General features: G+C 40.5%; 3 protein-coding genes and 1 long non-coding RNA gene across 4 annotated transcripts; 1 reads left to right on the forward strand and 3 right to left on the reverse strand.

Moving 5' to 3' along the window:
- Positions 1–336: 336 nt before the first annotated feature.
- Positions 337–19,624, forward strand: tmlhe (trimethyllysine hydroxylase, epsilon). Its single transcript, XM_034226701.1, has 7 exons — positions 337–752; positions 1,394–1,570; positions 17,636–17,915; positions 18,035–18,154; positions 18,239–18,475; positions 18,710–18,848; positions 19,014–19,624. Exons 1-7 carry the CDS (start codon positions 596–598, stop codon positions 19,143–19,145), a joined length of 1,242 nt encoding a protein of 413 aa, XP_034082592.1. The 5' UTR covers positions 337–595; the 3' UTR covers positions 19,146–19,624.
- A 5,068-nt stretch (positions 19,625–24,692) lies between these two features.
- Positions 24,693–25,052, reverse strand: LOC117552932. The gene is made up of 2 exons (XR_004570051.1): positions 24,944–25,052; positions 24,693–24,841 (listed from the first exon to the last, which is right to left on the reverse strand). It is a non-coding gene; the product is annotated as an uncharacterized LOC117552932 (long non-coding RNA).
- Positions 25,053–25,410: 358 nt separating this feature from the next.
- Positions 25,411–33,764, reverse strand: LOC117552881 (V-set and immunoglobulin domain-containing protein 1-like). The gene is given in 8 exon segments (XM_034226551.1): positions 25,411–26,287; positions 26,376–26,520; positions 28,593–28,709; positions 28,785–28,851; positions 28,853–28,941; positions 32,125–32,332; positions 33,378–33,541; positions 33,641–33,764. Coding segments are annotated over 8 exon segments (930 nt in total). The 5' UTR covers positions 33,684–33,764; the 3' UTR covers positions 25,411–26,190.
- Positions 33,765–46,746: 12,982 nt separating this feature from the next.
- gabrb4 (gamma-aminobutyric acid type A receptor subunit beta4) lies at positions 46,747–113,380 on the reverse strand. Its single transcript, XM_034226662.1, has 10 exons — positions 112,318–113,380; positions 110,411–110,505; positions 79,436–79,503; positions 76,807–77,027; positions 63,621–63,703; positions 57,982–58,119; positions 55,589–55,741; positions 54,266–54,522; positions 53,583–53,672; positions 46,747–53,343 (listed from the first exon to the last, which is right to left on the reverse strand). The coding sequence occupies exons 1-10, from the start codon at positions 112,395–112,397 to the stop codon at positions 52,990–52,992; spliced, it is 1,539 nt and encodes a 512-aa protein (XP_034082553.1). The 5' UTR covers positions 112,398–113,380; the 3' UTR covers positions 46,747–52,989.
- Between the last annotated feature and the right edge of the window lie 30,799 nt (positions 113,381–144,179).

Consider the following 144,179-nt stretch of genomic DNA (forward strand, 5'->3'; position numbering starts at 1 on the left):
ATGAGTGTCTGTGTTTTCCTTATATTTACAGTCTATGGTGTTTTAATGCTAAAGCATTACGGTTGTTGTTATTGTTAAGAATTACTTTTGTAATGGTGACCTTTACTCCATGTATGAAGGTGCATTACTATGACATCCCCACGCTGTGTACGTAAATGTATGCGCTCACAGTGTTGCTCCTGTGGTCTTCAGTATGTAATTTGACACTCCCCCTCTCTCTCTCCTCCCCCCCTCTCTCTCCTCCCTCTCTCTGTCCCCCCCCCTCTCTCTCTCTCTCTCTCTCCCCCCTCTCTCTCTCTCTCTCTCTCCCCCGACCTCTTTCTGCCCCCCCAGTTTTGTACACCTAGAAACGCCACTGGGCATGACCTCTTGCTCCCCCTTTGCGACCCCATGTCAAATGTTCTAGAACCGCCACTGGGGAGGAGACGTGACGTCCGGTCACACCCTGTTTAATAATTAATCTCGTCGTTTTGAGAAATGTTGTGAGATTTAAAGGCGTGAAGAAGCGTTTAAGGAAGTCTCTGGAAAGAAGCCAGGTTATCGTTTTAAGTCTGGGGGTTTGTACTTCTTTCTTCATAACACACGTGTGTTGACGATGTCTGTCATGTTACATAGGATATTGCGACCCGCGTTGAAACCGGCTCAGCTGCTGTCAGCAGTCAAAAACAAGCAGCCACTGTGGAGGCACGAGACGCTGGTCAGCGCGAGCTCTGCGTGCGATGCAACTATTCGGTCACTCGAAGACTGTCTCGGTGAGTTACTGTAACACGATTAATACATAGGCTACTGTGGGCCAAAATCTGAGGGGGAAAATGTACTCAGATCTTGTACTTTAGTAAACGTAGAAGTACTTGAGTGTCGAAATACTCTGCTACAAGTAAAAGTCCTGCATTTAAAATATGACTCAAGTAAAAGTAGAAAAGTATTGGCATCAACATATACTTAAAGTACCAAAAGTTGAGTACTCATGCAGTTTCAGAATAAAACGTATTATATGTTTATATTGTAATTATTGATGCATTAATGTGTTTATCAAAGCTGGTAAAGGTGTAGCTAGTTTTAATGACTGCAGGGTACTGCAGGTACTGCAGGGTAGAATGTGAATTGCAGGTGTCTAAAGTGTTATTTAAGTGTTGATTATATTTCACATCATTAATTTAAATCTGCAAAGTAACTAAAGGTAGGCCTATTCAATTAATGTAGTTGAGTAAAAGTACAATCTGAATTGTAATGGAATAGAAGGACAAAGTAGCAAAACATTTAAATACTCAAGTGAACCACAAGTAGCCTACCTCAAAATGTTACTTAAGTACAATCCTTGAGTAAATGTACTTAGTTAATTTACAACACTGGGCAAAACTCAACATTAAACTCATGCTTATGAAACCCCCAGAGGTCAACTATGGAGGGGCGCCGATGCGGTTCAACTACGTGTGGCTGAGGGATCACTGCCGCTCTGACGCTTCATACAACTCCAGCACTAACCAGAGGAACCTGGACACTGCGAGTATAGACCTCTCCATCCGCCCTGACAACACAACTGTGCAAGACGGCCATCTGGTCCTCACCTGTGAGTACAGTTCTACCAAACCAAACATCTCAAAATACAAGTCTGGTCAGGAAAAGCATGCCCAAAGTGTTTTAAATCATTTTCAAGTTATGTGGCAGTGTTTACGCCTCATCCAAAGTAAATGCACTGAAGCCCTTCGCAATATATCAATATTATATTGATTTTGTGATATGAGACTAGGTATGGTCTTATATTTTGATATAGTTAGATGCCAGTATGGGTGGTTTCTAATTGGTTTTAAAGGCTGCATTCAAGTAAAGTCATTTGTAATCATTTCTGCACCCTACAATATCGTTGTAATATTGATATTGAGGTTTTTGGACAAAAATATTGTGATATTTTTATTTCTCTATATTGCCCAGCTTTAAGGCATTGTAATGACACTGTAATGAAGTTATTACACTAAGGTAGATGCCAAACAAGCACAAGACCAAGACCCCCAGGGGCCCCAGTCAAGGGCGCCGGAAGCGGGGGGAGGGGGGCCACATTTTCGCAGCAGCAGATTTATTTTTATTTTTTCAGTCTTTATTTCGAACAGATTAAAAAATAACAAATTAAAAATAACAAATGTGAAAAACAGAATACCGTATTGTTATAATACAGTATTTATCCACATTCATGGTATTGTATATTCAACAAAAAAAACAAAAAAAGTCTTCATATTAATAATAATAATAATAATAAATCATATGTGTCCGAAAGGGAGTAGGAGGAAGCAAATGCTTATTAATTCTCACCCCTTACTTGATCAATGATTGTCCTTTAAATCATTATGCAAGTTATTCCTACTTACATTTACATTTATACATATACAATCATTTCTCATCTTCAATCCCCTTTCTTCATTCTCATAGTTTTCCAAAAAAGTGTTTCTGTACATCCTTTTAAACTGAATTATGCTTGTGCTTTGTTTGAACTCCTGCTCCAAACCATTCCATAAAATCACCCCACAGATTGTTATACTCATACTTCTCAGAGTTGTTCTGACCTTGAGTTGTTTAAAATGTAGATTTCCTCTCAAATTATACCCACCCTCTCTGTCTATGAACAATGTTTATAATTTCCTAGGAAGTAGATTATGTCTGGCTCTGTACATGATTTGTGCCGTTTTAAATTTAACCAGATCAATGAACTTCAATATGTGTGACTTCAAAAATAATACATTAGTGTGTTCAAGATATCCAACATTATTGATAACTCTTATAGCCCTTTTTTGTAATGTGCATAACGGCTATAGGTTGGTTTTGTACGTGTTTCCCCAAATCTCCACACAGTAAATCAGATATGGCAATATGAGTGTGTTATATAGAGTATACAATGAGTTATAGTCCAGAATGTATCTGGCTTTTCCCAATATTGCGATAGTTTTAGCCAGTTTTGCTTTTACACGAGTGATATGAGGTTTCCAGCTGATGTTGTGCTCTAAAACCACACCAAGAAACTTAATTTCATATACTCTTTCTATGTGTATGTTATCTAGTATTAATTGTATCTGTGGATTTGTTTTATGTTTTTCAAATAGCATAATCTTTGTTTTGCTTATATTTAATGATAATTTGTTTGTGTCAAACCAATGTTTTACTTTAATCATTTCTGCTGTTATCACTTCCATTAGCTCTTTCAAATTGTCACCGGAACAAAAAATATTAGTGTCATCTGCAAATAAAATACATTTCAATATATTTGATACTCTGCAAATGTCGTTGATGTATATTATAAACAGCTCTGGACCAACACGGACCCCTGAGGTACTCCACAAGTTATGTTCATGTATTCTGATTTATGTTCACCAATTTCAACAAATTGTTGTCTGTTGCTTAAATAATCTCTCACCCAGTTTAATCCCACCCCTCTGATGCCATACCGTTCCAGTTTTATCAGTAAAATATTGTGATGGTGTCAAATGCTTTTTGTAAGTCTATAAATATTCCCACTGCTTGTTTTTTATTGTCCATGCAGTTTGCTATTTCCTCACTTAATTCCATTAGTGCCATAGATGTTGATCTATCTTTCCTGAATCCATATTGACTGTCGTCCAAAACCTGATGTGTTTCCATGAAACTGTGCCGCGGAAAACTGTACAAATCCCGTTTCAATAATTCCCCTCTACTCTAAAGTCGCATCTAAAACGCCATCTGATCTAGTTGTGTATATTTTGTTATTTTTTATTGTTATATTCAATCTCATTAGCTACAGGCATGTTTGAAGCTTGTAAAGGGAAGATGACAGCTCTCGCCACTCTGCTGTTCCTCAGCGCCGCCCCCCCTCCCTCCCGCTGAAATTATGAATGTAAGGTGTATAGTAATCATAGATAACACGGCAGGGTCCGTTACAGTTTGTTTTTATCTGATTTCAAATAAGCAAAGTCTTGGCTTTCAGAATATTAAACTTGTTTCGGCAAATTCAGATGATAAATAGGCGTACAACCATAGGCGGCGCGTGAGGCTCAGGTTTGGGAAGGCTAAATAACGTTTTTTACCTGACACTGCCCGCCTCCGGCGTCTATAGAAAAGAGATCAACTCAGTGTGCAGAGTTTAAATCTCTCAAGTCATATTACAGGATAAAGGAAATACAGTTTAAACTGCCGTATGCAGAGAAGACGCCGACGTGTTGCACTTATCATTCATATTACATCATCAATCAGATCATCGATCATATAATATCATAATATTGTGGTGCCGTGAAAAGAGAGTCGGAGGCGGTGTATTAAGAATGGAGTTCCAATCTTTATTATCCATTACTTTCAGAGAGGTTAACACATGCACTGCTCTGCCTGATGAGCTAGCAGGAATGGCAGCTAAAGCTACAGGTGTTCCCCACTAAAGGGTCCGTGTGGCAACACAATAAGCAAGGTGAATTATGTCCAATAACGTGTCACCACACAAGCCCCCCCAGAATTCACACAGTTGTCACAACAAAATCAGCATGGCGGGGAGGAACGACACGCCGACCCCCACGACTCCTGAGCACGGGAGTCGGAAAAGTGACTCCCGCCTGTGCGGCCCCCGGAAGGGGAGGGACCGGAACAACAGGTCTTAAATCCGTGACAGGGGACGAGGCCGGGGGGCGGCCCCGTCGCGGAGGTCGAGCCAGCACCACAGGCTGGTCCAAGTCCAGGTGAGCAGCCTTCACCCGGTCCACCGAGACGTGCTCGGCCTTGCCACCCAGGTTGACCACCAGGTGCTTGTCCCCGTGCTCCAAGACCCGGAAAGGCCCATCATAAGGGGGCTGCAGGGGGCCTCTGTGCGCATCGTTCCGGATGAACACGTGCTCCGCCGAGCGGAGCTCTGCGGGAACCTGGGACACCTGAGTACCGTGCTGAGTAGTAGGGATCGGAGCAAAGGCCTCAGCGGCGTCACGCAGGAAAGCCCGCTGGGCCGACGCCGACCAGGGAGCCGATGCATTTGGGAGGAAATCCCCCGGAACTCTCAGCGGCTGACCGTAGACCATCTCCGCTGTAGAACACTGCAGATCTTCCTTAGGTGCAGTCCTCAGGCCCAGCATCACCCAGGGCAGCTTGTCGACCCAGTTACCGTCCGTAAGGCCGGCCTTGAGGGCCGCCTTCATGGAGCGATGAAAGCGCTCGCAGAGGCCGTTAGCCTGAGGGTGGTAAGCGGTAGTCCTGTGCAGCTTAACCCCCAAACCGCCTGCCACAGCGTTCCAGAGCTCGGACGTGAACTGAGAGCCCCTGTCTGAGGAAATGTCTGACGGGGTGCCAAAACGACACACCCACGTTGCAATGAAGGCCCGGGCAACGTCTGCGGCTGATGTCGGAACGAGCGGAACCGCCTCCGGTCAACGGGTCATTCTGTCCACCATGGTGAGGAGGTAGGAAAACCCCTGAGAGGAAGGCAACGGACCAACCAGGTCAATGTTGACGTGATCAAACCTCCTCTCAGGCACCAGGAAACGCTCCAACGGGGCCTTCGTGTGGCGGTGCACCTTAGCGCGTTGACAAGTCACGCACTCCCTGGCCCAAGTCCTCACGTCCCTTTTCAGTCCTTGCCAAACGAACTTCGCCGCTACCAAACGCACCGAAGGTTTAACGCCGGGGTGTGACAGGCCGTGCACAGCCTCGAACACAGGACGCCTCCAGCTGGCAGGGACGACAGGCCGCGCCAGGCCCGTAGAGACGTCACACAGGAGAGTAATGCCCGCGTCGCCGAACACCACGTCCTCCAAGTGCAGCCCCGCGCTCTCCACCTTCAGGGCCTGGACGCCGGGATCTCTGACCTGGTCTGCCGCCATGCGAGTATAGTCCAGGCCCAACTGGACGGCACCGATGACGACCCTGGAGAGGCAATCAGCAACCAGGTTCGACTTGCCAGCCACGTGCTTAATGTCCGTAGTGAACTCCGATATGTAGGACAGCTGCCGCTGCTGACGTGCCGACCAAGGCTCCGCCACTTTTGACATGGCGAAGGTGAGCGGCTTGTGGTCGACAAACGGCCGTAAATTCACGGCCTTCCAGCATGAAACGGAAGTGCCGCACGGCCAAATAAAGTCCGAGGAAGCTCCCGGTCAAAGGCGCTGTATTTGCGTTCTCTAGGCGTCAGCTGGCGGCTGAAAAAGGCGAGCGGCTGCCAAGCGCCCTCCACCCACTGCTCGTGCACTGCGCCGACCGCGTAGTCTGACGCGTCCGTGGTGATGGAGATGGGAGCCGTAGATGATGGGTGTGCCAGCAAAGCCGCCTGAGCCAACGCGGTCTTGACCTCAGCAAAAGCGCCGTCCGCCTCTGCTGTCCAGTCGATCTCCTGGACGGGGGTCTTGCCTTTCAAACGCTTTATACAGCGGCCGCATGATGTGTGCGGCCCGGGCGATGAAACGGTGGTAGAAAGTCACCATCCCCAGAAACTCACGGAGCGGCCGGGCTGTGAGCGGGCGAGGAAACGCCGCAACAGCCTCCACCTTCGCTGGCAGAGGTGTCGCACCGCCCTTGGTGACGCGGTGCCCCAGGAAATCGATGTCCGACACCCCCGAACTGGCACTTTGCAGGATTGATGATTAATCCGTGTTCGTTGAGCCGTGTGAAAAGGGCTCGGAGGTGGGACAGATGCTCCTGCACTGAAGCGCTGGCGACGAGTATGTCGTCGAGGTAAACAAACACAAACGGCAGGTCCCGCAGCACCGAATCCATCAGGCGCTGGAACGTCTGAGCGGCATTCTTGAGTCCACAAGGCATCCGCAGGAACTCAAAAAGTCCAAAAGGCGTTATCACTGCTGTCTTGGGAATGTCCAGGGGGTGCATGGGCACCTGGTGGTATCCACGCACCAGGTCCACCTTGGAAAACACCCCCGTACCGGCCAGATGCGCCGAAAAGTCCTGAATGTGCGGCACCGGATAGCGGTCAGGCGTAGTGGCGTCGTTGAGTCGGCGGTAATCCCCGCACGGGCGGAACCCGCCGTTCGATTTGGGAACGACGTGCAGGGGGGAAGACTGTCGGAGCGGCGGACAATGCCCAGGCGCTCCATGGTTGCGAACTCCGCCCTCGCTACAGCCAGCTTAGAAGGGTTCAACCGCCAGGCCCTGGCGTAGACAGGAGGCCCCCCGGTAGTGACGTGGTGTTCCACGCCATGCTTAGTGGTAAGCGCAGAGAAGGTGGGTAGCGACAGGTCTGGAAACTCGGCCAACAGTCTGAGAAACGTGTCTGCACCTGACAGCGAGCCTGACAGCCCGTCGTACGCTGCGCTGCCAAGTGTGCACACGAGGGAAGAAAACGTTAAGGCATCAACCAAACGCCTATTCTTAACGTCCACTAAGAGTCCATGAGCACACAAAAAATCCGCTCCGAGGAGGGGAAAAGAAATGTCCGCTGTCACAAAATCCCAGCTGAAACGCTGTCCTCCGATGCACAAACACATAGGCCTCACGCCGTACGTGCGAATGGGACTGCCGTTAGCCGTCGTCAATCGCGGTCCGTGCCCCCCACGGGCGACGTCTTCACTCGACGCTGGAACTACGCTCCGTTGAGCGCCCGTGTCACACAGAAACAAGCTCCCCGAAACGCTGTCGCTGACGAAGAGGAGCCTGCACGTGCCGCCGACGCTCAGAGCCACTACTGAGCGCCGGCCCCTCCGTTTCCCGGGGGTTTGTAGCTGCACGGAGCGACGCATCTCTTCGCCCTTGTCCCGAAACGTGCGTGGTAAACGCACTCTCCGGCGTCTCCACGCCGGCTAGCCACAGCCGTGTCCGGCCTCCGCCACGCTTTCTTGACTGCCGGTGGGCCGCTGAGCGTCGCGGCTAACGTCTCTGCCCCGGGCTGTTGCGTAGCCAGGAAAAAACTATCCGCTTCCTCAGCCAAAGCACGGGGCTCCGTGACAGGCGTGTTGGCCAGCGCCGTCTGTACCCGGGGAGGCAAGTGACGCAGGAAAATCTCTGTGAATAAAATCCGGGGATCTTCCCCCCCTAGCAGATTTAGCATTTTCTCCATTAGCTGGGATGGCTTGCTGTCTCCTAGGCCTTGAATGTCAAGTATCTGGCAGGCCCTCTCCTTAGCAGATAAGCTAAATGTCTTAAGGAGAAGGGCCTTAATCGCCTCATATTTGCCATGATGTGGGGGGGCTGCGATGAATATATGTGACACACTCACAGTGTCACATACTGTATGCAGAAATATTATTTTAAGCAATTATGTTGACGAAACACTCGAGTCAAATGTAATTAAAGTCAGATCCACTCGTGTCTTAGGGGCAGTGATATCATAAAATTATACGCTTTCAAACACTCGGTAGTTATTTTTTAACCAGTTCTATATTCACCTTGCAGGTGCAGCTATGTGGCTTGTATCCTGGATTATATGTTCAAATCATGGATGTTTAAAGCTCATATTTGTCTAATATTAGTTTACTTTTCATTAATGAAGTATGACGCTGCGCTGTCAGTAGGCTACACTTGTCCCTGTTTGTGATTGGTCAAATGTAGCTAACCCCGCCCCTTTCACGTGAACGCGCTCTCAGCTGGTGAGAGAAACCCTGGCTTGATTTACCGAGTTGATAACCAGCGTCGTAGGACCGCTTAGCGAGATCTCGTTTGTTAATTTGTTGTTGTTAGTTTGTTTGTTACTCAAACATATCCAGGGTATGTTGAACTTGCTTCGTAGTACAGGTACAGCTAATGTCAAAGACACAGACATTATACATTATATTTGTATTTTACCAGGATGCAGTGACCCAAATATTTGGGAAGGCTTAGCCTACCCTAGCCTACAGCACCCGCCGCCCCTGCCTACAACTTTGAAGCTTCGGCATAATTACAAGCGGAGAACGGAATAATTTAACGTCACAGCAGGCATAACAACAGCCGGTGTTTCTCGTGAGTGCAGTAATCCAAACGAAAATATCTTCATGTGACATATTTTGCTTAATATTTGGAGTACAAAAACAATCCTGATATCATTAGAAAGCTAGGAATCAAAACGTGTCTTCGGTTCAATGCGACTGATTTCGATGGAGCTTTGCATTAGGTAAAATAAAGCAGGCAGACATGACAGGAAGAATATGTACATTTTAACCCAATCAAATAGGACATTGTCACACCATTCAAATGTATCCATGTAAATTACAACCAATAAAAAAGCTTAGATTTGTTTATTTGTTACGTTGTTTACTTTATTTGTTACGTTGTTCTGTGTGTGTCAGCCGTTAACCTAAAAATAATATATACACTTGCAAACATGTCAGAAGAACCAGCGCAGAAGAAAACTAAATACAGTCAATCTAAACTTACATTTAACAACTGGAAGGTCACATCCCTGACATCCACATCTCCGGTGCCTGGACCTTCTTCAATCATAGAAACAGCGAAGCCAGATGAACCCAAAAGCAGCACCTCTGCAGCCGCAGAAAATGTCAAAAAAGTATAAAGTTGTGTATATTTACAGACTATTGCAAAAACTAAGAAGCTTATAAACATCAGGTTTAAAACTAAAAGAGCTTTACAAAAAAGTAACACAATTAAAGATGTTTGGAGTTTTATTTGAGTTATTCATTTACATTTTTTGTCAAAGAGATGCTGATTTGAAACCATTGTTAGGCCTACATACAGTTACGGCATTTCCTGTTTCTGCCGGAGAGACGGGAGTTTGTCCCAAAGCTTGCTGCTGTATTTACTCCCTCCATCTGACAGGAGGGAGCCTCATGTGTCACTCCACGGAGTTCACTCCGTCACGGAGGGGGAGTGTGTAGGTGTAGGGCGTGGTTTTGGATTGGGCCATACACACGCACTTTTTTTGGCCCCCCCACTTCTAAAATGAATCCGGCGCGCCTGGCCCCAGTCAGATATACCTAGTCCACTGATGCATTGCACCTTTGTTACAGGAACAGGTCAAATACCATCTAAGGTAGTAATCTTGGGTTCTTGTGTCAAACGCTGCATATATTTGAGTTCACTTTGAGCTTATATAGTGCATGTTCTTGGTTATAAATTGTGTTTAATGAAGAGGCCCCAAACTAACCTGGCCTAACCTCGGACCTCACAAAACAATTAAAGAAAATCACCAAGAAACTAAACTATGAAACATGACATTTACAACATGTAACCTTAGGTCAGATTCAATGATTTACCTTAAGTTGACTAATAAAGTGCATCTTGAAAGTCTCAGTGTTCAGTCACACTTAATGTTATATTTTGAATATTTCCACAGTTTTACCTTGCAACTGCAGCCCTAAATGAAGAGGAACTGAAGCGGTAATCTAACCGACTCCATTGACAAAAACATGCATTTTACCCATAGACTGTATATATAAATTAGTTTTACCCTGCAGAACACAGAAATTGCAGGTCACATGCTGCCCTGACCTGGTGATTTGTTTCTGTTATGCATGACTTTTGTGTTTAAACAGCAATCCATATTCCCCAAAGTCACACAATAACACAAAACAAGCAACCGACCATACTGTACAAGTAACTTCTGTGTTCTGCAATGGAAAATCAATGTTTTTGTCAATGGAATGGCAAAGAACAGGCACTGAAAATATATCATACACATAAACGGATATTGATTTCTTAAGGTGGCTAAAATACATTTTGCTGCAACCCTGGTCCACAGCAGTACATTGCTTTAATTCTGTGCTGGTACTTCTTTCCGTTTTCCTGAATTGAGCGTTTGTCTACTGCCACCGTTAACTGTAGCTAATACACTGAAAATGAAAAGGTATTATTTTTATATTACTCGCTTCAAACAGTCCTAACTATCCATTTGGAAGAGAGAATATTGCTGTAAAGAGTGAAAAATAGAGCACACCATCATCACACATAATGTAAAGTTCTCTTCACATGGAAGAGTTTGACTTTTTCCTCTGTGATGGCATTCTTCTTATAGTGTAAAGATTCATTCTGTTGTCAGTAAGTCCTTAGGGTGTGGTCAGGTAATGAAAGGGGACAGATAAAAAGATATGAACAGTTAAATACATCTTTATGTACTCTGATTTCTTTTCACTTATAAATCTCTATCAGTTAACGGTGATTTGCAACATCTTTTACTGACTGGCACAGTGAACATTTGGCTTTGAGAGACTCATTATATCACTGGCATTAAAATGGTCTTAAAATGAAAAATATGAACAATCTTTCTGGGTCAATATATCGTCTAACAAAAGTGGTTATCCTGACAGGCCTATGGCAAGCACAAAATATGGAAAGGAGATAAGCTTTTAATAGCATAGCAGTGCAGTGAGAACCTGGCAGCTTATAGTTGCCCATGCTCTCTGGCTGTGGGCGTCTGTCTGGCTTATGCCACTTGGGGTTGTCCTTAAGATGGACTGATGCCTCCCTGTGGGCTGCTGGGCCGTTACAGGGTTTTTTATTTATGCACAAGAGTGGCACTGAATCTTACATAAACTGACAAATGGGTAGCTGTCAGCCCTGAGACAGTGGATGATGCATACACTCCTGTGGGCACACTGGCATACACACAGTGTGGTGCTGCATATTCAAGGTCAGCTGAGTCTGGGTGAGCTCATCCTATCCATCAACATCTGCCCTCACAGACTTGATTTGCTAAATGCTCAATCTCAACGGTGCAAAGGCCCTCATGGATACTCCCGTTGCATGCAGATCGTATCTTTCTGCTGTATGTGTACATAAACCGTAGATGGCAAGCTTTTTATGAGCTTTTCTGTAATCCTTTACAACCTGATGTACCATAGTACATAGGTTAATGTGAGACTACTTGACAAAAGGAGAGGACAGAGATTTGAGCCAAGAGATTATATTCAAGATGATACAAATACTTGAGTTACTTTAACGTCTTTATCATTTTCATCTTATTGTGCATTTTACACAACAAAACGTTTACTCACACACAAAGTGGCAAGTGGTACTTTTTCTTAAACTTATCATTATGGAGTTAAAGTTGATTGAACAATGTAATGGCTAAGAATGACTCAATCAACCTATAAAAGTATCATAAATAAATAAACCAGGAATGTAACTCAAATAAAACAGCCACTGAGGCCCCAGTTAGCGGTTATTACGCAGTGTCAATGATCCAAGTCCAGGCAAGAGTCCTTTCTGTGTATTTTATTCCTATAATAATATGCAAAGAACAAAGGTTTAACCCTTTTTCCCTGTGCCTTTCCCCTGGCCTCCTACTACTTGCCCTGGTAAAAACCATATGCCATACTGGTGCTCTACTCCCACCACCCCTGTCTCCAATATATACAATTACACAGAGTGCCCCAATCACCCAGTGCCAAAATACACCTTCAAAATAAAAGCATAAAACTACTTTAACTAACTTAAATAATAACAATTAATAATAATACATTTACTGTAAACAAAAACAAGCAGAAAATAAACATTTAACTTTTCAATAATATAAATCAAAATATAGCGCGAACACAGCCTTTAAAGTAGTTCCCTATAAACAGGGGTGCACATAACTTTTTTGCCCTGGTTCTCAAAGGAGCACCTGGAGATGTTGCTTGGTGCTCATCCTTAAAATGAAATAAACCGTAACTTTTGAGGGGATCTTGACTTTATTTGCCAGACACACGACACTGAACACACATGCAGAGGTGAACACAGAACACACATGCAGAGGTGAACACAGAACACACATGCAGAGGTGAACACAAGACAACATTAGCACGACCAGTAATCCTACAAGCTGTCATCACTACCCTCCTGACTGTTCTCCTCACTGTCTTCCTCTCTGTCAGACATGGTAGCTGATGATGTAGGCCTACTACTTTCTCTCTGGTTGAGTCTGCAATTAGCAAATTGGGTCGAAAGTCTCTGTTGTCATCTTAGAAAAGTGGATGTAATCAAATACGTATGTGAACATAACCAATAACCTACCATAGCCAATAACAAATTAATGTAACTTATTTTATTTATGTTGTTCATTCATATCTTATTTTACCTTAACATTTATGCATTTTTTTTAATCTCTCCAGTTTTAAAGGATATTTGTGGTTGCTGTCCTATAGTATACATTGGAATGATTTCAAACCTGTTTATCCCAATATTTATAAAGGAGTGCCTTGGAAATATGTGTTTACATAAATTGTGACCAAACCGTTTTAACTTAGACTAAAGTGAACTATCTAAACACTCAGAGTCCTTTACCTCACTGAGCTGTAGTTATCAGCCTCTCAGTCTGACTGGAGAGGACTCTCCCTCCACATTATTGTAGAAACATCTTCTTCTTCCGTTAGAGCAGCTAGCACCAGATTCTAATAACAACAGCGCCGGTACCGGTGCACCCTCCCTCTCTCCCTTGCTCACTCGCATTGTGGCTGTGAGCTGCGGGCGCCAGATAAGCCAACATCCCCCATTTTCATCACTTACAGCGTCCATCGTACAGGGCAAATGAAACGTGTAACCGGGGTGAAAAGGGTGTTACATTTACTTAATTATAAATATTGTTACATCAAGGCCGAAAATTAGGATGAGCATCAATGGTCAAAAATGTTTTTTTCCCTCCCAGAACTGCCAGCGCAGCGCCTCCCCAGATCTGGCGCCCTAGGCGAACATCTATTACGCCAGTGCTATGGGCCGGCCCCCCTGAGTTCATATCATAGGTTCATATGCAAATATATTTCTCTCTCTCTTCTCTCTTCTCTCTCCTCTCTTCTCTCTTCTCTCTTTTCTCTTTTCTCTTCTCCCTTCTCTCTCTCTTCTCTCTCTCTCTCTTTCAATGTTGGTACGCAAATGCGCCTTTTTTCAAATGACACGGTGCTCTTTTTTTGGCGGAGGTGCGCATGCGCACCTGCGCACCAGTTATGTGCAGCCCTGCCTATAAACCAATTTCCCAGCGGACAAATAGCCTTATGACATTTCACTCTTGTTTTCACTGGAATGTAAAAATCCGCATTCAATTCTTGGACAAATGACTCTGCAGTAGTCACAGGTATTAACTGGCTCGTTCTTGAGAAACATATGTGTGGGCAGACTCATTTGACACATTTCTAGTGTAACGCTATGCAAGGTCCATATATAATAAATACAATCTAAAGAATTGTTGACGATAATCAAAATGTATTATTTTCTCTCTAAGGCCACAACTCTAATTGTACCTTGCTGATCTTTGTAAAACCCACTACATTTAAACTCAACAGAAACAAAATAAAACTGGTTAAACTTATATTAAAAACCGTAACATTTTCACCCGACTCCACATTTGTTTGCTGTCCCCTTTGTCTTATGCTTATCTCGTTTTATCACCACTGTAAAGCGTCTTTGAGCACCTGAAAAAGCGCTTGCAAATTAAATGTATTATTATTATTAGTAATAATGCTTTTCTCTGACTTCAAATGTGACACACCAGTAAATAAAATATCAATGTTGTCTATTACCACTTGAACCTTTCCTTAGTAATTTATTTCGATGAGTCAAACTCAGCTCATGCATAGCATTTAAAGCTATGGTAGGAATGCTTAATGAAGCCAGCAAGAGTAGCTACATTTTTTTTAAATGACCCAACCTAAGAATCCAGCGTTATTGCCTACTCTTTTCCAATGAAAGTAGTAAACAGCATTAGCTTCAAAAGTCTAGCAAAAAACGCGGCAAGTTAGCAACACTGAAAACCAGTGACAACAATTAATATACACTGAGAAAACGTAATGTATTATGTCAACAAAATTCACATAGCTGTATTAGGTTAGTTGGAAGCAACAATATTAAGTTCAACCTTATTCAACTTAATATTATTGCTTTCAACTAACCTAATACAGTTCTGTGAAATTTGTTGACATAATACATGTAATTAAAGTCAATGTTTCAGTCTTTTCAGTGTAAACAACCAACATGACTATTGTAAGTTTTAACAACTTTCAAGGTAGCCTCTTCTGGAAGACTCCAGTGAATGGGCAGGTAAACTGATTGAATCAAATCAAATCAAGTTTTATTTATATAGCACATTTATAAACGATTTTTGGTTGAGCCAAAGCGCTGTACATATAATAAAAATAGCCTACAATAGAGACACTTTACAGCAAATACAACAGCACTGATTGTTCAGAATATCAGTATGAGAAAAACGACACCCTCTATCCTTAGACCCTCACATCGTACAAGGAAAAACTTCCAGAGAAAACCCACAGTTTAAAGGGAAAAAATGGGAGAAACCTCAGGGAGAGCAACAGAGGAGGGATCCCTCTCCCAGGATGGACAGACGTGCAATAGATGCCGTGTGTAAATCGAAAAGATAATACATTTACAACATATAGACCGAATGTTAGGAATGTGTCTGTAATAAGAAGATGAATCCACGAGGATGCCAGCTACAATCCTGTGGAAGCCATCAGGGAAGCAGCATGACTAGACCCAAGGCAGGACCGCAGAGACAGATTCAGCCACGACCCGAAGTCCACGACTTAATCCAGAACTCAGGATAGAGGATCCAAGACACAGGACTACAGCAAGAGGATCAGCCTCGACTCCGGATCCCGGCGTAGATATAGATACAAAACAAGAAAAAAGATTTGGCTGGGTTAATCTGAAATCTGAAATCCTCCTCCTGCTGCCTTGATATTATTCCAACAGGATTTTTCAAAGATGTTTTGCCTTGCATGGCCTCAGATCTACTTCATATAGTAAACAAATCTCTTCACTCAGGTATTTTTCCACAGGCCCTGAAAACTGCAGTCATTAAACCGCTCTTAAAAAAGAATAATCTAGATGCTTCAGTAATGAACAATTACAGGCCCATATCAAACCTCCCATTTCTAGGTAAAATCATTGAAAAAGTTGTTTTTCAACAGTTGAGTAATTTCTTGCATTTAAATGACTGTTTTGATGTGTTCCAGTCAGGCTTTCGTCCAAACCACAGCACTGAAACTGCTCTTGTAAAGGTCTTTAATGACATCCACTTAAACACAGACAGTGGCAGAACTTCAGTGTTAGTATTATTAGATCTCAGTGCTGCGTTTGACACTGTTGACCACAGCATATTACTAGACCGACTGGAGAACTGGGTGGGACTTTCGGAAACAGTTCTGAATTGGTTTGAATCCTACTTAAAGGACAGAAACAACTTTGTTTCTATAGGTAAATACACATCTGAGTTGACAAATATGACATGTGGGGTTCCTCAAGGCTCCATCTTGGGGCCTCTTCTCTTTAACATCTACATGCTACCACTGGCTCAGATAATGAAGAACAACAAAATAAGTTACCATAGCTATGCAGATGACACACAAATTTACGTAACAATTTCACCAGGAGACTATGCTCCAATTCAAACACTGAGTAAGTGCATTGAACAAATCAATGACTGGATGTGTCAGAACTTTCTCCAATTAAACAAAGATAAAACTGAGGTAATGGTTTTTGGAGCCAAGGCAGAACGTATAAAAGTTAGCGCTGAGCTTCAGTGTGCAATGTTCAAAACAACAGATAAAGCCAGAAATCTAGGTGTAGTCATGGACTCTGACCTGAGTTTCAACAGTCACATTAAAACTGTTACTAAATCAGCCTACTATCACCTAAAGAACATATCTAGGATTAAAAGACTAATGTCACAGCAGGATTTGGAAAAACTTGTCCATGCTTTTATCTTCAGTAGACTGGACTACTGCAATGGTATCTTCACAGGTCTCACTAAAAAATCTATTAGGAAGCTGCAGCTAATTCAGAACGCTGCTGCTCGAGTCCTCACTAACACTAAGAAAGTGGATCACATCACTCCTGTTCTGAAGTCTTTACACTGGCTTCCTGTGTGTCACAGAATAGATTTCAAAATACTGCTGCTGGTTTATAAAGCACTGAATGGTTTAGGCCCAAAATACATTTCTGACCTCCTGCTAAATTATGAACCATCCAGATCTCTCAGGTCTTCAGGGACTGGTCAGCTTTCTGTCCCCAGAGTCAGAACTAAACATGGTAAAGCAGCGTTCAGTTATTATGCTCCAAATATCTGGAACAAACTCCCAGAAACCTGCAGGTCCGCTGCAACTCTGACTACTTTTAAATCCAGGCTGAAGACTTTTCTTTTTGTCGCTGCTTTTAATTGAACTATTCATATCTTAGACTGCACTGTAACTTTTATCCATGTACTTTTTTCTTTTAATGTTTAATTGACAGCACTGTAACTTTTATCCATGTATTTTTTCTTTTAATGTTTATTTTATTAGCTTTTCTTTTTAATGACTGATTTTAAATGCCATTTTCTTAATCTCTTTCATTTTTTGTAAAGCACTTTGAATTGCCTTGTGTTGAAAAGTGCTATATAAATAAACTTGCCTTGCCTTGCCTTGCCTTGCCTTAATCGGAACAAGAGAATACACAGACACAGACAGAGAGGGAAAAGGTCATTGGATAAAAGCTATTCTTGATAACCCTCTAGAAAGATCTCGTGAACTTCCCCACTCAATCTATCAAGACCCGAGCAGTTCTATTAGATATAGGATAAGAAACAGAGATAGGGAGCACAACAACCTATCTCTCTGATTGAACATGAATTAGCTGGTAGGTAATAAGGCAGGTTCTCCTGTGACGGCCAGTTACTGGATCTACGTGATGTTAAGAGTTTTTCAACACACATTTTTCTAAAACACACCACTTATCTAATGTCTAATGTTATTTTAAGTGTACCTAATGTTTTCCCATTTCTGTATCCCAGGGCCAGGAGGTCATGTCTCAAAGTACAGCCTTAGCTGGCTAGCTGAGAACAGCTACGAAAAAAATAAGCAAAGCCCCATCCAGCCACGCATCCTCTGGAATTCAGACACCTACAAAAAGGCCAACATACCCTCTGCAAAATGGGAAAGCTTTATGAGTTGTGACGATGAAGTAAAGAAATTTCTTCAAAACTATCTTCTGTATGGGATCGCTTTTGTAGATGATGTCCCTGCTACAGTCGAAGCCACAGAGGCAGTCACCCAGAGAGTCAGTCTTATCAGGTATTAGGTACTTTATTTTTGCCTTTTCTTGTGAAAGTTATCTTAGAAATGACATTCTGAAGCATCTATGCTGCGCTAACAATTTGACTTTGTGTTTTTTTGTGTAACTGATACAAAAGGGAGACTACATATGGAAGAATGTGGTGTTTTACATCAGATTTTTCCAGAGGGGATAGTGCCTATAGCCAGCTGGGCCTGGACCGTCATACTGACAACTCCTACTTTCAGGAACCTTGTGGGTACGTACAGCAGAGATTAGCTCATATATCTTAAAAACAAAGCCCAAGAAAGTCTAATTTTTTTACCGCTGATTGCTGATACAGAATCCAGGTTTTCCACTGTCTCAAACATGAAGGAACTGGGGGAAGGACACTGCTTGTGGATGGGTTCTACGCCGCTGAAAAAGTTCGCCAGCAGTCTCCTGAAAACTTTGAGCTGCTGGCCAAAGTGCCTATCAGACACGAGTACATTGAAAAGTCTGAAAACCACCGCAACCACATGACAGGCATCGGCCCTGTACTCAACGTCTATCCTTGGAACGATGAAATGTACATGATTCGGTATGTTGGTGCTAAAGTATAACCACATTTTACTCATGTTTGTGCAGAAGTGGATCAATTTCATTGTTTTAATGTAGAGGTAAAGCTTCATATGTCTCACTATTTAATTACTCATAATTTCCCGTGCCTTAATACTAGACAAACTTTAAAGAAACCTCTGTAGTCATTTGTATTGTTATTTTTCTACTGTGTTCTTTCAGGAAATATTAAATTGTTGTGTCCTTTCTCCAACAGATACAACAACTATGACCGATCGGTGATAAACATAGTGCCCCACGACCTTGTTCGACGATGGTACGTGGCACATCGAGAGCTGACAAATGAACTAAGGAGACCAGAGAATGAGCTGTGGGTGAAACTGACTCCGGGAAAAGTAAGAAAGCTGTTGGTTTGCAATTTGGTCATAAACAACCAAACTTGCTGTTTCTTGATATTTTCTTATGCCTTTCTCAAGTTGGATGATGTTGCTGTATTTCATGTAATTGCTTTTTATTAGCAATATAATCTAAGGATTCTTTGACTCTCTTTTCTTCGTTAGGTGATTTTCATTGACAACTGGCGGGTCATGCATGGGAGGGACTCTTTCACCGGCCTGAGGCAGCTGTGCGGATGCTACCTGACCAGAGATGATGTCCTGAGTTCTGCACGTGTCTTCGGTCTGCAGGCCTGATCCTGGACATCAAGACCTCTTCACCGCTGTGCCTTGTCAGTTAGCCTATGCAAATTAGAGTTAAGATGATCCAGGTCCTTTCTGAGAGAGCGAGAGATGGAGAAAAGCGATTCAAGCCGAATCATCAAGTCAGTTGCTACAAAGTTGACCTCAACCCAACTTTGTAACAACCTTCAGGATAGGCGATTAATTTAACTGGCTATCAATTGCCTGTTTTGACGGTTGGTACTCCAAGGTGAATGTATGTTTTATTGTTTAATACAACTTAACTGATTTCTGATCAGTCTATCCTATATCAATTAGGGTATTACAACTATAGGTAAATGTGGCTGATTGGCCACTGACGTTGCCATAACAACACCTGCATTTAAATGTGCAACCTCTTTTTGTGACAGATTTTGCATGAAAATATAATTCTTCTGATTGATATTTCCTATTGACAGCTAGTTTCTATGTGAACATTATGAGATGGACAGCCAGCTAACAAGCTTTTTATACAAATATTTCAGATCAAAGTTAATCCAGTGGGGCTCCTGAAAGGGAGCATGGGACACTATACTCCCAAATATTAAGCCTTGACCCGCATCTTAAAATTGATATGATCAAAAAATGATCTGCATTGTCGGAGGCCTTTTTTCCTCATTATCATGTCAAAGTGTACAGCTTTCCTTAGTGTTGAATGCAGAAAGATGACTATATTAGAGTATTAAGTGAAAATGACTATATTAAAGTTTTAAGTAAATATATTAAGTGAATTGCTCAAACTGCATTTGTATAGGAATGATTCTGTCCTATTGGCAGATAACTACTCTAACAGTGATATCTACAAGAGGTTTCTAATGTAAATTTAACTATTTTCAATTGGTTAGTATTACATTTTGTGACAGTGTGGTGACACTCATTTTAATGAAGACACATGTGTGTATCTTGAAATTCATTTATTTGACAGAGCTGGAAACTGATTGACTTACATACTTGTTTGTGTTTACCAACACAGTCATCACAGATGAGCCAAACAGAGTAGAGGATGAAGAAAGGAGAACAGGAGAAAGGGACACACAAGAAGGAGATACAACAGACAAGAACGACAATGGAGACAACAATGAACAGGAACACCAGAACAGACAAGAGTCAATGAGTAATGGCGCGTTTCCACTGCAGCGGGTAGCTCGCTTTAAGCGTGCCGAGCCGTGCGGGGCCCGTTTTTGGTTGCGTTTCCACTTGGCCTAGTTTTGGCCCGGGGCTACTTTTTCACCTTTTTTCTGGCCCGACTAAATCGTGGTTCTAGGGCCAGGAACAGCCAGGCTGAGTCGGGCTGAGTATGCTAAACTAGAGAGAGAATCGCTGGCAAGGGGGCTACAACTACAACAAGATGAACATATTTGACCGTGAATTAATTGTAATACACGTTTCAAAATTATGCCGAAGTAACAACATACTGATACCGGTTAGTAAAAACCATGAATTAATGCTTTGACAAGTCTGCAGACAGACGGCAGGCGAAAAACCCTTTTAAAATGCGTGTTTTCTAAATGTAGCTTGGCTAAGCTAACGTTATATATGCTCCGACCGTCCACACTCACAACAACGGCCTATACAGACATAAATAAACCAGCGACTGTATTCGCCATGACACAGGCAGTCTGTGGTTTGTACTTGTTTAACTTTTGTCAAGTTTCTGAACAGATATGAAGAGCTGTGAGCTCCGAGTGCTAAGAGCTAACGGCTGTGTTGTTTTTCTGGGGCTCTCATTGAAGATGACGTCACGGCTCCGCCTACACTGCGTTACTATAGTAACTGCCCCAGTTCCTAAACTGTAATGGAAACGCAGCATTAAAGTGAGCCGGGCCTAATAAGGCCTAACCAAACCGAGCGAGGCCGAGCGAGGCTGAGCGAGGCCTGCAGTGGAAACGCGCCATAACATGACTGATTTAGGGACTGCAGATACAGGGCCAAGGCAAGTGAGACATCACTGCTTTCCATCCAGTATGTTTGGCCAGCAAAAGAGATCATTTCAACCACAAACAGCAAGTGATGAGGGATTATTATTTCCTCCTTCCATCCCTTTTTTCTGTTTAATCTGATTACTAACAACTTCTAATAATTTGACATAGTTTATGATTTAATTGGAAAATGAAGTGTTTTTAAATAATAAACCCGTTTCTGATTATTTGAGTTTTTCTTGACATATGGGTGTTGAGAGATGTATCCATATCTCTTAATGTTGCTCTCAAAGTGCACAAGATTGATGCTTTTAACTTCAGTATTTAAAAAAAGTCTTCCTGGGGGACCCCAGAGGAGGTGAGTTCCCCCCAAAATAGCACTTTATCTCTGCTTATGTAACTCCGGTGTAGTGTCCCCTCGTCAACAGATTACTCAGAGCTGGTGATTACTTTCCTGCATTTCAATGGACAGCATATAAAAAGGACACGTGAGCTGCATTGCTTAAGAGATCCTCTCATGCTATCTCTTTTACAAAATTAGTGTCCAGTCAACAACAAAACATCAGTGATCGTATAGTGGTAGTATATTTTTCATAAGCAATGTGAAACATTAAACTTATACAAACTGGTGTACAAAACTCACATACCTGCATTGATCTCCTGGAGTGTCTCTACTCTTCTTCTCCACATCTCTTTCCAACATCAGAGATTGCAAACATTTCAGAAACAGCTAGAGGCAGGGGACAAACAACTTGTTCGCTGGGCATGTCAAAAACCTCCCTGCTTTGATCAAGACTTTAGGGAGCCTTTCAGCCCCTCTAGCAAAGGGACTGGAAAGCAAGCTTTGAAAATTCAGTACCATCTACATGCTGTCATGTTCCAGACACTGCTCCCAACCACTCAGGGCTTGCACACATACCTGCAGAAAGAAACACTTGACTTGGTGCAGGCAGTAGATTACAAAACAGCAGTTGAGAACACACTGAAAAGTTACCAAAGTAACGAGAAAGCACATGAGGTCTATGACAAGACCAAGGCCCTGTGCAATGATCTTGATATTCCCGAAACTGTGACACAGAGGAAGAAGCGTAGAAACATGGAAGACTTTGTAGTCGAGGCATCATGTGGAGCAACATTAAACATAAATAAACTGGTGTACAAAACTCACATACCTGCATTTCAATGGACAGCATAAAAGGACTCGTGAGCTGGGTTCTGGTGCTCAGATTAGCTATTGATGATCACGTTGATAAATCATATAAAACAAATAGCCAATCTCACAAAAAACATGTTGCTGCATTAAACAATTAAACTAAACAAACACAACAGAACGTTATTGTCCTTATAAAATAAAAACATACATTTTGTCCACCGAGATAATACAGGCACCTTACCCTCAAGAGATCCTCACGTGCTATGAGAATCTCCCACAATCCATTGCCGTAACAAAGCTAATGCAGGCACACGTTTGTGACACCAGATGGCGCAATTGTGTATGTGCGTGTGGGGAGTCTTGCAGTAGAAAATTTGACTGTAGCGCCGCCACTGTGGGCTAAGCCCCGAATGTTTCCAGGTCCAGGCGACGCCCCTGGCAATAGCTAAGGGAATATCAGTTGTTTTATGTACTTTTGACTTGATGGCACAAGAGGAGAAGTTAAGCATCACCAGAGCTATTACAAGTCATCATCTGGACCATGAGAATATCATGGCAATCCTTCCAGGAGTTGTGGAGAAATTCTAGTCTGGAGCAAAATAACAAAATGAGTAACAAGTTACAACAAAGCCAGAAAGCTGCATCCAAATTTCAATTATAGGGTTATTGTATTTTACAGAAATTAGGAGTGTGCATACAGTGTTGCGAGTTGTCTTATTTGAACATGAGCTTTAGAACTACTGTCAAAACGAATTCATTAATAAATATCTTTCAATTAGCAAACTTAAAGTCATCTCCAAATTATGAGAACATTGACGGCCAGTATTTTAGTTTTTATTTATTATTTGAGACCTATATCATATGAAGTTTTCTTCTTAATTCAATTTTTCCACCTCTGTAAAACAAATCAAAAGTCTTGGAGCCAGACTGCGACTTGTTGCAAGAGCCATAAGTGGGTAATGATGCTCGACTTCACACATCTTTCTTGGTAGGGTGATGATGTGTTGGGTTAGTGTGAAACTGTCACTGAATTCAGCTGAATAAGCGGAGCAAGATGGCTCCATAAAGAACACAAGCAGCTCAGTTAAAGGGAATATATTGAAGGTATCTGTGCTGCCTTTGTACTTGCCAAATGATTATAGATCTTTGAACACTAGCTTCAAATTGACGGAGGGGTAGCCATGTTGATATGAATTCAAGGTATTTGGTTGAAAGAGCAGTATTAGCTTATATTGATGAGGAAATACTGTAAATAATGTTGTCATTGTGAGGAAGCACCAATTCCTTCACTAACTGTTTGCTAGGAAAGACAAACTTTTTCTCACATACAGTTTTCTTCATGGATAAAATAATTGTACCTAGCATTATTATATGAATATATAAGTAGACATGTTGTCATGTAAGCAATTACCTGTCAGAGTTTGAGTCCTTTGTGGAAGCCATCTTGTGTAACAGGAAGCAGGCCTCAACAGCAGTAGTTTAGTTAAGAAAATGTTTCATATTTCTGGTTCACTTGTCAACTCTTACTAGAGTACTATCTCCTGATAGGCCAGTTTGAACTGAAAAGGTTCAATATCTGATATCTGGGTGCAGCAGTGTGAATAATGTTTTTTTTCTTTATATTTTGAAGGCTGTAAGTGAAAGCTCTGCCTATATTTCCAACATGCCACCCTGCCAGCAAGATTTGTCCATGTGTCTGTAGTACAAAATGCTTACAATTGATCTGCTGATGTAAACAGAGAGAGAGTGACTCATTGATTTCTCGCATTTACTTTTCCAGCTGGATTAAAGTAGTCCCCATTGCCCTCTTACCATTTTAAATAATGTAAAGATATTACATTCTGGAGAATAATCCTACAACTTGACAGTGAACTTCTTGATATATGTATTGACAGAATATATCCGTATATTGTTTCCCCCCCCCCCTATCAGAAAAACTATAAATCTCATGAAAATAAAGTTATCTGTTAACCTTCATCTTGAAGGACTATAGAGCATATGATGTTTTGATATAAGGTCACAAAGAGCTCTAGAGGCTTCTCCCTGTGTGAGCAGCTAAACATATTGTAGACCCCTGTGAGAATGCAGTGCTAAAGGGCAGCCTCTGTAGCTTCATGGATTAAATCATATTTCTAAGTCATCTGACCCCTCACCATGGAGGGATTACTGAACAGGCCTACATTTAACACAAAGAAACATACACAAACTACAGAGACACAAAGCAAATGTAAATACACACACAATAACTACGAAATGTGGCAAAACAACAGTAAAATACACTGATTAACTGCAAAGAGACATGACATCACCACAAGGTGACATACAACAACACATAAGAGAGGATTAACATCTATACATTCAGGTTAATGTCTGACCCTGTTGCTTATTGTGTTAAACTCCTCGTAAAGAGACACAAAACGTGAACCCGCTATGCAAAAACACTGGGACGGAGAAGTGTCAAAAAGACTGGATTTAATAAGTCCACAAAAACCAGGCAGGGGACAAAGCAAACTCTGAACAGAGTGGGGAGAACGTGGAGCAGGGCTGAGACGGAGGTTGGGCTGGACGTGGCAGGCAGGACGGAATGGAATGTGGAGTTTCTGGAACAGGCAAAAAACAGAACAGGATTAGTATATGAAAAATCCAACAGGAAGAGTATACAAAAGAACTACAAAATCTAGTCAGGCGGAACTGGAGTTTACCACTGTGAGTATACGAAGAACTGGCGAAGTCTGATGATCGAACCGGAGTTTTAAGCAGCAGCAGGTGAGTGGTGGTAATCAGTGATGATGAGAAACAGGAGCGGAGGTGAGTTTGGCGGAAAACGGAAAGTAGGTCAACCACGCCCAGCCAGGAAGACAGACAAACAAATAGAAAAAAGGAGAAGGAGATACCGCAATTCCTCACATATTGTATCATAATCCACCCTATTCTGAAGGAAATGGGTTTCGGATTTGTCTCTGAAACACGAGACAAATCATGGACGTCCAAGGACTCTTAATCTGACTGAGCGCTAACATTATGAGTCTCAGTGTAAATTTGCTGCCACCTAGATGAACCTTTTATTGATCATTATCATCATTGTCACACTTGATGAGCTAGATGACTCGTTGACTCAGAAAACACAATATTTTATTGAACCAGAATTTCTGAACGTTAATACATAAACTTGTCATACATCATCACAGCTGCATTTGTCTGTATTACATTTATGCTTAACCAAATTAAATTGTCATATCCATCCACTGTAAAGACAAACAATCCTATAATAAGACTTTTATCATTTGAAAGATTTGAATCTTGAACTATTATCCTATTTATTTTAAAAATACTCATACTGATAATTTGCATGATGCAAATTCTACCGTCAAGTTGATTTACTTTAATTTTCTATTTTACACAATAAATTCAAGTTTCAGGGCGGCTGTGGCTCAGTGGGTAGTGTGATGGACTTCGAATCAGGGGATAGCAAGTTCGAGTCCCACTCCAGTCAGCATGTCGTTGTGTCCCTGGGCAAGACACTTCACCCCAAATTGCTCCTGTGGGGATTGTCCACAGTACTCAATGTATGTTAGTCGCTTTGGATAAAATCGTCTAACAAATGACATGTAATGTAATGTAAAAAAGTTCTATTTATAAAGTAGATTGTATATCCAATGCAGGGCTCATCAACATGGTTTTAAGGACATTAGGTTAAATGGTCAACAAACATTGTGTCTATACAATCAAGCCAATTTAAAGTAAAACATATATTAAAAAAGCTGTAAAAGTGTTGGTTTGCAATTTAACTTTTTGATTAAGAAAATATGTAACAAAATTCTAATTCATACACGACAATGAGCATGGACATAATGATGATTAAATGTGAGAATGACGTGTGCTGAGGGCTGGAGATCCTGTTGTTCAGTGTAGTGACGTATCTGCAGGAGCTCTTTCTCCAGCTCTTTTTTTAGGCCTTGGGCCCATCCCCCTCAGCATGGAGGTTGCTGGGTGTAGTTGCCATGGTAACGCTATCTGAGGCTTCTGGGGCCTGAGTAGAGCTCCTCCTCGTGGGCAGAGAGAGAGTTGGTGTTACACACTTGAATCAGGAATGACATGATGTAATGCAACAACATCAAGAGGTTAGAATCTCACATCATCTCGTTGCCCTCTGAGGCTTTGATCGCTTTGTATTTGTGTTTCTTCAATGTGTGAGCGATGAACCACACAACCAGGACGATAAGGACACACCCGAGCAACGCACCAATCACTGCGCCGGCAATCACTCCATCTCCCACATCTGTACAATGAAGGGGAATAAGGCCTTTTTTAATACTGGTGTTGATGTGCATATTGTACGGAAGCCCTGAGAGGCAAATTATTTAAAACATGTGGTAATCTCCCTTAATCCAATCTATAAAGTTTCCTCTCATTTCAATTACTTAAAACATTTTGCCAATATGACTTTTCATTTTTCTTTTACGTGAAACAAACTGGTGACGGTACAAACGTTTTACTCAATAAATGTTTTCTTTTGTTTCATGAAGATTGTTTGTTTTGTAACTCTCATGTTGGCCTTGGACTAAAAGCATTCCTTTTTTTTCAGGTCAGTTAGAATTTTTCAATGCGAGAGTGCAAATAAGAGTGACCCAAAAAAAGTAACGTTGTTAAAGGGATAGTGGAAATCCGCGAATTTTGGGTTTAACTTATGTATTTGTATTAAAAATAAGCATAATAAACAATTTTTTTTAATTTCATGCGCCTAGTTTCATTTTATTTTCAATTTTACTGCGCCCTCTCAATGAAACTAAATACTTCGGGAATCGTCGGGAATCTTCGGGTGATGACGAGAGCAGAGGAAGACGGGCACAAACAATGGCGGACATTCAATAGCATTTGCATGTGAATAGCCGACCTTTATTATGGTGAATAGATGTGTTTTGTATGGCTGTAGTGCGACAGCAAATGCAGAGAATGGCGTATCGACTCATGCGTTTCCAAGAAACCCAGCCATTCGTCGTCAGTGGGTGAAATTTGTTCAGACATTTTCACTATAGGTAATACTATAAGACTGTAAGACGGCAATACTTTATACCGAGTATATTGCCATAAATATGATGATTGATTATCAGTAAAAAATTATACGTGACACAACGACATTGGATTAACCTTGAGATGCGTTTTTATTCCGTTGAACACAACTTTTGATCACAAATCAAAAAAGGTAAGACGTAATTATTGTAATATTTTTGGAACCGGATGTTGTTTACTTTCTCTTTTCTGGCTGATAGCTCCAGGAATTCGAGGTCTTACAGTGATGACATTACATCTGTGGAGTCTCAGCTTTAAATCGTATATCTTGTTTGTGCAGTTAAGATAGTAATAAGGGCATTTCCACCGTGTGTTGTGTGTAAAAAAGCGTTAGCATTAGTTAGCATTGTTTCGCTCAATGCTAATTCAAAGGCTTGGTATTACTCTTGTGTTTTTTCTAGCTAACAATTGTTCTTATTGTCAGTTAGCGGAGTTTCTTACCTTTAAAAGGGTATGAAACATTAATAGTTTCATAAATGTTAAGAAGCCCTGAGACATGTGAGAGAAAAAAAACTGTGGGAGGGGTCCACTGGGGGACCTTCGGGCTTAACTGGTTAACAATGATTAATATTTGTAAAGGCTACAGGTGATCTTAAGATGCGTGAGCTATGCTTAGGGACCTACCAGTCAAGATTATTTGTGCGTAGGGGTGCATCATCTGGCGCCTGGTCCTGGTCATCCTCGCCATTGCCCATGCCGTGAACCATCACCTCGGGCTCGGGCTCGAACAAATAAGGACGTAATGGTCCATCGTCTGGCTCAATATTCTCACCATCGTCGCTTACTGAACCGGATTCAGATTCAGTTCCTAAAACGACATTTTCGTAGGAAAGCCGAGAGGATGTTTCTGACTCGCTATCATCACTGGATACCTCGTAAAATCCTTCTTCTTTGTCTGGTATATTTGCCCTTCCACGTTCTATCTGCATAGACGCCATAGTTTGTTATCGTATCGTCTTCCTGAGTTTTCGTCACTTCCGGTTTGGCTGAGTCGAACATTTCGTTTCTAAAAAACTTCGGGGAAGCTGCAATAAAGTGCTTCTAACATGCGTAAGGCAATTATTATATTTTTTTAATCAGGTGTGATTGTTTTGGTACGTAATTATGCTTGTATATAAGTTAAAACGAAACTATTTGAGGTTCCATTTCCACTATCCCTTTAATTTTCTGGCAACGCTTTAGTTTTCTTTCAATTTGCAAAAATGTTTCACGGATAAATAAACAACAGAAAATTATCTAAATATTCTCAAAACAATTAATTAAATAAATAAATAAACATACCATGATTTAACTCTAAGGTGCAAGTTGAAAATCCCTCTCCATTTGTAGCGTTGCACTGGTATTCCCCAAACTCAAACTGGGATATGTTTCTGATTTCCAGAATTCCAGTATCGGTCGCTGAAGAGACAAGTGCACACATGTTTATAACAAAGCAACAAGTATATTACAGGCAAACACACATGCAGTACTGACTTCTTCCCATCACAGGCCTCCTTGTCCTGGCCTGGTCCAGTCTGATCCAGGTGTAGGTCGGGGGGGGGGCTGCCGCGCTCGCTGTGACAGGTCAGAGTGACCAGGTGTCCCGACTCCACGTCCCCGTGGACGGAGCAATAAGGAGTCGAGGGAGTCTCTGACAGAGCACAGAGGACACATTAAATGACATTCAAAACTACTGGTGTAATCCTGAATCATTCATTTTATTTTAAAAAGGTATCATATTTTAAGTCTTAAAAGTACCCAGTAACAATATATGTTAAATAAATGGAAGTAGATTTCCACTATATAAAAAGTAGGTTGAAATATGATATAGTTGAGTAAAGTATGTTACACTGAAAAAACTGAACCGTTGACTTTAATTAAATGTATTTTGTCAACAGATTTCACACAACTGTATTAGGTTTGTTGAAAGCAATAATATTAAGTTGAACCTAGTATTTTTTATTGAAACGTAATAGTATTGCTTTCATCTATCTAATACAGTTATGTGGAATCTGTTGACATAATACATTTCATTAAAATCAATGTTTCAGTTTTTTCAGATCAGTTTAGAAAGAATATAGAAAGAGTTCATACTTTTCACTTCTGCTTTAAGGTTTTCATATGATAATCAGGAAAGGAGGGGCATTAAAGTGAGGGGGCATCCTCCTCCATTTGAGCATCAAACACTTAATTTCTTGCAATCTGTTGGCTTTATATGCACCATTTAGGGTGTAAATGTCTTGATTTATTTAAAGGAAAGCACACATCTCTGGGTGCCAGGTGATAATTATAAATGTGATAATGTATGCCATTTAAATGTTTTGGGCTGGAATGTGCAGCAACATATTATAATTATGGCCTTTATATTGATTACAATCTGAGAAACGATGTTAAGCCATTTGATTGATCAAATATGATCAATATGCCTGTTAATTCTGACTGCTCATTTTTATTTCTGTTCATTTTTATAGTATCACAGCCATTCTTTCAGAAAGCAAAGACATGTTGTGCACTTCCTGGTTGAGAGTACTGTATGTATACATATGTGTTTTGATTTGTTAAAAATGACAAATCCTTTTTGTGGGTCTTTGAATCGACATCAGGCAGGAAGTGTTGGGTGTGGCCTTACAACTGTCACCTCCTGAGACTGAATCCTAACTGTATATTTCCCAACACCTACCTTCTCTATATGCTGCTGAACATCTTTAACAGGAAATAACTTCATTATTGAAATGTATTCTGTTTTCACAACAAGGGTAAAGCTTCCCCCCTTTTTTGTTATTCATGATCCACTCCCTCTCCTTAACATATTACCATAATTCTATGTAACAGTAAGAGATGATGAAAATCTTTCATCCCGTGATAATCAGCACGAGAACAGCCATACATATTCATACAGCATGAATCACATTCAGTATGCAGACACCGTCCTGCTAACATTTTCATAAAGGTTATGAAATACAAGACGTGTGTTTAGCATGCAGCAGAAGCTGATATATACTCTGTATGCAGTACAAGGATGCAGTCACAGTCCTCCTCTAATTTCACACTGACAATGAGGAGACTGCTGCAGTAACCATGGAAACTAGTGAGGATACTGAGGCCTGCGAGGTTGTCCCTGGTAACTCGCTGAATGAGAAGATTCAAACTGAATGTGATTCCCTAATCTCGCTTTTCAGGGTCGCTGTTTTAATAGATTTGTTATTGTAACAACACTGAACATAGACACAGTCATCTCTGCACTGACATATTTATTGTAACTGTTACATAAAACCTTCTTAACTTTATAACTGATAGTGCGTTACAATGTGACTGTAGGTGATTTCATGTGGTCATTGTTTACTTTATAATGCATTACAACTGTGATTATAACAAATATATAATTGATTAAATAATCAATGGAACAATAGAAAATAATACACTATGATCATTGCAAAAAATTTTCAGTAATAGACCATCAAAAAACATAATGATAGCTGAACCGTAAAAGTAATTTTGATAGTCAGTAATGGTTACGGTCCAAATAGATTAAAGGGGCCCTATTCTGCTAATTTCCAGGTTCATATCAGTATTTTGTGTTCCTCTACTGTGACATGTCTCCATGCTTTAATGTTCAAAAAGCTCTTTATTTCTCTCATACTGCCTGTGCTGAAGCACCTCTTTTCACCCTCTGTCTGAAACCAGAGCCTAGCCTGCTCTGAGCTGGCCTGCTCTGTTGTGATTGGTCAATGTCAATGCATGTTGAAAAATATTTTCAAATGAAAGCAAAAGACTAATATAAGTCTCTGACACATTACTAATCTACCTTCACATGAATAATGTGAGAAAGACAAATAAGGATTAAGACATTCAAACATTCAACTTAAAACTAAAACAACAAAAAAACCTTGGTCCATGTTATTTTTCAAACCTCTAAGAGGCCGATAATGTGCTTTGGCTCTCCTTTTTCAGGCAGCCACACCCTTATGAGCAGCAGAACAATGGCTGATCACCGGGACAAGGTTTTCTTGTATTTATCTACCAGTAATAACGGTTTCAGACAGCAACAGCAGATCATCCTGTCAGACCGAACACATGTCTCGGTGTGAGCGCTGGTGTAAAAGCACCTTCAGAGAAACGAAGAACGACTTTTTGCTTTGCTCACTAACGTTCAGCCGATACTGCTGAGGGGTGTGGCGCGGTAATCCCCTTCACACTGTACACTCTCACAGTGTTATTTTACCTGATAAGAACTCTTATTCTGTATTCTCTATTATTAATGATGTACTTTCTTACTCATTTAATGGGTTTGACCTTTTTTTCTTCTACCCAGTAGGGTGTGTTACTAAATGTATTTACTCAAGTATTCTACTAAAATACACATTTGAGGTACTTTTTCAATTTCCTGCTACTTTACACTTTGACTTCAAAATAATTCTGAGGCAAATAATATTCTTTTTACTCAACTGTATTTTTTGGATCGCTTCAGTTGCTTTGCAGTACCAGATTGTCAATACAAAACATTGATGTATTATTATAGGTCAAGCTGCATCAATAATCATAATACATGGTATATATGATACTTAAATCGTCCATTCTGCATTATAAGTACACGTTTTCTATACTGCAGTATACTTTAAGTTAAGTAAAAGGGTATACTACAAATAATGAATACTGATTACTTCCTCCTTTAATTCTTCTTCAGGTAAGAACCAGTGGTTGAATAAACCACTTTTCAAGTAACTTATTCATTTCCATTAAATGTCTAATGTTTAAAGCTCCACAACAGCAACCTTTTCTATTTACAAATTGGGTTGAAAACCTTTTTTCACCCTCTTCAGTTCTCAAAACTTACCGAAAACAAGCACAAAGATATCGGCCTCAGATACTCCCTCAAAATCAGGAAGGTTGTGAACCTGACAGCTGTACACGCCGGTGTCTGATGGTTGTATGTTCCTTATTATGATGGAGGCATTTTTGGTCGTGGCGGGAGAGAAGGGAGGCTGAACCCGGCCCTCATAAGATGTTGCAATGTCTACGGTTCCAGATAGATAGTAATACACCTGAAAACACACGGCAACACCTTAGACACAATAAAGACTCAACTGTTTCTGTCAATCCTCATTGTAAAACTGGCTTGCCCAAGAGGTCCAGATGTTCTGAGTATAAGATACACTGTAGATACTCAATGATACCAACATTCACACTGGATATGTGCTTTAATCAGAGAGAGAATGGTGTCTTCTGTATTGTGAAGGCAGTTTATTGGATTAGCATTGCCAACACAAATATTTTTCACAAGGATAGTTTCAAATAGTAGTATAAAAAAGTAGAAATATGTATGTTTATGACGTAGTCCCCTTAAATAATAAATAAAAAAACTTCAAATTGTCCATGGTCCTAAATAAATCCCTTTTAGTGTTATTAGGTCCAGAGGATGGTACCATTTTGCTCATAAAGTAACTTGAACACATGTAACAGATAATTAAACATGAATGGTCCTGTTAAATCAGTTTAAAACTCAGAAGAAAAATCATACTGGATTGGTGTTTTAAAAAACTGCCTTTATCTGATTTGGCAGTCAGTCTTTGTTGTCTCAGTGAGGTGTGTCTCATGACCGTTGGTGAAGAATACGCTGCATACTGGAGTAGAAAAAGGCGCTAACCTGTGTGGAAGATGTGTTTTATGTTAGGCTCTATAATGAGGTTAATAGTAAACGATGGCAAATTAAATTTGAATATTTTCAAAATGTTCAGGTTTTCATTAGATACCACCCAGCATGCATCCAGCTCAAAGGCATGTTGCATTTGAATAACCAGGTAAATCGACCACATGGCACTACTTGGTGAAGGGCAGGGATTGGAACATTGAAATACAAAATGACGGACGGCTTTAAAAATCACTCAAAGCATTGTGCAGTTATTAAACAAAACTGTAAGCCACTGGAGTGATACCAATTGTAAAGGGGTATTATCAGGCTTATTAAATATATTATGAAATATTCTGATACTCACTTTGAACCCATAAGTCACTATACCTGATTTCACAGTATCCTTCCATCCCAGTGAATAATAATAACATTTTGAGAAAAGCTCAGTGTGTATCTACCGGCTTTGGTATCGCTGAGGACGTTGCAACAAAGTCCCACTGGATGTTGAGTTTTTTTGTGTCCGGCGCAGAAGTCACAAACGTACATGGCAGCAGGACATCTGTTCCCCTTGTAACGTTGACATATTTGTGCGGAGTGCTGACCTTGATCAGTTCAACACATCCTGCAAAAACAAGTCAAATCAAAATAAATACCCAGAAATTCAAACAGAAACATGAAAAAAATCCTCAGAACACTGAATTACAGGCAGCAAGGTTGTTACCTATGATGCTTAAAAGCACCAACAACGACATCGTGGAGCACATCTCGACTGAATGTTGGATTCTTTCACAGGTCTTCTCAAGAAATGAATTTTCCACTCTCTCAACCACTGACTCCTGCACCCAACAGGAAGAGAGGGTCAGCAACGCTTACAGTATGAGAGGCAAGGTTACTGTATGCTGGGTAATGGACTGGCCTGTTGATAACAATGTTTGCAAACCAATGTTTGCCAGACTGGGTGTGTTATTCTTTTTCAAACTTGATTTAGCCAGTTATAATTGTGGGTGTGGGGAGATGAAAACTAGAAAAAAACGTACCATACATATAAGAATAACTGAGATAATACAATGTCCATTTTGAATTACAGCAAATGAAGTTATAGCCTATTGTGTGACTTTAGAAGGCAGGTTCAGGTAATCAACTTGTATCATTACTACAGGCTAAATATACTATAGGCCTACAGGTAAATGTAATTCAAAATCTTACTTAAGTAAAAGTACAAAAGTATTAGCATCAACATGTTTTACCAAAAATAAAAGTAATAGATGATTTGAATTACTGATGTACACACATGTACAATGTTCATCATTTGAATGTTGCTGCTGATAAAGGTAGAGCTGATATTAATGATTGACGATGCTGTTGGTTTATTTATATTGTGGCATAATATTCAGATTCTGCAAAGTAACAAGCTGTAAATATGTCCCTGAAATGTAATGGAGCAAAAATATAAAGTAGCATAAAATGGAAATACTCCAGTAGAAGTACCTCAAAATTAGTAAGTACCTTACTTGAGTACAAGTACTTAGTTACATTGCACCGCTGGTTGTGACACTGATGGTTAATTCACGTTGCAGCACTTTGGCAGTGGTTTCTCCTCAGCGCATTGCTCCATCCTCCTTGTCTTGTAAGTCATTCCGGGTCAGGGCTTCTGGCGGAGGAATTCATGTAATTTAATCTCCACCTGGCCTTTATCGCTCGCCTCAAGGAAGTGTAAGCCAAAGCACTGCAACACGCTGCTTATCATTGGGGAGTTCACTCCCTGGTGCTGCCTACTTAATAAAGGCAGCTTCACCTTTGTCGTTTTCCCTCTCGCAGCATGGAGCACAATGCTGACGGAGAGAGGGAGACAGTGAATCACACATGATTAATTGTCTATAATTACCAGAAGCTGACATAAGCCATTAACAATGTGAAAAATGTTGATCAGGGGTGACTGGAGGGGTGAGGGAGGAGGTGGGGAGTGGATGGAGGCGTGTGGAGCTCATTATCCAGGAGACGATAACGTGAGAGGACAGGAAGCGAGACGATCGGGGTGTCTGCAGACTTTGTGTGCAGAAAACAACATGTGTTGGCTGCTGTGTGTGTTTGGGCAGAACTGTACGCTGCAACAACAAGGGGCCGGCTTTAAATAAGTGAAACCAACAGCATGACTCATGAGCGTCTCATCAGGATCCAAGACTCACAAACATTATGGAGGATCAAGTAGCAAGCAGTGTGAGTCAATAAGTGATCAGAGAGGGGGAAGTGAACGCTGCATTTTGTTCCGTAAACTCTGAATATTGTAAACCTGTGGGTACATTTGGGGAATACTGGTTATCTCTTCTGATATATGCTGTTTGATATATGCTCCACTGTTTGGTTCCCCCTTTATTTCAGCAACAGTCACACTTCTGTATTTGGGACGATGTTTTATTATATATCTATTTGTTATTGTTATATATGTTGAGACTCTGCAGACAAACACACTTCTTTTTATGGTAGTTTTTAAGGGCTGTGATATTTTGCTTATTTCTGAATAGTGAAAAGAAAACATCCAAAATAAACATTAAGGTGTTTATTATACTAATTGTGTTTTTGCGTCTGTTTAATTCTACCAAAGCTACCATTAGATGCTTTAGAAAATGCCTCATTTAATAGTAAAATACAATTTCAGAACAATATAATATATTGTCATAAAGTAAGCACTCAACTCTAAGAGGCCTCATGGTGATATCTCATAATTAAAAATGTCACAATTCACCCATAGTGTGTCCTCTTTAATAATTACATTTCACGTTTTTTTTAACCTTGCATATCTGCATTCATTTTTGTAATCGTTGGTTTCCTATTTATATATACATTTTTCCATTGTTGATGTACCATTTATTTGCACAAACATAATTTTAACAAAAAGGAAAAGTACTATTTCATTTCAAAATAAAAGTTTTGCCAGAAATGTGTCATTGACGTATAGAAGTATTGGACAAATTGAACATTGTAACATTGACTCACTGCTGAGAAAAAGTCAGGGGATCCCTAAAGTCATTACAGTAAGGTTTGAATATGAGCCGAGGGCCGATGACGAATCCTCCCCCCCGGCAGCGTGCACCAACTCAGAAAGTGTGTCTGCTGAGCACGGTGTCCCACACAAACCTCCAGCAGGATTCAGTGCAATACCTCCACACACACATCTCCATCCACCCACTAGCCAGTGTTTCCCTGTCAGCAGACTGCCAGCAGCTGTGAATCAGAGCTCTGGCTCAGGAACAGCACGGAGGAGTGGGGCCTTCTCTGCCTTCGGATAGACCTGTCTGGAGATAGATTGGATGTTACAACAACAAAAACAACATATAATCAAATATTTATCAGTTGACTATAGTAGTAGTGTATTTATTTTAAAAGTTTATTAGGAATGGTTTTGTTTGAGATACTGTCCATGCTCTTGTTATGAAGGGAAGCAGGGATGCAGTTCAGGAGTTGGCCAGCAGATGACAGGCCAGGCTGTTAGATGTCGTGTGCGTGTGTGTGTGTGTGTGTGTGTGTGTGTGTGTGTGTGTGTGAATCACAAACTGGCCTCACTCCTCATCTTTCAACAGCCTTGGGAAAAAACAAACAAACAAACAAATAAATACAAATAAAATAATAACCAGATATTTAGCACGGCTTTAGCACGTGCCAGGCAATCATACTGACTTTTAGAATAGTGATGTTACAAATCCAAATCGAGTGTGAGAACAATGCAACCACAGCAAGTTGCATACAGTATCATCTGACTCGCTCTGACTCAAAGGTTTTCTTTGCATTGCTTTTTTCTCCAAAATAAGTAACACATTGGCATCAAATGCAAACATGAAACACTGCTTTGATAAAAACTGTACAAATAAACCTATATTTAAATAAAGTGGGACAGGAAGTCAGTGGCAACGTCTCCTGATGCTTTTGTCACCTCTGAGTTACAGAGTGTGTTATTTGAGGAGGTGACCTGTCAGGAACAGAGCGACACAGAGGGCAGAGGGGGGGCAGTGTACATCAGCAAACAGTTTAAATGACAGCCTGTCAGTGTGCTATAACTTTCATAATGTGTGACCCTTATTGGCATAAAGAAGCATTACACCTCCCAAGACACACTATCTAATGGCATTTCTGATCATTACAATCTGTCCTTTAGTGACTGACTTCAGTCCAGAGAAAATGCCAAAATAAATTGAGTATAGGGTTTTGGGATTTGGCAGAAAAATACAATTTTATGCATTTGACTTTCAATCTTATCACAATTGAACTGACACATTTAGCTTGGCAAGAGGCGGTTTGTATTTTCCACGCAGCATAGTCTACCAAGCTAGAATTTTAAAGTGGTTCTCACTGTGCTTTCTATATACCTAATGCAAAATACAGGAGAAAGATTTCAGTATTTTGAAACTCGATTGATATTCATTTGGTCATGCAAATGTTGGAGGGAATTGACGAGCACAAACAAAGACATGTATTATCAATTCATTGTGAAAAGTGACACAGCTGGCATGTGCATCTACTCAATTACATGAAACAATCAATGTGCAGTATGATTGATCTCACCTTTAACTGCTACCCCGACATCTTTTTTGGTTTACGGATGAATTTCCTAAATGATGTCCCTTTGTGGGGGTTAGATTTAGTGTTTCAGCCGAGGTCACATTGCTTTAAAAAAGATGTGTTTTAATATTTCATTAGACACATTATACTTCCACTCTTCTTCATCTCTTCCCCCAAACAAGACATCCATGGCAACACAGATGAACATCTTGTAAAAGGAAAACAGAAGGACATGCCGCGCAGCAGGAGGAGCATGCTTCACATTTTATCATTCCAAAGATAATGCTAGAAGAAATTCTTGTTTAGGGGTAGAAGAGATTTGACTGTTAACTGACGATGACTTTAGTGGATGTTATCTGTCCTGCAAAACCCTGGATCAGAAGCACCTCTGTGTTGTAGAGGCTACTGTAATAATCATGAGCTATTCTTGAAATACTGGATGTTTCTGTTGCATAGCCATGGAAATCATGACTGTTACAACAACAGCCGAGCAAAATTAAACATCTCTCTTTCAAGTTTCAACTATTCTTCCATCGTTTGAAATGAGTTCAAGCTATTTGTTTAAAAGCACACACACGCATTATAAGCCTCAAAGCAACCACTGCTTCTTGAGCGCTTTCAAGTTTACTCCCCCCACAGAGGTACAGCCATCAATTCCTGACCCATGTTAATGCACACTTTCAATATTTAATGTTTTTATATGGAGTGCTGACAATAGAACTCAGAAATGGAGTGAGCAGCCACTTCACTGACTTCCCCTCAGCTTGCTATGCACTCCGATGCAGAAAGAGCAAAACACTACTGAGACTGAACGTGTACATTTGTATGCACACTTAACATAAATGTTGAAATCAATCAGTAGTGTTTGTACAAATTATTGTTTCGAAGCCATTTTCCAAAGGTGACTTTCAATAGGTCGTATAATTCCATCTTGATTAAATGTAAGAGTTTATCTCTGTACATCCATTCATGTTGGACATATTATTTATATACCTTCGCTCCTCTCAAGGTGAACTCACTTAGGCATAATCAACTGTCAGAGGGCCCGGTGGAGGCGCTGAGAGTAAATTAAAAGAAATCAATTAGGTGAGACAAACCCGTGCATTCAATTTGCCTCGTGTCTGAAGAGGACACGCCAGGAGAGGATCATTACCAGAGGTAAGCATGATGAAGAACACCACACACAACAACAACAAAAAAGAGCAAGAGACAATAGGTTTAGCTACAGCAGTCAATCAAATATAGATGTTTTGTTTTTTTAGACCGTCCAAATAAACCATGTAGCTCAATGTAGCTTGTGATCTCGCAATGTTAACAAAAGTAAAAAATAATTTGTGGTTTCCCCCTTGATTTGGATCGGCTCCAACATGTTATTGATTCCTTCTTAGCCCACTTTACACCCTTACACCAAATGTAATAAAACTCGCTGGCAGACAAACACATCACAAATAACCTTCTTTGGGGAGGCTTCACCATAACTTTTTATGACCTTCACACATATTAGTGGCATTGATTCTTTCTAACTATTAGGGTCCCCAGGTTATCGTTTAGGCCTTTATTCATTCCTTGGAATCAACCTCTGACCTCAAATCAGTCTTCTTAATATGTGTAGGTTCTGGTATTAACAGGGCTAAAGAAGAATAGTAATTGCAGTTGCTGGTGTTGAAAATGGAGATCTTTAGATCAACCTCCTTTTATTAGATGTCACGTGCAGAACAACTCAAAATACATACATTCTGCACATCGCTGCACATCTGCTTTTCACTTTCACATATTCAATGATCTTTTTGAGGCTTTCTGTTGAGAAAGAATTCACTTTGACCCAGTGAATGGACTAAATAATTTAAACATGATGTGTAAAGTACATACTATGAAGTGTATAGACTGAAATGTAAAGGTCTCCCTCCTCTATTAAGTGTGCTGCTGCATGCATTTCCTTGCCACCATGCATTATTTATTGTAAAACAGCTCTATCTAAAAAAATAACTGATATGGGCCAGAAAAAAGCAGATGGGGAAAACGGGGGGGGGGGGGGGGGGGGGGGGGGGGGGGGTTTGTCAGCTATTACCTATAATGGTTACTGGTTGGCTATTTTGCCATGTTTGATGGTTAGGCCTACAGCTGCTATCAACTTGGTAGCTCAACAAAACTGTGTCATTTTTATCTTACTTTTTCTTCTTTCCAAGTGAAAACAAACATACATTTTGGCCATTTTAGTGTTTAAAAGAACAAGTGGATCACTGCGCATGTGAATAGGGTTGCCAACTCGTCCCGTATTAGCCGGGACGTCCCGTATTTGAGCCAAAAGGGGGCGTGTCCCGTACGGGACTTTGTTTGTCCCGGATTCTCGTGTAAAGGGAAAAATAAAAATATGTTTCTGTTTGCGCGCAATGCAGTGTGTCTGGCTGCGTGCCTGTGTGTTTGTGTGCTCTACCCGAAGGGCACTAGGACCGCTCAGTTGACAGGGCAGGCACAATGCTCGCACGTGTGTGTGTGAGATTTTCTCCGGTGGGCCGCGGGCGCGGCATCACTGTTTGTGTGGCATGTCAGCCTGTTCAGTCGTGTTGGGAAATGAGCGCTGCCGGTGGAGGAGGTGATAATGAAAGAGGAGAAGAGAGAGAGGATGTGGTTCTGGACCCTGGTCCTTCTAAAAAGAAAATACTTGTGTCTTATAACAAACAGTGGAAGAAAAACACAGTTGGGTTTAGCCTGTGAGTGGAGATCTGTCTCGGGTCTTCTGCGCGTGTGTGTGTGTGCGTGTGTGTGTGTGTGTGTGTGTGAGTCAGTCAGCTGATTGATGGGAAAATAGTTGGTTGAAGCATAACATTAAGTCTAATAATGATGTACCGTGCATGTTCACATCATGTATACTTTGCATTACTTAATACCATTTTTCAAATATTTATTTTTTAACATTTTGGACAAAATAGTACATCGAGGTGCCCAGATGTCCCTAGTGCCCACCTATCCGATTTGAACATGCTGATGTACAATGTGATGTAGTAGCCTAATGCAGGTGTAAGACCATTGTGTTTGTAATGTGTTATAGGTATGCATAGTTTTCTATGCATTTTGAGGGTTTTGGGGGGTTTGACCCCTCGAACCCTAGGGGGCTGGCTCCCCCAAAATAATTAAATAACATAACCCTAACCCTAAAACCGAAATAAAGTAACAAAAAAAAGTAACTAAATCCGCCAGAAACCCGAAAATATTGTCCCGTTTTTCCATTTCTGGAAGTTGGCAACCCTACATGCGAATGACCTTACCATTGACAGCTTGTTTTATAACCTTTTTTGAATACCTTTTAAATGGATGTTCAATCAGTGTGCATGGTAAATGTAGTCCGCTGAAGCAATGCATTCCTCAGTGCGTCCTTCATTGACTAAGAAAGTTCTTGTGCTGGCAGTGCCTAAATGAACCAGGATGCATTACATACGAGCTTCTGACGCAACTGCAAACTCAGCTCTCTCGGTCAATATAGCAAGCACTGAAGGAAGTATTGGATATTCACTGGCTACATCACATCGCCCCTAAATTACCTCTGTCCCAAGAGGCGTGTCCTTGAGAGACTACGGCCCATGAGTCCCAAGATTGCGACTAACTACCGGCAAAATGTCATCCCCATTAGCCTCAGATGTAGTTTGTGTTTGGTGCTAATAAGCCAATGTTAGCATGCTAACATGCTACACTAAGAAGGTCAACCTGTTTCTGCATGCTAGCATTGTCATTGTGAGCACGTTGACATTAGCATTTAGCTTAAAGCACTGCTGTGTCTTGGCCTTACAGAGCTGCTAGCGCTGTTGACGCTAAGTCTTGTTAATGTTTTGAATCAATTAGAATTTAAAATATGTGTAGGTTTTTGTGCATCAGGATTGTAGGAGAACAGGCCAGGTAACGTAACACACATTCACATTCATCTTTAATGCCTCAGACTGCATAGTGAGGTAATGTTTCCACCTGAAAAGTGGCTATTAGCAAACTAACTTTGTGTTGTAATTACACGAGTAAATAATGCATCAGCTTATCCCACACATCAATCCTTTTCACATAGTAGCATATGCAGTCACGTCTACTTTCCATGCTATAAATCGGATATATTGCACACCCAGCTGCGTAGCCTACATGTGTCATTTGTATGCATGTGCACATAAGATCCCTGGGTCCTGCTCCTGAAGACACAACCCAGTCTCACAGCATTTCGTGTTCACCAACACGATTTTTAATCTATTGATTCGTGTTCACCAACACGATTTGCCCCTTTTTTTCGTGTTGCACAGCACGATTTTAAAAGCAATGTATTTCTACTGCCTGCAGCACGTCTTTTTCTCCGGTCGGGTCGAGGAAGACCGGAAGCTGTGTGGTTCATAAAAACATGTTCTTACTCAATATCAAGCCACAGTTATTGCTTTATTTGAAATCGTATAATTTCGGACTTTTGTTGCCGTCTGTGAGGAAAATAAATGGGGCTCAGAGCCTCAGAATACGGAAATCTGTATTTTTAAAATATTTTTTTCCTTCTAATTCGATATTCTTTTCAAAATAACACACTGTTATTTACTCACCAATAACACACAATTATCCTTGCTTTTATTTATTGGTTTAATTCCATAATCTCGGGCTTTTTTGGCGTCCGTCAGGAACTGAATTTCAAAATAAAAATAACCGGAAACAGACGTAGGCCTATAAGGGACATTTCGAGCATCATTGCGATTGTCAACATTTCTGAGTTTAGGATGGCCGAAGACACTACACTACCCATAATCCCCAGCTATCGTTTAGGACTACAGTCCCCGTAAGGTTACGCAGAGCGTCAAACAGCTGTGTGAAATTGAACGAAACCACGCCAGACTATCCAAAACTGGAATCGAACGCCCCCCCAGAACTACACATGCTGGCTATTGTGTTTCGCAAAATGTTCTATGGGACGTCTCTACTGAACGTTTTATTTTTTCCCACAATTAGAAGTTGCCAGTATTAAACACATTGGTGTTATCAAATGTAAAACATATAATTAATAAATGGGTGAAAATCGCTTGTGTCCATAATGCGCAGCATTAATACCCACATGACAGCTCATTGTTACTTTGTAATTCTACTCCACTACAATTCAGAGGTTAACCTGGTATTTTTACTCCACTGCATTTATTTGAGTTACTTTGCAGATTCTGATTAATTATGTGAAATATAAACAACCCTTAAATCAGACTTTAGTTACACCTGAGTAAAATTCAGGTAAGGTGATTGTCAAGTGCCAACAATCAGGAGAGATATTTGATAGTTGGTGCTTGAGAAGACTAAACATGTATCTGCAATTGACATGAATGGAAACGAGTAATAAAGTATATTCATTACTCGTTATTCTCTACTAATAGTTAATTAAAGACTGTATATTATGGCTATTTTGCACATCCCTTTCAAGATTTTAAAAGGTGTATTGACATATCATATACACAACTACGGTGTAGTTATGCAATGAATGAAACACTTGGGTCACAGGTTCCTCAACAGTGCATTACAAGACATCTATCAATATGTGTGTACCTCCACCATTAAACTGTCATATTCTGCACATTTCTTATTCTATCTACATACATAAGAGTATAATTCATATGTATAATATCAGTTAAAATAAGTGCTTCAACATAGTTAACATTGCAGGAAAGCAATATATTAGACGTTAAGTACTTTGTCAGGCTTAATATTTATCTGTAGATAGATACCCCCAACGTTTTTTTCTTATTTAAAAGAAGACCTTAATCTGTTATTTAATGTTTAAATAAAGGTTAATTCGTTTTTCTGTTTTGCACTTCCTCCTATTAATATCTTTGTACATTCTGCACTAAACTGTTTTATTGTAGAGATCACTTATAGTATCTTCTTGATTTTTTATATTCTATATTTATACTTTCCCCCTATGAAAGTATGTACTCTTAATATTTTTTTAATCAAATAAAACACAATAATTCAATAACGTGCTTTAACCACTAGGCGGTGCACACAAGGTACACACAGCCATAATAACTTTGTATTATTAGTGAAGGACACTTTTGTTTTCGTACAACATCTGAAAATGTGTAGTTTTATGCATGCTTTCACATAATTTTACAGCATATTGCTATTACTATTTCAGACTCAGTATTTACATTCTTACATTCAAAGAAAATCAGTAATATCTTTAAAAAACTACAGTCCTTTTATATCAGCTGTGCACCGTTATGGTGTAAATATAACCTATCTGTGAATTAGATCAAATGTAAAAGTCAGCCGAATTAGTGTTGATACTGCAAGGAGACGTATTGTGTGAAGAGAAATTGAAGATGTTGTTTAATTGTTGAATATATTTATGATCCACATCAAGTATTCAGTTTCGGCGGCATTTTCTCAGTTTTTCCAAAGGTCTTCTCATCAGGGCTCTATAAATAAAGAACTATGGCAGATCTGTAATATACAATGCAGCCGAACCGTGTATTACAATGCCGTTATGTGATGACTTTCAAAGAGAAAAGCAAGAGCGCTCGGAATTAAGTATTATTTTATTCTTTTAAAATGTTTTCTGGATTTCATATCATATAAACACCAAATCCCAGCATGCATTGCGGCTAAAACATCCAATAAGCGAGCTTAAAACCATAGCTGAGGATTTTGGGTAATCGCTCGAAATGCCTACGTCTGTTTCCGGTTATTTTTATTTAGAAATTCAGTTCCTGACGGACGCCAAAAAAGCCAGAGATTATGGAATTAAACCAATAAATAAAAGCAAGGATAATTGTGTGTTATTGGTGAGTAAATAACAGTGTGTTATTTTGAAAAGAATAACAAATTAGAAGGAAAAAAGATTTAAAAAATACAGATTTCAGTATCCTGAGGCTCTGAGCCCCATTTATTTTCCTCACAGACGGCAACAAAAGTCCGAAATTATACGATTTCAAATAAAAGCAATAACTGTGGCTTGATATTGAGTAAGAACATGTTTTTATGAACCACACAGCTTCCGGTCTTCCTCGACCCGACCGGAGAAAAAGACGTGCTGCAGGCAGTAGAAATACATTGCTTTTAAAATCGTGCTGTGCAACACGAAAAAAAAGGGCAAATCGTGTTGGTGAACACGAATCAATAGATTAAAAATCGTGTTGGTGAACACGAAATGCCGTGAGACTGGGTTGGAAGACATTGAAGTATTAGTGTCTGGGGATGTCAATGCCTAATAATCATGAATGAAGCCTGGAACTGATGACTATTTAAAGCCATCAATACAGAATGAACTACCAACCCTGGTATTTGTTCAATTTGATTCAGCGATTTTTAACCATATATTCAAATCATATTTGACAAATACAATCATATTCACATATCATTTAAGAGTTTGACATGTTAAGTACAACCAATTCTCCATTTCCTTGACTACATATCCGGTTAAAGGGATATTTCTGATGGTATAAAGGTTTTATGAGGTACTTATCCATAATCACTGAATTATCTATTGGATGTCGGCCTGCTCTAAATGTACAGTAGGTAATATAGTGACTATGGATAAGTACCATATACAACCCCACTTCAAAAAGTCTGAACCATCCCTTTAAGGGTCACCTGGGGGTTAGAATCTATCCCAGCATGCACTGGGCGTGAGGCACGGACATGTCAGCTTATCACATAGCAAACACACATGTAGACACTAGACACACATTCACAGTCACATTCACACCTGCAGGGACTACAGAGTCTGCAGTGGAAATAACCTGCATGTCTTTGGACTGTGAGAGGAAACCACAACACCCGGAGGACCTCCACACAGACGGGGGGTGGACATGGTAACTCAATAGAGGCCCCCCGCCATCCATAATATATCTAGAGTTTATGAAAGATATTATTTTGTTGCTTGTCTGCTGGTAAAGCTAAGGACAGTAGTGTATTTCAGTATTTAAAATACTCTTTATATCCAGACAGCAACCAATAAATGAAATGAAAAAAGCAAAACAAATCTGATATCCGTGGACTGTAAAGTGATCAATAGTTTAGTTTTTTTTCCCAGATTTAAGTGATTGGACTGTGCGTGCTTTTATTGTGCACATTGCGCGTCAAAGGAGACGTCCACTATCTGCTGCTTGACAGCTATGAGTAAAATTGTAATTTTGGTTGTTTACTTGCATCATGTTTCTGTTCCTCATAATAACACTTGGAAGCTTTCCTTTTAGATAGAGCGACTTTTGGAGTAAATCCTTCCCAAAAGTACCTTAATTGAATCATTTGGACTAGGTTTTTTGTTAGAATTTTACAAATACTCTAGCTGGTTTCTACAATGTTAACTACCAATGCTTTTAAGGCCTTGATTTGATAAAAAAAAACGATTTTAAATCATCAGATGGTGTTAATAATGTTGCAATAGACCCCTGTCAGTTCAATTGGAAGTGAAAACGAATTAAAGTCCCTGTTCCGGGATTTTCTGTGGTGAGGGCAACTAAACAATTTATTTCCTTTAGACCACAAATTGTGCAAAGGTTGTACCCAAATTACCAAACAACCTTAACAATGAATCTATAAAATCAATGAGCTGGTTTGGAAATAAATAAGCTGTTTCCTAATGCTTGGAGGCATATGGACTCATAATATTTCAAATGTCTCGCTGGATCATTATTGTTTCTCTTCGCTCCAGGTGCAGTCAGCGGATGTTCTGCTCACCTTCACCAACCTAAACATTTGCTGTAGTTCAAGCTCAGTATGGAGAATACAAATAAAATCCAGATGTGTTGCCATATATAGCGCCACGTCCTCCACCAGAGGACAAAAAGTCCCAGCAAAGAGTTCCAACTGCATCCGTCCTTGGAACAAAACAAATTAATTATCTAGTGCTTTGTAGACGCAGAACTGCAAACTGCCCCAGAGAAGCCTCAACACTACTTTATCTAGTTTTCTGCTTACGATTGATTTTTGCAATGTCGTATTTGCCAACAATGTGAAAGAAAAATAACTATTAAAAAAGTTGCTGAACTTAAAAGGGGGCAAATAGTACACTTGTGAGCAGGAGTCACTTTGCATTTTTATTCAGGAAATAGGGTAAGATAGAAGGTATCTTCTCGTTAACGCGCATGTTTTGTAATTAAATGTTACTTACATTTTTTATTTCTGAACTGTACAAGTTCATATCAAAAGCAAGACACCAACTGGGAGGCGAGAACTGACAAAAACCTGGAATAGCAAAGAAGACAACCTGATTTATCCCCCGTTTTGCAACATTGTATTCTATTTACCTTTACGGGCTCATATATGAAAATAAGCTCTTTTTCTTACTGTATAAGCCTTTATTTGTAAAAAGTCTGTTGTTTGAATGATAACCCTTTTTATACCACATACTTGAACACCTTGTATTTGTAAAAAACACATTTTGTTCAAACACCTAAAAAAGCTGATTGACACTATAACATTAAATTGCACTGACAAAAAAAATACAACTTCATACTACACAAATGTTGATTCCATGAGTACTGATACTCCAAATGAAATCAAACACCTTATTAAACAACTGAATCAAATAAGCGCCCAATGTGAACAAAAACAATTACAGTACAAAAACCAAATGCATTTTTCTTCCAGTGCCAGTATATCAGATGAATTACATTTCCTTCTTATGATAAAACAACAACAACAGTAAGAATAACAATCCATAACAAATGCAACAAATACAATAAATCAGAAATTAACACAGAAATGAACCAAATCATTTACTAATTCATATTCAAAAATAAATGGGCTGTTGGTCTTGTGGGTTTCTTTCTGTCTGTTGCCATTTTTATAAAGTGTTGTTAAATCTTCCCCCCTCACTGGTAAAACATGAGTCTCCCTGGTGTGCTCCAGGGAGGAATACTGATGTGTAACTGGGAATCAGCTTCTTCATCACACAGTAATGGACAACAGACCATAACCAGAGGCAACTTATTAAAGAGAAAATACAGGGAACACCCACTCAGTGTGCAATCACATGGCTTACGTTCAGATGCTACTGCTGAGCATCCTTTACATCCGTTGTAGTTGAAGGGCGACTGATGTTAATGCTTATGCTGAACCTGATAAAACTACAGCATGCACTCGGTGCATCTATTCCAAATTGTGTGCTTTACAGTAAATACATCGTCTAGAAGTACATGTCTGCGATTTGCACGGGTCACACCATGTACGTTTTTATTTTCCCTCCAGTTTTACGAACAGTTTTGTTTCACAAGATTTAAAGAGCGGACTGTAAAACAAGTGCAATTTGAGCATGTAAACACTGGATGTTTCTTTTTCCTGGCTGTGGGGATGAATTCGGATGGTGCGGAGTAAAAAGATATGAAAATAAACCTTTCAAAACTCAGGTCATGCAAAACAAAACCTACAAGGTACGTACAAAATAATGAATGCACCAGCAAAAGTTCTTCTAACAGTGAGGAGTCTGTCAGCCTTGTTCTGGTGTTTGGTGGATGAAATTTTCTTGTGTGTTCGTGGTCTGTTCTTTTATTAGGGGCTCAGTTTTAGGCTAACATGCATTGCTGTTATCTGGGAGGGGTGTAATCATAGGTGAAATGCCCTAACAGAAGACTGGAGTCAACAAAACATGTCATGATTCATAACTTTTAGCATAAAGGTCCTGGCTTGTAATTCTACCATGACAATACTGGGCTTGAGTTACTCAAACAAACCAAGGTGCATTAGTGGAACTACGTTAGTATTCAGAGGGCAATTCCTTCACATTGCTAAACGTATTTACTCCCAGGAGCTACACCGCACAGACATACACTTCTATTGTTAGCAAGTGAGCAGCTGCACTTGGGCATTTGGCCAAGTGCCTTGCTCAAGGGCACATGTGACTGTCTTATTGAGGAGCAGGAAAGAACATCCCACTCGCCTTCTTAAGGCCATCCTGCTCCTCTAGCCTCTATAAGCCAGCTAGCCTATCATGCCCTTAATATTTTTTTCATAGACTCCCGGACAATTGGGTGACTTGTTGATGTCTGAGGTAAACACTGCAGGTATACTGTGCTGAAATCTAACCCAACTTTTAAATTCGGGCGTATTTAATGGGAAAGCCCACCCAGAGAATTTCATTCAAGATGGCACCGTCCCGTTCGCTGACAGTGAACCAAGGCCTGCTGCAATTTCCAGGAAATCGTTAGCAGCGCTAGCCTCGTTCTCGATGGAGCAGGTGAACCAATACAAGCTCAGAGCCACCAGAAACTCCGTCACTGTGAGAGGACTTTGCATTGATTTCTCCATTATTCTGTTCACACCATGTATTTCTTGTGTTTCATTTTTTAGGTTTCGTTTGCAGAAGTATGCCAATGCTAGAGAAGCGGTCCATGCCATTAGCAGTGAGGCTAGCTGGTATTACGAACTGCCATGTTTTTGTTCATGCATTAAGAACTATTAAGTGAAAGATATCATATTTACAGTACAATTCACATGTAATTACACATATACACTAGAGGCAAGAAAATTCACATTGAAATCAGTTCAACACTTTTTTTTTCTCCTCCTCTACTCCTCAAACATATGTGTCAAAAGGAATGTATCTTCTCTTGTATAAGCAAATATCCTAAAGTAAAAGCATAGAAAAGAAGATCCTCACAGCTTTTGGGATGGATGTGCTGATTTCATGTCCAGAAAGCAGGTTAAACATGTTCTGAGTGAGATGAGTGCTGAGTAGATTTTGCGAGCATGCAAGGGCTGCTAAGGTTTCTCCTCTGTAAGCGTTCAGAGTTTAATAAAGATATGCATCAAATATCTCTCAAAAGAAGATAACACCTGAATAGGCATGTTTGTATTCATTTCTGGGAATTATCTGACCTGAATAAGAATCTAACAGTTAGTTTGTGTTACAAAATGTAAGGTCAAGTTGAGGCCAAAGAGTAGGAAAAGGCTTCTCTCTGGTTCTATTGATTTACTTAGAATAACACTTATATTGTTTACTTAGGTCCCATATATATATTTTTTTCCAACAATATTTGCTTGCACTGGAAAAAAGAGTATCCTCACACTTTCAATAAAGATCCATCATATTGCCTTTGAACAGTTTGACAAGCTGTTAGTGTGATCCCCCGGATGAAATGATGCAAAGAAAACACTTAGTAAAGGGCATTATTGGAATGAACTTGCATTCAACTAACTATTACCACCTTTCATATTTTTATTTCTTAAGGTCAAGGTAACCTGAAATATGAGTGTACCCTTGAACCAACCATGGGAGTTATTTACTCTGCGGGGAACACAATAAGGATCTGCTCTTTATCTTATTGCAAAAACCAATTGGCAAATCTATGTAGTAATTGCATCATTTCAAATGAGAAGTTAGAATTGCAGCATGCAGATCTTAGGAATGTGTCTTGTAAGTTAAAGGGGACATTTACCAATTCGCCACACCAATTTCCAGTCTGCTTTACAGGTTTGGGAAGAACTACTGTATATGTGGGGGGAAAGTACCCTTTTGTGGCTCCAGAGAGTTTTGTGTTGTCGAATAAATTGGCTCAAGTGAAGTCACTTGAGTAAGCTTGGTCTGAAGACTAGAAATTAGAGGATTAAACAAATCTGAGGGGGCGTGGAGTAAGAAAGACGTGAGCTGAGCAGGGCACTCCTCACTTCTCCTTAAGGCTAGCGCCTCGAGGCTACATTAGCCGCTACTAGCATGTGGAAACAACTGATGCTACTGTTTTCAAGTTCATTGCATTATAATATTGCCTCACTTCCATTTGGCAACTTTTAAAGAATTTGTGCACATATGCTGCAATTTCGGCCTTTACTCTTACCACAGTGTAATACTCAATATGTACTCTTTATATAACACAATATAAACTGCTAATTTAGTTCATTGCGGCACAGCCTTCTCATAAATAACAATAAATTAACTCTCTTCACATTTAAGACTCATCACTATGTTTTGGTCTAATCCTTTGGACCTCACAGTTGACTGGAGAGACAAACAACAGATTGTTCAGCTGCAGACAGAAACAAAACACTCAGCTCAGTATGTTACCCTCGTCCTCATCTTCCTCCATATTTTTGTGGATTACTGGATACTTAAAGGGGATCTTTTTTTTCTTTCTCTTTTCACGTTCAGTACAATGACAACAATATTTCAAATTCAAACAAATATATAAACCAGACTGGAATCACAGCTCAGGCCACGTCACTGTACAAACGTCACTCTGACTCACGGAGACAAATTGCTTTCTGATCAGTATTCCTTTCTGCAGACCGTATGCACACTGCGCTCCAGAGGGGAGTGGATACTTCTCGGGATAAATGACTCTGCAGCCATTCCATCTTCCTCTTGTCCCTGTGTGTTTGTGTCTGTATGAACATTTCGCTTTCTTTTTCCCATTTGTATTTCTCAGGTACACTGCAGCGTATTCTAATCAGCCAGTCACTTTTTTGTTTTTTTGTGTGTTTCAATGTTAGATTTGTCTGATCTGCAATTCTGCTGAAGCTAAACAGTCTTTGGAGGATATTCAAATGTGTTTCCTCCCTACAATATCCACAGTTTACTGCCTCATAAACTACTTCTCTGACCTCATCTAAATGCAGGCTTCTGACTACTTAAGGCATGTTAGATTAAGGACTTTTTATCCAGATTTATGAAACGGTAATGTGAGAGTCATTTGGTAAATTATTAAAAAAGAAAAATGACGATACCAACCACGATTTAATAAATCAACGTCCGAAATAAAGAATTCATAACGTTTCCTATGTTTTAGCATTTTTAAGAATTTTGAAAGATTGATTTTGGACATTTTAATACCAATAAAGAATTTATTTAAAGATGATTGAGCTTAGCTAATTAAAGTAACATTAAGGATTCACAGGAACAATCTAATTTCCTTCACTTTTCGTTGGTGGCTGGTTTCCAAAACCTTAAAATATGTGGTTAAAAAATAAAGGTCCTATAGGAGTTTTTTTGTTCTGTTGCAAATGACCCTGAGCACTGGAAATGCAGTGTGTGTTTTTATGTGTTTGAGAAAGAAACCATATGATTATAGGCCTTTTGGTTGTTATTTCAGTTCATGGCTATTAATCACATTTTCTCCCGAGAATCACGGCATCATTCCCGATGAGGCTGATGCTTCTGATCCTCGGGGGTTTGGAACATATTTGTGATGGCACTGATCGAGATTGAAATGTTGGATACTTCTTCTCACACATATTCTGCCCGGGCTGCCCATCACTATCGCAAATAAATAATCTTGCCTTCACGAACTGCGACTCCAACACGAATGCAAAACAAACGAATAACAAAGAAATACTGAATGACAACTGGTCAAACTGCGGGCTGATATGTTGACTCTTTTTTTTTTTTTTTCCTTTTAAATATACATGTCCTTACATCTCTGCTGTGGAACCATTTTCCAAAGGAACAGCAAAAGCAATCCTCCCATTTCCTTTTTAGCAAACACAAAGCAGGATATGACGTCGATGGACTCTGCTTCTAAAGAGCACGAGAACCAGTCAATAGGAGGAAATAAACAGCACACCTTCATGAGAATACCGAATGATTAAAATGTATAGAATATTTCTTCTTCACACAATCAAAATGAGTAATGCATACCTTTGACTCTTTTATCTTATAATGCCCTAGCTCTAGAACATGTTCCGACACTCTCTGAAATCACAGTATTTTTCAAGACAAAATCATATCTACAATAATCAGCACTTGTTTTCAACCATAATGAAAAAGACCCGCCCCCTCCCGATACCCAAAAGACGTGATAAAAATAACATGAGAAGAGAAAGGAACACAAGTTTGCGTTGACTCTGGGGGGGTGGGGGAACGCGGCGGTCGGTCATCCCATCTCTGGAGCCCGTTAGGCCGGATGTCTGATAAAGAGAACGATACCACTTCAAAAAACCCAAGGAACAACACATAATCCAAACAAGGTTGCTGTACATAGTAGAACCGGAGATTTTCCGTGCATGTTATCCATGGGCGATGGGTGGGGTCGTGTAGGGTAGGGGTGGTGTGGAGGCGGCGGGGTCAGGGGGGGGGGTTGTCAAGGATCTCACTCAGCTGATGCCTATGCAGAACGAGCCACCACTGATCTCATGAGCTGCAGTCGAGGATTTCTGATTACAATAAGTATCAATAAAAAGTCAATGGGACTCTGAGACATCTTTCCCCTCACAAGAGTTTCACTTTCTCTTTTTTCTTGTGGTTGTTGTTGGTTGTTTTTTTTAGCAAAAATATCATGCAGTCTTTAGTTCCAAAAACCCCGGGTGGGATCTCGTGTTTGTGTGTTTGTTTCTTCCGGGAGCAAAAAGAAACTCAAAGCCTTGAAATTCTTCTCTCACAATTACTCTTAAACATTCAAGTCATCCTATTAATACTTTGTACAGCAGAAAGGTCCTTCGGATTTCACACATGTATATATAAATATAATATATATAAATATGCATATACATATGTTCAACTTGTATATGTGTATACATATTTTGGAACTGTATCAAAGCCAATTTAATGTGCTCTCAAAATATGGCCCATGATTCCTAGTGGGATGCACGTCAATTCACATAGTACAACCAGTAGATTAGGTTGAAAAATCCAAAGGTGATAGGGAAAATGACCCGGGACCACTTGTCAATGGTGCTAACATCTGACAGGTTTGGGATTTTCAACTTGAGCTTGGAGGATCGTCGTCGTAGCCGGCAGTTGGCACGGTTACGCATGGCGCTCCGGTCCAGCGAGTGGTGGCTGAAGCCGTCTCGGGGCGTCATGGGCTTCCTGAATTGGACCCCGGAGCTGTCGAAGGACATGACGGAGTTCCGAGAGTCACTGACGCTGCTCCCCACGTCCGAAGGCATCACTTCGTTGTTCATCTCCAGCGTGGTGAGGAGGATGTTTCCATAAGCATCCACCTGCCAGGACACGGGAAACAGAGTCAGCGAGGGGAAGTGTCGAGCAGTAGCCCCCAAAAACCCCCCTTAATAATTCATTTAATTTAGCTGTCAAAATACAGGGATGGTATGGACTTTTTGCATGCCACAGAAATAGTTAGCAAATAGTTTATCCATTAGTGACTTTTCACAACAAAGTGACATTCTGACTTTACTGTGAGGGCTGGACTACAGCTGATATGATTTCTAAATACATGTACCCCAACTTTTCTTTGTTCCTCGAGATACAGATTTCTTCGCTGTGTAAATGACCTGAAGGTGTTGGTTTGATACGACGCGGAAATGGAGTCCTTGCAATGTGAAAGAAAAAATGAAGAGAACATTAAAAAAGGCTATAAAATTCCGGCAAAGAAGCACATATTTCTCAAAATTACACTTTGCATATAGACATAAAGTTTACAGTAAACAACTTTGAATAAGCATTTACACAACAACAGGGAGGGGTGGGCTTCATTCAGTCTGACAACTTCAGCATCTGCCATATTAAAAATCCAATGCTCATTCTGTGTTTTTTTTTAGCCCATTTTAGTTTTAAATGTTAACATACAAAGTAGCAGAATGAATGAAGCCCACAGCTATACAGAGACAACAACCTAAGTAGGGAATGGGAATGTTTACACCACTGTCGAGCTAGATGAATAGCTATCTCAATGAAAAGGGCTATGCTGGATAAAAAGCAGTCAGTGCTTGAGAGCAATGGATGATGGTTGGTGAATACATATTGGGCTGTGGTGGCATCAGTATGCTTCTGGGAGATTACTTCAGGGAATGCTGCATATGTGTCTGAGGATTAAATGCCTGGGAAACTTATGAGCAGAACACAGCTGTTTTGTACTTGAACCCTGACTGACACGGAGAGAAAGCAGGAGATGAAGATGCAAACCTGTTCCCTCAGGCGCTTCTCTTCGTATCTTGTGCGCTCGTTGTTGGCTTTGTTCAGCCTCTCGTTGATTTTCTTCTGTTGCGCAGGGCCCCGGCCAAAGAACACGTAATTTACAAAGGCATATTCGAGCAGGGCCAGGAACACAAACACAAAACAGCCCATGAGGTAGACGTCGATGGCTTTCACATACGGAATCTTTGGGAGAGTCTCCCTAAGGTGGGTGTTAATTGTTGTCATGGTAAGCACCGTTGTCACACCTGAGCACAGCAGCACACACAAAGACAGAGAGGTGAGCGTCACACACTGGATCAGCATTTAGACACTTTGTAATGACATCATGTGACCAGCGTTACTGCAACTCGTACAGTGAGAGGTTTTCAGATTAGGGGTGGAAGATACACTGTTATAGACGATGACTGTTAGAATTATACATTTAAATATTGATATTTTGTTGATAAAACACATACAATTACAATGTGCACTTAATTCCTGATCTGTTCCTGCTTTATCTCCCCCCACTACACACATGAGTGTTATTCATTTGATATAAAAGAGACAACATGACAAATAAAGTTAGCTAGACATTTGACTTGATCTTTAAATATTGCTAAAATGTCAGTTATTGTGAATTATTTTGGTCAAAATAAACATGACCAACATTCTGTGGCTGGTAAGAAGCAGTTCATTGTAACTACTTTATATACTGTCTCATCTAAAACATCATATTTTGTGAGACGATGTTACGTATTGGATGTGAAGTCTAAATCCAGTGTAAATACAGTGCATTCAAAAGGTAAAAAATGTAGATTATAAGAAGTAAAAATGTGCAAAGAATTGGATACTCAAGTGAAACTTGCAAAAAGTACAATTTTAGGAAACGTTGTGATATTTGCCTTTGCAGACCATTTACATGAACAAAAAACCTATATAACACACTACAGAAAATGTCTGTAATGTCAAGAACATCACAAAAGCTGGGATAGTGTCATTGAGTTTCGTTAGATCATGAGACGTTCTGTGTTCTGCTTTAATTAGGACACATTTGTTTTATTATGAGTAAGCATGTCTGTCTGGCTCACTGATAGAATGCTGTAAGTGCTCTCAATATTACTCATCAGTCCATATTTAGACATCAGGACGTCATTATTCCTGCAGTCCGTGTTTAAACAGCGCTAGTTGATTTGAACAAAGTTCCACGTGCCAGTAAGTGCAGACAATGTGCACAACAATGTAGAACATGTGACAGCCCCATGCTCTTAGTTGCTGTTATATCACTGGGTTTAACAGTTGGGACTTTAATAATGCAGCGTGGCTGTGTCTTACCCAGGGCCACCCGAGCTGCAGAGGCATCATAATTGATCCAGAAGGAGACCCAGGAGAGGATGGTGATCAAGATTGAGGGCATGTACGTCTGCAGGATGAAATATCCAATGTTCCTCTTAATCCTGAAACTCAGCGAGAGCCTCGGGTATGAACCTGTAAGGAGAAAGGATGGAGGGAGAGTTTGGAAAAAAGGGCAGGGACAGAGTGACATCATTGACAAAAAGGAGAGAATAGAGAAGTGGGGGGAGAGGTCGCTGGCACAACTTAGGAGTTCCAAAGTCTGCACTTTGACAACGCGCAGGGTAGTCATTTCTCCATTTGTTCAGATGGAGCACTTAATTTCCCCAAAGCGACGGATTCCTTTCCAGGGACAAGTTCGATTCCAATTAAACATGGCAGAAAGTCGCAAACGAGGCAGATTTTTCTGCAACCCCCTATCTCAGCAGGCAGCTCAGCATCCCTCTGAGAATTGTCACAGAGCGCTGCTCGGCCTTCCTTTCGCACTTTCTCCGTCCTCCAAACATTAACAAAAGGGCATTTTAGAGGCGCATAATTGCAACACATGCCTTTACACTAAGAAAAGGAAGGAACATATACAGTAGGTGGTAACTCATTCCAGTGAACAGGAAGAATATCAGCAGCTAGCGCCAAGACGTTAATTGCTCTTTTGACTGCACTTTAATTTAAACACGCTGAACAATACAATGCTGAGGCAAACAGCAATATAAACATCAAGGCAGGCTCCATCTGCTTCAGCTCTACATATTTACGAGGCTGGAAACAATACAAATTGCTCTAAATATAGTTAAATTCCCTTCTTTGTATTCCATTTATACTTTTATTTCCAATATGTCACAGACGGAAAAAAAAGTTCTCAGATAAGCGTGATGGTTTTAATCTAAAAGGCGATTTGCTGTGGGGAACGCACAATGATGAATGACCTCATCATCTCCAGGTTCCTGTAAATCTTTTAATGAATCAATACCTTAGCATACATACTTCATCAAACCTGAGACAAGTGGCTTAGATCACCCAAGTACATCCTAGATTAATGGAGGCGACAAATGTTCACGGGTTTCATTAAAGTCAAACGTGAGGGTAACACTTGGACTTGGATGATTTGGTGGAACTGAAATGAGATTACTGACACATTCACACAGAGATTTTCTATCACTTTTTCTTGTTGTATTGGATTTTATTTTACATTTGAGCTTGTTTTAAATGTGAGTGCCTTTTTGATACATGTCAGAGAATCCTAGAAGTAAAAGCAGCATTTAAAAATGTATTCCGATTCATTTACTCAATACGTGTAAAGAAATCTATCCTAATCAAAGTCTCACAATATTAAAGTAATGTCTATGGGCTTACAGTAGATATGTCTCGTAATTATTTGTGTGAACATAAAAATAATTTGTGTGTAAATATGTGATTTGCAAATAATTTTTCCGTTCACACAAATAATTATGAGACATATCTATGCCCATAAATGTAACATGATTACGTTCTGTAACTTTTGGATTAGTTTACCAAATGAAGAGGAGAGAAGAAAAGACGTTTTTCACCATTTTCTTGCATTTAAAGCAGAAAAACATAAACAAAAATTATAAATGAAGCCTTCCAGCTGTGAGAATCCATCATCATCCAAGGACTGGATTAATAAACAGCCATGTTTTCTACATTGAGTTTGTTTATAATTAATAATGGCTATCAATAATAGAATTTATTTTTCATTTCCTTACAATTTCATTTAATTTGTATTGAAATGTTTCATTTAAATATTTCAATGACACTTGTAATGAGATGTTTTATTCTTCACAAGTATCATTCATATCATATAAAGAATGTTTCCTTTCATTAGAGACTTAATTTAATTTATAGTGTATTTCTTTTAGACAGAAAAAAGTTTAAGAAGCTAAAAAATAAAACCATTACATTATTTGACGCTATGTCTGAAGTATGCAGTGCAAGGTGCAATATTGCAGGTAGAATGTCAGTAGGACATATCTACAGTATTTACTGTGTGTTATTGCTGGGAAATGCATGCGTCACACATAAAAAGAAATAGGCAACAGAGTATTTAACTGAAGGTCTGATTCCAATTGAATCACTGAAGATGAAATATGCCAGAGTAAATGACTGTAGTTAGAAATAAGTGCACATAAGAAAGCTGAGATGACCACCTACAATCTGTTATGCATCGAAAAAGGAAATGAGTTCCTGCACGACTCACATATATAATCATACTTCCTGTGGGGACAGTGACGTGTTTACGGATGTGCTCACGCAGAACTCGCAGCAGTTCGAGAGGTGTTTATAGACAATGTAGCAATCATTTGGTGAAGGCGGTTGACACCTGCAGCCCAATTACAGTAGAAGCATGTTTGTCTCCTCACCTGTAGTAAACTGGACCTCCCTGGACACCAAGCGGAGCTCCACAATGGAGAACTGGGGTAACTCCAACTTGTCAACGCCCGTCACAGCGGTGTCCCCTCCCTGCCAGAAGAATACGATGTCATCTGTGGTGTATCCGTCTGTGTCAAGGAAAGGGCAAAATCAGGAGGGGAGAAGAGAGGGGGGAAGAGAGATAAACACGTTTCTATTTAAAGTCTGTTAAATAATAACGACTAAAAGTCGCTCTTACCAAGTACACATTTTACAAATAGAAAAATTGTATATTTCTATGTATGTTCTTACAGTGACTCAGTCAGTTGTGATATCTTAACCCCAAATTAACCCCAAACCAGAACATATAAGTATTACAAAAGTATACCCTCTATTAAAGGACTCAATAAAATATATTTTTTTCTACCCATTTTCTTTTCTTTTGGACAAGAGCAATGAAAAACACATAAGATATACATAACAATGGGCCAACAGCACATATTGTGAGCTATAGATTTTTTAAATTGTACCCTTTGGCCATGAGTTGCACAGCAGCAATGACAGTGAGATTTGTCAATGTCCACAGCTGTCATTGGGATTACATTATGCTTGGTTGACTCATTATTGCCAATAATCGTATTTTTACCGTCACCCTGATCACTAATTTCATTATTGAAGATTTCCAATAAGATCAACAATGAATACAAATAATACAACTTGTTTGTTGGAATAAAATAGATTCTATTACGCCCATGTGTATAACGCATCATAAACGTAGTTCAAATTCATTACAATGATTAATCATAACACATTATCAATCATTTTATTATGACTGATAAAGTCAAGAATCATACTACACAGAATTGTAACTCATTGACATTTTTTTGCAGTGATCTTATTTTATTATAATTCCAATAGTAGTTATACATTATAATCTTGTTATAATTCATTATGCATTACTTTCCTGAGGTATAACACAGGTATAATACAGTACATCAACAGCTGGTTATTAGTCATTTTTGTGCTCATTGTTTGTTTTAAGTCAAATGAAAAGAATAATAAATCTAAAATGTTGGGGAATAACCAGCATGTATAAAATAATATGAAACTTGAACTAATATTCATTATAAAATGCTCAATAATGTGTTACGAAACAATTAAAAGTAGTTAAAATGATAACTAGATTATATTGCATTATAAGTATGTTTTAAATAGATTATAATAGATAGATATTGGCGTCATGGAAAATGCTTCAAAATTGTTCTGCTTAAAATAACAAAGAAGAAATCACAGCTTTATCAAATTAATCCTAAAGGTTCATTTTGTATGGCAGTTAGAAGATGGGATGAGATGCGGTTTGAAGAGAAATGCTTCCTCCAGTAGGACCATGCGGCACCGAAGACGGCACTAAAAAACAAACAATCCCACCTAGGACTTAAATCTGCTATCACATGCTCAACTGTCCAGACTCCTATGGAGCTTTAAATCACTGCATGCATTACTACCTGCATGAATATTTATTAACATGTGTCACTTGGTATGGCGCTCCCACACATTCTCAACTGGCAGTGCAATTGAAAGTGACCACAGCAGAAGATTTATGTCAATAGGCCAGTATGCATTCACTGCAGAGCAATTCCTCAGTGCGGGAAGTGTTACTACATTTCACATCTTCCCCCCCGCGTCCAGACCTGGATGGCATTAAACTCACTAAGGGACCAGGATTCATTACCATTAAATCTCCCTCTGAGGTTATAGGCTAAGGAAATGTGACATTGTCCATGAAATTGAAACAGCTGCCTGCCTAATCAATCACAGTGATTGTTAATGTGCATGACTCCCACCAGTGCAGAGCAGAGCACGAGCACCAACAGCAGATATTCCTGCAACTTTTTAATTCACGGCATATCCATATTTCATTGCCTACTGATGTCCCCGAGGATAAACAATCTGGAACAATGAGAACCACAAATATCTGCTGTATTGAGCAAGAGGGTTGACTGATGGAGTGGTCGATGAAAATGATCGCGCAAATACCATTTTAAATTACAACACAAGCACATTTTTTCTCCTGGATATTGATTTATCTAAATGAATGCATTCGGAGAAAAAAAGACATGAAAAGTCAATTAAATGATATTGTGTGATATCAGGAAAGTTTGCATTTTTACTAATTTTTATGTACATACCTGATTATTTATTTTACAGATACAGATGCAGACGGCAATATCAGTGCATGTTCCACATTGTTTTTAATTCTCTAGTTTTCTTTATTTTATTTTTACATATCAAAGTCAAAGTCAGCTTTATTGTCAAAAACATGTGTTATACATACAGAAATCTAAAAATAAAGGAGTTACCTGTGGAGAATATACTACTACTCTACGTGTGAAAATAGTTTCCTGTTTTATGTTGAAATAAATCAGGAATATAATTATATCAACTCTGAATTAAAATGATTTTTAGACACTTTTAGAATCAGGCTTATGTGCTTTCTAGTTGAAAGTTAGCCAAGGCGATTAATAGCACCCTCATATCTGTACGGTAAATATGAAGCTCCAACCAGGAGATGGTTAGCTTAGCTTAGCATAAAGAGTGGAAACAAGGGGAAACAGCTAGCATGGTTCTGCCCAAAGGGAACAATACACACTAGAACCTCCTTACCTCATTATTAACAGTGTTAGGGAATAGCTAGAGTTAGGTTAATAAATGACAAAATATATTTAATGTAATCAGTTACAGTAACTGAGTTACCCTTGAAAAGCTAAATGTAACATTCTGTTGCTCTGTTCCAATATGAATTCAGGATGATAGGTTAAAACATGTATTAGAAATGTTATCAAGTTACATTACTTCTTTGAAGTTATTGAAATAGTTACTATACTATATTCATAATAATAAAGCAGCAAGCAATCCGTACATTTAAAAAATATACCTTCCCAACACTGATATAAACCCATGTCTTTGTTTAATCCAGACTATTTCTTGTTGTGTTGTTATTATATCCCTTTTTACAAGAAAGCAGATACAATTATTTCCAAAAATCTCCTCAATCTAAATGAGTGCATACTGTGTGTTATTGAACTATTTATCTGGATATCTACATACTAACCACATCCTTAATGAATCACTCCTGATTAATCTGGTGCTTAATGACACTTAGCCAATAATTAATTATGACTTCCTTGTCACATGTATACGTGTTGTGCAAATTATTCAGGGTAATGATTTTTGTGGATAGTGGGGTATTTATTCAACATTACCATGACATGTATGTCATGGTAAGGGATAACAGCCATTTGAGGGTGAAGTAAGGTCCCTAATATAAATGCTATCACTTAGCCTTCCCCAGTGTCAATGTGCATCAGCAGGCACTGTGATTTCTTCACTATCCCTCAAGACAATCCTCAATGGAGATGTCAGACAAATGGTACATATGGGCAAAGATGTGAAATAGCTCACTAATGGACCCTTGAAAAATATATCACACAAATGTATTTACAGAAAGAAAGCACTAAGTAGTATATTCGCTTTTAGAGGTACAAATGTGACAATATTAAAGGGGCTCTATTCTGCTAATTTTCAGGTTTCATAATTGTATTTTGAGAAACTTCCTCTGTAGGGAATTTGGGGATTTTAACCTTTGCAGACCATTTACATGCACAGAAACCTATACACACTACAGGAAAGGGAATCACAATAGGGCCCCTTTAAGATAAGGTGACCAGATTTTCAAAATTAAAACCGAGGACATTTTTAGTTTTGCGGTCAAAATCTCATTAACATATCAATTTTTCTTCACTGATAAAGAAAAAAGAGGGACAATTCTGCTTCAATGTAATTCGAACATTTTAACTGTTGGATACAAACAGAAGGACGATAGCTCATATATGAGACTTCAAAGGTCTTTAATTTTGAAACTGTACATCAGATTGTCCTGATTCTCTCTGAGTGATTAGATGGGCTGTCCTGCTATCACCCTGAAGTGAAATAAGTCTTTGATACTGGATAGTTTTTGTTTTATTCTTATCTAAAAATAGAGGGATGATAGCTCATATATGAGACTACAAAGGTATTTTATTTTGAAACTCTACATCAGATTGTCCTGATTCACTCTGAGTGACTAGATGGGGTGTCCTGCTATCACCCTGGAGTGAAATAAGTCTTTGATAATTTGACAGTTTTTTATTTATTCTTGTATAAAAACAGAAGGACGATAGCCCATATGAGATTTCAAAAGTATTTTATTTTGAAACTCTACATCAGATTGTCCTGATTCACTCTGAGTGACTAGATGGGGTGTCCTGCTATCACCATTAAGTGAAATAAGTATTTGATTGACTTCGAATGACTCTATGATTATGGACAGTTTCCATTAAATAATAATCAAAATGTAGATGGACAATAGATCTAATTTGAGATTTAAACAGCATACATTTTAAATTGTGCTTCAGAAAGTAATGTTAATTTAGGAGTGTTGTGAGATGGTGTCAACATCAATTGAAATTAGTCACCCAGTGGAAATGTCAGATATGTCTTCATATCCGTACATTTTACATTCACTCAGTTATAATGTGGTAGTTATACGTAGTATGTTTTAAATTATTATTGATCACACTATATAGTACATATTTCTTAATTCAAGCTCCAGTATATATGAATATGTTTGGTGTGTTTTTTAGGTATATTTGTTATTGACCGAGTAAACGCTTTTATTTTGAAGGCAGTTTTTACAGGCCTCTACCATAATGCATAGGATATTCGCGCACCGCAATACAACGTGCGGGCTGGCTTGACTGTTTTTTCCGAAGTGGGGGCTAGCTTGACCACAGTCTGTAGTGTTTACCCAGTGTTTCCTGACATGAAACGTTTTATTTCACGTTGCTATGTGTTTTTAACGTATATTAAAAAACGGGGATATTTCCGGGGACAGTTTCAACCGGGGACAGGGCAATTCTTTCACACACACATACGGGTTTTGGGCCGAGGGCGACACCGTACTTCCGGTATCCACCATTTCACACGAGGTGCAAGCAGAATATCATAGTCTATTGCCTTAATCAATATCTAGTCAACTCTAAAATACCACATATATGCATTGGCATGATAATATTATTGTGACAAGTGGGGTATTCACCTGGTGTTTCTATAAGATAGACGTAGATGCTGCCAAAATCGACCGAAGGCCACTTTCGAGAGTCGTTTTTCCATACATCTGCAGGCAGTCTGTAAGGGCAATCGGACAACCCACACAGCTCTAGTTTACGCTGGTAACGACCTAGAGCACACCCCTCAAGTCCAGAGATGTAATCCGAAGACATGCAGCGATTTCTTCGGTCGTTAATTCAGAAAAAAAAACTAGTGCGCTCTGCCTGGCTACATTACCTAGCTGTTTATATTAGCACCTTCAGGATATTAGCACCTCCAGGAAAATGGCGTATTTCTATATAGATATATGGCGCGCGTTGCATTGTGGGTAGCTCGTGACGTCACTGTGTGTGAAAGAATACAAACGGGGACTGTCCTCGGAAAACGGGGACGTCTGTTCACCCTACTTTAAGATAACCTGGTACAAACAATGTTCAGGAAATGTGTTTGAAGGTTGCTGTAAGTTTAGTATTAAAGGGATTAAAGTAAAAAAAATACTCACAGCTTTCAATCTCCAGGGTGCAGTTCTGTTCATCAAGAGGGTACCTTCTCAGATCCATCATGCATGCAGCGGTGGTGGTTATTCTATGAAAAACAGACAGAAACACAGAAAATATTTCAGTTATATTGTAAAGATGTGGATACACACGAGTTGTACGTAATGTTTTCCTACAAGTCAAAGAAATGGTTGAGAGAAAAGTCATGGTGTTTGAGAGATGTACCAGTGGCTGCCAGAACGAACTTCAAGCCCCCCCCCCCCCCCCCAAGGATGTGTGCTCAGCCCCCTGGCCTACCATGCTGTAAAGGGATCTGCTCCATCCTACATCCAAGACATGGTCAAACCATGCACTCCAGCATGTGCACTTCGTTCTGCATTGGCCAATCGGCTTGCTACTACCTCACTCCGAAGTGGAACCAGGTACTGTACACGTCAACAAAGACACACCTGTTTGCTATGCTGGCTCCCAAATGGTGGAACGAGCTTCCCACTGATATCAGGACAGCAGAGAGTCTACATATCTTCCGTCGCAAACTGAAGACCCACCTGTTTAGTTTATACCTTGGCGAGGAATCACAAAAAAAACGCACTTAAGATTTGTGCTTATGCACTACCACTTACAATGATATTGCTTGTTTGAAGTAAAGTTATCAGCACTGTCTGTTCTTGTTGTCCTTAGTTTTAATCCTATGTAATGTACTTGAACATGTTGCACACTATGATGAACTACCAGTATGTCCATCACTAAATACAGTTGCAGAGTAATTATCTTGTAGCTGCAGCACTCACAGCTAATACGATAATAATAATAATAATAATAATAATAAATTGTATTTCTATAGCGCTTTTCTTGAACCCAAAGACACTTTAAATTTGGGAGGGAGGGTAGACAAACAAAACAAAAACAAAACCAAAAAGAAACAAAGAAACAAAACAGAAAAGCAGTCAGGAGGAAGTTGGTTGAGAGGGGGGGGGGGGGGGGGGGCGCTTATGGATACAGAGTTGAAGAGGTGGGTTTTGAGAGATGGGTCAGCAAGGAAGCGGATCGTATAGGGGCGGATCCTATAGGGGCGTTTCCTAACTTTTTTTATCCAATAGAATAATGACACTCAGCAGAAATACATACTGTAGGTGGCAGTAATGCAATTTAAGGGATTCCAGCTGCTTTTATAAATCCTCGCAGAATAAGTCATTCGTTCTTTCACAATTGCCGAACTACGGAGCCCTGGAGGGTTCATAGAGAGAAAAATAAATAAAACGTGGCCACGTTTTACTTTCTCGTGCGCACGCTTTAGTAACTCGTGCGCACGAGTTACTAAAGCGTGCGCACGAGTTACTAAAGCGTGCGCACGAGTTAATAAAGTGTGGCCTCATTTTATTTAAATTGAGGGATTCCTGTCCGTGACTCACAGTATCTGCTGCCCACAGCTGTTTTATAGAAGGAAAACTTCCTTCACTTTATGAAATCTCAGCGGCACCAGTGGCCTGTACTACGAAGCAGGATTGGCTATTTACACTATTAATTCATGAAGTATGACGCTGCGCTGTCAGCACGCGTCTCCATGTTTGTGATTGGTCAAATGTTGCTAACCCTGTCCCTTTCACCTGAGCGCGCTCTCAGCCGGACAGAGAAACCCTGGTTGATTTACTGAGTTGATAACCAGCTTCGTAGGACCGCTTATCGACATCGCGTTTGTTAGGGTCAGTTAAGCCGGGTAAATCGAACATATTCAGGTCCAGGGTCTGTTGAACTGGCTTCGTCGTACAGGGCACTGGAGGCAGTAACGTGTAACTCAGCAGAATCTGAGAAGAGCAGCACCAGCTGCAAAGAGCTGTGCCTTTTACTGTTTCACTGCGGTTCCCTTCATTAGAACCGCTGAATAGAGATCGAGGCTGCTACGTTTAACCACACACACCTATACACACATCGAACTACCAGAGTATTCCCCCTCGCTTTATGAAGGAGATGTCCTGTCACCGGGGCGCATGATGTGTGTGTGTGTGTGTGTGTGTGTGTGTGTGTGTGTGTGTGTGCTCAGCTCCGCTCTGTGTGCGTGTTCGTGTGTATCCGACACCACCGGCATTTGTTTTCAAATTACCACGAACAGCACACGCACACACACACACACACACACACAAACGAGGCCACGCTTTATTAACTCGTGCGCACGCTTTAGTAACTCGTGCGCACGCTTTAGTAACTCGTGCGCACGAGTTACTAAAGCGTGCGCACGAGTTACTAAAGCGTGCGCACGAGAAAGTAAAACGTGGCCACGTTTTATTTATTTTTCTCTCTATGAACCCTCCAGGGCTCCGTACCGAACAACAAGTTGAAACAGCGGTAATAGTATTTTCCAGAGATGCATGTTTATATTTATTGTAATGTCATTTTTCTTAACACACAATTGTCTCGTTATCAAAGTACAACATCGACTGTCCAACCTCGTTAAGCGTTAATAAAGTAAATAATAGTTGTATGTGGTAAAAATGTTTGTGGTATTAAATGCTAACTTAGCATGATGCTATAAACACGTTGGCCTATAGTCCCGTTTGCAACCAGGCCTACTCTACTGTTGTAATAACGTTAAGCTTAGATAGGTCAATAGATTATCAGGCTCGGTAACAATACTGATTTGTGTTACCAAAGCTGATCATCTAATTGACCTAAGGTTAGCGTATATGCTGTGATGCTAACCAGCACTTAGCATGATGCTAGTGTACTGTTGTATTATCTTGGAAATATAAGTAGGCCTGCCCTACATACTGTAACTTAATCAAATAATATGGTATTTATTCGGATAGACAACATGGCTAGCTTGGTTGGTTGAATTGAGTAATAAGATGTGCGGTACTGATTAAGGTTGTAACTGTAACAGTTTGTAACTACTAGTTGTAATGAACCAGACGAGAGACGGACGCATCCTTTCAGTAAATGTCGGCTGCTAATCAATATGTAAAAATAACACTTCAGATGTGTCTTCTATAATTATGTAACATTAGTTATGGCATCATCAGAAAAGATGAGCTGGCAGGATTCTGCAGCATTGACTGTTTCTATGATGCTGGAGGCACCTTCCAAGAATAAAATGTTTGTTTAATAAAGACTTTCCTCTTTGTATGTACTGTATATATATATTTCTTTTTTATTAATCTTACCACCAGACACAACATGAACAAATGAATGATATACATCAGGACAGTAACTTAAATTTCAGTATTTTAGGTGTACAGAAACCTCTATTCATGTTGTTAAATGATATACAGCAATATCTTCCATAAAACGTAGTTGATTGATTTGAATAATAATTACTACCACTGCACAAACAGTGAAAAATGATATGCCTACAATTTATGAATTTGTCTTCTCTGTGGGTTGTATACTCTTCATTCTTTATGCAAATTAATTATAATTATTATTTTTCAAAGTTCGTTTATGATTCATTCAAAGCATTAAAATAGATGAGAAACAGAGAGCGTCATATACCTTTAAGAAATACGTGGGGGCGGGGTTCATAACCCTTTAGGAAACGCCCCTATACGATCCGCCCCTATACGATCCACCTCCTTGCTGCGGTCTGCAGCCAGACTCTATTGGGTTTTGAGGCGGGACTGGAACAGGGTGAGTGACTCAGACTCACGGAGGTCTTGGGGGAGGGAGTTCCAGAGCTTCGGGGCTGCCACAGAGAAGGCTCTATCCCCAAAGCTCCGGAGTTTGGCCTTGGGGATGGAAAGCAAACTTGCTGAGGTGGATCTGAGGGACCGGGGTGGTTGGTAGAGGATGAGGAGGTCAGTGAGGTAGGGGGTGCCAGATGGTGGAGGGCTTTGAAAGTGAGGACCAGGAGTTTGTAGTGGATGCGGTGTGAAACGGGGAGCCAGTGGAGATCTTTGAGGACCGGGGTGATGTGATGCCATAATTTGGTGTGGGTGAGGAGTCTGGCGTCTGCGTTCTGGACACGCTGGAGTCTATTGAGGGATGTAGTGCTGATGCCGTAGAGGAGTGAGTTGCAATAGTCAAGGCGGGAGGAGATGAAGGCGTGAATGAGTCGCTCAGCTGCAGGGCGGGTGAGAGAGGGACGGAGTTTGGCAATATTGCGGAGGTGGAAAAATGAGGTTTTTACAACTTGACGGATGTGGGGCTCGAGGGAGAATGTGGGGTCAAATATAACGCCACGGTTGCATGCCTGGGTGGAGGGGGAAACAGGGGTGCCATCAATGGTGACTGTCAGGTTGGGGGTTTTGCTGAGGGTGGATTTGGAGCCGATGAGGAGGAGTTCAGTTTTATTGCTGTTGAGTTTGAGGAAGTTGTGTTGCATCCAGGATTTTATTGCAGTCAGACAGGATTCGATGTGGTTGAGGTTGTGGGGGGATTTGGTGCTGAGGTAAATCTGTGTGTCATCAGCGTAACAGTGAAAGTCCAGGTTGTAGTGGTGGAGAATCTGACTAAGGCGGAGGATGTAGATGATGAAGAGGAGGGGGCCGAGTACTGAACCTTGGGGAACACCTTGGGTGACTGAAGCTGTGGCAAATGAGTGGTTGTTGAGGGAGATGAAGTGTGATCTGTCGGAGAGGTAGGACTGGAGCCACCTGAGTGCAGTACCTTCGATACCGATATCCTGGAGTCGGGTAAGCAGGATGGAGTGGCTCACGGTATCGAAGGCTGCACTCAGGTCGAGGAGGATGAGGATGTTGAGGGAACCGATGTCAGCAGAGGTGAGGAGGTCATTGAGGAACGATGTTTCATAATAAAACATAAGTGGGTTTGAATGTATGTAACTAGTGCTGTGTACCGGTACGCCGAACCGGTACTGGACTTGTAAAAAGTTTCGGTTCAAGACCGGTTAAAACCGGAACGTCGGGAACCGGTACTTGGACTTGCAAAAAAACTAGCACTTACGTATATTCTGGTGTCTGTGGTTATTTAAACATTCCCTGATAAACGTTATTCAGCGTCAATAAATGAGTGCTAATCCCAGTGTGCTCAGTGTACAATATCACATGTCATTTCACCTTCGATTCACGGTTTGAAAACGTAGCATTTCGCCACATGCTAATGCTAACCGGAAGTGAATAATTTTCAGAATACAAGTATTAAGTTAATAGTGTGAACTTCCGGTTTTTTCAGAATAAAACTGATTTAAATTAAATAGTGTATTTAATTCAAAATTACGCCATATCAACATTGATTTTAATTTCTAACAGTATGCATGTACATCACTATGTATGTAGTATGTACTGTATAATGTACACATGTAGAGTTGTAGAAAATACATGGTGTACAGATAGTACAGTACACTGACTGTACTGTCACTACAGTGTAGCCTATACTGTATCGTAGGTGTGTAACAGTGTAATGCGTATAGTCTACTCTACACTCTACCTTTCAGCAACGTTTTAGGGATTTAGGCTTAGTCAGCTCAGGGACTGTTTGGTTACTTTAGTTTGGTAAATTAAATAAATGTTTGAACTTTGTAGTAGTAGTTCACTGTAGTTGCTGTCATAAGTCATTTGTAGGCTAAGTGGCAAAACGTTTTTTTTTTACATTTGTACTTTGTAGAGAAATGTAGACACAAGTTGGAAGGGAGCACAATAAACCTGATGAGTTTGAATTTGAGTTGATTATGAGTTAATTTTCAATTGATAATTAGCTCACAATATGTTCACTTTAGTTACTCACACAACTTGACACAAGCCATGGGTTCAGGTCCGGACTTATAAGTCCGGACCTGAACCTGAACCTCTGGACTTGAGTCTGGACCTGAACCTGAATGTGAGTCCAGGTACGCACTATATGTAACGGTGTAGTTCAGGGTCATGGGAGCTGGGCACTGCCTGTGTACTTGTGGAAAACCGTTGCTCTCCTAAATACAAATCTTTTTGAGGGGAGTTTCTGCAGTATTTTTCCTCTTCATGCAGAGACTCTTAAATATGATTTATCCTTCATGTTTCTGTGAGTAGTCTGGAGAAGTATTTCCTTTTATATGGATCACTAACTGCTCAGCATCTGGGGTTTTGTCAATGCACTTTATTTATTGCTCGTTCCAAGATATGCATTTCTGCCAGGTAGCTTTGTAAAATATGTATGCATTGCAGTTTATTAATATCAATAAATCCAGTAGCCCAGGAAAAACAGCTTTGGCTACAAATTACACATGTAGGGGTCTCTGGCATATAACTGAAATATTAACCGCTGCAGCACATTTTAGTAATTACATCTCTGCTGTTTGAACCAGCTGCTATGTCTTCATCATACTAGCTTGCTGCCCTCCTGTGTAAATGAAACACAAAAATTAATTTTCAGCTCATCATCTCGGTGTCAGAAGCCACCGGCACGCTCCCCCGAGAACGTGCCAGTGGCTTCTGACACAGGAGCCTGATGAGTGTTTTTTTATCTTCACATTTGGTTACATTATCAATCATGTTAAAGCCATATCTTCTAATGCCGCGTCAGTGTGTGTCTGAACGTTGATGCAGCAAGCAAGCAAGCCTGCACAAGCATCTACAGTAGAATTAGTAATACAGTAGATAATAAGCCGTTTTCATTGGAAATATATTGCTTGGGTTTGTAAATTGGTCATGGTGGGTGAACAGAGTGCTGTCGGCGGGTAATTGGAAAACAAAATATGTCCTGCTAAAGCTGATTGGGCCAGATTAACACACAATCATGTGGGGCCTCTAGCTCCATGATAGCAGAAGGGTGAAGAAAATAATGCATGAACAAAATGTGTCAGGTATTTATTTTTTATTCACAATGACACTGAGCTGCATTCTGCTGCACAAGCATTAAGCTGCTCACACTGCATTGTGCTCCGCTCTACTGTACTGCACCCCCCCCCCCCCCCCCCCCGCTGCCTCTGCGCTCAGCGTACAGCAGGGCTGCTCCTCACACACTGCGAGGAGGCAACATCCTGCTTTATTACAATAATAGGGGAGGTCACTTGGAAATCATGATTTTCCAGGAAAGAAAACTGCAGAATGTCTTTTCCATAATTAGATGGAGGGAGATTAGGAGCGATTATCTGCAGTTTGATACGAATAGAGTTAAGAGAGCTACTATGCAGACAAAGACATACACACAGAAATCTCTAATGTGAAAATGTAATGGTTCTAATTTTAGCAATACATCTGTATGTCTTTATGAAGGACCATATCTAGAGCTGCTACGATAAGTCGATTTATGAAATAGTCGATCGACAGAAAAATTATGGCAAACTATTTTCATATAATCTGTGGAAGATCTTTTGTGCGAGGATGTCAGAAAATGTTGTTCTCTGCCTCTCAAATAAGGAGTCTTTTGTATTGATGGGGTTTGGACTGATGAAATAAGAGATTTACAAATGTTTTCCTCTGTTTATTAAACCAGTACATGAGTTAAAAAGATACATTGAAATAGACGTTTTTCACTATTTCCTCACATTTCATAAACCAAACAAATAAATGATTGATTGAGAAATTAATCTGCAGAATAATTATTAATGACAATAAGCATTAGTTGCACAACTTAACCCTTCTTTTACATTAAGAAGTTGATTGAGAAATTACATTTGTACGCCTAATTATATAAGCCCATATGTCTGAAGACCACTGAACTATAAAAACATAGTTCTAACACATTATAACCACAGCCTTTTTACAAATCTACCAAAAGACCTTAGCTCCAAAAAATGAAGTAGACATAAAACCAAAACATCACCAAAAGCAGTGACAAAATGGAACAAACTACAATATGGAGAGACAAAAAACCTGCGGTCTGAAACCTAAAGCGGCACAAACTCCAGTATCCTGTGAGATCATACACAGGAAGACGATTCCTGACAGACTCAGCTACTGCTGTTAGAGACAGACAAAACCCCTGGCAGCACAGCGCAGCAGTGAAACCGGCAGCAGCTCCGAGTAAGGCACAGGAATGAATATTTCACCCCCTGGCAGAGAGAGGGGGAATAACCTAGGACGAATAAAGTTGACTTCATATGTGACAGTTAACAAGTCAGGAGAGAATCTTCATTGAGCAGGCACAAGTTGGGACGGCTCACAGCGAGGGCCTGGGATTTGGAAATGTCAGCAGATGTAGGTCAGCAACTTCCTGTCCTGAGAGAGAGCAGCAGCCTCAGACCTGAGCGCTGCACCCCCCCACTCACTGCTCACTCTCTAAACCATACGCAATATTAGCTGCTTTGTATTGCTTTGTAATTATCACTAAGCATGGACGGATTATGAGAGAATGGGTCTCTTAGCACATACATACAATGGTTTAGTTTTTAACATGAATCTGTCTTTGGCTCTTTTCTGCTGTAACAAATGTAAATGTCCCCTCTGTGGGATGAATAAAGGTATTCTGATTCTGATGCTGTATTGTTTTGTGTCTCTTTTTAGTTGATACACCACTTATATTTCTATTCATTTTGTGTCTTGTTGTTGTCATTTGGGTGTGTTTACTTTCTGCTCATTTTTACTGTAATTTCTTGGGTTTTCAGTTGTTTTATGGCTGTTTTTGGTTAGATTTGTTTTTTTGGTTGTGTTGTATATCTTCCTGGTCAATGTCAATGTTTGATTGACATTTTGTGTGTGAAGTGCAGGGGAACCCCTAACCCACAGCACCTCATTATCCAGAATCACTGCTGCAAATGTGACTTGTTACATGTCATTAAAAATGCATATGCTAAACCAAAGCTAAGAGCTTACTAGTAGGTGTAGCATCTGAGGAAGTAAAACATATTTGAATCCACAACAAGGTGCATTCCACTCACTTCTAAAGGCCAGTCTTGTCTTTTCAGACCATGTATCGTGCCAGCATACGTGACGACTAAAAGCAATCTGGAGGAGGATCCCAGAGGCTCAGCACTACAGACAAGAGGCTTTCAGATATATGAGCAATAGTTTTGACACCTACACAGTCTACTCCTGTATCCTTATCTGTGAGGCAGTTTGCTTACCAAAGGAGATCATAGTTCACCATGGTTTAATAAACAGAGGAACACAAGATGGGAAGAAATAAATCATAATCAGGACAAGGCTTCAATGGTCTTAGGAATCTGTGCTCAATTGTCAGTGTGCTTACGATGAAGTTAGAAAAAGAAAAGCTGAGTTATCATGCACACAGGCCTGGACACTTTCTACCGACACACACTTCTGTTATTGTTGTTTCAAATGACTTTGTTGATACACCCATACGCTCTCCTGCACCACTCAGCAGTCTTCAGACCCTTCCTCTACACATGATTCAAAATCTATAGTGTATCTCAAGTTTACAAAAATAACAAATTGAGCAATGCTTGCAAAAGCAACATTTACTCAAGGAACACGATTGTGGGCAGTTTCCCTGATTTGATTTGAATGTTGGACCTACAGTGCAGTGTCGTAACTCCATTTGATTATCGCAGTTTAAAGTGACTCCTAGGGAAAATAATTATGGGCAGGCAAATGCACATTCATGAACGATGGTTCAAATTTCCAATCTATTTGATACACGGATGTAAATATGCTCCATTACAACTAAAAGTTCAAAGGTACAAAATGTAGTGTCAGAAAAATGTTCTTAAAGATAAAAAATATAATGTCCCAACGGTTTTTCAGCATTTTACTTTTGTGGTGGAGCTAGTTTGAATGACTTGATATGCATTAAAGCAGTTCGATCCAGCGCTACCCTGCCTTGGAGTCAGACCCTTCTAAATGGGTCAAAAGATACATCTGAGGGAGATGAAGGGTTAACAGGAAGAACATTTATTTTGATCTAAACATTTTGTATGTTTCTTGGTCCTTGTTAAATGATATAATGGAAGTAGGGTCATATTCTCATAGACTTCTATACAATTGGACTTTTCTTAGAAATCGCCACTGGCTGGAAATTTACATTTTTGTATTCCCAGATCCACTTTCAATGCGTAACAGTTTGGAAAATTCCACAATAAGGACAACTATAAACCGAGTTCATCATTTGACAGTAATTCTTTAATATATAGTTTTGATTTGTATTTGTGAAATACTAAATGTTTGCTCTCTTTTTTTAATCCGACTATACGTAGCATCTATTCAATAATCCTGTTCATCATACATGTACGTTTCTTAAGTAAAACTAAAATAAAACAAACCAGATTAAAAAAAAAACGCAACCTGCTTGGTTTGTCCACAGAATAAAAACTGCAGGTACAGCGAATGCAGCAGTTATTGCTTAATACAAGATCAGTGGGTAAAATGTGTGGATCTACTTCTGAATCAGAGCTTGTGATTAATCCACAAATGAGTAGACCTGACATTAAAACCACTAAAAGCAATAAGAATCCAGTAAATAAAGCTTTTTAAAAACCAAGCCAAACACAAGTATCAGCACATTTCACAGAGAGCGGCTAGGTGCAGCGGGGTGTGTAATGTGATTGTCCACCGTTTGCATCCTATTGTGTTCAACAGTGGCACAGGGGATGGATACAAACAGGAGGTCTTTACAAGAAATTGCATTTAAGACAACAAAAAACCTCAAGCGGTCAAACTTGAGAGGCGCTGCATTCAAATGAATTGAACTGAGAACGCAACATCTGTTGTGAAAGTTACATCTTTTGTTCTCTGAAAAAGGAAATGTCTACACAACCCTTGGGCAAAGTCGAACATTTTCACAATGTAATTTAATTGCATGCTTACAGGAGGCTTTTAAAGGTCCCAAACACACCATGGCATGTCGATTATTCACTGCTTCTAATTATTGTACACGGCTAAATAAAAATGGTCTGGAGGACAGATTCAAGGGCTGACGCCATCTGGATTTCACCATTACTGCAGTGGGTGATGGGAACCGTAAACCCCTGTTCAGCTTGAAGATGAGATGTTGGAGGAGGCTGGTGTCCCTAGCAACAGCCTTAGCTCTCTGATTGTAATGCAGGCACTAGGCCAGCAGAGGTGCAAATGCAGGTGTAATTTCACTATGCTTGTGCAGCGCCAGCTTCACACTTTTGTGGCTCCAAAGGAACCCGGATGTGCATGAGGTACGAACGATGAGAGAAGCAGATTGGCATGATTATTCACATAAATTAGCACGGTGTCATTTTGGCACCAAATGGTGTAAAAATTCAACCAGTTTTCACCTGCTTTATTTAGTGGAGGCACACGTATTGGACGTTTTTCATCTGGTACACATTTCAAATACATTTTAATAATTGATTAATGCCAAATTATCTACAACGGTGTGGGGAGGTCCTTCTGTTTGAGTTCAGTAGACATTCAGCAGCAGCAGCAGAAGGGGGAAGACAGAAGGGGATTTGATTGGTCTTTATTGAAGCAGACCCCGATGGTACCTGCTGACGTACTTCTTTGACAAATGATATATATTCATCCCGCTCCAGACCCTTCTCAGGGCTGCTCCAAGATTGCACTTGTACATTGCCAGGCCCATGTGCGATTGGCATGAAGGGTAATGAACAAAAGCTCAAAGATTCATCCAGCAGGCAGACATGTGCAGCACGGTCTTCAGCAGCAGTGAGATTGCATTTCTACAAAGTTGTTAAGAGTTATAAAAGGAAAAAAAAGAAAAACGTTGTGCCGTCAAATCTCCTTTTGTGTCAGCACCAATTCAGTAATTCAGAGTTTCTGAATACTGATTATTGCATTAATAATTAATTACTTCATATGATCTATATACCATATCACTGCCATTTTCTTTTATTTATGGTACAAAACTCCTTTGCCTCCATCAAACCGCTTTTTTTTGTAACGATCCGTTCTGAGCATGAACAAACCTCGGGACGCTTTCGTACTTTTAGCCGCCCCCGAGGGATTTGGAATGGGTCCCTGTGTGCACATTTACTGTTGACTGAATTGTCTAGTTTGTCGCAGTGATCTGGGACATTTTGGTGGTGAGTATTTTGAACCTTTTTTTAGCGTTTCTGGGACAATGGGTCTTGGGTTTTAATGCACCCCTCTCCTTCTGAAATATTGTTATTGTTTGTCCTGAGTCACACTTTGTAGACTATTTACTTTATAAATAAAGCTTTAAAGGCTGTTTTTCTTGCCAAAAATACATCTGTCTAGTTCATTCTGCCAAAATAATAGCAGGGTGATTTTGTTTCTTCTGAGGTTATCAGCATTTTCACTTGCTGTATAACTGCCACATGACAAAGGCAAATGATAAAGGCAGCAGTTCTCTAATTAAAGTCATCACGAGGCTCTCTGGGTGTTCAGCAGTCTACTGTGGGCAAATATCACTCCTCCATCCCATAAGTGCTCCCTTTTGCTCTGGTCTCATATTTAAGTGTTTGCTCTTGCTCTAGAATTCCAAATACTAGTGATGCTGTTTTTAGGGTCACAGAGGGGTAAAGCCTAGCCCAGCATGAGTAGATTTTTTCGCTGTATCTCAATATTTTTTCCTGAGACATCATCTCCTTGCATTATTAAATATTTCGAAAAGTTTAAAAGGACATGAATAATCCATCCATCTCTTCCCTATACCATGCCATCCTCTTTTTTTCTGGGGAACTGCCAGCATGCACAAACGGCAGAGAAAGTCCCATTACTATGTTTTCAAGCTATCGCTAGTAGCGGCAGGGTCATACTCACGGTTAACCTGACCTGATTTGTCTTCGGACTGCAATATTAACAGAGTGGAGGAAGGGCCTTAAAATGGAGGGTCAAAATAGTTGACTAAATAAGTCATTCTAACCTGTAAAACACTTCACTGTGCGTTCAGACCGCCGGTGACTGTAAGGGACAAACCAACGTCCAACAATTGTCGCTGCAGGACGTGCTACAACTCAAAGTTTAGCTGACCTCGTCTTTTTTCAGTGCTCTGATTACTTTGTGAAGCGTCAAACAATCCTATTTTTTCATATATATATTTTTTTTAAAAAGTTAAACCCTGCAGACATGCATTTAGAATTAACATTTAGAATTAACACTTATCACGTGGTGATGAATCCGTTTACTCAACAGTACTGACTTTTGAGCTGCACATCTGTCCGTTTGTGCTTAAATTGTGATTGTGATTACAAATAAATGTTTTGGCGACACACATTTTGACACCCATATCATTTTTTTGCTTTTAGTAAATGTTAAAAATCTTAAAATACATCTAGTACTAGTACCAGTTTAGGATCACAGAGTACACATACAAACCAAAACAGGAAGAAATAAAGTATCGAATGTATTAGCCTCAATCCACAAATGCTGATGGTTACCATAAGAAAATAAACAGCGTCTCCAGCGTTCTTACCTCAGCCCGTAGAGGACAGTGCCATCTGGGTGCAGTCGGATCATACGGTTCTTCACTGTCACCCCATGAAGAAAGGACTTCTTGTCGTTAAGGAAGTAGGTGTCAGGGAGCCACAGCTGGTCTGCTACACGGTTGTCCAGAGTCAGGTTCAGCTTCATCTCAGTGTAGGCCAGACGCTTATCCCGCCAGCTCTGCTGGAAATACATTGTGATGGTGTAGTCCTGGGGAGAAGGAAAACAAAATCACAATAACCGTTCAGATGAACACAAGGCCATAAGCTAATGAAATAATTGGGCCAAAAGTGCTTTTCTTTGTATCTTATTGTTTGCTTCCAGTGCATGGTTTGAGTGAACCCTTTATAGTGGGCATGGTTTAACAAACTAGTAATGACGCATGAACGTAGAAGTTATTACTTCAGCCTTAAAATCACAATTACCAGATGATACACTAAGTCATGTAGGGAACAAGAACAATGTGCAGAGTTTAAGCTGACATGAAGATGTCGATTCAGTGGTTTACCACAATGTAATTAAATGAAGGACAAAGAGAGGAATAAGCACTTGCGATAAGGCCACCGCAGCAATAAAAGCAGAAAGCATCTGCTACAAGCGCACTACACTAAACTGTTGTTATGCTCTCAGAACATGAACATTGTTTTTGTCTTTTTATGCAATCAGAAAAACAAACTGCTCCAGATCTGTAAAATAGAACATGGGCATCAAACCAATAAATACTGCTGTGCTAGTGTTTTACACTGTTTCTAACTGACAAAGGGCCTTTCTTATTTCTCTAATTTCCCCTCCTCGACTCCTCGAATCCTCAGTCCTCCGGTAGTGACCCGGAAATGGTTTTCAGGCCATGTTGAAAGACATCTAATTTCTCCAAATGCACATCGAGGACCGAGGATTGAGCGTCGAGGAGGCTCTCTGGAGGAGCTATAATCGAGGATATACTGATGGGTCCTCCACGGTCCTCCGCGGCTCCTCCGCGGATGCATTTCCGGCAACAGTGATGTTTAAAAAAGTCGTGACGCACGGCCGGACTTATCTCAGCCAATGACAGCTCTGCATGCATCCCCTGGATATTATTTTATATGGGGATATATCCAGTCTCTGATAGTGTTACGTTATTATGCTGTGAGTGCTCTCATAATTGTTTGATTCTGAAATTATATTTATATAAATATATATATATATATATATATACATATATATATATATATGTGTGTGTGTATGTCCGCATCAGTAGCCTGTTATTGTCTCATTATACCGCACTGTGAATGAATGAAAAGTAAATATATAAGTCATCATGAACACATCTGTCCATCACACAGAGGGCCGCTGTGCCTCCTGTCATCATTAATGGACGTCTCTTTAAAATGACCGCTCAGAGGAGAGGAGTTCTCATTTCTCTAACCGCCTGCTGCTTCCCCTCCTCTCTCCTCGGTTCCCCTCCTCGACTCCTCCGCTCGCATCTCCTGTGGGCAGGACTAAGACACGAAGATAGGAGTCGTGTGGAGGCGTGTGGTGCAGTGGGTTGTGAGTTGGTATTCGGATCAGGAGGTCACAGGTTCAAACCCCACTGCAGTCAGCATGTCGTTGTGTCCCTGGGCAAGACACTTCACCCCAAATTGCTCCTGTGGGGATTGCCCACAGTATTGAATGTATGTAAGTCGCTTTGGATAAAAGCGTCTAACAAGTGACATGTAATGTAATGTAATGTAATGTAATGGGAAATTAGTGAAATGAGAAAGGCCCATGAAATATTGTGTGCCATTTATCTCCAATAATTTTTTTAATTGCATGTTCGCCTAGCTTCATGTGTTTGAGCATGATGCATGATGGGACCGTCAGGATCCCTTACATCCTGCTTTGTAATTAATGAAGCAAAGTATTTCGTATTGAGAAGTATCCATCATGATGAAGTGAATGAACACACAGGTCTTAATACGCACTCAACCATACAACTGATAAACTACTCAATCAGCCCCCTCGCTCATAAATGTTATTAAAATGAGCCGTTTATAAACGCATATTTGATGAAAGGAGCTCTAATCTAAAACTTTATTTTACATAGTTTTTAAAAGAGCATCATTACAAACATTAATATTTTGTCTTCTTTTTTCCCATTAGAGCAATTTTTAAAAGCCTCACCCTCATTACAATGAATTAAGAATCAAATATACATACAACTTATCAAGTGTTACCGCTTAAGACTCATGATTCAGAGTCATACAAGAGCAAAGACATCTCAAGCCGATCACAAACACATTAAGAACAAAGACTGCTATGGATTTTCAACTTTTATCGCAAAAGGAGAACACTTAAAGTATGAAAAAGATATATATATTTGTTTTAACTTGGGCTTGATCACCATATAGGTGAAGTCACGCTGAGGGAAATAAGGAGAGTGCCAAGAGACAAAATGACGTCATCAATGAGCAACCCTTTTTCAGTAGTTCAGTACATTGCAATATTTATTTTCATTTAAATATGTCTAAAGTCCTTCCTATCTCCACAGATACTCTGTAGTATCCTCAGCCTGGTTGAATCCTTCAGACCAATAACCAGATTGTTTTCTGGGTGGGAAGCCAGTGCGGGATCGTACGACGAAAGTGTTTGTAACTCACCATGTTTACTTCTGAGATGGAGTCGATGCTCGCAATGTTGATGCTCATTCCTACGATGACTGGAGGACCTGAGGAAAGAAAGGAAAAAGTCGAGTCACTAACATGCAACCACTGGAATTTGAATGCACTTTCATTTGTGCCAAGCAGCATAAAGAGATAGAGTGGAGAGAAATCACCTTTACTTTTTCATAACCTTAGGTGCATACACGGTACCATAGAATTGTGTATACAAAAGAAACGATTTCACCCACACACGTGTTTTAAATATTCCTAGTTAAAAGACCAATTTCATATTTATTTGCATTATGCATTCTTTGCACATGTTAAACAACATTGATGAAACATTTAAATCTGTTCTTGCTGTCCAGAGGGTGTATGTGTAACAGAGAGTAAAGACCAGCTACTCTCCTGTTATGCTTGAGAAACAACACAAGGAAAATGCATTCATCCAAGATAATTTGTAAACTCGAAAGGAATGGGAAAAGCAGACTGTGCATCATTGACATGATTACAGTACATGCTGTAGACATGTAAACAGCTATGCATATGAACTCCCCTCCAAGTGCAGATAACACTAAGCTCACTTTCATATTCACACAACTTATCCATTATCCATTCACAGAGGCCAAGTACCCACAGACACTGCAACCAAGGGAAGAGGAATTCAGACACACTGTGTTATGTATGAGCACACAGATAAGCATATGTACAGTATAGTATTCATCTAAGGGTCATTGTTCATAAGCATGTCATTAAGACTGTAAAGATAATTGCATTCTCTACTTATCTTACTTTATAACGACATGACTGATAGTGTTTACATAATCGGCTTAGCGCACAATATATGGATATGACCTCGATCATTTTTACGTTATCAGCTTACGATATATCGGCATTACCTAAATGACTTATACTTTAATCAACTTATGCTACTATATATGGACAAGATAATAGTGTTACCATTTATCGGCTTACAGAACCGTTTATGGACACGACCTTGATTATTTTTATGTTATCACCTTATCATACGATATATGGATACATCGTTGATAGTTCTATAATTGATCAGCTTATTGGTATATTCAGTATATAGAAATTATCTCGATAAATTGTCCTTTATTGACTTATCGTAACTGACAAGACCTTGACAGTGTTTAGATTAATCGGCTTATTGTCAGCATAAAGACATGACCTCAATATTTGTTTTCTGTTATCAGCTTATCGTACGATAAATGGAAATACTTTGATAATATTGTAATTTATTTGATTTTTTATTTGATTGTTTTTACATGAATAAGCTAATTGTACGATATATGGACCTAACCTTGATCATTTGTACGTGTAACGACTTCTCGTACTAAATGTGAACATGACTGACATTTTTTGCTCACCACGATATTTCCCTTTGTGTTAACATATGTGTTTGTCTGCATACAAATACCACTATGATTGTATCCAACATGATGCCGGTAAACAGCAGAGTTGTCCTGTCACAATGACTTGGCCTGACACTACAGCCACACCTAGTAAAGACCGACAGTAATGCAGAATAAGCTAGACGCAAAAGTGCAGAGAGGGCTGGAGTTCATTTGAAGTTTCATATTCCTTTTATCTGTTTTACACTTAATACCTTTTGTAGCAAGCAGAGAAGTAAAGCAAACTAGCGCCCAGCATTTGAGAAGCCGTTGCCCCAGGCAGTGGGTTTTGTGAGGGAACATATTTGTTGACACTGATTCTCAGTGTTTTATCATTTCAAATGATTTCTCCTTATAAGCATTTTTAGTCCTTATGTTATCCTTATCACCTAAACACGCTCCCCCCCCGTCCCCTCGTCCCTTCCTTTTCAAACCGTGTCAGCCCTACATCGCTTCAGTGAGAATGATCGGGCCACAAAATATGAAGTGCTGACACAGTGAACAGAAACAGCGAAACATCTCAGTGATTGGTTTATGAGGCAGTGCTGAATCAATAAATTCAGTTTAATGTTTCATTGTATTATAGTGGAAATGGCATTAGCATAAGGGTCATAAACAACAGAAAACAGCTGTACTACAATATGTACGTTTTGCGAGTATCATCATAATCGAAAGGTACTTTTACTCAAACAGGGTTTTAACAGTACTGTTTGTATGTTTTATTTTCCGTCCTTATGGAGCGCTTCTCTCCCTGCCACTCTGTTTGTGAAGGTCCTCTCCTGTGACTCACTGCACAATCATAGAAGACATTTAGAAAAATATGCTAATGAGAAGAACTGAACAGTTAAGAAGCTAAATGAAGTAAGGTGTCCTTGAAAATCCGTTGAGATCACTTGTTTTCACATTTTCTCTCTCCTTTAATACTTTGCAAGGTCTCGTTCCCCTACACAGTCGTATCTGCACAATGTGACAGCCATGAGCTAACAACATCTGAACAAGCCCGCCTTAACCTGCCATCAGGCCCTGGGGCTGATTTTGTAGGCCCCCTATTTAACCAACAAATCAAAGTCATTTATAGCCTCGGCAGGCTCTGTGATCACACACACACACACACACACACACACACACACACACACACACACACACACACACACACACACACACACACACACACACACACACACACACACACACACACACACACACACACACACACACACACACACACACACACACACACACCACTAATTGAGAACCATGAACAGCAACATATGGCCTCAATGCCAGGTATCAGTAGATGAGAATGATCATTATCTCCGGTGGATTAACACAAACCTAGTTATGTAAAACTATGCACAACACATTTAAACCTGCAGGCTACTGGGAATCAATGAATAGTGCAGCATTGCCTTACCTCTTTAGCAGTGTTTCCTTTTCCGAACACCACTCTCAAACTTTTTCTTCTCCGAAATTGTCTCCTAAACAACCTTCATCTGTCACTTAATCACTCACAATTTGAATCAGTCACATGTGAAACATATTCTCATTCTGATTGGTTGTTAAGTGGTGCCCACTGACTGTTACGGAGTCATCATTTTTGAGAAAAATCTCTGGAATCCATCGATCTGATTGATTAGCAGAGCAAAATATCAAAATACTACGGAGGGAAGATATTTTCGTTTGGATTACTGGTCTAGGGGAAGCTCGCGAGTGTGTGTGTATGTGTGTGTGTGTGTGTGTGTGTGTGTGTGTGTGTGTGTGTGTGTATTGTGTTTGTTTTCCGGGGAAAACACTCACGAGAAACACCGGCTGTTGTTATGCCTGCTGTGACGTCAAGTTACTCCGTTCTCTGCTTGTAATTATGCCGAAGCTTCAAAGTTGTATTTATCATCTGAATTTGCCGAAACAAGTTTAATATTCTGAAAGCCAAGACTTTGTTTATTTGAAATCAGATGAAAACAAACTGTAACGGACCCTGCAGTGTTATCTATGATTACTATACGCCTTACATTCAGAATTTCAGCGGAGGGAAGGGGAGCGGCACTGTGGAACAGCAGAGTGGCGAGGGAGAGCTGTCTTCTTCCTTTTAGCTTAAAAAATGTATTTATCGTGTGATTTTGGAAATAAAAGTTTCATATTCTGAAAGCCAAGACTTTGTTTATTTAAAATAAAAATAAAACACCTGAAATAAAAAAATTAAGATTTTAATTATTATTATTTTTTTTTTTTGATTGGCTCATGATAGGCCCCCGAACTCCGTAGGCCCCTGGGCTTCAGCCCAGGTCAGCCCGTGCATTAAGGCGGCCCTGCATCTGAAGCGTCAGGTAGGTCTCAGAGGACGGGGTGATTCATGTATACGCTCAGCTGATGGATCTAGTGCACGGGTTCATAATATAGACTTAGTTTAAAACAAGTAAAAGAGTACATGATCTCTGTTTGACCAGAACAGATCTACAACGCCCCCTGCCTTCTAATCCTCTCAAAACTCTTGACAGTTACTGAAGACAGCATATGTCATGATGATGTGTATGGGTTGCAGACTTCTTCAGATCAAATCCCATAAATATCTTTGACAATGTATAACAATTGCTATCATAACCCTAATCTGTCCAGATAGCATAGACAAACCTGAAATAAAGAATCTGAGTGCATGAAAAGGCCATATGACACAACTATACTTTCTATTATTGGATATGGCTTAAAATACATTCCAATCAAAGCTGTCACTGTGCACTTCACTAACTATAGTTCTTTCTCATTGTAATAACAGCATCAACCCTCACATTGTATTGCTTCAATCACTAATAGCATGAATCTAAATGTACCTTCTTATATGAAAGGAGAAAGGAATGAACACATTTGACCAAACACAAAACAAAACAGACCAACAATTGAACACTCTAGCGTGAATTTGTAAAACCTCATCAAATATGTTTGAATGACACAGCAGTTTGCTTGGATGAAACAAAATACATGTTTCTATGTTTTTCATCTCGGTAAGACTTCACCAAGTGCATTGTAAAACCAGACTTACATGAAAAGTATAATGGGGTCCAAACACCCCATGCAAGGCTAAACCAAATGCTCAGTGGCCCAAAGCGAACAGGAAGCCATCACTGAATAAAGTCTTACACAGGTGGTTTAACACATGTTTCTTAGCATGCCTGTGCAGGTTACACCCCCCCCCCCCCTGCAGTGCACACTGCCAGGATGTGATCATACTTTGGACCACAGGAACTGTTGCGTTATTCCAAATCAATTATTCACAAGGTATGACGTGGAAACAGGCAACTACTGTAGTTAAAACATCCAGGTCTCTTTCTGTTTTCTACAGAGCTCAGCAACTAACACCAACACAGACTGAGTTTTGTTTTTAAATGTTCCTTTAGTAATTCCACCGTCGGCCATTTCCACAACGTTGGTTACTAACTAAAGAACTGATATTGGTACATCCTGGTAACTGGGAAAAGCTAACAGGAAAAACTAAAGTGCTATCCTCTTCCTGTTTTGGTTGTGTAATTGTTGACGCACCTCCTTTTTGCCATTAATTCATTCTCTGAGGAGATGGGATACCATAGGGACCATCAAACTGCTGATAGTGTTTTTATTATATAGCCATTACATTATGCAATGGAAATTCACTACATAATGATGAGTCATAGCAAACCTATGTAGTACTGTTCGTTCAAAACCTACGGGGCAAATATCCAATTAACGAACCGTAGAAACATCCCTCGATGCACTGCACATATTTCAATGCATGCATCTATGCACTGTCCACAGCTATTGGGGTGCTTGCTAATATGATTGCATTTGTACACATGCATGTAATAATGCCAACCTGGGTGTATAACATTGTGTTCAGCAAAACATGATCGTATATATATAATAGGTACCTTATCTGGAAGCTCTGCTGCAAAGGAAAGGATATCCTGTACTATCCTGCACTCTTCCTACAATCCTGAGATATTAGGGTCAGGAAATACTCCCCAGAGCCTGAGGGGAGACAGTCGTGACTGTACTCATCTATGACATCACACTGTTAAGGGACATTCAGAACTTCTAATGTCAAACTGTAGGCCCTTTCTGTTCGAGTTGAACAGTAATGACTCCTCCGTTCACTTCAATATATTCAAAAGCCAAAGTACACTACCCTTTCTTAAAACTATGATGGGGTGAAACAGAATTAAATCCATAACAACTATCTGCTAAAGAGGACATATGTTCATTTTCAGGTCCATATTTTTATTTTGTGCTTGTACTGTGACATGTTTACATGCTTTACATGCCTGTTTTTAAATCTCGTTTAAAAACCCACTTCTTTTCCCTGGCATTTACAGGCCAGGTGCTTTTAAATTTGGGTTTTTATCTTACTAGTGTTTTGTATTGTTTTTACGTCATGTAGGAGAGTTTCTCAGTCTGTGGCTTTTGATCTGGTTTCATTGTCTCGTGTTTTACATTTGTTTCATGTCCTGTCTGTTTTTTATATATGTATGTACAGTGTATGCTATGTTTTTATACAGTTGTTGATGTACAGCACTTTATTCAACTCTGTTGTTTTTAAATGTGCTATAGAAATAAAATGGATTGGATTGGATTTACTGTTTAATAAAGTCTTTATTTTTCTCATACTGCCTTAGCTGCAGCACCTCTTTTCACCCTCTGTCTGGAACCAGAGCCCAGTCTGCTCTGATTGGTTGGCTTGCTGGTTGTCATTGGTCACTCTATAGAGCCCCTTAGTCCATCATGTATAATGTGTTGGAGCGCTAGCAAATACAAGCCTAAGTGTTACAAAGTGATGTCACTATGTAATGGAAGTAAACAAAGTAGTCCAATGGATTTTAGCCTTTGCAGACCATGCACAAAAAACGTATAAAACACAATAAACAAAATGGAAAACCCCAATCGGCATAATAAGGCCTCTTTAACATGAAGCCTCATTTTAAATGACATGTCTTCCAATTGGGCCCTTCGTACAGATATTGCTTGATTAAGATTTATTTTTTTCAAACACTAAATTATTAACACGGAAAGCACTTGACCCAAAAGACCATCCTCCCTGTTTTTTGTAATCCTATTTCCTTCAACCTACTCCTCCCACTAGACTGAATGCCCTGAAGCTTTGTCATATTCCCTGACCCATCTCATTAAAAAAAAAAAAAGAGGAAAAAGTAGGGCCATTTTCCATCGCACTCTGTGAAGGCAACCAGTAACAGTTTTCCGTAGAGATGTCAAAGTACATTTGTTCGCTAGATGAAAACAGAAAGCACCAGATCTCTTTCCGTCTCTCTTTCTCTGCATTTGTTGACCCCGTTTCATTGAAACAGAGGCCCTCACTTTGTCCCCACAGCTTTCTCGAAATAACGTTACCTGCACTTGCACTCACAAGTTGGCAGATCAACACTTCTCATCTTTAAATAACCATTCCTCCAATCAGTGTCAACCACCATTTTCAACGTTGCCTAGAAAAGGCTTGATTTTGTTCTCATATAACTTGGATATTCTTAAAAAAATACTTCTTATAAAAAGTGTTCTGTGCAGTCATCTTTTAGTCTATCCCTTTGTCTGGATTTGATATAAAAGGAAGGAGTGAGTGAAAGAGTGTCCCTAGGCTCACCATATTGTCTCCGAACATTATCGTATCAGTGTGTTAACAGTTTCTATTTCCTTTTAAAGAGTGCATGTGATTTTACACCAATGTCAGTCCAATATCACAATAGGAACAGCTTTCAACACACTCCTGGTGATGGCCTGGATGTAGATGTGAGTAACAGAACAGACAAAGAAACAATAAGCACTGATCTCAATATTGTCAACCAGTGTTGCCTCTTGTCTGAACCCGGCATGTGGCTGCCTGCGGGACTGGGCACAGGGACAGCGCTCCGAGCATGGAACACATTTACTGACATTTTACTAATTTAAAAGGTGCCCTGTTGGGTTTTTCACCATGTTCTACCTGCATGCACATAAGAATGCACATGTTCAGTCGCAATAGGCACAAACGTACTCTTTCAGTTTATAGATGGACAACATTGATTACATCTATACAGAGCTACAGTTAATCAGCAATCGAAACTAGTCTTGCAATACAATTAAATATAGCAGCATTTTGTTCTGATTCAATTTGGAAATTGTTGATTTGCTTTTTTTTGGCGAGTTTGATACAGTACCCTTCTCATATCTGTCCGGTAAATATATTCAGCTACAGTCAGCAGTCGGTTAGCTAAGCTAAGCTAAACTAAGCATAAAGATTGGAAATAAAGGGAGACAGCTAGCCTGGCTCAGTTCAAAGGTACAAAAAGGCCTGCCAGCGACTCTAAAGCTCACTAACCAACATGTTTAAATCTTGTTTGTCTAATTCTTCAAAAAACGAAATGTCAGAACCCTGCGGTCCTTTCCATCATGATTGACTAAAGAAATAATGTGAAAGAAAACACACAGACTTACATTGTGAGTCATTTATGTGACAGAAGTAAAGGCATGTCTTCCAGCCCACAAGCAAAGAGGAGATTTTCCATATGTTTGTTTTTAGATTGTCCTCATGCATTCTGTTGTGTAGTAAAGAGATTTTCAAAGCTTTAACCATCATGTGAGGGCATATTCAGACTCTCTTATTGACCATCATGTTCCTTGCGAATGAGATATTGATCACTAAGTACATACAGAATGATTGAGAAACGGCCATACGAGGAGGGATATTTTCCAATTTCTTTTGCCCTGTTATTTGGATCTGATCCAAAAGGATATAGGTTATTCCTTGCCCAATGCTACACACTTCCACCAAGTTTCATGAATATAGCACATATATATCTGATATCCTGCTGACAAACTGAATGGAAAACATCCTTGGAGGAGGTTCCATAAGTATTATTTATGATCCATCACTCTGATTGGGCAGCAGTATCGAAGGCTATCATAACCTCATCAGATATACTATTAAAGTGTAAATAATGTGCTAATGACTTTGACCATACCTTGTCCCAGAAGAGCCATGTAGCAAAACTACAAGCAATCAATAAAACAACTTATACAAATCAAATGGTATTTTTATTGCATAATAAAATAGCATTCACTGTTTACAAAAGTAATCATGCCGGAAGCAGTTAAAAGGAATATTGTGCATACTGTAAACAGAGGGAAATAACTATTGCTTAGCCTTCTGGCGTGTCACGGGCCTTAGCCCTCTTATCTTTATGGGAAATGCGTCCTTAATAATACAAACATAACTTCATTTTGGAGCTAAATGCTGTAACATTTACATTACGTGCTTACTGAATGGCGTTGCCCACCTTATGATCCCCATGGTAAACGTATACAATTAATATATCATTCTCACCACATCTAAACAGTGTATCTGCATCGGATGATTGACCCGGATCACGGCTGAGCGAATTTTTTAGCGAGGTCGGGAACTTCGAGTTGATGCAGCTTCGAGAATAATTCCCCCGGATGGTTCGAAAAACAGGCAGTCATGCATCTCGCTGTGCTTATAGTGTTTTCACTCCATGTTGACAGTTGCCTTTTTTTATTTAGCCTAGCTGTCCCCTCCATTGCTTATAATGTATGTATGCTGTCCTCTCAACTCGAACAATGTGCTTCAAGTCTGACAGTCTCATCGAGCCTTAGGGCAGACAAGCAACACTGATTTAGTGGGCGGCAAGGCTGCCCTACTTAATGATTTCCTTGCTGAAGGCATTTCATATCAAAACAATATGTTTATATAAGTTTAGTGTCAGGGAGTGGTCATATTGTTTTTCCACAAACCATGGCTTGACCTTAGATCTCCAACAAAATCCCATTGTAGAAATCTGACAAACATTCCAATTCAAATGTTCATTGGAATGTGTTTTTTTTTATACATGCCCTGCATGTGTTTGACATATATATATATTTTTTTTACCTTTTAGGGTATTTATGAATTGTGTCCTTGGGTGTCATGAAAGGAACATCCAAATAACATAATTATTATAATAATAAGAGGTTGTTTTCACAACAATATCACCCAATTGTTTGTGGACTTCCATTCTGAACTATGAAAAAAATGTTTTAGGCAATACAAATATTTCCCTTTATTCTTAAGAATTCAAAACACTGTACAAAAGGTTAATGTTAGCAGGTGCATCAACCTGTCAATCATAGCCACACCCTAAAGCATACTCTGCTTCAATGTTCATTTTATTTTAAATGTGACCATAATTTGAAAAATGCACATCATTCTCTATTTAAGAAGACTTTAAACTAGCAATAGAGACTGGAACCTTGTCCGGATAATGTTTACTGAGGTAACATCAAGTAAGAGATATGATAATTTTTCATAGACCTCTACAGTATACAATCTGACTTGTTTCTGAAACCAGCTGATGGATATTATAAAAGATGCAGGTTAGGGGCACATATACATTGGCTTCACTTTTCAGACACGGAGGTTGCAGCTTGGTTGCACAGCGAATCAAACTGATTTATGTATGTCACTGTATAGTCAATGCCAGCTTTACCCTGGGCTGTAAAGAAGGCTGTAATGGGTTGTCATAGTTTTTAGTTAATGTGGTTCTCCTTAGTCTGTCAGAGAGCAACCAGCTGGGTGCTTGACAAATGAGCAAAAACCATTAAGTGCTTCCATTATGGATTGTCAACGTCAGCCAAACTCCTATTGTACATTTATTTGTTCCTCAAAGAGAAAACACATGTACATTAATGGCTTTATCTTCCGTCTTTGACAGAGTCTGTTTCTTTTTAATCGTTAAGTATTTTGCCAATAAGCAAACTTGCAATGCACTAACATTTGATTCTGTCTGGTGGAGATTTTTATAATGGAGTTTGGTATGGTATACTCCACAAGGGGAATCACTTAGGGTTGGCCTAAGCTTACCCTGGTTGTTGTTAGGGTTAGCAGAGTCTCATGGATGGTAATATTAGACATGTCTGCCATGCATAATTGCAGGCTTTATCAGTTGTTTGGGGAGTAGGGTGGTTTCTCTAGTCAGAGTAATGTAACTACTACATGAACAGAAAGGATTTGAGGCAGAGAGTGAGGGGATTGCAGACGTCTCTAATCATATTTCCTGTGTTTTGTATTTTGCAATTTTGTATTTCCTCAAAAATGTATTACATTAGTATTTTCTTTGAATATCAACAATATTAATGACTGAGATCGTTGATTTCAACATGTGCCTGATAACAAAGGAAACACACACTGCAAAAGTAGTTCCAAAAGGCAGTCTGATATTTGAATGCAACCACAAGAGGGCAACATTATGACACTCCCTCACTATCTTCACTGCATGGAAATTGGATATTTTAATAAACGGAGCAGCATAAATTACCAGCACACAGGTGCAGAGATTAGGGTGTGCGTTAAATCTTTTGGCATATCTGGGTTGATTCTGTGCGTGTGCCAATAGACAGTCGCTTTCAGCAGACAAGAAGACATCTCATTGCACCCAATACACCGTCCTTACATGATGAAATCTGATTCAAATAGGCTGATTAAGGAAGCAAGACAATCACAGATAGGGCTTTGTTTGGTATACGAAGGAAGGAGAAGCGCTACCCCCCCCCCCCCCCCCCAAGGTCTATGTTTACCAGTGAAACCTTTCATGATTTACATTTCATGTAAATATGGGGCATATGAATATTCAGTATGCCACACATTTCAGTCCAGAGTACGATTGTATCAAACTAGATACACTGCATTTGAATCGTGGATAGGGATTTCATTTTATTCCACAGATTCTGTCAGTTGTAAATACCTGTCAGTTCAGAAAGCAAATTTGGTGGACATCAAAGAAAACACCACTCTGCCTCTTACAGTATATAAAAGAACTCTGATAATCAACCCATTGCCTAGCAACAGAGGGTTCCATAGCAACTGTGCAGCATTTTCTCTTCAGTGTTGCAAGAGAAGCAGGATGATTTATCCAGTCGAGTCTGTGTTTGCTTTTGTTTTCAATGGCCACTGCCCTCATGAAGCCCTTTTCTTTAGTAATTAACAAATAGAACAACATGTTACTTCACACCAAATGCTCCCCCTGCATTTAATACACTGTCATCATCAATGATTTCCATCGTGACAGAGATATATCAATGTAATTACAGAGAAAAATATAAAAGGATTACAAAACCAAACGCTGTCTTTGTTAGGCATCGACTGTAACCAAATATAGAAAATATAAATGTAACAAGACACTTTCAAATTCAGTTATTGAATACAATTTTAACAGCAGGTCTATTGAAATCAATAATGTACCAATTTAAATGTCATTATGTCCCCTTTTCAAGAAAACATCTACCTTTCGGCTGTGATGAAAAGACGATATTGTTACTACAATCGTTTTGTGGCCCTGAGAGGAGCACATGGAAAAGGAATCTTCACGAATGTGGGAACACATGCACAGCATTTAGAAAACACATTTTTACGCTTGACGAAGCATGGAAAAATCCATTTGACAACACGTATGGCATTCAGGAAAAGTGCTGCGGATACAGAATTGCGCTGCGAGAAGCTCAACACAACGGAAAGCGTTTCCAGGGGATACTGAAAAGAGAAGAGCACTGCTGAGACATTAGCGCTTGTTGTTGCTGTATGTAGATTATGATGCATCATAATGATGTTGTGCATGTGAACAGTCTGGGATTGACCTACTGCTGTGCGTCTTGTGTAAACAGTACAGCCACGATGTGACACTAACATCCATTTCTAACCACAACTTATGAACTGAACACTTCTCTAATTCTTCCCTTGGTGATGGTTGACAAGAAATTGTACCAAAAAACACATTCCATACAAGGGAGGTCACTAGTTTATATACATTGAGAGCACATAGAGAGAGAGGTGGTCCTACAGTGTTGGTAGGTTAGATTGTGAATGTGAATTGTCTTTATGAATGAAGATATATAGGTCACCACAGGGAACTACTGGAGTTGCCTGCACTGGCTAAATGTATTCATGCTGCACCCTCAAGACCTTAAATATCCCCAGACGTTCACAAAATGAGAATACTTGTGGTGCGCTGTGTTCCATTGACAATTTCAGAAATCATTAAAGAATCATAAAAGCAGTTTTAGCCGAAACAAATACGCTCTTACATTGCTTCAAAGCAATAGACTAAATCATTCATTTTAATTTAAATACATTTTCTAAATTCTAAATCTTAAGGGTTGCCAGGAGCTTTTGTCCCAAGATGCAATGGGCGCGAGAATGCACCCTGGACTGGACACCAGTCTATCACAGGGCTAACACGCACAGAGACTGACAAACACATTCACACCTTCGGGCAATTGAGAGTTTCCAGTTGACCTAACCGCCACGTCTTTGGACTGTGGGAGGAAAGTGGAGCAGCCGGAGGAAACCCAGTCAGACAGGGGGGGGGGGCGTAAAGTGCCCACAGAATGATCACAGTGTTGAACAGATTGGCCGATTGGAACCCAGGACCTTGTTGCTGCAAGGCGACAGCGCTCACCACTGAGCCACCATGTGGTCTTAATAAATATTCAAATAGATTCAGAAGTCCTGTTATTGGCTCCTCTCCACTGTGTCCCTAGTTACCATTTCAAAAATAAAAATGCTTGTTTACTGCTTGGCACGACAGCAGAGGCCTGTACTACGAAGCTGGTTCAACCTAACCTGGATATGTTTGAGTTAGCCGGTTGGCCTAATCCAAAACATACGCGCTCTCGCTAAACGGTACTACGACGCGGGTTATCAAGTGGATCGCTCAAGCCAGCCGTGTCCTATCTAGTTAGGTGCGCGTTCACATGAAAGGTGTGGTATTTGGAGCATTCGACCAATCACAAACAGGGAGAAGCGTACTGACAGCGCAGCGTCATACTTCCTGAATGAAAAGTCAACTATAATATTAGACATATGAAGAAGTTAAACTTTAAACATCCATGACTTAAACACTTTATCCAGGATCAAAGCCACATAGCTGCACCTGCAAGGTGAATACAGCTGGTAAAAGAAAAAGTGTTTGAATGCGTACATTAACAGGTTTATGATATCACTGCCCCGTCTAAGACACGATCTGACATTTGTCTCGAGTGTTTCGTCAACTTAATGTGTTGCTTAAAATAATACTTCTGCATACAGTATGTGACACTGTGAGTGTTGCACGGCCAGATACAGCTCAGCTGACTCAGATAAGGAAATATATGATACATTATGAAGTGATATGCCGCGGACTGTACTTAATGTTACTCTGATCCGGTTACTTATGTTGTGGCAGATATTTAAGTAAGCTTTCTTAACGCTAATGTTATAATAGTCAGATTGCTCTGAAGATGGGAGGTGATATTCTATTAATGTTCAAGTTCACACAGTCGGTGATTTTTGCCGGCCGTCTTTCCTGCGACGGCAGCTTTTCTGTATTTCCTTTCTCCTGTAATATGACTTGATCGCTTTAAACTCCGCACACTGAGCTCTGATTGGTCAGCAGGCAGTGCTTTCACTGAGTTGAGCTCTTAGCCTGCAACCTAACCTGGTCCCGACCAGGGGGGTATACTACGAAGCAGGATTTTCGTTTAGCAAGATAACTTCTGGGATTTCCGGTACTACGAAGCTGGTTCACTTTTTAGCGGGCTAGATCTCCATGGTGACTTATCCTGGAACCTAAGTCTGTGCTCCGATGCAGGATAGGTTCCAGGATAAGAGATCAACTCAGCGAAAGCACCATGCCTGCTGACCAATCAGAGCTCAGTGTGCGGAGGAAATACAGTTTAAACTGCCGTTGCAGGAAAGACGGCCGGCCAAAATCACCGACTGTGTGAACGTGAAAATGAATAGAACATCACCTCCCATCTTCAGAGCAATCTGACTATTATAACTATTAGGCTATGTTAAGAAAGCTTAATTAAATATCTGCCACAACATAAGTAACCGGATCAAAGTAACATTACGTTGCCTACAGTTAGCGGCACTGTGAGTGCAGACGTCGATGTGTCCCATTATCATTCATATCACATCATATCACATCATAATGTATTATTTCCTTATCTGAGTCAGCTGAGCCGTATCTGGCTGTGCAACACTCACAGTGTCACATACTGTATGCATAAGTATTATTTTAAGCAACACATTAAGTTGACGAAACACTCGAGTCAAATGTAATTAAAGTCAGATCCACTCGTGTCTTGGACGGGGGTGATATCATAAACCTGTTAATGTACGCATTCAAACACTTTTTCTTTTACCAGCTGTATCCACCTTGCAGGTGCAGCTATGTGGCTTTTATCCTGGATAAAGTGGTTAAGTCATGGATGTTTAAAGTTTAACTTCTTCATATGTCTAATATTATAGTTGACTTTTCATTCAGGAAGTATGACGCTGCGCTTTCAGTACGCTTCTCCATGTTTGTGATTGGTCGAATGCTCCAGATATCACCCCTTTCATGTGAACGCGCACCTAACTAGATAGGACACGGCTGGCTTGAGCGAACGAGTTGATATCCAGCGTTGTAGGACAGTTTAGCGAGAGCGGCTTTGTTTTGGATTAAGTCAACCGGATAACTCAAAACATATCCAGGATAGGTTGAACTAGATTCGTAGTATACCCCCCAGGTTAGCCGCTAAGCATAAGTTACCATGGAGATCTAGCCTGCTAAAAAGAGAACCAGCTTCGTAGGACCGGAAACCCCGAGTTTTCCCTGAAGTTAGCCGGCTAAGCGAAAATCCTGCTTCGTAGTACACCCCCCAGGTCTTTCTTATCTTTGTGATTTGATTGTGCAACATTGTTCTTGTATTTCTGATTGATCAACGATGCAGTAATCACTGTTTTTCACAGTCAAAAGTTATTTGTGTTTGATAATTACAATAAAAAGGATATGTTGTAAATTGTATACTTGATATTTCTGAATAATGTCCCCAATAGGCGCATTCACACTGCGGTACTTTTCCCACAAAGGTTCATGTGAACTTAGTTCATGTGAACTCTTTAGTTCGCATGAACTAAGTACAGATCGCGTTAACACTGGAAAAAGTCCCTGGGGGTGGATTAGGCAAATTAAGCCGCTGACGTCACTTGTTCTTCTTCTGCTTTGGGTTTACTGGCAGGCCGCAAACCACTTCACGGTATATACTGCCGCCCAAAGTCCCCGGCCGGAAGTCCCCGGAGTTGGGGACTGGCTTCAGTAGAAGCTGCTGGGACTCCCATCAGCTTCTACTGAAGCCTTCCGAGTAAATCGCCAGAACGCCGACACCTCCTCATCTCCACCACTCCCATGTTTTATTTTGTGTTGCCATAAGTTAGTCTCTCTGCGTTTCTGCGCTGGGCTAATGCTAATGCTAATAATGCTAATGCGAGGATAATAAAATGGAGGCTTCACAAAACTTTTTGGTAGTTTTACGGGGCGTGGTTTGCAATCCTTCCAGCCAATCAGAAATATAGCTATTTTCTCACAAGAGAGCCGTTCGAAAGTCCCTGCTCTCTAGCAGGGACTTTCGAGGGGGTAAAAAGGTTCACATGAACTAATTTGAGTACCGGCTCTTTTTTGTGTGAACGCGATAAAAGAGTTCACATGAACTAAGTTCACATGAACCTTTGTGGGAAAAGTACCGCAGTGTGAATGCGCCTAATGTGATTTATTCTATCTAAGCCATGCTGTTTGTTTTATTGCCCAACAGGACACTCCTGACTTTCCACGGCAAATCATTCTGCAGCTTAATGTTTTTCTTGAGGCCTAATTCAGTGTGGCATATATTATACTTTAGTAATTTAACCTGTACATTTTCCACATCAATACATTTTAAAAAAAACAAGAAATACGAAACATTGGATAAACCAATAAAACCTAAAAAAATGCTGCCTTTAAAAATTCTTCAAGTTTGCTTAAAATGATCATATTCATTTAATTTGTCTTTGACCCAGTAAGAATATTGCCCTTCCAGTGCTGTTGCTCGCACCTTGAACACAATCATTACTATACCTTGCTACTGCACATATTTTCTGATCTATATTACATTATTTATTAACCTGTAAGAATTATTTATTGTTTTACATGTATTCAACTCTCACTTGAAAATAGGTCCTGATATCCAATCTGAAAATACTCTGTCCAAAATGTTCAGATTGTATTAAATGAACACAGCATCATTACCATTTTATCTGGGGATACAATCAACCTGTAAAATATCCAGCACTAACATTACAGAAACGGTATTGATTGAGAAACAGTGAGGTAGATTAGTGATAGCTAATAAAGGGAAATCATTAAAGCAGATCTGGCACGACAAGTGAAAAAAGGACAGAAGAGACGGAAAATGATGAGGTAGCGCAGGAGAGCAGAGACAGTACATCACAGGGAGCCGGAGAGACAGGGGATAAGTAAAGGTGGCCTCATCTTATCGTCCTATCCTGTCAGAACCTCTAACCTGATATATGAAGCCTACTTAGATTCAACACTAAGAGGCTGCATATGAACAATGCTTCCCACTTGCATACACAGATTTTGTCAGTGAATTATAAAACACAGCACATAATACCCGGCTGCCTTTCCAACTCATAAATTACAATCCCTCGAGGCACATTATTAAAGTACTCCGAAGGGATGAAGAGTGAATTACAGTAGACGGTTTAGTTTCATTTAAAGGGCCAGTGTGTAGAATTTAGAAGGATGTAGTGGCGGAAACTATGCTATATACTATATAACTATGCTTTCATCAGCGTATACGTTTTTGTTAGTTTAGATTGTAGAGAAGTCTATGAATAAAAATGACTTTTCAATAGATTCATGACCTAAGAAAACATTTTCCTTAGGAGTTTGGGGTGTTAATTACTAGTTTTACATTTCATTGAAAAGAACATGGTGTTCATTTCGTAAACAATGGTCCCATTTGGAGTAAAATAAATAATGAAGCAGGGAATGATGAAGGTCGTGGCTACCCTGTGATTGCCAGTTGAATAGTCTGTTCCAGGTTATGGCAGTATTTATATATTTAAAACTTTAACCATGTGGTTTCAGTTTAAGAAAAGTCTAATTGTATAATTTTGGTTGGCCAAAAATGTCATGTTTAGCGTTCGGTTGTCCTTAGCTCCTCCCTGTCATGCCACCATTTCTTCACTAGAATCAGAAAAAGGTCAAAATGATGCTTTATACCAACAAAAGAAGTGCAGAGCTGGATTTGACTGCAATGTGATGCACATACTGAGGACAGTATGCACTCTACAAGATAGTGTGAGTCATGGTTCTGAACTAAACATGAACTAAAACATGTAAAAATGAAAGAAATTGAAGGTTAATTTCTTGACGAAGAAAATGTGTCAGCATGACCATGTAGTGTGTGGGTACTTGAGGACAACGTCTGCTCATTGCAGGATCTTTCCTGAAGCCATTAGGAAACTGGCTAAACAAGTGTATGGTTGATTTAATAGTCTATTATGGTCCAACTTATCATTTATTTATTTATAGACATCATTTATTCAAGAAGTAACACATTTTTTTCCATATTTAATTTTCCAGAGAAGATTTTGAGGTATGAACAAATGGTAAAAGTAAGGATTTTTAGGTATTTTTTTCTGAAAAGATGGTCTCAGTCTCCTTCAAAGCTAATGTCCTGAGTAACCCTACATGTGCAATAAATCCAAGTTACTTCAGTGGCATGCCGTGTAATGGTAAGTCCTGCCCGAGTAATTACATTAACCTGTGGTAATTATGTGTAGATCCTCCTCAACGATCATGGTTAATGTGTCTCAAGAGAGTATGATTCATGAATTAATTCTGTATTAATATATTCATTTTCGGTCATTACATTCACTCAAGTGTGCATGCAAGTGAAAATGGGATCATGTTGTTGCCTGCCATTTTGACATATTCTTACGGCGGATTCTTATTTTTACTCGCTAGTTCAAGCCGGTATGACAATAACAGCCACCAAAGCACGTTCTAAGATGACAACTCGTAAAAAATGAAATATTGGGGCCCTCTTGAAGCTTTGGCATTATGGCAGCGACGATGAATTGCAACGTCCTTGGTTCACGTCTGGACCGGGACCTGTACATGTCACCCCCCATATATTTCCCGCCCTCTCTCTAATGCCATGACGATAGAATATGAAAGTGGATTCCGGGAGTTGCTTTTACATAAAACACACTTTATGGCCTGCAAATCCCATTATACTGTATTTACATAAGCCTGCCTTGAAGAAATGGCCAACATGAAATACCACATGATAAAAAGAAGGCAAAATCAATGGGTTTTTCTGTCGACCAGTTCAGGATGTTAGTGAGTGATAGGATATATGAGTTAAGAGAAACATGGGCACATAATACCAGTTATTTTACCTTTACATTTGACTACCCTGTAATTCTTCACTGCCATCTAGGGTTTAGAGTTGATTTATTAACACATGAAATGATGATACACCAAAGGACTCGATAAAGTGAGATAAAAATAGAAACCAAGAAAATAAACCAACAGACAAACAACAGTCAACATAGCTGGATAACAGACTCAAACAGCATAAATGTAAAGTGAGAAAAACAAAATAAACTTAGACGAAATGAGAAGAGCGGAATCAAAAGGAAAAAGTGACAGTGTGTGTTCAAAGACGGGGAGAAGGTGTGTTGTTTTTCTAGGAAGAGAGTCATTTGATATTTACATTTGAACTGAAGAGGCAAGTGACCTTAAAAGAAAAAAAGGGGTGGCTATATTCCAGATTCCTTTAATGGAGACCAGAAGTTATAAATTATAAACTAAATGAGCACTTTGCAGGTAGTAAATGACAGTACATTTGACTTATAAATAAATAACACATACAGCAATCATACTAACATGTTAAAGTCATTTCTTAATGTTTGCATAGCGGCCTTCGATTGTTACTGTTGACTCGGTAAGAGCAGCTACTGTGTACTCACAGTACCCACAGAATCTTAAATAATGGATCATCTTTTGAAAGCATGCACTTAAAAAACCGTGGCAACAACAAAAGTGGTATGATATTTGAGTAAGGGGATTGATTGATATAAAATCAATATTACAGCCCCTCAATGTCCAAACACATAAACTTAAGTACTGAAGTTTGAAGACTGTAAAACCACTTGGACTTGGATACCACTGCTTCCTGAATTGACACTGAATTAATTGCATCCAGGTTCTATACCAGAGTACCTGAGAGTGCATTATCATGATTATACCATACCACGCAGCACAAAAGCAAAGTGCTGTTGCTATGGCAAACTGCAGTTCAGTATACTCTGTGCTCGGAATTAGAATAGGGTCCAACTGAGGACTATTACTGCCGTTTGTGTGGCCTCAAGTTTCAATAAATGACCAAAGCAATTCGCAAACAAAATGTATCTGTCCATTTTAGACATGACACTAGACACACAGAGTTGAAAAACCTTTATGTGTATACATGTTGTACAACTTATCTCAAACCTGTTGTAAAGTGGTAAAATAGAAGTTAGATACTACAATAGTTGTAGGAAATAATACAAGGATGCAACTACAAAGACCAACAGAGGGGCACTATTATGCAAATGTTCAGGTTCATATTTGTATTTTGTGCCTCTACTGTGACATGTCTCCATGCTTCAATGTTCAAAAAGCTCTTTATTTTCTCTTTTCACCCTCAGTCTGAAACCAGAGCCCAGTCTGCTTTGATTGGTTAGCCAGCTCTGTTGTGATTGGTCAACCGCTAAGAGATGTCCCGCCCCTTAGCCTATCACGTATAATGTGTTGAAACGCTAGCCAATAGAAGTGTTTATAGTGTTACGTAGTGATGTCACTTTGCAAGTAAACAAAGGAGTCCAATGGAGGTGTTTCAGGCAGGGTGTGGGGGTGTGTGTGGGAGAGAAATGTAAATGTAAAAAGGGATTTTTGCCTTTGCAGACCATTTACAGTCACAAAAACACATATACTGTATCACACTACAGGAAAGGGAAAACCCCAAAAAGCAGACTAGGCCCTCTGAACTCAGTCATTTATAATGTGCATATTAGTACAGTTTTTATCATCATGTTGACTTCTTCAGCTACACTCTTCCATCTTGTTTTTTTTCCTGCAGCCCTGCATGATGCAAACATAATTTCTCTGTTGAGACTGCTTTTTTACGGCTGGATATTAGAGCTCAATAATGAGCTGGGCTTTTAGGCCAGCTTCCTGGTAGTGAGGATGACAGCATCTATCTCTAGATGCTATAAATGACATGTGTTTTTCTATGTGAAACAATTGGATAGCTGCATCTTGCCCTTGGCCAGCATATCCTGTCAAGGGTACACCTCCCATCAATCACTGTTGGTTCAAAAAGTGAGTCACAGGGGACCTTAAGAGGAGAGTGGAAATGGAGAAAAAAAAGCCCAGCATGCAGGACGCCTCACCAATGTCTGACCCAGGGTTTTTGTACTTTGCAGTCCACTGCGATCCATTCTGGTGCAATTCGATCAGCATTTTTCTCCTTCATTTCAAAGCTGCTGAAAACAACACTTTGAATGGGAAGATGAAGTATGTCCTTTCTCCTGCATGCTATCTCTCACCACCCTTGCCCCCCTCTGCCTGCCTACATACACACCTCATTTAATTCAAATAGAAAATCTAAGTGAAGGGAGAAGGGAAAAGCGTCCAGCTTGAGCATTTTTCCCGTGTTTCCTCTGAAATAAATCACTGGGCGTTCTCTCTTCATCAGGATAGATACCACTTGTTCATGCCCCAACATCCATCCTGGGACTCTGACAACACACTCCTGTTTTGCGCTGAATAGGCAATACTTTGAGACTGAGTTACGATGGCCTGTGCTATCTGCCCGTATGCAAAGCAGCCCAGCATTTGACATGTGGCAGCACAACGACGGGGAGACTGTCCTCAGTATTGCAAAAGTGTCCAGCGGTCTTGAAAGAACTGCCGCCGTATATCACTTAATGGCTGCCGGTTGCGCACATCAATCAGCGGTCATGTTCACAGAGGGCCAAACTATCTCGTGGGATGTGATTTGTGTAAATAGCTGCACACATACAGTATGTGAAGTGCATTTAGTCTGGTATCTCGCAGGACACAACGTGTAGCCTAAGATCCATTACACCTACATTACGTACAGTATAGTACATTAGAAGCTGAATATAAAGTGCTGCATCTCCTGCTTTTACTCATGCGTCCGGGGCTCTCCCTTTTATATTCGGTCAATTAAGTGTCTATTCTACGCACCAGTCTCACTGCAACTGATCTGCAGTTTCAGGGCTACATTTACTGCTTTTCCATTACAAACAAGATCAAGCTGCAGCTGGGGCTCATTTGGGTCAATGGGAAATGAGATCAGTAAAAGCCAGGCTGCGTATGGCAGAGAGGGACAGGTGACCGTAGTTTGATGATACGCTTGCAGGATGAATTAATTAATTAATTAAACCTATAGCCAGGAAGCAGGTGCTTACAGTTATGGCTACAATCTGGGGTAAAGATAGAGGCAGGCTTTCACTCCGCTATTTTCCTGGCACCTATTGATGCTTTTTAAGTGCAACATATATGCTAATGGTAATCAGTAAGAACCGTTAAAGGGTCATGTGAATATCCCTTACAGTTCATTCTGAAACAAACTCATTTCAGTCATAATGGAGCCTTGAGAGGCAGCTGTCCTGCTGTAGACTAAAGTATGGCCACAGCAATCTCAAAGCCAAAAGGGGAAGGGGAAATATGTTTGGATAACTGTAGCCAGTGCATGGGCGGGCCAAGACTTTCTTGTTTAGAGCGTCGCTCATTGTTTACAGTCTAATGCAGGGGTGTCAAACTCAAGGCCCGGGGGCCAAATCCGGCCCGCAACTTCATTTTATGTGGCCCTGCAAGAGCTTGCAAAGAATATAATACGTTTATTATATGGTCACATGCCACTTTACAGAAGCAGGTTGCCCATAAACTACATGTCCCACAACGCATCTCATTTTGCGACATGCGCACTGAAGAGACAATTATTTGCCCTGGACTTCTGCTTTCAGACGTAGTTATTTATGAAGTTATTACCCTATCCGATAATAATCCAATGCAGAGGCAATATTGTAATATAATGTTTTATGTATATTATATATTTATATATGTATATTTATATAGTTACAACCGGCCCTTTGAGTGCAACCATAATGCTGATGTGGCCCGCGATGAAATTGAATTTGATACCCCTGGTCTAATGACTAACTTGAGACACAAGAATAGCAAAATACATGGCTATTGTAATGTAAAAAAAAGATATGAAATATATTAATGACTATTGTCTTGTCTAAAGTAAAAATTAGGCATGAATATATTCTCACATGAAGCTTCATTTGTGACATTATAGTCCAAGGATATGACTGTTGCCTTCCTATTTGCCTAAAAGATGTAAACTAACGTTAATGCGTCCTTTACAGAAACATTTTGCCTCTCTATATGCATTTCATTTGAAGTCATCTGAAATAGTCAACAGAACAGATTACCACTTGCAGAGCATTCACATGGTCTACAATCTGCAGGGCTATCTACAACAGTTGACAACACTTCATAAATTACCCCAGTTCAGCACCTTCTGTTATACATTAGCACGCTCTCCAGTTTCTTTGTCATCCTGTTTATGCACATCTACAGTATGCTCGGCGAATTTCATTTTCTCTCCGCTGCACAACTGACAGAATACCATTTAATACACACTAAGCCAGTATCACTGTTTATTACGCCAGACAAGGACAAAGTAAAGAAGGAGAGTAGCTTAGGAAAGCATCAGAAAACTGTATTTGTGCTGATAATCTAAATTATTTTCCATGTTCAGTATCGGAAAGAGAGAAAGACAATGCAAATGCTGACATAATCAGCAACCACTGCAAAAAGCTGAATAGTATGAAACAGCCTAATACATTACATGCAATACAAATAGGACTTATGAAGCATATTCCAAACTACATTTGATGCTTTTGCCATCTTCTGTAATCTGATGTAGAAGTGGATTTATTATTAAACTGCGTTGTGATAGTGTGCGCAGTGCGTGTTTTACAGTAATGAGAGTCCAAGTTTAACTCATCTGTTTGTCCAATTACCTAGTTAGTCAATAAAGACCAATAAAACCAGGCAACTTGTTTTTTTCAGGCTTTTCTACGTAATGAAGAGAAGTAGATAAATGTATACTTCAATCAGTTAAAGAGCTTTAAACCCATTGGTGAGTGATCGCCCTCCTTTAATGTTGCATGTGCTGCAACTTGCACTTTGCAGTAATAACATAAAACACAGTGGTACTGTACATTGATCATTGGGAAAATAATTGTGCGCACAGTGTAGAAACTCCCATTTAATTATGTCAATATTGATTGTAAACTTAATTATTTTCTGATTTACTTCAAATCAAATTCAGGTTGCATCTTTAAATGTTAAAATATATGATATAGTATTTAGTTCTGCTTACATAAAGCTAGCATTACAGTCTGGTACACCGGGGTGGGTCATTTAAAAATTACTATGACTTCAAGCTCATCCCAAAGTCACCATTTTAAAAGTGCTTGCCTCAGAACACCCCCTGGACATTTGTCAACTATATTTAGTGGGAGGGGCTTTCAACCTCACTCTATGCTCTTCATGAGTAGCACTTGCACAAATCTTGGCAGGCCTTTTACCAGCTAAATACGGTGTACTTGTAAAGAATAGAACACCCTACCTATCTATTGAACGGTGTACATTTTGACACATTTGGTTCCAGTAATGTCCAGCACCTGGCTCAGCAGGAAGGATGGCATGTTCATAGCACTTGTGATATGTCACCCTTCATGCGATGTTAATGGCGGTAGCCGAGATCGTAAAACCCATTCCTGTGATGATGACAGCTTGATATGAAATATGTCCTCCAGAAGGACGAATGTGTGACTGAGCTGAGAGATGAGCTGGGTCGTGTTATCTCTTCCAACTTACTGGATGTCGCATGTTTTTTGTGGATTGTTCTTTAATATAGAAATCAATACTGTGAATCTTCTGTTGCCGGAATCCTGAGCAAGTCTGCCCACTGGTGACCCATTACTCTACATGATTCCAGTTGCCCTGTGCAAATCAATAATGGCGACTGAGGCAATGTTAGATAGCCCCGCCCTCTTTCCTGACCGACTGTGCAAACCCCCGCGACACCCTCCATGACCCCTGGTAGCAGAAGGGCTCACATGAAGAAAATATCTTTAGATCAGATGCAGAAACAGATAAAGAGATACATGTGAACAACCAGCAGGTGGCATAAGGAAGTGGCACAAATAAGGCACAAACAAACAAAAAACTATTACAAGTTTATATATCTGCTTCATAGACAGTCTTTCATTAATTCTGGGGAAAAGGCCAATAAATGAGCAGAAAAGCTATGGTTGAGTACCGTAGGTAAAAATAAAGGCAAAATTTCTCTGAAAAATGTGAAATGTCATGTTACAATTTTGTGATTAAAATGCTGGGTACAGTACAGTATATGCGCCAAAGCAACAAGCCTTGCATGTCTTTACTTTAATCTAAAACATACGGTCATCAAATATTCATTGTGTTGTTGTTTTACTTCAAATAATTGTCTAACATATTTGTTCTTATATATAGAGACTAGTTAATAATTAAATGGGCCTCTTGTGGAACTTATTTAGCTAGGTCATGTATTTCATTACTCTACTTAATAAATGTATTCAGATGCATTTTATGGGTCACCACCTTTATGATTACCACTTCATCCTACAGCATAACTTCCCCCTTGCCAACATGTGCTGTTAGGCCATGTGTCAGAGAAACCGGGCAATGCATTTCGAAAATGTGCATTGCCACAATGATATTTTTTGTTTCAATTTACCCTATTGACAAATGGCTACTATTGCATAAATAGCTCTTGTTCTAATAAGCATCTGCTTATTTCTTAGTGTGCAGCAAAAAGTTCAATTTAAATACATGTGAAAATAATGTAATGCCTAACACATTTTTTTTTTTAGAATAGGGATACTGATCATTTCAATATTACCTCAAAATAATAAATGTACCCAAAAATAAAAAATCTCCTATGTAGTCAAGGTGATAGCTTTTACTAAATGCAAAGCCTAATATAAATTATGCATGGTCCTAGGAACAATAATACACTAAATGTGTTACACTTAAGTGATATTCATTACAATCAAATTGGCAGCTGTAGTTGGAAAGCATGCTATGTGACGTCTGCTGACACTGAGCTTCTCCTCAGAGATTGAAAAAGCAGGGGCAGAGTTTTCAAAATATCTTGACATGATACAGACTAGCAGCCATTAAACAAAAAAAGAGCTTTCCAACAAGACCATGTCAACAAGACCATGTTTATAAGTAAGACGTGAGCATGAACCTCATTGTCACGGGAAGCCTTCACAGGGCAGGAGGCTCAAGACAATCAGGGGATGATGGTAAAAAAGGTTCACCATTGTGAGAGGGTTCTAGCCTTTGAATGATAAATGTCTGTGGGTCCCTGTTCTTCTGGCAACAACACTGATGGTAACAGGTGCATTGAACTAAATCTCTTGTCTTAAGTAAGTTACCAAAAGGAGATTGTCTTAGTGTAATTTATCACATCATACTGCCATTTAGACAAAACATGAGATGGGGCCCCTCTAATATCAATATCTCGCAAGACTGTGCAGAAAACCTCGTAATCTTTTAAAGCACTCCTTTAACGTCTGAACTGCTTGTGCTATGAAACCAATAGGGGGAAGGTAAAACAATAAGCTGTACTCACATAAATAATACCATTCTGTTTCATGAACTCACTATAGAAGGTCACAGGTGAGTGTTGTTCCATTGCCTGTCAATGCAGTGTCGGGCAGAGCATGGACTGAAAACACTTTGTTGTGATGGGGCCATCAATTGTCTCTGAATGAGCGTCCACAATTTCATGGACAATTCAGGAAAGCCATTTTTTTTATGGACAGGCTAAGGATGTGGTGAAACCATTCTTAGATTAGATTTGTTCGCTACCTTTTTGTCTATGTTGGTCACCAGACATACAACTGGGCATCTACATTATTTTGTATGTATTTAACCATTATCTGTAGACCATCAGTCACAGGGAGGGACAACCATTATGGTTCTCCAAAGGTTGAATCCAGGATAAGGTCATTCGCTTTCCATCTAACCCCTACTTGAACTAACACTTATAATAATCCAAGAATGGCCAACCATCAGCCATTGAGGCCCAACAATCTGATTACCTCAGCAGGTGAATTTACCAATGGCTTCTTCTCCTCTACTTGAAGTAGTCAGTAGTAATCAGTGAGGGTATTATTCGGTTGGCTGGAAAACCAGCAGACTGGCTCACAATGGTTGGCCTCATCTGCACTAGGTGATTGCGGTGTATGTTAGTCTAACGTCAATTTTTTCTTTCTTCTAATACAATGGATGCCACCCTCTTGGAAAGATGAACTGGCACATACTCAGTCTGTGCGAATGCTTCAACTCTTTTTATAATGTTCCTTTCATGGTATAAAGTGCACACTAGGCTTGTAAAAGTACCGGTAGGCTTCTTGATCGATGTGCTTCCTCAATTTAAAACCCCCGAGTGTGCCCAGTGCCTTCTTAAAAACTTCATAGTATCTTGGGATATAGTGCTGTACTTGAATTGTCGCCAATTCAGTTAGTTCTCTGAGCCAATCAGGGCCAATCATGATGACTGATAATGATACCACAAATCAGTCTCAAATGACCCTGGACATTTAAACTCCTCCTTGTCCCCTCTGAATATTTGTTGCATGCTTTGCCGCCGTCATGAGGTCCCTGTAGAATCTCAAGTGCTTTCTCGAAAATCAGGGATGGACACTCTCCCAACAGAAGGCACTGTACTGTATGCAGTCCTCATGAAACCTTCAGTAGCCTGTCTTAGAGCATGTTATCAAACACAACGTAAAAGTGCAAATCTGCCACAATATATTCTACGCTGGACCTACTGGAATGGCTGTGAACTTTGATATTGAACTACCAAGGGCTTCAGACCATGTAGTTCAGAGAACACTTCCTCATATGGTATATCGCACACACCAGAAAAGCCGAGTAGAATAGCGCTCTTCTTAACCTCATCTGTAATTCCATTAGCAATGTCCCAGTGTTCCAATCTCTCCCCATTCTCCTGATAAGCTTTTGTTCCCTACACAAATTAACTGACATTCCCAAACAACCCGCATTATCCAAACATATCCTCATGCATTGTCTAGAATCAGCTCCCTAAACAGGAATCTATCTCCCATTTATGTTCTAGTTTAATTTTGTGTACCAAAAACACTGGTTTCTTAGAAAGTGTAGTGTATTAAAGATACATTATACCAGTATGCACATGTTTGAATTGCATACTCTCATATCTCTCTCAAATGATTAAAATAAAAATTAAACATCAACATTTCTGCTGTTCTCTAACTTTGTTAGCCGGGTCATAATGCTCTGGTCATCTCGCTGAATCTACATCTACGCAATGCATCACTAAGGTTACATGGGGGTTGTTTTCTATGGTTCAGCTCTATGACGATGGCCAATTTGTTAGTAAGTTACATCCAAGGGCTATAATCCAAACAAAGCAGATGATGAAAGAGAAAAGATACAAGCACCATTCGCAACTGATACTTCTGGGAAAATATCACCAAGTGGATACATCCTAGAGTATTTTCAGCAAATTAGATAATTATAATAACTAGAAGACATGCATTTCACTTCTCTTGCAAGACGCTGAATGCTGGGCTAGCAGCTCTTTGGGTCTGTGTACCATTTCTTGAATTCCTGTTTGGCTCACAGATCAATAGGGAGAAGAGGGCAGAGTCTGAATAGAATGACTGCAGAGTGGGCTTTTCATTTTGATATACTGGTGCTAAGGCCACAACACATGAGTAAAATCCTATTACATCACTTTTGGCAGCTTCTTTCTGATCATTCAAATTAATCAACGTCCAGTGATTCAGTTTTTATTTCAAATATGGGTGTTGGCAGGGCATTGTTCCAAATTAAAACACTCTTCGTTGAATCTGGAGAGCTGAAGGTTGTCAGCAGTTGTGTCACGACAGAAGTAGCTGACTGATGTTGGAAATATCAAGACATGATGGACTATAGCTCCCAGCCTGAGGGTAATGAACAGCTACTCTCAGCCTGGGATACTCTTTAAAACTTGCACCCACTCCAGTGCATTCACACTGTTAGACAATAGTGGGCTGTAGCCGACAAATATTTAAATACTGCAAGATAGTGTGTGGGAATCCTCGTCTAAAAAAGCTGCCAATACTGATGTATAAATCAGAAAATAACTTGATCTAGAAAACTAAATTTGAACAATTCCTCTTCCATTTCCTTAAATATATCCTGACAAATCACAGTCGTGTTATTGGGAGAAAGTGATGTATTTACGTAAATGCGTTGAAATATATAGTAAATAAGCATCTTTATCCAATCTTGTGCTGATTATTAATGCATTGTTCATGAATCATTGTGGACATGATGTTTATCGCAGTACGTTTTAAATTGTGTGATTCTATATAAAAAGGTAGCTTTTTTCATATCTGACGGCTATTTTTTCAACAAAAATGCGGCACAAAGATTGAGCCGTTCTGGGTTACATTTAGTCGTTTTTTCTGCTGCTTTGAATTGAAGAACTGGTGGACGACAAAAACTCTCAAGTCATTTATATTGGTTAAAATGGCTGTCAACTGTCATGAAAGCGCTACAGGAAATGCCTTTAGTGAGGCACAGTAAAGTGTGAATATGTCTTAGAAGGGACAAGAAATTGGCTGCCAATTGAAAATAATTAAATGTGGACATTTCACAACGGCTGTTGAGCATCTGAAAGAGTTGTGAGAGAGACATCTATTTGCTGCTTGCTCTTATATCTTTCACTGAAGATATGAAGCAACTCTGGAATGGCAGCAGTCGAAAACACAGAAGGAAGATGTAACCTCAACTATAACTTTTTTTTACAATGGCTAACATCAGGCTAACATATTTTGGCACATACGCCTTCATCAGAGCATCTGTTTTTGGCAGAGCACCCGACCAGAGGAAGGTTATCTGAGGAGGCACACCTGCTATATGTGTTTCACTGCTCCCTCTCATTCTCATCAAGTGTGAGGTAGGCGCTAACTGGCTCCTTAAGAAAGGATACTGGTGAGAAGTATCAGCTTAATAGTTATTCATGTGATTGCATCTGTTAAATATATTAATAAACAAACAGATTACAAAATGTATATACATGTACTTGGACTTATTCAGAATATTCTTATAATACATACAATTAATTATTTAGCATTACAGAAAAAGTCAACCTGCCAAAGTGAATTAAATATGGGAAGTTCTTCGGGCGTTGACCATCACCATGTATCATGTAAACATCATGTGATTTTGTTTATTGTAGAATGGCTTTTATACATCAGTTGACTGCATTGCATGTTCAGATATGTTGTGGGTGAGTTGTGCCACATTATCTTTATCCACCATTCTTCATTTTTTAATACATTGAAAGATATATTTTTGACTTCTGAATAATATTTAAAGCCATTCTGGTTTAACACAGGAATACAAGCATAGTGGTTTTCAGCATGTTTTTCTATTTCCTTTTACGCCTTCTTTTTTCTTTTGGCCATGAAACACTGGAGCAGATTTGAGTGGCGACAGACAAACTGTTGTGTTACTTGCTCTCATTAAATTAACATCACACTCTGTTAACATGCCCTGGAAGTAAAATGCTTCCTTTGTTCTTTGTTTTTGGAAGCAGCCATAAGCTTTTCTGAACACAACGTTTTTTTTCAAATCTGTACAGCAGGAATAATAAAGCTGGTGCTGAAATGAAAAGGTACAATCATACTTTATTCAATTAGAGCCATCACTGTGGCTGTCAGTCAGCGGTGAGTTATGACATCTTCAGTGAGTGGCTTTGCTCAGACTGGGCCCCAGATGTTATTGTCAGAGCAATGAAACAGGAAACATCTTCTTTGAATCCTCCTATACGTTTTAGGTTCAGGCCATACATACTTTGCAACAAGAAATATTCCCTATACCTTTATTTCTGAAATTGAAGTAGCCTGATTATTATCTCTCTGCAATAAACCAGAATGCTGTTGAGAAATCTAACCAGTTTTATATTGCTAAACATTTATTGTGGTTAAATAGTTTCAGTAAAACAATCAACCCAAATGACATACCCTAATGACTCGTCCCCCACGCCTTCTATTTTCAGCAATTATCAAAATAACCATTATTCTAAAGAGCGGATGTACAAGTTGCACAATTTCTAATAAAAGTTAATGGGGCAAGAGTGTTTTCTGCAAATCTGCAAATCAAATGCTCGGAAACATCGCTACATAACACAAAGACTCAATAAAACACCTCCAATTAGAAAAGTGATGAAGAAACGTTACATTTACCATATCTGGGTTTTAAAAACGTAGTGTTTGATTGCTCTTCTCCGTGTGTGCCCTACTTCTTGAGGAGCAGCCATCTTCCATATGTGAATAGATGCATAGTAATGACATGGTAGCAGTCACATCAAAGCTGTTCCCTTATATTTTGCCACAGGCCCGCTCGTCGACAGATTTCAGAGGAATGACTCGTGAATATCGCCGTGCACACACCTCGCCTTGCACTCGCCCTGGAGCAAACGGGAACCCAGAAACAGATGCAACACGTACCTCCAAAATCAGGCCTCAATCGGATGTCATATCCCTTCAGCAACTTGTCCACGGTGGTCTTGGCCACAGACATTCCGGTGCTTCCCGTGGAAGAGCTGGGGGGCAGAAAATAACAAAGCGTTAGAGCCATTTTAAGATGTGTGGTGGGAAAAAAACTGCAAAAACACATATTGTTTTTACAGCAAACGTACTGTACTCTCAAATATTACTGCACATACTCTCGGTTCTCTACATTAATGACGCCACCTTAAAAGTAGAAGCCTTGTGGTGAGGCACAGTGAAAGAGGAATAACACTTGGGATTAATTGAACAGCACCCAAAACATACATAATAGAAATAAATGTGTCCTATTGTGTCTTTTGCATTAGTCAACTACAATCATTTCCATTCCGGGCTGCCACAGCATGAATACACATTGACACTGTGAAGCCTTTTAGCTGGGAGAGGTGTTCTCTGTTTGTATGTTGCAGTCAGTTGTCAGACAAATAAATGAAAAGCATGCTGACTGTGGTGTTGTCATGGTGAAGGTTATAAAAATGTGCCTTTGGTTTGCATTTTCCTCCCCATTGTATCCCAGCATCTAATCAGTTGAGGGGCTGTGATGATGATACAGCTGTCAAGTGTTTCATTGATGTCGCTCTTTCATAAAGAGACGTTGAAACGGAACAATGCCATGTTTTTTCCCACAGAACCAAGTCTGATTCGTGGGCATGTATTTAAATAAGCTCTGTGTTATAACAGAGGCTTGGTTGGTCTGAGCCTGGGCCGCAGACAGACTATCCCCAGGAGGGATGTATAGTCCGCACTCGTCTGACTGACACTTATAACATTGGTGCCACGACCTGCATCACCTGACCAGACCGGCTCTCCAGCTGAGGCTCCTTGTTACGGATGAGGGTGTGGATTGGAATCAGTGTATGAGGGGGGGGAGTCAGGCTCAGTCAGGGAAGCACTGTTCAATTAGCTCATGGGCAGTGCAGCTGTTCATCAAGCCGGCAGGTTACAGGACTTGTGGGTTTGACACCTGAGAGCGTCATTAGGAGGGGGAATATCAATGACACCTGATACCAGATTACGCCCCTTTCATTTGTTATTCCGGGTTATTAAAATGGGATCAGAAAAGTGCGACCCAGTTCCCAGTGAGCATCTAGATCTCATAAGTGAGGCTGTAGGTTACTGCAGCCAAGGAAAATGAGTAGGCCACGAGGGACATCAGCGCCATGTAGCATCAAAACAATAAAGCGATTGATCTGGAGACTGTGATGGTGTTCATGCAGTAATTCATACTGTAAACATTTCAAATGGATGAGAGCTTATTTATTGAAACGTTATATCTCACACCCTCCTCTGTCTTGAAAGCAACAGCTGCAGATGACCTGCTGGGATTATTTTTCAATTTGATTGATTTGGTTCTGGTCAATAAAATGGGGAATTAAAAAGATTATAGGAGGTGGAATATTACTTATGGAGACAAATGCAATACGTAGATTCCAGAGTGTTGCTGCTGCACTGTAGACTCATACCTCAAGCTGCTTAACCGGAGTAATCAATCGATCCCCGGCTGATTGATCGGCTAATCATCGGCCAACAGCAGCCTACAGAGGGCTGTCCTTTTAAGCAGAATCAAACCAAAAGTCGCCCTTTCAATATCCCCATTTTGATATCGGGAGTAGGTTACGTTTTCACAATAGGCTTGCAACCGTGCACGCGCATGTTTTTACGCTCGCGCGGGCCACAGCACCATCTAATAGGGCATATATCGGCAGCAATGCCCCTAATAAGTAGGCCTGAGTGGGTACCCCGTTAATGCGATTTGCCACATCTCAGCCTTTTATTGACTGGTAATGACATCTGTTGGTGTGAAAGCTTTTTTAAATAATTTTTTTCTCAAACGACGTTTTTCTTACCTTTGAACAAAGCAGAAGAAGGACAAAGCCGCCAGAGCAGAGAAAATTCCACATATTTTATCTTCTTGACGACCCAACATCTCCACAAATCCTTATATATAGTTTCTATAATCCAACCAGTCCAGTGGTCCTCCAGAAAATGCACAAAGTAAAAATTGGCAATTAAAATATAATTGCCTTTTTTTTAAATGTCGAATAATCTACCCTACATCTACGCATGCGATGTCTTCATTAAAATAGGGTTCTTGATTTAAAAAAAATCTCGTAATTGGCCCCCGCTGTTTTCCTCGGCTATGGAAATCCGTGCAGGTCACAGAGCCCCTCGACCAACACCAGAAGATCAGACATCTTGCTTAAAAAACAGCATACACAATACTTTTAAAAGTGATGACAAGTATTCTTCCTCTTAAAAAAACAAACACTGGCATGAATGACTGAGCAGCAGCCTCCCGATGATCAAATTGGTGGATGAAATTTCCCAGTCCAAATCTGCAGAAGAGGCATGGTTCCAGCGATGCTCCGGCGCCAGACTATTCCACAACGTGATGTTGTTAAAAGATATTTGTTTGAGCTGGAAACGCTGGTCGTCTGAAGGGGAGCGGTGGGTTTAAAAAAAAGAAAAATGAAATCTTCATTCCCTTTTTTTTTCTCTCTCTCTCCCCCGTTGCTGCTGCTGCTGATGATGTACATCAGCGCAAAGTCACTGAGGGGAAATGCACATTGAAAAAGCACTGGGTAATATCTGATGCAGACGTCAGAGAAGGCTATATCACTCCTCTGGTGGAAAAAAAATTAGATGCCGAGAAATATGGATGGTCCCTTATACGCCGATGCATGTATCACAGCGTCAGATTTCATATCAAAGATGCAAAAGCTTTTTGAAAAAGTCCACTTGCCTCCGCTGGCGCAGCCCAACGTTAAATGGCGTTTCAACACGTTAACGCGGTCCGCTCCGCTTCTCCTCCAAACAGCGCACACATGACAGACATTCAACAGTCCGGAGAGACATGATGAGGAAAGCTTGTCTCCTTTCGATTTTTGTTGTTGTTGTTGAAATTAAAATGATCTCCTACCGGGGGAGTAAAGGGGGACACCTAAGGTGAATTCCTTAGCGACAAGCTGTTCATGCGCTGTCTATTCTCTCTAAAACACATAAGGGTGTTAGGACTGAGTCTTTTAATTCATTTCTTCCACTTTTGTACAATGTTGGAAACCATGCACCCTGAGAGAGACACGCACCTCTATCATGCCACATCATGAATACGCGCAATATTTTAGTTACTTATTGAATTCCTTAGAACAAACCAGCCGTTTCTTTGTTTGTTTTTTGTAACATAAACATGCTTACTGGAAACACACAATGCAATAATCACACAAGCTTGGTGTTTTATACAGAGGAGGAGGTTTTCTTCAGGGATCTCTGTGCTGTCCAGTTGCTAAGCAACCCATCCAGCACTGATGCAGTTGTGGTGATTCGAAGGCTATGCGCAAAGGCTCATTTAAAGGAGTAGACCCAATGCTGTCACCACTGGGGTGTCAGTGGGACAAAAGCAGACAGCAACTGATGTACCATGGAACCATTTCTGTTATGATAGGAGGAGAGGGAGGGGGGCAACAGTAATACATGTAAAAGAAATGTTGCGTGCCAGGGGTATCACTGCTTTTGCTTCATCATCATTGTCCTGTTTCTCATTATCATCCTCATTAACATCACTGTCAGGGACACTGTGATGAAAAAGTCAATCAGTCTAAAGTCTGAGATTTGTTCCTAGTTACACAACAGGTTATTTTAGCTTTGAAATATTCTTTGATGGCACCCTGAGACATGAGAACAAAAATCTTTTTTTCTCCAACATGTAATATTTCACCCCACTGAAACACAGGTATTGAATCAGAAAATATGGAAACATGACAATTGAGTTTTCCTGGTGATGTCACCCATATATGAATGTCAACTTGTCTACAAAACAAGTAGAAGAATATACATTTGTATGTTGGCTTTGTGATGCAGCTTTGGAAGAGATATGTCCTAGAACGGCATTTAACCCCACGATCATTAGACTGACATAATCCAGCATACAAAAAAGAAAAAGAGATGGCATTTAATTTATGTACATTACCTCAAAGTGCACACTAGTGCTGACCATGACCGGGCACTGAAGGGTGAACTAAGCATGAGATGATCTGCGAGGCAGACTTTTACAGTTCATACTTGTTGCATCACAGGAAATAATTGTATTTATTGTTTGATGGTTGTAAATCTATTGCAAAGTATTATAAATGATATCAGTAAATTGTGTGTGAAAGTTCAGCTGTGACATAACGGATGATTGTTTGATATAAAACTAAACAAAAAAACTATTTGCTAAAGAAGAAAATAAATGTATAACAATGGAATGTGATACTAACAATAAAATAGCATTTATCTTAATATGAATTTATCAAATTGTAAAGTTAACCTGAATTGGTTCATCCCACAAGACATTGATAATTTTGTATATAGAATGTACGGTGGCCAACAGGAGAAAACACGCTACAACAGTCACATTAGGATAAATGCGATACACTCTCAAAAACAATGCAAATATAAACACACAGATATGCTAAAACACATGTGCAGCATTTATAAAACATTCACTAACTTCACAAAACACGTGCAGTGTTTACTAAAAGTGCTTCATAAACGAAATGCTGCAAAAAAATAATACTGCAAATACAAAAGCACTGGGAGAAGCTCAAAACACAGCACAAAAGTTTCCCAAAAAGTATATCTTTGGATTTCTCTTTCTGTTACAAACATCTTTGACTTATCTGTCTTGAAGTGAATGTTTCAGTACGCAAACAACAACTTTAAATAGTTTAGCTCGACGAGATTAGAAAAATGTGCCACTGTTGCTGGTATCGCACAGAAAAGTTAATGTGCTAAGTTGAATTCAGTGTTTAGGATTTCCTGTACTAAGGTAAGGATACATTAAAATCAGATAATATTCTTTAAATTAGTATTTTCTTCTGTAAAACCCCCCAAATAATCCTAATTTAAGATTGAACATGGTTTGTTTCTGTAATTGGGCCCATGATGCCAGAAGATATGCTACCTTCTACCTTTATTTCAAATTAGTTTAATAGTAGATCAAGGCCAACATATTTCTTATCAGTGTAAGATTATGTAGAAAGTTAATTAGTGAATCTTGAGTTCTTAAGAGACTACTTGCTCCTAATGCTTTGCCTGCGACCCAAAACACATTTGCTGATTGGTCCTCTTCCTACTTTTAGAGTGTGAGTCTAAAGTTAAAATCTGATTGGTTACGACCACGCCGGTTAGAAGTATGAGCTTTCTGTGCAGCAAAAGGTACAAGGGTTCTTCAGAGAGCAGTATCCTTGTCGGTTTAATTACGTTTTATTGTCTACAACCACCAAGGACATCATTTCAAGTCCTTACAGAATATTTGCAATACTGAATGAACTACTTAAAATCCTCACATTAAAAAAGCGTAAAAGGGAGGGGGGGCTGAAATGTTAAGAAGAGCAAGGAAGGGTCTATTTTTCCTATTCATCAGATTAAGATTAGTTATTTTCTTGTAGGATTTAATGTGGGGGGGCTCAGTGGAACACAAAGTTGCATTTGACCATAAATGCAGGGTCAATAATCACATTATTTTAAAGGTGCCAGTAACAATAATTGTGAGTTTGAGAACAGTATGGGTGAACCTTTAACTAGGGATTTAATATTATCACTCTAAAGATTGAGTCCTTTTTTTTAAAACTATAAACAGCAGCCTTCACTGTATCCTGCCTTACAATAAAGTTATATTAATAATAAAGTATTATATTATCAAACACATAAAATATAATATGATCTTTCACAGCACACAACCTGTTCTGCTAATGGGTTAATTGAACATATTACAGAGTTCAAGCCCCTTAGCAACCACATAGCTCCAACCTTCATTCCGTTCTCTAATTCAGTCACTATTATAAGAACAAAAAAAAACTGTGACTGAATAGAAAAATATGAATTGAGCAGCTCTAAAATGCTTGGTCAACAAGAAACACCCTTTGTTGTGTGTACCATAATTCTGGTGAGTGGTAATTCCTATGCAAATGTGATGGTTGCATTATCATATTATGCTTTAAATTAGGTTTGAGTTGAGAAATTATGGGGGAGAGTTTTACATTTTTCATAAGACAAGAGGAGGGTCCAGACCAAACATTAATGGCATGTGCATTCAGGTGCTTTTTGACGGTCCCATTTTCAGAGTTGAAGTTAGTTTGAAGATGAAATGTAAAGACACCATGGACAGTACAAACAAGATGTGATTTGTATTTAATTGCTAAAAGCCTACTACTAAACCTAAATCAGTGGGCTTTCACCTTTGAATCAGGGGGTAGATACTTAACTAGTATGTCTGATGTGGTGGTTGGTAGTATAGGAGCCCCACAGGGGACTGTGCTGTCTCCTTTCCTGTTCACCTTATACACCTCTGACTTCCAATACAACTCAGAGTCATGCCACCTGCAGAAGTTTTTGGATGACTCTACAGTGTTAGGGTGTATAAGGGATGGACGGGAAGAGGAGTACAGAGCGCTGGTGGGTGATTTTGTAGAGTGGACTGGAGGAAATTATCTGCTTCTGAATGTGGCCAAGACCAGAGAGATGTTCATTGATTTCAGGAGGAAGAGAATGTCTCCTCTGCCCCTGTGCATTCTGGGAGAGGATGTGGCTATTGTGGAGGACTAGAAGTACCTGAGAGTGCACTTAGACAATGGGCTGAACTGGAGGATCAACACTGACGCTGTGTACAAGAAGGGGATGAGCAGACTCTATTTTCTGAGGAAGCTGAGATCCTTCAACGTATGCAGCAAGATGCTGGAGATCTTCTACCAGTCTGTTGTGGCCAGTGTACTCTTCTTTGCTGCGGTCTGCTGGGGGGGGCAGTATCAGAGCCGGTGACACCAGCAGGATCAATAAACTGATCAGGAAAGCTGGGTCTGTCATCGGCATCAAGCTGGACCCCTTTGAAGCTGTGGTGGAGAGGAGGACACTGAACAGGCTGTTGTCCATCATGGATAACCCACCCATCCTCTCCACCTGCAGCTGGACAGTCAACGGAGCTCCTTCTCCAACAGACTGCTGCAGCTCCGCTGTCACAAGGACCGATACAGGAACACATTCCTGCCCACTGCAATAACTCTGTACAATAAATCACCTCTGGCTGGAAGAGAACTCTGCTCCTTCTCTTGTAATAAAACCACGTTGTACATTTTACATATAATCTGTTCAATATTATATATTTAATATTCCATATGTCATATATTTATGTATATATATATTTGTATATATAATATCTACATATTTTCTTTCTATTCTTGTTTATTTCTATTTATTGTAAAATGCCTTGTCTCTTATGCTGCTGCAACAAAAACAATTTCCCAAATTGGGATCAATAAAGTACCATCTTATCTTATCTTATCTTAGATTGGTTTTCAGAATGGGATTTAGTGATTTAAATGCAAATTATTCACCAGGCAATTTAAGAAAAAAAATAGCTCGACGTACTCTGATTTTTTAAATAATTTTATTAATACATAGGTGCCAAGGCAACGGTAATTGTGTGCTGGATAATTGCTGAAAAAGCAGACTAGTCCATAAATGTATTCTTTGAAGAGAGTCCATCTCCCCTATGTTATGGTATAAGAGAAGAGCAGTGTCAGTACAGTACAGCAATGGAGTCCAATATGGAGTTAGAACCTGTTTGGCACCATGTTGGATCCCCCTATATCTGTGAATGTTCAGTCTGTGTTTCCCGCCATTAACTTAAAAATAACTCCCTGATTATTGCAATTATCTTTAATCGACATCTATGACAAGGAGATCCAAGCCCCTGAGATGTGTATCTCCCATGCTCTTTTCTGCTCCATTCATATGTTGCATAACACATGTGAGTTACTGGGTCACCCTTGCTCCTATGATATAAATAGTATCACATGGTTAATGCATTGGTGCCTTCCAGTCACTCCCTGTTCTTCCTACTGTTCATATCTGTCAAACACCCCAACACCCCATATATCTAACCCATGTGTTTAGAGATGTTTTAACATGTTTCCCTCTTTCCTAGCGCAACTTCTCCAGGAGTCTGTGACACGAGTGGATGTATGCGTTTTATAAAAGGGGCTGACTTAATGAGAGTTCACTTAACGTTAATGTGCTGAGGGACTTTGTGTACTCCCTTTGATTAGAGAACACAATCAGGGCTTCTCATGCAGAAGTTAAGTTTAATTTAAGGCAACGCAGGCTGTAACTACAAGGTTCAATGAGGGCTCAAGTTCATGTTTGGTCAACCTCGCTGTGAAAGAGCTCTCCTTTACTGGTTAAATAAAGTCTGTTTCAACACTGTCTCATCCTGGTTTGTTAAAGCAGAGCAGGAATCCTCCCTGGAGACACAGAGACTGCAGTATTGCCCTGATTTAGGTCTGAACTCGATGACCTGTGTCTTTTTAGCATTGTGTTGCCAAGACTTGACTCAAATGGAATAGATGGACAGTCCTACTGTATGTCCAGACTTTGTTTTGACTAGCCTGCCTTGATTACACTCCTGTATTTAGAAGTGTCATTTAAAAGATAAACGGACCTAACAATCAGACACATTTAATATAAAGCTTTCATTATTTATCCACTGCGCTTAAAATCAAACATATTCTTATTCTGTGTGTATTACCCTTATATAGCCATAGGTTCGAAAAATGGGATGACACCGGGGTGGCCAATCGTTTTTCAGAGGTGATGTCACAGTAGATGAAGTGGACAACAAAACTCTGCAGGAAGATGCTGTCATGAGCCCCCAACATGCTTAGAACATAAACACAACACGCGTGTTTACATCTGTTATGTTTAACCACCAAAGTTGTTGAACTTTAAGGAAGGTACGTCGGGGGCTTCCAGAAAATAATTGCCTTTTCAGATTCAGTGATGCGGTGTTAAGGTAAAAGTCTTTGCTTCAGAGAAGTTGCCACCAAAACAAGATGAAGCAAAAAAGTATCCATTGAGACACTCTTTGCCAGCAGGTTCTAGGATCCACAGGTGTTTTCATGATTCCCCTGGCCACACACAAGCTAAACGCTTACAAATTGAGACCTGAGCTGACCCTCATGAACAAATGAACTTAGTGTAAAGTCAAGCTAAAATGTGTGATCCATGCAAGAACCGTGCCAGGTTCTATAAATAGGCATTTAACAGCAGCTGAATCAGCTTTAATATGTACGGGGGTACTAAACTCCATGATTATCCACTGTTCAGCATGCTATCATACACTGCGAGAGCTCACCCCCCCCGCTGTGTAACGGTGCTCCTGACAAGCTCTGAGAAAATGATGCCTCAACTTCAATGTACATCACGCCATTCATTGACCGCAGTGATGAGATTGGAGGCTTTGAAAACACACGGCTCTGAAGCACTACCTCCAAGCAGGCTACCAGGCAATTGTTGCTATGATACCGCAGAAAGCCCAATCAAAGTGCAGTGTGTTGCTCGTTGAGGCTGAACTGCACCACAATGTTCCAAATACTTGTGACGAGCGCCGTTTACACTCAAACCGTATAGATAGAGAGAGAAGGGAAATGCATGCTAATGCTTCCGCTTTGTCCACCTCTGCAGGAAAAAAACAATGATGTAAAAAAGCCAGAATGATGCATCACATGAATAATATCCTCTATTGATCATTTTATGTGGTGTAGTATACAGACCACAGGGTGGCAGATGGAAATCCTGTTTATGATTTATGACCTCCGAATAACAATCATTCATGATTGTTAAACATGGCTGTAAAAATGAAAGACATTCAGCTATAATATTTACCACTCGGCTTCATGCTTGATTGTTCAATTCTGATGTTGGATGGCTCACAGCAATGTTCCAACATAATTGGAAATTAATTAACATGATCCTGATCGACCATAAACAAGGAAGTCATGGCCCTTGAAGAAAGGCAGGGAAAATGTAATACATATTTTAAGAAGATCAATAATGATGACGCGTTCTGTCCTCAGGGGGTCTGAATAATACTAATCAGACTAAGAAAAAGGTAAGATGTGTCAAAACAAATAAGTATTTTTATGTTGTGAAATGACATGTGTGTCTGGCAGCTTGACACACCTGTTCGTCCTTAAGAGAGAAACCTAAGCGCTCGTCTCCCTGCAGGCGACTCTCCACTAACTGACCTGAAACACTCATCCGTCCTCCACACAGAAGGAGTGCACATGGCTCGCCGGCTCCAAAATTAGCATGGGCGCGGCACAACACTTGATGCTAAATAGCTATTGATGCAGGACAAACACTAATAACAATCTGCAATTCTGTCCCATACCTCAGCCATGTGCCTTTGCAACTCTCTTCATTTATAGAACATTTGGGGTGGTGCATATTTAAACAGACCCTCGTGGCCTTTTATTGATACAATCAAAAATAATTCATTAAGTGTTTGTAAAGGTCTGGCATGAGGTTAATCTTCTCAATGGTTTATCAATATGAAAACAGCACGTCTGTGTCGCGTGTCAAGTCTTTAGTCTGTGACAGTGTTACCGCTCTCTCCCTCTTGAGAGTGAGTGCATGTCTAAGTATCCTTGTTTTTCTTTGCATGTGCAAATAAGTACATGCTGTCCACATGTTTATGTCATAGATTCCTCTTTGTACTCCATGTATTTTTATACGACACTGTCTTTCAGCTAGGTGGATCTCAGCATGCCATTGGCTGAAATGTAGAGGCTACATGGTCATTATGTTGTTCCTCTGGCATGTGATTAACTTATTTGCATTGAAAGTGTCCTCATTTCAGTTTTCCTAAAAAATTCAAATGTCAAAGCCTAATGAAACAGCCTTAAGTTGTCTCCAGAAAACTGAAAAAATGAATGTCAACTCCCAGAGAAAACATGGATTCAACCACTACACGCCCAAAATATTGAGCATTTCATAAATAGTAGCATTTTGTGAAAAAATAGTCCCATGTAGCCTCCCTTCCTCTTTTCCTATCTGTATTCTACGTGGGATTTCTACACGGAACTCCTACGAGAAAGGGTTAATGAATTCCTCACACAGATAGATATTGCCATGGAAACAGCTGCGTGACTGCTTGCAGCTTGTATACACACAGGAGAAAAAAAAAACAATGGTGCCAAAGGTATTTTAAAATTCAGCAAGCAGAGGCTTTCCAGTGCACATAGCTGCATTTAAGATTTTTTTTTTTCCTTATTAACAAGCACGGCGCCTCAAAGAGTGAGGAGTAGCCACCTTGCACCCTCACCCCCCAATACTCCTCCCTTCTTCCTCTCCATCTTCCAAATTCAAAAGAATGTGATTGGCATTGGAGATGCATTTGCAAAAGGAGGTAATGCATTCAAACATGTGAGGTCTGGATGTGCTACATGGGAAATAATACTATGCTCTGTCATTTATTTTTGCAATAACAAAGTACACACACAGTCACTAAAACACACACATGCACACACAGACACAAGCTCTAACACAATTCCAGCAGAGAATAATTAATTCACAATATGAAACAGACCTAAGGCGATGTGCCTGGCGGTTGAGCCGGGAAGAAGGAATAGATTGAGGGCTGTGATGCTTATTACACTTTCGCATACAAAAAATGTACAAATACACACAACCAGGCATGGCTGCACACACACACACACACACACACACACACACACACACACACACACACACACACACACACACACACACACACACACACACACACACACACACACACACACCACACAACACACACACACACACACACACACACACACACACACACACACACACACACACACACACACACACACACACACACACATACACATACACTCATGTACATGCAATAATGATTTGTCCCTCAAGATTTTACAATCCTGCCCCTGTTTTCAAAGTAGGTGGCACAGTGCACTATGAGCCGCTGGGATGGCCTAATCCATTTCCACACAAAAACATCTTCTCTCAGTGCCATTAGCCATCCTCCGATAGAGAGTCAATAGTCTCTCGCACTGGCCAAATGGACTCTTATGCTTGAGTCTGCAAATATGACTCTATAGGTCGGTTTCTGCTGCAGCATTCACTTGCACTCAGTTGCTGAAGCAAAATAACTGTATTTAGATTCATAAATATTTTGAGATGCATTGAAAAAGCTTTTAAGTCCATAGAGAGGGGTTAGCATAGTGATGCAAGGGACTGTTGGAGCAAGCATGGAGTGTGGAGTGTAAGTAAACAAACAAAATAAAAAAAGATGAATAAACAGGGACTAGCAGAAACATTAAAAACATGGATAAGCTGTTTTTTATTGTGACTTGCAGAAATGTATGTGGCATTTTGGACTAAAAGGTTCTCATTCATACAGGGTTGTTTTTCTTCTGCTCCAATCAGAAACAAGCGAGGGGAATTCTCCCAGGAACTGGACCACATTCCATGTGTCCTGTCCATTAGGCTGGATGTAGAGTGAATGTTCCACTTTTATCAGGTACATACACCATATTTGATGGCAACAACAACTTCCTTCATGCTTCATGTTAAAAGCAATATAGCAATGTAATGTAGTGCAGCTGTAGGAAGAGCAGGCTCTCTTAAATAATAAAGGATCAGTTAATTCTGTTATTTTCACATTAGTTCTTTTAAGATGTGGGGCCATTTTTGATTTGTTTTAAGATTCTTTTCAAAAAGATAAATATGCAAAAAATTACTTTTAGATGTGATGTTGCTTTTCATGTGCTTATTTTTTTCTTGTTAAAATAACAATCCCAAAAAAGGCAAAGATGAATAAAATCACTTCAATTGTTCAGGAAAAACGTTATTTTAAGAAATCAACCATCTTTTAGTGGTTGGTAAATGTTACATGTTTTGGCTTGTATGGGATTGATTGATAATTGGAGTTAACACCAATGCATCAGCCCATTCTGTGAATTTGTAGGGCCACATGCATGCAGGTTAATTAAAAAGAGATGGACTTCAGCAATCCCCTCATCACACAGCAGGAAGAACAGTGGTCAAGTATAATTACACAGCTGTAAGCAGATCGTAATTGGATAATAATATTTTACTTATTCCTTTTGAGAATTAATCCTCCGCTGGGATTTTGTAATTGATGAGATAGCTCACAGCTGCCAAGAAGTTACAAGATTAGGTGACTATCACGGCTTATCACATAAGCACAGAGAAGTAAGTCATATAGAAAATGAGTGGGAGGCTCTGTGACTGTCAGGCAGGTACGTGAAGAGATATTATCTTATTTGCTAAATGAGCCATGGATGGACACTATCATTTTGTATAGCTAGACATTACATGCCAGGCTTAATGGTGACACTCAAGTAAAATATTAAAGGTGCATTTCTTTGGCATTTTTTTATTATTTTAGTTTAATTATCAATGACATGTAAAATGTAAAAGTCAATGACGTAAACATTGTGCCTAACCGTGCTGACAGCGTGTTCCATGGCTACACAAAGCAATCACAAAGTTACACCCAATTTGATAACACATATTAGGGTATTTAAAAAAGGTACACATTTTAATCAAGGAAAGATTATTTAGAGAATACTCCGACATTTTGGGATATAGGATTTTTTGCTTTCTTGATGAGAGTTAGATGAGTATCTATAACATTGTAAAGCCTGTACGACAAATATGAGGCTTCAGACAGCAGCTGGTTAGCTTAGCTTAGCATAAAGACTGGAAATGGGGTTTGTGCGGGACTATTTATTGGTCAGTGGGTGACTTCTTAATGTCCCGTCGTCACCCTGATTGTCCTCCAAATTTAAAAACACATTATACGTCCGGCGGGCCCTCCATTCTCAATGACACCGTTTTATGAGCTGACACCCTGTCACATTTGTATTTAGGGCCAGAGGTGGGGACTGAATTTGTTTGCCACTCAGGACTCAAGTCCTAAACTTTGAGTTTAGAGTCTCAGGAAGTCATGTGTTATTTTACACATTTAATGCCATTTTGGACCTGTACATTTTGTATACCGATTTTAGTTTTTTGTTGACCAACAAATAATTTTTGTACACAAAGGTTATTTTAAGGTTCTCTCATGTCACTTGATATGCTTTCCAATAAGTCAATTTTTTTAATAAAGTGTTGTTGGGAGTCGATAACAGTGACGTCTGGCTGTTTTTTTCTAAGAAAATTCGGGAATATTCATTCATTCATGGCACACTTTTTTCAAAAAGCATTTTAATCTTTGTGCTTGGGGGATGGTACCACATATTTTCAGTCAAAAGGCTCAATTCCATGAAGTCATACGTGTTGAAGTCCAAGTAGAGGTACAAGTCGAATTGCAAGTCTTTTTTTATTTTGACATCAAATTTGTGACTGGAGTCTGTCTCACTGACATCATTAATTACTGGATACATTTTATTTAAATGAATAGAACTAGTAAGAAACAGAGGGCCTTTATTCATCTTAATTAAAGAGGAAGTTCACATATCAAATTCATGCTCATCCTTTAAGCAACCTCTAATGGTTAAGCATTTAGCACCTTAGATGTCAGACTGGCCCTTAACACCCTACACAGATTGCATTAGGAAATAATGGTTCACACAGTTATAGAAGTTGTTGTGACTGTATGTTAGCAAGCAGGGGTTTTTCCTCCGGTCACAAGTCTCCATCAATCAAACCTACACAATAACGATTACAAGCTGTGCCTGACATAAAGTCACATTGAGAATTCTCAATTATTTCCCAAACACTTGAGCCACCTGGGAATGAGTTGCAAAATAAATATAGTTATTAAGTAACACAAAGGCACTATTTTAGTTTTTGAAAATAAAATGTGATGGCGGTATGTTGCTTATAACACCCTCAATCTTGAAGCAGGTGCAAATAGAAATGCGTAGAAAGGAGGACATCTCTTGAGATTCCAATGGACAGCAAGCCTAAACTAGAAATTGTAGAGGAAATCTGGGCACCTGGGGGGTATACTACGAAGCAGGATTTTCGCTTAGCCGGCTAAATTCAGGGAAAACTCCGGCTTTCCGGTCCTACGAAGCTGGTTCTCTTTTTAGCAGGCTAGATCTCCATGGTAACTTATGCTTAGCGGCTAACCTGGTCGGGACCAGGTTAGGTTGCAGGCTAAGAGCTAAACTCAGTGAAAGCACTGCCTGCTGACCAATCAGAGCTCAGTGTGCGGAGTTTAAAGCGATCAAGTCATATTACAGGAGAAAGGAAATACAGAAAAGCTGCCGTCGCAGGAAAGACGGCCGGCAAAAATCACCGACTGTGTGAACGTGAACATTAATAGAATATCACCTCCATTTTCAGAGCAATCTGACTATTATAACATTAGCGTTAAGAAAGCTTACTTAAATATCTGCCACAACATAAGTAACCGGATCAGAGTAACATTAAGTACAGTCCGCGGCATATCACTTCATAATGTATCATATTTTCTTAACTGAGTCAGCTGAGCCGTATCTGGCCGTGCAACACTCACATTGTCACATGCAGAAGTATTATTTTAAACAACACATTAAGTTGACGAAACACTCGAGACAAATGTAATGAAAGTCAGATGGTGTCTTAGACGGGCAGTGATATCATAAACCTGTTAATGTACGCATTCAAACACTTTTTCTTTTGCCAGCTGTATTCACCTTGCAGGTGCAGCTGTGGCTTTGATCCTGGATCAAGTGTTTAAGTCATGGATGTTTAAAGTTTAACTTCTTCATTTTTGACTAGTATTAAAGTTCACTTTTCATTCAGGAAGTATGACGCTGCGCTGTCAGTACGCTTCTCCATGTTTCTGATTGGTCGAATGCTCCAAATACCACCCCTTTCATGTGAACGCGCACCTAACTAGATAGGAAACGGCTGGCTTGAGCGATCCACTTGATAACCCGCGTCGTAGTACAGTTTAGCGAGAGCGCGTATGTTTTGGATTAGGCCAACCGGCTAACTCAAACATATCCAGGTTAGGTTGAACCAGCTTCGTAGTATAGGCCCCTGGTGAGTTGTGTTGATTCACTTGTATTGATCAATAATCCCATCAACCCATCGCAGATATATTATGGTCATTTTGTGCGACGGGGCAGTACAATCTAACTTATTAGCCCTTTACAGTAATGTGGAGATGTTATTTATTGCAGACATTATTTAGCCTGATATTCACTTTTGGATCAGCTCCGGTTGTGTGCTGACCTTGAGCCTCTGTATTATCACCAACTCTTCTTTCACATGTGTTACAAAATCCTACATTTTACTTTTCAACAACAATGCATTTCCTAAAGAAGAATTCAAATAAAACAATGACAATGTTCTACTGAAATGAAATGTCAGTTAAATTGATGGCTTATATTTCTGTAGATGTGAATACAATAAACCTCTTTCTATGTAGCTGGGCGGAAGCATTCTGAAAAAAAAGGCTGCCTCTGCAGTGTCCTTTGCTTCATTGAAGCGAGAGGTATATTTACTATAAATGAAGGATATTACTGTTAAATATGCGTGTCTACATTATTTTGTGGATTTCCTTTATTCAATATTAAGTGCTAAATTACAAATTACACAGTGAGTAGACTACTAAACAAACAGTACACTATGTAAGCCAAAAACACTAAAACAATGTCTTCATTGTTCTTTGAGTTCTTATGCTGTCATTCAAATTCATTTACAAACATTATTCAGTTTAAAAGAAGTGCAGTTTTTTGGAGTGCAACTCGACGAATGCAACCCTATCAATTTTGGGTGTCACAAGCAAACTTTGCCTTTGTACTTCTTCTGTTGTATTCAAAATTGTGTTATTTTGATGTATTGGAGTATAAAGATAAGTCAGTAAAATACAGGAGTGTCATTGTTGTGAACTGGACTGAGTAAAATGCCAGTTAGTCAGATAAGTGTTACATAATATAAATGACCACTGGTGTAATTATTCTACTTAGAGAATTTGTTGACATATCTACAGGTTTCTGCCAAAATCTAGCTGTACAGTATACATTAGAAAAAACAGAATATTAATATCTTCACATAAGCCTAACGCTTTTTTTTTTATTATAAAGCTATTGGCCACATCTCAGTCTGGAGTACAACCATGTTTTCTAGTGGCCAGTCTTCATTGGTGCACCTTTACCGATGACCAGAAGATACCAACATGTCCCCTCTCAATCACAAGTAAAACCAGGCAGGCTAACCATTTGGCTTCCAAAGGCCAAACGTCTGCACCCACAGGTCTGAGGAAGGCTTTGTATCTCCCCGGCCATTCATCTGGACGGATAAATGACTGCGCCCACACACAAACCAGAACAATGTGCACACTCCAGACTAGCTATTGTACTTTATGTTACTGTCTGACCTGTACCAAAGGTCGGTCAAAGGAGAGGAACACCAAGCCCTGAATGGTCATTGCAATCAAGAACCGTTAACCATCTGTCTAATTGAATAACTTTCATTGAGGGGGTGGCACAGACAGCGGTGGGCTACTGTTGCAGATGGCCAATACTGTAATAGATAATCTATTATAATAATATATAATGACTCACAATATCCACCATTATTTGGTTTGCCGTAGAGCAGGGGTCGGCAACCCGCGGCCCACGGGCCGCATGCGGCCCTTTAAGCCCTCTGCTCTGGCTCCCTTGAGCTTGGACAAAAATAAGAAGGAAATAAAATAAAAATATTTGTAGGACTATTTATATTTTGTTGCATGGTTGAAAATGTTTCGTATCTTGTATTTTGAGGTGATACTGTGACACATAAATAAAAAACAAAACGGTTTTAATTAGGTCAACTAAAATATGCGTCACATCCTGCTACGGTCCCGAGTGAGCGCCTTTTCTTGGAGGCGAATAACCTGACCCCCCTCGATGAGCGAACTATGGATACATCAAAGAAAAGTACCGGAGGAACACAGGATTTAATTATTTGTGGACAGAGTTATATGCTTTCACAGCAAACGATGCTGGTTTACCGGTATGTCTGATATGTAGAGAGAAGTTGTCAACGGTGGTGCAGCCTTTACGTATCGAGGAACAACAAGGGAGAGGAAGACAGCTGACGATCTTCAGTCATCATTCAATGAGGTAGGTAATTTATTTCAGAAAACACTTTTTGTTATATTCCATGGAATGCTCTTAACGTCCCGATAGCAATGAATATATTAAATGCTTTGACAATAAATACATACAAAAATTAATCTCTGGAAGCCGTAGCGCTGTAAAAAGCACGACCAATCATCTGAGCCGGCCCCGCTAATATAACTGGATGGCCTACCTGCCTGTCAGCCTTCCATCTGTGCACAAATGTATCTCGTGCCCTCATTGGTCATGTGCGCGTTCGTGTGTGTTGGAGGAGGGACTCTGTAAGGAAGTCTGAAGGAAGAGGCATATTTTTTCCGGTTGTGTACTTTCAAATTCTAGCGCACTCGAGCTGGTTTCTCCATTCTTACCTACCCTACCTTTAACTCTTTTTAGGGTGCAGCTATATGTTTTATTTATTTCAAAGTGGGCCCATTTTAATAATATTTTTGTTTCCTTCAAATGTGCAGAGGACTCCCCAAGTGCTGTGTTTAATTTATTTTAAAGTAGGCCTGTGTATTATTTCTAATTCTCCTTATAAGTGTTCTTTGTTTCTTATTAGAGGTTAACAGTTTTATATCATGTAATAAATAGCCTAATAAATGCAAAAAAACTGTAGTTTTTGTCTGATATAACAATACAAAACTATGAAATATGTTTTGCGGCTCCAGACAAAAAAATGTTTTGGAAAAAGGAGCAAAATGGCTCTTTTGGTCAAAAAGGTTGCAGACCCCTGCAGTAGAGTCAAGATATATATTCATCCAATTAGGTACCAGAAGAAATATGACAAGCTGAGAGCCACCGTCCAGATTAACTAATACATGGACATTTAATGCTAATTTCCAGGCTCATTTTTACATGCACAAAAACCTATATAACACAATACAGGTAAGGGAAAACCCCAACATGCATCATGCCTCTTTAACTGAATGACTATAAGAACGTACTTGGCTGTCAAACTCCTCTATGCCAGCATAACACAACTAGCTACTTGTAAATCCAATTGGTATTTGAATAAAATGTATTGTGCATTGTGATAACTGTAAATGGTGTGAAATACCATGTTAATCTTACAGACGTGTATTCTATTTATTGGATTTCTTTTGACTTTCAGCCACGAGCAAACCATTAGACCTCACAGGTTAAATGGTTACCAATGCTAATCAATATGTTTTCCGATCATTAATAAACACCGTACAATAAGTTGTATTGACAAGTTTAATATTAACTCTGAAATTAGGCTAAACAAAATCACCAAATAAATCATTATTTGACACAAACTCAAATGTATGAGTCCTTCTGAAAAACATCTTCATATTGAGGACTGTGCAGTGAAGTATCCACCATGACACCTTTATGATCAGGTAGGAAGGTGAATCTGCCCCAAGACCCAGACCCATCATCTTGTAATCTATCTATGAGTATAAATTGCATCAGCTATCAGCAATAGCCATTTCTGACGTCCTGCACGCCACTATCTTAAATCAGACAGGTAGTAGACCGCTGCGATGTACTACAATCTGCTGTTTGATAGCATCTGCAGCAGGAATGGCACACGAGTCACTTTCAAAGAGGCAATCCCTCATGCTGGTGAAGCAGGAGATCAGAAAGGTTTCGTGGCAGATATACATTGCTAATATTTTAGTGCTAAAACGTCTGCATTTTAGAATACTTATATTCAAACATTTAGCTAACCTCTTTTGATCTGAGATGTAGTGGTGAGTGACAGCAGGTGCCTCCTTCACACACTGTGACACTGTGTCTGAGGGAATGGAAGTGAATGGCCTTGGTCAATGGAGCACAGTGCACTCCAAATGAATAATTTGAAAGTGTCTCACTGTCTCTCTTGCTTAAACACATCTTCACAAGTAGTGGCCTGTTACCTGGCCAACAGATCTGCACGTGTACTGGCAATGAATGCAGCCGAGCGCAAATTAACAAACATGCAAGGACACGTATTTTCCCCATCATATTGACTCGCTGATGGCCACTCATATCTCACAAGTAATGAATTTACAACCAGGTACCCTCTCCAACTGAGATCCGAGAAGCAGGGAGGTGACTGGAGCCACTAGCATAGCTACAGATCTATTCACTATACAGGTCCCTTTCTCTTGTCCACTAAAGCACATCTTCTGGCTCATCAAATCACAATCCACATATGCAGATCCACCACTTCATCTACCCTGGCATAAGTGGATGATAGAAATTGCAGTGAAACAACTGAGGCCAGCATTGCCTGCCCATTTGGCCCCATGCTAACTATGCCAAGAGCTCTCGTGTTTGACACCAACATATGCATAGCTGTAGTGGCATATTGCCACTTTCAATTCAGTTGTTGACATTTTTGTATAGATTTCTTGCCCTCTTCTCTCTCTGCTTGTCTACATAGATAATGAATGGGATGTTGTCGCTCTGCAGCTATCACCCTTGCTAATGTAATTAAGGCATTACTTTGAAATTGCAGATACATTTAGTGTTGTCAGGCTGAGAACGGTACTGTGTATAAGAGTTATTGTTTTCTACATTTATCCTCAAACAAAGAACTTTTTTTTTTCTCATATCGTATTTGAGGTTAAGTCAAACATTGTATGTTCTTCATAATATGTAACAGAAGTATGAAATGACCTGAGGTCAGTGTTGTTTCAGTCGCAATCAGCAAGCCCTGCACTGTTCACGCCTCATTGGCCTCCCTGATTGTGATGAGATCAATAAGGGGATACACCGGGTGAGGGGAGGCTGGATGTTAAATATGTCCCTTATTTTCCTTTAATACTTCACCTACATATGTCAGTAAAGACCAAATAATAATAATTATCATAATTTATAGAACGATAAATACTGATTAGTTATATAACAGGATTTTAAACCTACGGTAACATATTTATTATTTGATTAAATTAAATCAATGTTATAATGTGCCTTGTCATGCTAGCAATAAGTCACTTTATAAAACTATCAATTAAACCATTGGTCGAGAACAAATCCCATATACAAAGTCTATAGTGGTCATCGTTGTGTACTGTTTTACCATTGAGTATAAAACACAAAGTTTTCCATTAAATAAAATGACAAAACATGGTACATAACATGAAGCTGTTTCAGTTTACTTTATTTACATGTATTTATCATAACCAGTGCATAATAAAGATATGCTTTGAATTAGTACTGTATTATGTAATTGGGACATGCCATTTGTCTGTGAGGCATGCTAACTATAGCTTTTACTCCCATTACTGTATGTGCAGTGTAGCACTGCTTAACCCAAGTCAGTTGATGCAGAGCAATGCATGGTGCTGTTTTCACTACTTTGAAATCTCAGGATCAGTAGGGCCAAATAGAAAGTGATTACAATTCCAAATTAGAATGTTGTGTATGTATATATTTAAAATATTCATTTAAATGTATGGAAATAAATACAGTTTTTGTTGCGGAAAAGGGACTTGACTGATCTAATATTGAAAAGGTTGAAAAAAGCTAGGACAGTAGTGCAGATAGGACATTGTATTCATTATTAACATTTTGTAGATCTATTATTGAGCTTTGTTGACACAATTCAAATTTTAATTTTTTTTAAATGCCCAGTTTCATACAGTCATAAAGGAGCCCACAAGTACAGCTGTGATCTAAACATAAGGCATCAGGGATTGTCATTAAAGCCAAGCAGGGTCAAATGCCTTGCTTAAGGGCACCTCATTGGGTTACTTCTAACATATAGTCAAAAACAGTACTGCAAATACTTTTCTCTGATATCTCCAATTATCTATGTGTTGTTCAATATCAGAGGTTTGTTTTCACTACTCATCTTCCTCAGGGCAACACATTTCCCTACAATCATGTAGACTTTGTTCTAGCCCTATCCAAATCAAGTAGACTCCCAACAGGAACAGCTGCGGAGTCCACTCTAGGGGAAAGGAGGTGTGTGTGTGTGTCTGTCTGTGTGCATGTGTGTGTTTGTGTGGCGGGGTTCAGCCATGGGACCGGAGCCATCTCAAAGCAGCTGCGCTACACTTTTAGAGAGGTGTCCTCACAGAGAAGGAACTGAATTAATAAGGTGTAAGGAGGACATTGTGTATTAGTTTGATATGTCTGTTTATCATTTTTTTTAAAAAGCATGTGACTCAATCAGCATGATTTATGTCATAATTAATCTTAGAATGAGTGTAGAAGAATCACAGTCAATCTTACGAATAAGCACATGACTGACTGACTTGTTTTCCCTCTCTGAGATGGTCAGTGGTGAATTAAGTGCACTTCAAGCCTGATTATGCATTCTTCCGTAATGCAGCCTCCAGTGGCCACTAATTTAGAAACAGAATCTTCCCGAGGGCTTCCTTCTGCTTTACTTGGTATGTATGGATTCCCATATAGATGATTCACCTCGTGGTACAGGGCACGGGGGCTGTGAGCCCATCATGGGCAGGTTCTACTTGGTCAGGGTTTGGACCTCCATATGTCTCTTGGCAGGCCCATGCTTTCACACTGAAGCAACCCAGGGAGCAGCGGCTATCACTGCAGGCAAGCTGAGGCCTTCTCTTGTTGTGTCAAACCAAATGTAAACTAATCTGTCAACCTTAATGTGCACAGCTCAGTTTTCTGCATGTCTAACAGACCCCAGGCAAGAAACTCATATACTGTACAGCATCGAGCAAAGATAAGGCCACAGTCGACCGAAGGGCCTGGAAAGCAGATGGATGTGCAGCATAAGAGGGAAAACAGAAACAGAGGTTTTAACTTTAAACACGCATGTTTTTATAAAAACCTGATGTTTAACATTTTAATTATAGCCATATTAAGCAATAATTCCCCTGTCCAAGGGATACATGTGTATGTACTGCAGCATTTCTTTATCGTAATAGTCAACCATACAATAATAATTGGGATATACCGCATTTATATTTTTCACTGTTATTTGTCATATTGCTATTATTTTCTTTTTTATATATTTCTTGTAAACATGTTTTAAATTCATTTGATAATGGTTTGTACATTGTTTTTCAAATTACATTTCTCAATTTGCTCCTATGTTATATCAACAAATGTTCTTACTTATATTTTACACAAAGCAAAATCCTACTTGGAAGTAAACCTGATTCTGATTCTAATAATAATGATAGTTGTGTGTCCTTCTTCTCTTATTTATTTATTATTTTTTGCGATGTGTGAAGTTTGGCCAGCATCACCAGTCCCTTGGGTTTCTGATGGTTATTTGTGTGTGAAGATCGGCAGTAGGTGTGTAAAATGTGGCACATTTGTTCCTACTGATCTCATCTGACAGAGCTGAGAACATTTTTTGGTGACAAAACAGAGCGGATTTGTGCAGATGTGGACTGTCCGTAGGGAGCCCTTTTTGCACACGCGCTTCATTGATTTCCCAACCGAGGGTAGCAGCGGGACAAGAGGTCACACCCCATCAGTGTCCTTGCACCATTTTAGGTAAATAGAATGCAAACAGTGAACAGCAGACAAAGTGTTAACCACAGATTGTCACACATGTCACCACTCAAGTCTAATGGGCTCCTGTACCAGCGAGTTCAGCCCTTAAAGAACATTTTGAAACCAGATAGATAGCGTGAGGTGATTCCAATCAGGAACCCTTGGCATCCTCTGGTTAGTCAAGTATTGGTCCAGTAAAGCTATTGCTTCTTTTCCGGTAAAGAGCATTAGGAGCCACTACATCATTCGTCCCACACTGTCAGCCCAGCAGAAGTGGCGTGCAACTCTCTCCCTACACATTTATCATGCCGTTACCTCTGAGGGATAGCAAGCAAGGCCGGGGAATGAAAAAGAAGAAAACATATAATTTTAATGACATTTGGAATTTATTTCAGTTGTCAATGCCAACACATCAAGTACTGTTCATTGGACCAGTCGTTTAATATCATGGCGTATTCCATCATTGTCATTTCTCTGGTCAAAATCATCAATCTGTTTGTCAAGTAAAAAAGCTTACAGTGTAATGTTGTGTTTCCTCCATTCAGCGTTTTGCTTTTATTCTGGGAAATACTGTATGTGCAAAATTACACAATCTGTTTAAAATGTATTTCTGCTTCATAATGCAGCAGTTAATAAACGCAGCAATTGAATAACTTGTATTAACATATCCGCTTGAAATCTGTGTTTTTATTTGTCCTGCTTTTGTCATTGCTCTTGTAAAATCAGAACCTGAAAGGCAGGATTGATTTATGAATCTGCCTCCTTCTGCTCCAGGTATTGATAGACCAGGGACGTGCACAGACATTTTGGGGGGTGGCCCTCTACTGGACTCTATGGGTACTACCTTATCATAATAATAATAATAATAATAAATTGTATTTCTATAGCGCTTTTCTTGAACCCAAAGACGCTTTACATTTTGAGGGAGGGGAGACAAACAAGGACAGGCAAAAAACTAAACAGAAAAAGCAGTCAGGAGGAAGTTGAGAGGGGGGGGCTTATGGATATACAAAGTTGAAGAGGTGGGTTTTGAGGCGTGACTGGAACAGGATGAGGGACTCAGACTCACGGAGGTCTTGGGGGAGGGAGTTCTAGAGCTTCGGGGCTGCCACAGAGAAGGCTCTGTCCCCAAAGCTCCGGAGTTTGGCCTTGGGGATGGAAAGCAAACCGGCTGAGGTGGATCTGAGGGACCAGGGTGGTTGGTAGAGGATGAGGAGGTCAGTGAGGTAGGGGGGGGGGGGGGCCAGATGGTGGAGAGCTTTGTAAGTGAGGACCAGGAGTTTGTAATGGATGCGGTGTGAAACGGGGAGCCAGTGGAGATCTTTGAGGACGCTTGGTGCTGAGGTAAATCTGTGTGTCGTCAGCGTAACACTGAAAGTCCAGGTTGTAGTGGCGGAGAATCTGACCAAGGATGTAGATGATGAAGAGGAGGGGGGCCGAATACTGAACCTTGGGGAACACCTTGGGCGACTGAAGCTGTGGCAGAGGAGTGGTTGTTGAGGGAGATTAAGTGGGATCTGTCGGAGATGTAGGACTGGAGCCACCTGAGTGCAGTACCTTCGATACCGATATCCTGGAATCGGGTAAGCAGGATGGTGTGGCTCACGGTATCGAAGGCTGCACTCAGGTCGAGGAGGATGAGGATATTGAGGGAACCGGTGTCAGCAGAGGTGACGAGATAATTGAGGACTTTGATGAGTGCCGTTTCTGTGCTGTGGTGGGGACGAAAACCAGACTGAAGGGGTTAAAAAAGGTGATTTGTTTGGAGATGGCGGTGGAGTTGTTTGGAGATGATGCGTTCTATTGTTTTTGAGAGAAAGGGGAGGTTGGAGATGGGGCGGTAATTACTGAGGGAGGAGGGATCCAGACCGGGTTTCTTGAGGATGGGAGTGACAGCAGCAGTTTTGAAGGCAGAGGGAACGGTTCCTTGGGATAGGGAGGAGTTGAAAAGGTTGACAAGGTAGGGGCAGAGGACGGGGAGGCAGGACTTCAGTAGAGGGGTGGGTAGGGTCAAGCGAGCAGGTTGTGGGTGTGGAGGAGCTGATCAGTTTGAGCAATTCAGGGGGGGTAACCAGAGAGGCGGCCGTGGGGAGGAGGGCTCGGGAGGTCCAGGGAGATGGAGGGAGAAATTGTGGCGGTGGATGTTGGGGGAGATGTATGTGTGTCAGATGCAGTGGATAGGGAGTGATTAATGGCAGTGATTTTTTCAGAGAACAACTGGAGGAATTAACTGCATAAAGTGGAAGTGGAGGAAGGGAGGGTGTCAGCACGGGGTTTGAGGAGCTTGTTGACGGTGGAGAAGAGGGTCCTGGGGTTACGGGAGGGGTCGGTAAAGATGGTGGAGAGGTAAGCAGATTTTTCGGCAGTGAGGACGTCTCTGTAGGTAGTGAGATGGAGTTTGTAGGATTCATGGTGAACTGTGAGGGATGATTTCTTGGTTAGGCGTGCAAGCTGGCGGCCGGTTTGCTTCAATTTACGGAGTGCAGGGGTGAACCAGGGTGAGGAGGTTTTAAAAGTGACATTTTTCCTTTTGAGGGGGGCCAGGCTGTTGAGGGAGGCGAGTAGGGTGGAATTAAGGTGGTTGAGTTGTTCATCGGGTGAGCTGAGGTTCGAGTCCAGGGGGAGAGTAGAGGATAGCAGGTCGGAGAGGTGCTGGGGATTGACAGAGCGTAAATTACGGAAGGTGATGTTCCTGGATGGGGGGTGGGGGAGGCGTTGGTGAACTGTATGAGTTTGTGGTCAGAGGGAAAGGGGCAGGGGTGGAGGTTGAGTACTGGGAGGTTGGTGGAGCAGACAAGGTCAAGGATGTGTCCTTTATTATGGGTGGGGAAGGTGACATATGGGGGAAATGAGAAATTGTCCAGAAGGGAGGAGAATTCCGAAGCGAGTTTGCAGGTGGGTTTGTCCATGTGGATGTTGAGGTCGCCGAGGAGTAACAGACGTGGGGAGAGGGATGAAGCAATGGTGAGGAGTTCAGTGAGATCAGAGAGGAAGGAGGGGTGTGGTTTGGGGGGGGGCGGTAAATGAGGATAACTGTCAGTGAGGGAGTTGCTTTGAAGGCGAGGAATTCGAAGGATGGTACTGAAGGGAGGGTGAGTTCTGTAGTCCGGATGTTCTGGTTCAATCAATCAATCAATCAATCAATGTTTATTTATATAGCCCAATATCACAAATGTTACATTTGTCTCAGTGGACTTCACAGGTTGTACAGAATATCAGTATGACAATATGACACCCTCTGTTCTTAGACCCTCACATCGTACAAGGAAAAACTTCTGGAGAAAACCCACAGTTTAAAGGGAAAAATGGGAGAAACCTCAGGGAGAGCAACAGAGGAGGGATCCCTCTCCCAGGACGGACAGACGTGCAATTGATGCCATGTGTAAATTGAAAAGATAATACATTTGCAACATAGGTAGTCCAAATGTTTGGAAATGCATGTGTCTATAATAGGAAGATGAATCCATGAAGATATCCATCCAGGACTTATGATCCAGGACCACAGCCACGACTCAAGATCCAGGGCACGCGATCCAGGACACAGGACCGCAGCAACAGGATCATCCATAGATCCCGGCGTATATAGACACCAAAAAGAAAGACATTTGGGGAAGCTGGGTTAATCGGAACATGAGAGTACACAGGTATAGACAGAGAGAAGGAAGAAGTAAGATGTCCCCTGACAAACTAAGCCTATATCAGCAAAACTAGGGGCTGAATCTAATCAGCCCTAACTATAAGCTTTATCAAAAAGGAAGGTCTTAAGCACAATGGTTGTAGATGACAGCCAGCCCACCACCACGGCGTGAGGGGCGGGGTTTAGTGATGTAATTAAAACCAGGGGGGATGTTTGATTGAGGGAGAAGAAGTAATTGGGTTGTTGCCAGGTTTCAGTGAGCAGAAGGAAGTCGATGGATTTGTTCAGAATTAGTTTGTGGAGGATATGGCCTTTATTGTTGAGTGACCGGATATTGAGGAGGGCAAAATTGGTCAAGTGGGGGTTTGGAGGGGTGGTGGCAGGCTGGAGAGGGATGAGGTTGTCTAGGTTAGCAGCGCGGGGGGGGGGGGGGCACGAGAGAGGGGGCAGTGGAGCAGAGGAGGGGGGGCTTGATGGTGGGGAGAAATGGCTTGTTATATGTGTTGGGAGGCGGAGGGGAGTGGAATCCGCTCCGGCTATTTCATGCAGCTGGGGGTGTAGGTGAGCGGGGGAGAGTGTACGAGGAGCAGTAGGAGTTGCGTTCTGATGACGCGTCAGGTGTGCGACAGTGCGTTGGGTAGAGCAGATGGATGCTATGGATTGTCTGTGCTGAAAGTAAACAAAACTGCGGCGGGTGCTTCGGTGAATATAGCGGGGTCGACGAAGGAGTCCAAGATGTCTGATGACTGAGATGGAAGACGGGGTGGAGGAGTTGGTGAATGACAGAAGTTGTGAGATGGAGTATTTCAGCATGATGACAGGTGGAAAGGCTGGGAGCAGTGTGTTAGCAGCGATAGCGGCTAGCAGGCTAGGTGCATAGAGGTGGAGGATTGTTGTGGAGACGAGGAAGATCCACGACATGGCAGGAGGATGTGAACAGCGGGACGGGACAGATGCACCCCAGAGATGAAGGCAGGAGGCAGAGAGAGTCCACGGTTGTTGCGTGGGACGGAGACAGACAAGTAGGCGATGTAGAAGATAGCAATAGCCACCCGGCACTTTGATGGCTGAGTGAGAGCAGCCGGCTACAGCCAGCAACGGAGGCATAAGTCTAAAATAAGTTAAAATTTAAAAACAATATGTAGTGCAGTAAAGATGTGCAATGCAGGGCAGTAGTCCAATTCGAAAGTTTTGTGAGAACGAATGGTAGCTGAGGGTGATAGAGGGTAACAGAGGTGGAGAAGAGGCAAACAGTCAACGCCAGCGTCCTCTCCGGCCTGTTAGTGGAGAGTGATCATGCAAGCATTCACCTACTGAGACTTCTATAGATGTAGCCGGCCCCGGGGCGGGCCTACCTGAATGTGCGCGCATCTCACCGTATAAAAGGAGGCCTCGCCTCCTGACTGTCATCCCTTTCTTTTCAGCAAGCGGAAGTGAACACTGAGCAAAGATGTGAATAGAGAAAGAGAAGAAACTTTGACTCACCACTCCTTGAGCCCCGGACCTGCCTGACATGCCCTGGCCAGATCGCGGGGGCTGATCTGCACCGCCTGTGCTTCCAGTGCCTGGGGCCGGACCACGCCGAAGACGGCCTAAGCCAGTCGCCGGCCTAAGCCAGTCGCCGGCCTGCAACGCCTGCCGGATGATCCCTCGGCTAAACCGCCGACATTCTGGGAATCTTTTCCGCGTGAAGTTCGGCCCGCTGGAGGAGGCGGAGGATCAGGACCTCAAGGTGGTGGAGATGGGTGAACAGGATGACGAGGTGCCATTCGTGTTCGCCATCCCGAGGGGATCGCCACGATCACGGAGGAGGAAGACGACGAGGACGCCTCGTTGTCTGGTACTTTCGGGTCCGGCGACCAGGAGGGTCCAGCACAGGTCTGCGCGTCTGGACCGGCGGTAATGACCCTGGCGGTGCGTGCGCTAGCATGTTATGTAGAGCGCACGGCTGCCCTTAGACGCACTGAACAGCTGTTTGTGTGCTTCGGGGGGCGGGGTGACCGGGAAAGCTCTGTCCAAGAAACGCCTGGCAGGCTGGCTCTGCAAAGGCATTGCAACATGCCTACGGACAGGCGGGGAGAGCCTGCCGTGCGGGGGTCCGTGCACACTCCACACGGGCTGTGGCTCTGTCAACAGCCTTATTCAACGGTGTGAGTGTGGAGGATATATGCACGGTGGCGTCTTGGTCAAACGCCAGGCCCCTTCATAAAGTTTTATCTCTTGGACATGTCCGCACACACTCTGCACGGGGTCAGTGTCTGAGTGTGGGGGGACATGGGGGGCACTTGCACTCCTCCCCCTTGCTCCTTAGGGACTTCGGGAGGGGTGGTGCATAGTGAACCCATACAGGGCTGGGGACTTTCTCCGTCTGCCTATAGGCGGACGGGGGGAGCCCTCAGCACTGTTTCCGAGCACACCTTTCGCGAGGTAAGCGCACCAGGGGCGTGCTCTGTCAGCCGCAGGCCGGACTTCTCCACGGTTACAACCGAGGGAGAGGTGAGTGAGGCGCAGCGGCTGCTAAAGCCGGTCAGGGACAGTGAGGTGGAACGGTGTGTTGGACGACAGTGCGTGTATACATCGGGGCTCCGCCCACTGTACCCATAGAGTCCAGTAGAGGGCGGAGCCTGTGAGAGATATAACGCCGGGTTACGTATTGTAACCCTTGTTATATTAGCACAGGCGGAGCCCTCTACTCGGGGCACTGTCTGTCCTATACCGCTCGCTGAAGATAGGTGTAGTAGATAGGTGAGGCGAGGCCTCCTTTTATACGGTGAGATGTGCGCGCATTCAGGTAGGCCCGCCCCGGGGCCGGCTACGTCTATAGAAGTCTCAGTAGGTGAATGCTTGCATGATAAGGTAGTACCCATAGAGTCCAGTAGAGGGCTCCGCCTGTGCTTATATAACAAGGGTTACCATACGTAACCCCTCGTTTTATCCTTTTCACCTGCAATGCCTTGGTAACTGCATGCAAATTAGCGCATTTTAATTAGGCCTATAGTTAAAGTTGGGGTAGGTAATTAACTTCAGAGACATTTTTGTTATATTCCATGGAATGCTCTTAACATCCCGATAGCAATGAATACATTAAATGCTTTGACAATAAATACAAATACAAATACAATACAAAAATGTCATCTGTGGAAGCCGTGGCGCTGTAAAAAGCACGACCAATTATTTTAGCCGGAAAGAAAGAAAGTCTGAAGGAAGGGGTAGATTTTTTTCGGTTACGTAGTTTCAAATTCTAGCTCACTCGAGCTGGTTTCTCCATTCTTACCTACCCTACCTTTAACGCCTAATTTACATATCAATGTGACGATTGTGATGACGTCATTAGATACACATTTTTACTGTATTCACCTTTAGTGTCTCCCCTTAAGTACAGTACATTTGCCTGTATGCCCATGATAAATTGCCATAGCTAAACCTTGAGCTAACTTATCCATTAGCTAGTAGCCTAGTTAACTATATTTGTTTTTGTCTTCTGGCTAATTAGCTGTAAACTTGAGACACTGGTAGTTTAGTCATTTGTTCATCAACACTAACCTTCAAACAAGCCAAGAAAAGCCGGCATAACATGGGACTGTAAGGTGGGAGGTGCTGCTACCTGTCGTTCTGAAGTGACTGCCGATGTCCGCACCGCTGTGCACGAGACGTGGAGGGAGGGTAGAGAGAGCATCGGAACTTCACAGTCTAATCTCCCGACCTGATATTCTTATTTTGTATTCAATCAATATATTTTTGGAAAGGGAAACTGTGCGCAAACAGCAGTAGATTTTTTTTTTTTAAAGGGAGAAAAAAAGGGCACTTTATCTGGAGGACGAAAAAGGGCAGGGGCTCAAGCCCACTTTGATGTCTATGTGTGCACGTGCTGATAAACCACTCGTCACAACGCATCTCATTGCCAGTATTGATTGCGCTTCATTTCAGGGTGGGGGGCTGTGACCTTAGGTACTATTGTGGATTGCCTGACTGTTACTCACTTCACGTCAAGGGTCACACTGACACAACCCCGGCAAAAGATTGCTCCTTTCAATTGTTCATGGGGAGCACTCTGTCTGATTAACCATGGCGTACCCTCTGGTGTGATGCCTTCTTTATGGCTCAATGTACAACGTTACAATTAGGGATGGAACTAAATGTCCATATGGAAATGTGAATGTCAGCCAGGAAACCCATAATAAAGACAATTAAGGCTGCACAATATTTCAAAATCAACATTGGGCACAATGCAGGACTTGCGTTGTCAAGCTGGAAATGTATCTCCAACATGTCATACGACTACTTTTTTGATTGTGGACCACTTGCTTAATGTGCCATCAATCTAAAAAGGGAAGTCTGTCCGCTCTGATGTAAAGGTCCTTGGATACACACAGTTTGTTAATGGCGAGTGACATGCAGGGTCTGCATACACAGCAGACCACAGATTAAAATCAATACTGATCACTTTATCAAACAACCAAACGAGCCCTGGTAGTCGTTGAAATGAAAATCAGAAAGATAAGGAGATTTGGTTGCAAGAAAGAATAAGTCAGTTGTACAGAAATATTTTAGCTGCATAAAAGGATGACCAAAAATAGGCACAGTCGTTCTCTGATGATCCTTCATATTTTGCAACATTCAATTAATTACAATATCATCCAGCCTTAAAGACACTAACAATTAAATAGCTCTTTTAAGCAAAAAAGTGCAGCATAAATATTTTACAGCAATAAAACTATTCACAAAATAAAATTGGCTGTGATATCCAAACAAACTTCAATACATGTTGTTAGAGAGTTGGTGGAAAAAAGCGTATTTAAATCTGCACCTACAGTCTGTTATTTATTGCATTCTGTGTGTGCTCTAATCACATGTTAATAGGCCTATTTATAAAAGCCTGTGTGTTAGCACGTGTGGGTGTGTGTGCAGCAGGTTCCATGTGTTTTGCATAATGAAACGGTCTTGAAATATTGCAGGTTTGTGCCTTCGTTTGTGTTTGTGTTGGCATGCGTGGGACAGCTCTGGAAGTGTGACAGGTGAAGCCTCCACCTGGCCCCGCTGGGTCCACCTGCTCACTGGCTGGCATGTGACGCTGAGGGGGCCAAATGTTGCCACAGGGAACGGGTGGAACAGTGAAAGGATTTTTTTTTTAGGGGGCAATCTGGAGGGCCATGGGTGAGCACTTAGTTCCTCAGGGCTACTGGCATCTGTCGGCGATGGTGGGCTGGCACAAAAGGCAACACATAATTAACTTCATTATCTCACCTGGCATTGTTAGCGTGGGTGCAAGCATATTCTTTTATCCTGTGTGCAGGCTGTATATAATATGAGGGCTATGGTATAGTTCTGTCTCCTGCTTATAAGCGCCTCCCCCACCCCCCTCATGTTGCTACCATTATAGCTCCTAAAACTGTACTTCTCCCTCTATGTGTGTTTTTTTTGCATTTTATGCCACTGAACGCAGAAGCTGCCACTGACAGCATATGTTTGTGCCGCCTGGCCACGTGACTGCAAGGAATCCCGCACGTGGAACTGAATGCATGTCCTGTTCCTCCAACAGACAGTGAGCTACAATGGCTGAACATATTTTGATGAGGAGCTGACTTGTGGCTGGGAAACACATGATGGAATGATGAGGATGCTGGTTTGTTTGCACTGCAATTAAGTGCAAACGGTGACAGGATTTCAAATGGCGTTATGAAATAATTCGACAAGAAATGAAAATATCTTTAAAAATACTGCATCAACAAGAGAAATATTTCACAAGATTATACTTCCATGTACATATGGTGTATATGAGGTATAGTAATCTAACAAGTGATGCATGTCCTCTTCTAATCAAATCATAAACAAGGCCAGTAATACGGCGTGTGTTTCAAAAGAGGGTGCCATACTGCAGTCATTGACAAGGGAAGATACCAGTACATTTGCATTTCTCAGCAGGATTCAGTAAAAGGGGGGGGGGGGAATTGGGAAACCCCCTTGAACCGAACAAAGCCCACAGAGATTTTCAGTCTCATGGAAGTGGGCCTCACAGTGGTGGCAAAACGAACGGCATCCAAACTGTGTCTCATGAGCGAGGCGTGGGTTTGCACAGACTTACTCCACAACAGCACGCCCATTGGCTCAGAGAGGAGAAGACAGCTCAATCCGCTCCTGGGGGGAGGGGGCTGGTGAGGGGTGGACAGCGTGGCGAGATGAGGATCCAGGAGAAGAAGCTATGAGGAAAATAAGACCCCCATAAAGCATGGCGAGGGGAAATGCAATAGCATATGGACCTGATCAAATCTGATAATGAGACGAGAGCCACACAAGGTATAGAACGTGGAAGAAAAGGATTTATTAGACAATGAAGGCTTGCAATATAGTTGCCATGGAGATGAGCAAGTCTCCCAAGCCTCGTCATTTCTCTGACTCCTCCCGTGAACACTGGGATAAAAATAGACATGGACAGAGAACAAAGAGCTATTTAAAAAAAAAAGGACAAGATGATTGAAGAAGAAAGGTTGTGGAAAGAAATTGGGACATGTGTGTTAGAAGTGCATGTGTGAGTGTGTATCTGAGTGTTGGATTATTGAAGGAAATGGAGTGAAGGAACAACCATGCCTCTGTCAAATGGTGGAGCGGAGTGAGTGATAGACAGAACCCGCCTGTCTGGGAAAGGAAATCCCATCATTAACATTAGTTATTAGAACAGCAGCAGAGGAACAATGTGGGGGTTTGACGCTACTAGCCACAATGATCACATTTACACCTG

This window comes from Gymnodraco acuticeps, unplaced genomic scaffold (genome assembly GCF_902827175.1).
Source record: "Gymnodraco acuticeps unplaced genomic scaffold, fGymAcu1.1, whole genome shotgun sequence".
Taxonomy (NCBI): domain Eukaryota; kingdom Metazoa; phylum Chordata; class Actinopteri; order Perciformes; family Bathydraconidae; genus Gymnodraco; species Gymnodraco acuticeps.

Coding starts and splice junctions, on each gene's coding strand:
- tmlhe (XM_034226701.1), top strand. CDS start 596: ATGTCTGTCATGTTACATAGGATATTGCGACCCGCGTTGAAACCGGCT. Junction 18,155..18,238: donor TACTTTCAGGAACCTTGTGG/GTACGTACAGCA, acceptor TTGCTGATACAG/AATCCAGGTTTTCCACTGTC. Junction 18,476..18,709: donor GATGAAATGTACATGATTCG/GTATGTTGGTGC, acceptor TTTCTCCAACAG/ATACAACAACTATGACCGAT.
- gabrb4 (XM_034226662.1), bottom strand. CDS start 112,397: ATGTTGGGTCGTCAAGAAGATAAAATATGTGGAATTTTCTCTGCTCTG. Junction 53,673..54,265: donor AGAAGCGCCTGAGGGAACAG/GTTTGCATCTTC, acceptor TCACATTGCAAG/GACTCCATTTCCGCGTCGTA. Junction 53,344..53,582: donor AGGAACAAAGAAAAGTTGGG/GTACATGTATTT, acceptor GTGTCCTGGCAG/GTGGATGCTTATGGAAACAT.